At 52.2% G+C, this 137,560-nt stretch overlaps 9 protein-coding genes across 12 annotated transcripts in view; 3 read left to right on the top strand and 6 right to left on the bottom strand.

The window, feature by feature from the left end:
* The window catches only part of DPH1 (diphthamide biosynthesis 1), a 15,955-nt gene extending 15,365 nt beyond the window's left edge, over positions 1–590 (bottom strand). For both annotated transcript variants that reach the window (XM_084299817.1, XM_084299818.1), the window contains exon 1: positions 491–590. In XM_084299817.1, coding sequence (XP_084155943.1) covers positions 491–545 — 55 coding nt within the window. In that variant the 5' untranslated portion in view covers positions 546–590. The remainder of the gene's footprint in view (positions 1–490) is intronic.
* A 12,255-nt stretch (positions 591–12,845) lies between these two features.
* On the top strand, positions 12,846–32,128 carry RTN4RL1 (reticulon 4 receptor like 1; the record flags this gene model as incomplete). Its single annotated transcript, XM_084299939.1, has 4 exons — positions 12,846–12,921; positions 13,130–13,324; positions 15,156–15,305; positions 28,976–32,128. The coding sequence occupies 4 exons, from the start codon at positions 12,846–12,848 to the stop codon at positions 30,325–30,327; spliced, it is 1,773 nt and encodes a 590-aa protein (XP_084156065.1). The 3' UTR covers positions 30,328–32,128.
* A 24,321-nt stretch (positions 32,129–56,449) lies between these two features.
* Positions 56,450–79,197, bottom strand: RPA1 (replication protein A1). The gene is made up of 17 exons (XM_084299751.1): positions 79,101–79,197; positions 78,720–78,767; positions 78,183–78,261; positions 77,501–77,609; positions 76,604–76,692; positions 71,907–71,993; positions 70,647–70,779; positions 69,653–69,755; positions 68,458–68,526; positions 68,121–68,313; positions 66,836–66,975; positions 65,065–65,213; positions 63,726–63,855; positions 62,520–62,696; positions 61,143–61,250; positions 57,804–57,890; positions 56,450–57,472 (listed from the first exon to the last, which is right to left on the bottom strand). Exons 1-17 carry the CDS (start codon positions 79,131–79,133, stop codon positions 57,365–57,367), a joined length of 1,842 nt encoding a protein of 613 aa, XP_084155877.1. The 5' UTR covers positions 79,134–79,197; the 3' UTR covers positions 56,450–57,364.
* Positions 79,198–79,303: 106 nt separating this feature from the next.
* On the top strand, positions 79,304–85,547 carry SMYD4 (SET and MYND domain containing 4). Its single transcript, XM_084299750.1, has 10 exons — positions 79,304–79,456; positions 79,533–79,683; positions 80,271–80,360; positions 80,772–81,930; positions 82,249–82,431; positions 82,732–82,898; positions 83,350–83,482; positions 83,921–84,037; positions 84,388–84,511; positions 85,204–85,547. The coding sequence occupies exons 1-10, from the start codon at positions 79,326–79,328 to the stop codon at positions 85,352–85,354; spliced, it is 2,406 nt and encodes an 801-aa protein (XP_084155876.1). The 5' UTR covers positions 79,304–79,325; the 3' UTR covers positions 85,355–85,547.
* Positions 85,548–85,885: 338 nt separating this feature from the next.
* Positions 85,886–93,375, bottom strand: SERPINF1 (serpin family F member 1). Its single transcript, XM_084299752.1, has 8 exons — positions 92,992–93,375; positions 90,337–90,422; positions 89,732–89,933; positions 89,497–89,652; positions 88,494–88,697; positions 87,525–87,667; positions 86,679–86,889; positions 85,886–86,298 (listed from the first exon to the last, which is right to left on the bottom strand). Exons 2-8 carry the CDS (start codon positions 90,412–90,414, stop codon positions 86,039–86,041), a joined length of 1,254 nt encoding a protein of 417 aa, XP_084155878.1. The 5' UTR covers positions 90,415–90,422; positions 92,992–93,375; the 3' UTR covers positions 85,886–86,038.
* Positions 93,376–97,388: 4,013 nt separating this feature from the next.
* SERPINF2 (serpin family F member 2) lies at positions 97,389–103,274 on the bottom strand (the record flags this gene model as incomplete). The annotated part of the gene is made up of 8 exons (XM_084299938.1): positions 97,389–97,714; positions 98,534–98,738; positions 99,328–99,470; positions 100,307–100,510; positions 100,706–100,849; positions 101,142–101,550; positions 102,472–102,534; positions 103,215–103,274. The coding sequence occupies 8 exons, from the start codon at positions 103,272–103,274 to the stop codon at positions 97,389–97,391; spliced, it is 1,554 nt and encodes a 517-aa protein (XP_084156064.1).
* Positions 103,275–105,157: 1,883 nt separating this feature from the next.
* On the bottom strand, positions 105,158–118,021 carry WDR81 (WD repeat domain 81). Of its 3 annotated transcripts, none has more exons than XM_084299674.1 (11): positions 117,884–118,021; positions 113,266–116,856; positions 112,784–112,891; positions 112,486–112,676; positions 110,391–110,581; positions 109,947–110,112; positions 109,607–109,772; positions 108,583–109,281; positions 108,258–108,403; positions 107,876–108,055; positions 105,158–106,952 (listed from the first exon to the last, which is right to left on the bottom strand). In XM_084299674.1, exons 2-11 carry the CDS (start codon positions 116,843–116,845, stop codon positions 106,626–106,628), a joined length of 5,754 nt encoding a protein of 1,917 aa, XP_084155800.1. In that variant the 5' UTR covers positions 116,846–116,856; positions 117,884–118,021; the 3' UTR covers positions 105,158–106,625. The 3 variants fall into 3 exon arrangements, with proteins under 3 accessions (XP_084155800.1, XP_084155801.1, XP_084155802.1); XM_084299675.1 differs by having other exon boundaries at positions 113,266–116,885; positions 117,884–117,997; XM_084299676.1 differs by having other exon boundaries at positions 113,266–116,853; positions 117,884–117,997.
* Positions 117,927–122,264, top strand: LOC311217684 (uncharacterized protein; the record flags this gene model as incomplete). Its single annotated transcript, XM_084299937.1, has 5 exons — positions 117,927–117,932; positions 118,265–118,412; positions 120,444–120,566; positions 120,996–121,051; positions 121,995–122,264. 5 exons carry the CDS (start codon positions 117,927–117,929, stop codon positions 122,112–122,114), a joined length of 453 nt encoding a protein of 150 aa, XP_084156063.1. The 3' UTR covers positions 122,115–122,264.
* Positions 122,265–124,569: 2,305 nt separating this feature from the next.
* On the bottom strand, positions 124,570–132,067 carry LOC311217683 (apoptosis-inducing factor 3-like; the record flags this gene model as incomplete). The annotated part of the gene is made up of 18 exons (XM_084299936.1): positions 124,570–124,674; positions 124,794–124,898; positions 125,419–125,494; positions 125,924–126,022; positions 126,681–126,798; positions 126,883–126,959; positions 127,409–127,472; positions 127,795–127,866; positions 128,288–128,403; positions 128,975–129,105; positions 129,334–129,425; positions 129,785–129,871; positions 130,297–130,409; positions 130,549–130,630; positions 130,712–130,756; positions 131,428–131,537; positions 131,623–131,732; positions 131,934–132,067. The coding sequence occupies 18 exons, from the start codon at positions 132,065–132,067 to the stop codon at positions 124,632–124,634; spliced, it is 1,674 nt and encodes a 557-aa protein (XP_084156062.1). The 3' UTR covers positions 124,570–124,631.
* Between the last annotated feature and the right edge of the window lie 5,493 nt (positions 132,068–137,560).

Below are 137,560 nucleotides of genomic sequence, written 5' to 3'. Positions count from 1 at the left end.
CCCCGCAGCTCGACGGAGTCAGAGCGCGGCGGGGGAGTGACAGCACGGGATTATTCACCGCAAACAGCCCCGGCGAGCGTCACCCGGCACCGGCACCGTGAGCCACCGACCCCTCCGCACGGCCCACGGCACAGCCGCGACGGCCCCCGGGGTGTGCGTGTAGGGGGAGGGGGGCACCGGCACCCCCAAAATACCCCCAAAAACGCCGGGAGAGGGGACCAAGGGCGGGGAGCAAGCCCCGATGTGCCGGTGCAGCGGGGGAAGCGGCAGCACCGGGGGGGTTCCCGGTTTTAGCAGAGGGGGAGCGACCCCAAACGGGTACCGTCGGGGCTCTGCGCCCCGTAACCGAGCCCGGTGGCGGCTGCCGGTACCGGGACGGCTGTGCCCGGTCCTCCACGGTCCCCCCCCGGTCCCCCCCGTCCCATCCAGCCCCGTTTGGCCCCGTTCAGCCCCGTTTGGCCCCGTTTGGTCCCGTTCGGCCCCGTCCCACCTGCGGCAGCCGCCGGCCGCGTGGCCGCGCACCGGAGGCGCCCCGGGGCCGCCATGGACGGGGGGGGCGGAGGAGGAGGAGGAGGAGGAAAGAGGGGGGGAGGAAGGCGGCGGCAGGCAGCGGCAGCCGAGCCCCGAGCGGGCCAGGCCAGAGCAGCCGCCGGCCGCCGCATCGAGCCCGGCAGAGCGCACGGCCGGGCCCCGACGGGGCGGGACGGGACGGGAGAAAAAAACGGGAGACGGCGACCCCCCCGTGCCGAGAACCGTCCCCCTTCCTCCTCCTCTTCCTCCTCTTCCTCCTCTTTCTTCTTCTTCTCCGGGCTGGCCCCGTGGTTCCGCCGTTTTGCCGGGGTTTCTCGCCCCCCAGGCTACCGGGTGTCCGCTCCCGGGACCGTGGTGGGATCGCGGAGGGGGTGCCACGGGGACGGCCCTGGGGTCCCCCCCCCTGCGCTGCGAGACGTGGGATGAGAAGGGCCGGGGGTTCCCGGCGGTGGCAGGGGACTCGGGGGGTGACAGCGACCCCCGAGGGGCAGCGGGGACAGCGGGGTCCCCGTGGGATAACGGGGGCTGCTATGGGGCCGGAGGGATGCCCCGAGGGGCAGCGGGGATCTCCAGGGGGCACGGCGGGGGCAGCGGGACCCCCGTGAGGTATCGGGACCCCGATGGGGTGGGGGGGACCGAGGGGTCGGCGGGGCCCCGGGGGGCAAAGAGTAGGGGAAGGACCCCGTGGGGCGGTACGGACGGGGCGGAGGGGACAGCGGGGACCAGGGGGGGGGCGACAGTGGTGACAGCGGAGCTCCCGATGGGGTGGCCGCGACCCCACGGGGATACCGGGCACTCTATTAGGGCGGGGGGGCGACGCTAAGGGGCTGCGGGCCCCGTTGGAGGGGGGGGGTTAGGATGGGGCGGCGGGGGCCAGCGGGGTCCCGGCGGGTGCTTTGGGGCCAGCGGGGACGCGATGTGACACCCGGCGGGGAGCGCAGGGAGGCGGCGGGGACCCGATGGGGCGGAGGGCTCTGCCCTCGGGTGGGGGGGCACCGGGGGGGCGGCGCGGGGCCCGGGAGCAGCGGCACTTTCACGAACTGTCCACGGGAGGCGGGAGAGGCGGCGGCGGCGGAGGAGGAGGAGGAGGAGAAGGAGGAAGGGGGGGCCCCGGCCGGGTTCGCCCAGCCCAGCCCAGCCCAGCCCAGCCCGGCCCAGCCCAGCCCAGCCCGCCCCGTCGCTGCCCCGCCCCGCCCTGCCCAGCCCTGCTCCGCCGCTGCAGGCACCGCGGCACCGGCACCGGGCTCCCCTTTATAGGCTCGGCCCGAGGGGGTGGGGGGCGGCGGCGGCCCCAGCCCCGAGGGGGCGGCTCCCCCCCTAAAAAACCGGCGGCGGGACGCGCGGCGGGCAGAGGCGCGGCCGGGGGGGATTCCCGGTGGAGCGGCGGGGACCGGGACTCGGTGTTCCCGGTGCTCCCGGGTGTTCCCGGGGCCGCTGCGGTTGGGCTCGCCCCGCCATGCCCCCCCGGGGGCCGTTCTCCCGGGCCCCGGCTCCGCGCTCCCGGTGCAGCCGCCGCTGCCGCCGCCGCCGCTGCTGCCACCGCCGCCGCCGTTCGCCGCCGCCGCCGCCGCTGCCGCCGTGCCCGCGGCTCTGAGCGCCGCCGCCGCCGCCGCCGTTACCGCCGCGCCGGGAGAACCGCGCCCCGCACCGGCACCAAGATGCTCCGCCAAGGTGAGCGCCGCACCGGGAGGGCACCGGGGGCACCGGGGCCGTTCCCGAAGTTTGCCTCCCCGACGAAGTTGGGGCCGCGCCGCCGGGCGCCCCCCCCCCCTCTTCTCTCTTTCCTCTACCCCCCCCGTTATTCTACTCGCCTCTGCCGCCGTGCTACCGGCACCCCCGGGTCCCCGGGGAGCGGCACCGGAGGGAGTGCGGGGAACCGGGGGGGCGCACGGAGCCGGCACCGGGAGCGCGGCGGGTCCCGAAGGCACCGGGGTACGGCGGGCACCGGGAGCGCGGGGGGGGCTCGGGGGCAACGGGGCTGTACCGAGGAAGGGGGGGGGGGCGCACGGCGGGGACCGGAGCACTGAGGTAGGGGGCGTCCCGGGGGGGTCGGTGTCCGGTGTCAGCCCGGCTCCGTTCCTCGGGAGGGGGACGCCGGGCTCGGTGGGGACACCGGGGGGTTCGGTGGGGAAGTTGGGGCGCGTTCTTTTGTGCCCCCCCCCCCAAGGAGGAGATTCGTGACATCACGCCATTGCCATGGCAACCGCCTGGGACATCATAGGGGAGCTTTTTGACATCATAACCGGGGAGATGCCGACCCTCCGGGGGGGTCAGGGGGGGTCCCGGTTCTTCGGCACCGCCGCGCTTGGGCCAGCCCCGGGGAGGTTGGGGAGGGGAGGGGGCAGCACAGCCATATGGGGGACCCCCCCGGACCCTTGGTCACCATCCCACACCCCGGGGGGGCACAGCACCGGGCCCACCCTATGGCACTGCCATATATCCAGCGAGGCTCCAGTGCGGTGGCACGGGGTGCGAGCTCCCTGCAGCCCCCCCATACCCAAAGGCACCGACCCCAGGAGGGGCTCAGCCCCCGTTGCCCCCCCGGGGAGCCCTTTCCCCGTCGGGGTAATGTCACCTTGCGGCTGCGGGGCCTCACGCTCCAAGGCTCTCCTCTCCTGCTCCGGCTTTGTTCGGCTCCTAAACCCAACTGGGTGGGCGAGGAAAGCCCCCCAAACCCCCTGAGCCCCCCGAGCATCCCGCTCGGAGCACAGGGGGGGGAAGGCAAAGCAGCAGCCGTGGTTTTGGGGCCGGGGAGCAGGAGCCCGAGGTGGAGCCCAGCCCTGCGCAGGCTGGCGGCGGGGCTGCTGGAAGGTTTCATCCCACCAGGGGTAGCCTGTTAAGGTCAAGATCTACGGCTTTCATTTCTGGAGCTAGAAAAACAAAATGCAAATGAAGAGCCTCTGGGCTGATCCAAACCCTATTCTTAAAGTTTTTGTCTTGTTAAGCAAGGAAATAGAGTGCCAAATAGGCTTTGTTAAGTGGCAGTCTAATTAATAATTTAAAATCTTGTAGCTGTCTTTCATTAGAATTTATCTGTACATCAACCACAAAATCAGTCAAACACACTCATTTATAAGTTAATGCCAGTCCTGAATAATTCAACAGGCAGTTAGAGGAAGGCCTCCATCCCGCCCAGAGGCTCTCCCTTCCCTGCCCACCACGGCTGGTGGGCTCTGGGTGGGGGTCCTGGACCCCCCGTTCGTGCCAAGGAAGGGGACACCATGGGGACAAGGGGACGGCAGCCACTCAGGAGCGCGGGCACGTGTGGGATTTGGGCACGGGGTTGTGGCCAGACGCCCTTGATGGGGCTCGGAGGTGTCTGGTTTGTGGTGTTGGAGGAGGTGGCACTGCCCCTGCCACCCTCATCCTGCTCCCAGGGACGGGGGTTTGTTTTAGGGGCTGGGGACGTGGCACAGCTGGGGGCTGCGGGAGCCCTGTGCGGGTGACATCCTCAGGAGAAGCAGATCTGTGTGAGTGCCCATGGGGTGCCACCCCCTCTGCCCCCTCCTGCCTTTTGGGGACGCTCGGGGACCCTCGGTGTGGCCCAGCAGGGTGCCCCGGTGTGCACCGAGCTGCCCTGGTGTGCTTTGCAGAGCGGCTGATGGAGCACAGCCAGGGCAGGGCTGTGATGCCCGGGGATATTTTGGGTTTCCTGCCCCACGTGAGCTCCAACCCGGAGGTGCTGGGCATGGCACGGTGTAAAAAACATCGCCCGGCGTCACCGCCGGTGGGCTTTGGGATGAGTTTTGGCACCGGGACCTCGCGGGTGTCTGGGGGTGGGAGCGTGGGATGCAGCACCAGCATGAGCTGGGGTGGCAGCGGGGACAGAGCTGCGCCCCAGCACCCTGCCAGAGGTGGCAATAGCCAGGAGCACCCCGTGGGAGATGCAGGAGGAGATTTCCAGGTCAAGGATGACACCAAGGTCACGGACAGCCGCGTCTCAGCCCCGGGGCTGGGGCCCTTCAGCTCCCGTCCTGCTGGGCTGCTGCTGCTCCATGGCCAAAAAACCTCCCCTGGGTGGGTGCGAAGGGGTTGGGGGGGCACAGGGCAGGGCTGTGCGGTGCCTTCCTGCAGCAGCTCCCACCCCTGAGACCCTGGTGAGGAGCAGGGGGGCAAGGGAGATGTTTTTTTTATCTCCCCCCCTCCAGGCACAGGGAGGCTTTGCCCAGGAGCAGCCGCCCTGCGGAGCCGGGCACAGCGCAGGCTGAGCTGCGGTTGCTGTGCCGAGGAGCTGAGAGCCCAGAAACCTTTCTGCTCATAAAAGTTTAATTTCATAAAGAGCTGGGAGGAAGCCACAAGCTCTCTGTGCCCGGCGGAGCGGGGGGCGGCCGGGGGAAGAGCTCAGGACGCGGCCCTGCCTGTCCCTGCGGTGAGGATGGGGGGGGCCAGGGGGGCTCGGGAGGGCAAAGCTGGGCACTGCTGCGATGCTCGTGGCTCCTCGAGACCTGCCTGGGTGGCAAAAGAGCCCTGGGTGCTCGGTGACCTGTGCTGATGGAGCCCCAAAGGGTCCCCGTGGCCCCATCTGCTGCGTCCCTGTGTCCCCGCGCTCGCTCCTGGGGTGCCCGAGGCCGTGGGTAACGCTCCAGGTGGCCTCAAAAGTGCTGCCCTAGAAACAGCAGCGAACCTGGCGAGGCGATGTAAAAATAGGCATTTCGGGGTGTGATTTCACACCCGCCCCTCCCCAAGGCACCTGGCGGGAGCTGGAGCTGGCGGCACGACCCCGCGGTGCGCTCGGGGCTGTGTCCCTGCGGTTTGTAGGGTGGGGACGGGAGCAGGACGTGGTCACCCCGGGGCCAGGCAGGGAACGGGGCTGCTGGTGACAGGTTCTGGCAGCACGAGGCAAAGCCCCATCTGGAGGTGAAAACCAGGCAGGGAAACGCAGGGACCCGGGCACGCGGTGGCTGGATGCGGCCGGGGCATCCTCCAGGAGCAAACCCCAGGAATTAAACAGAGCCACGTGGCCGCCACCGCGCGTCCCCGTGCTCGGAGCACCCATGGGTGATGCCACCGGCTCCTGCATCTCCTGTCTGCCCCGAGGAGGCTCGAGGAGCCGCTGCCAGGCAGCCCCAAACGCGGGCTTTGTTTGCGAAGCGCGATCCCGGGGCTTAGCGGCGCTCGGTACAAACTGTGGTTATTAACTGCAGATTATGTCTTTAAAAGTGCTTTGGCGGAGCAGCAGGCAGCAGCGGGCTGGCGAGGTGCCGGCAGCGGAGCGATTGTCACGATCGCTCCCCGTCCCGGCGCGGTGGCGAGGTGGGACACACGAGGTGCCACCCCAGCGCCTCCCCTGGCCCCCGCCCGAGGAGGCTGGCATCTAATTTGGGAGCGGAGGCAACGAGTCGGGGGGCGGCGGGGGAGAGCTGCGGGCAAGAGGGATGGGGGCACCGCTGGGACGCCGGAGCGTCCTCGTCCTCTCCAGCACCGCTGCTCCTCCTCCCCTGCTGCTTTGGGGGACGCAGCCCGAGGGAGGGGACAGAGGGGACGTCCCTCTGCCAGCAGCACCCCTGGTGCCGTCCCCGCTCCGGCTGCCGACGCCGGGTCCGATTTCCCAAATTCAGGCGGCGACTATCCCCCGTACCATCCCCGCTCAACGGCATCTCCATGGAAACCCGCAGCCCTGCGCCTGCCGCCCTGCAATCAGAGGGGACACTTTTAGGAATATTATTTTTTGCCGATGACAAATGATGGAGGCTCGGCGCTGACGGAGGAACGCCCGCGCCCGGCATCGCTCTGCCCTCCCGAGCAGCCGCCCTTTCCCTTCCGGAGCCGAGGGCTTTGGCACGTGCCACGCACCGATCCGGCGCCTGCGGCGGCGCTGCCGGGGGCAGATGCAGGCCAGGCAGATACAGGGGGGGAATCTTCTTTGCTCAGATTAGGATTGCGGGGTTCTTAAGCCGAAAAAGCTCCATTTGGTGCAGAAAGCTCCTTTTCCTTTTTAATAGCACACGTGCCCGGCTGCTGCTTCCCTCCCCGCACCGGCAGAGCGTTTCGGAGCCAGCCTGGCTTTGGCGAGCGGCGTTTTGTGATGTGTCCCACTAGGGCTGTGGCCACTCTGGAGCCTCCAAGCACCGAAAGCTGCTTGTGTTCCTCCTCTGCTCGTGGCTGGAGGCATGGGATGGTGGCGGATTTTGGCCCTGGAGAGCCGAGGGCACAACGGGCTCGAGTTGCTCCCATCCCAGTGGTGCCACGGGGTGGGCGCGGAGCCGGAGGGCGTCGAGGATGCTCCGCGTGCACCCAGCTCCCGGCACCGCTGCCGTGCACGGGGAGGCTGGCAGGGGACACCCATGGGTGGCCGGATCCCGGTCTCTGCCGCGGTTGTTTACCAGGGAGGAGAGGCAGGAGCGAGTTTGGCTGCTGAGCTGTCAGCACTCCGTACGGAGGCAGCCCTGCAAGCGGAGGGGAGGTGCCAGCGCGGCTCCGCCAGCCCCGTGCCGCACTTGGGAGCCGCTTTTATTTCCAGCTGCCTTTGCACCGGGGCTGCTCCCCACTGCTTCGCTCCCCCAAGCTGCTTCCCAGTGGCCGGCACTGCCCGAGGGGTGCGGAGCCCTTTTCCCATCCCCTTCCCGGTGCTTTTTTGGCTCTGCAGGGAGCCCGCCGTGGCCCAGATGAGCTCTCATCCGCGAGACCTTCGTGCAGCCAGCTGCAAATCCATGGCACGGCTGGAGGATGCGCTGGCACGGGGACAAATCCCACTGTGAGCCCCGGTGCAAACCCAGAGGGAGGCAAACACCATCAGCATCCCCACGCCTGGCCCAGCCACTGCCACCAGCTCCTCTCCACCGGCTCCTGCCCCCGGAGCCGCCCTGCTTCCCAATCCCACAGCCAGCAGGGTGCTGGATACGGCCCCGCACAGCCCCTCTGCCTGGAGCTGGAGAGGGGCCGGGGCGCGTCCCCCTCGGCGGGGATGCGCCGGGGTGTTTTTGCTAACAAGCCCGGCGTATTATAATTTCAATGGAATTTAAAAAACAAAATAGTCCTCGCACAAATGACTCCGCAGTGCCTCTGCCAGGGCCTAAGATCTGCTGCTATCTATTTTTTAATAATTGAGGGTAATAAATATGTATTTCTTTCTCCTTTTTCTCCGTACTCCGCAGCTTGTCAGCTCCCTGCGTCTCTCCTCTGATCAGACCGCATCTTTGCCGAGCGGGGAGAGAGGAAAAAAAAAAAAAAAAAAAAAGAAAGAAAGAAAGGGGGGGGAAAAAAAAAAAAAAAAAAAAAAAAAAAGATCCTTTAAGCAAAAAGGATTAAAGCCTTGAAAGTAGGTCTGCCCGAGCCGGCTCCGCTTTCCCCTGCTCCCAGCTGCAGCATCCAGGGCGCGGGAGGGCTGGGGCGAGAGGAGCCTGGCTGCAGCCCCGCGGGGTGGCCGTGGGTGCAGAGCCCGGGTGGGGAGCGGTGCTGAGCCGGGCAACTTGGGCAAAGCCAGGTTCGAGCCGATTCTGCTTCGGCGGCACATCTTCCCCGGCGCTTTATTCCCTCGGGATTCCTTTTTTTTTTTTTTTTTTTTTTCCTCTCTTTATTTATTTATTTTTTTTTTATCCAGGGGCTGTTTGCACGAGGCCGGGTGCGTTTTGCGCCTCCCGAGCGTGCGTGGGCTGGGGGGCTGCGGGGACCCCCCCGGTGCCATCCCGAAACTGCGGCCCCGAAGGCTGCTGCGGGCGCGGGGCGGAGGAGGCGAGCTGGTGTGAAGGAGGCGGCTATTTATAGCTTCCCCTCCGCTTTTGTTCCTTTTCCAGCAGAGCTCCTCTCGAAATAGAAACAGCGCCGGCTCCACGGCCGCTGGACCCAGCCTGGTTGCGGGGGGCCCGGACCAAGGGGGGCACCCCCATGGAGCCGAGCATCTCCCACCTTGAGATGAGGCTGGGGTGTGCCGGGGAGGGGGGAGCCGCCCCATTGCAGCCCCTCCTTGTGCTGGTGGTGGCCTCGAACCAAGCTGGGGGGTGTTTGGGGGTGCTTTGGGTGGGGATGGGGGGCAGCACCCGTGGGTGCGGCGTGCCCGCGGGGTCCGTCCCCGTCTGGCAGCCCGGCCGCTGCCTCTGCTCTTCCCCTCCCAGCATCCGAGCGCACCCCCCTTCCCCATCTCTGATCAATATAGCTGGGGAAAAAAACAAAACAAAACAAAGTAAATATTTAATACGATCCAGGGAGCCACGGAGAGCGCTCCCCCCCACCCCCCCCTCCTCGTCTGTCTCCTCCACCAGCCGCTCGCAGCAGCTCCCCGGCCGTAATGAGCCTGAGTGCAGCAGGGATCGATGGCGAAAGCAACCTCGGCGGAGGGGTCAGGCCTCCACGTCCTCCTCCCGCGCTGCACCGGAGCTGGGGCTCGCCCCCCCTGCGCCCCCCGCCCCAGCTCGCCCTCCTCTTGCCCTGCTTTTCCTCTCCTGTTTGTCCTCTCGGGCTCCCTAGAGCGAGGAAGGCACCGCTGCTCCAGCGGAGACGTCCCTCGCCCTCCTGCCCTGCGGGGTGTTGAGCGGTGCTGGGCGTTGGGCATGGGTTGGGGGCTTCTTTGGGGTGCAGGATGAGGCCGGGGTTGGTGCTGGAAGCTGGTGGCTGTGCCAGCTTTTAGGGAGCAGCTCCCTGGGGATGGGGGCATGGAGCTGGGGGGACTGTGGGTACTCCTAGAGCTGGCTCCGGCTTCCTAAATGGTGCCGAAGCGCTGTGCTGCTGGTGGGGTGAGTGGACCTGCTGCCTCCTTGTCATCATCCTCACCCTCACTGACACCTGCCCTGTGGGAAATTGCCCCCAAGCAGCAATGCTTTGCCCTTCCCATCCTGTCCTATCCCATCCTGTCCCGTCCCATCCCGTCCCGTCCCATCCTGTCCCGTCCCATCCTGTCCCAGGGACATCCTGCTCAGCCGCCCAACGCCACCCTTTGGGTTGCTCCAGGCTCCCCCCCGTGCTCCTCTCCATCCCCTGAGCCCCGAAACCTCAGAGGAGAGGAAGCAGCCCTCCAGGAGGGGCACAGAGCAGCCCCATTACCCTCACCCGGGTGCCCCAGTGTCCCGTGCCCCCTGACACCCCAAGGGACCCAGCAGTGTCCGATGTGCCTCGTCCCGCTGCGCTCTCTGCTCACGTACCCGCTGCCGCTCCAGTGCCAAAGCCAATTGAGGGACATTTGCTAACGGGCTCCTGCCAAGCTGCCGAGCTGCTGCTGGGGGCAGGCTCAGCGTGTGATTTACACCCAGGACCACGCTCCCCATGCCCCTGGGCCACGCATCTGGAGCTGCAGGGTGAAGGAGCGGCCGTTCCCAGCCGTGCACCGCCCGTCCCTGGCTGGGCACCCCCAAATCTGTGCCACGGCGTGGCTCCGTCCCTCGTCCCTCTGCTCCTCTCCTGCTCCCCGCCACGCTCACAGCTCTGCGCTCCCCCGCTGAATCCTTAAGTGGTTTCGAAGCCTGGCCGTGCGCGGCGGAGCGGGGACCTGTTCGGATTATTAACGCGCGGGGCGGGGGCTTGGGCTGCCTGGCACAGCCCACACCTGCTCCAGCTGGGGCTCCGGTCCCGCAGGGGCGCAAACGTGCCTCACTGGAGGCAAAGCCCATGCAAGGAGCATTTGTCTGCCCTCCCCTTCACCGTGCAAATTGGTTTTTTGTTTGTTTTTTTTTCCCCTGGAAAAGCCAATCGTGCTCGGTGATGCAGCCGGGGTGCCGCGGCGGGGAGCCCACCTCGCCGGGCTCATCCTCCTGGATGAGGAGCGTCGTCCCCAGAGACGCCCGGCTGGGGGACGATGATTGGATTTCAAAGCGGCCAGAGGTGGAAAACAAGCTGGCAGGTGCTCCCCTGGGGACCTCGTCATCCCTCCGAGGTGATGCTCAGCGCCTTCTCCCCGCCGGGGCTCCCAGGGCAGGCGAAGGGGCGCAGAGGCACCAAGGGGGGGGGGGACACAGTGGCCGTGGCCAGGCCGGTGGCATGGGCCCTGCGTCACAGCTGCGGGCTTGTGGCAAGGTGCCGAGGAAGTTTTGCAGCAGCATTAGAAAAATGTTGACATGTTTTTTGAAACAATTTCAGATCTGATATCTGCGCCAGATTGAGTTTGTAACCAGCTTTATTGTTTAAGCCTGCTGGGATTTCATCAAAGGCGTCTGCTGTTTACCCAGAACCATTTCATTGGAGAAAACAGCAAACAGACCTGCATTTCTATCTGATTTCACTTTTTCCTTTTCCTCCTGAATTTAAGTGCTTGTGAAAAGCATGGCTGATAAGGCAGAGCAATGTGGATAAATCCCGGGGACTGGCTCGGCAGAGGCTCCACCAGCTGCTCCGTGTTTATTACCAGACCGCAGGCAGTCGTGGCAGCGGCTCCCAACCTGGACAAGGCGGTGGCCACGCGGGGACCCTGCTGTCCCCAGCCAGTTTTGGGTCCTGGCTCCTCAGGATGCGCTGGCTGAGGATCCCTGCTGGTGGCTTTGCTGCCACTCTCAGATTTAAACAACTTTCGATTTAAGCTACAAAAGAAGTGAACATCCAGCCCTGCGCAGGGAGCGGCAGGGACCCAGGCAGGAGATGCGCTCGGTGATACCACCACGAGCCAAAGCAAAGGCAGCCGTGGGAAGCAGATAAAGATGAAGGAGAAGCAAAACTAGAAAGGGGCCCAGTGTAAATCACATTCATCATCCCTCTGACTGGGTCCTGGGGCTGCTGGGGACGCCTGCCCCACTCTGTGCCGTGCGCAGCCGTGCCAGGGGGCTCCAGGGATGCAATGGGGAGGAGCTGGGGCTCGAAACAGAGCCCAGAAAGAGGGGGCACCCTTCCCAGTGCTGGTATCTGAGTGTTCCTTGTGGCCGCCCATCACCAGCATCACTTTTCCCCAGGCTTTGGGCATCTTCCCCACTTGGGAATGGTTTGGGTAGGCTGTGACATCTTCCCCTGGCCTTTGGGACCGGGATGAGATGGGTACGGGCTCGGTGCCAAGGACTGGCTCCCTTGGCACCATGCAGCAGCCGGGATGGATGTGATTTTGGGTGATGACGTGCTCCCTGCCAAGTCCCCCGGGTCCCATCAGCATCTCCCGGCCGTCCTGGGGCCGGCAGCTCCCTGCACCGACACACCGAGGGCTTGTCCATGACATCCATCACACCTGCACGGTGACAATGTAATTTTTATCTGAGGTTGTTTATTTCTCAGACAGAACTACTTGTAAATTCCGAGAAGAATATATATCCCCGCGTGTGACAGATCCAGCACATGGCGATTAATCTGCCCTCTTAAGACCGGAATGCAAAAGTGTCCCAATGTCACTCCTCCGTGGGGCTGGAGGCCGTGCGCCCACCCTCCCTTGGCACAGGGTCCCAAGAGCACGTTGAGTTCTCCTCTTCCTCCTCTTCCTCCTCTTCCTCCCTTCACCCCGGATGCTACCTGCGGTCTCCCCTCGTCAGGGCAGGGCTGGCTCCAGCTCCTCTTTCCCGAGGTTTATGCAAATACATCTTGTTATTATTATTTTTTAATTCCTCGCCGCTGCTGCTCTGTGGCGCCCCAGATACCAAAAGTGCTGAGGCCAGGCGTTTGCACCAGGGCCTGCAGCGCCCGCGCCCCCGCCGGCTGCACGGGGAGGATGGAGACAGCGAGGGGACACCAGGGATGTCCTGGGGGGGGGGACAGGGGACAGAAAGCAGCCAGCGGAGCCAGGGACAGCAGGTGGCAACGTCCCTTAATGCCACCAGCACCTCCGTGACATGCTGATGAGAAGGGGACCGGTGGGCACAGGTCTATCGGTGCTCCAGTGGCACGATCCCGTTGGCAGCACAGGGACAGGATGGGGAACGGGACGTAAATCTTCTCCCCCAGCCCCACCGGCAACACCCCCCGTGCCATAAAGCCGCTTATTTACAGCCGCCTGCTCCGGAGCATCTGGGAAGCGAAGCGCGTCATTTTCCAGAGAGAGCAAAAAATGCTGCATATTTCAGTGTCTTTTGAATTTTTTAGGTTTCCCTGAACTGTGCTAATGGGTTGGCGGTGGAAAGGGGGGAGGCGGGGGGCCCAGCCCAGCTCCCGGCCTGCCTTGCTGCTCCGCCGCGCGCGGCCATGACTGCATTGCTGCTCTTAAAATATTCAGTGCTGTTGGCCACAATTTCACAGCGGGTCAAAGCGCGCCGAGTTAGCGGGAGGAGGGAAGGTGTGACAACGAGATTAACCCCGGCCCCGCAGCCCTGCCGCGCTCGGCAGGCCGAGCACGCCGCGCTGCGGCCGCCTCGTCCCGGGGGGCAGCGCGAGAGCCCTTGGGGAGGGGGGACGAGCACCCGAAATGCCTCGAGTCCTCCTGTGGACGCGGTGCCATCCAAAACGCTGCAAAGGAGCAGCGGGAGCATCCTTGCTCCGGGATGGTGCAAAGCTGGAGCTGGCAGTGCCCCAAGGCACTGGGCGCAGGGCTGAGGATGGCCCCCGGGCAGCCCAGAGGTGGGTGCTGCTGCACCCCGAGGTGCCACGCGCTGCACAAGCCGTGGTTAATGCTAACGCCGTGCGAAAGAGCAGCGGTGGGGATCCGGAGGGGATTGCGGGCGGGGATTTAATAATTCCGACATCAGCCATGAGCTTGTTCTGCAGTCGCTGGCTTGTCTGCGAGGGCTTAAAGGCGCTCTTGGAGGCAGCTTGGTCTGTGCCACAGAGCAGGGCGAGGAGGGAGGGTGCCTGTGGGGTCCAGAGGGTGAACAGGAGCACACCACATCCGATTACCACGAGTGTAACACCCAAGGGGAGCAGATCCAGCGTCCCAGCCCAAACCAGGTGGATGCAACTCCGTATTTAGCAGTGGAGACCTCCAGGAGCAGCCCCTTGCATGGGCAGTGCAGCCTGGAGCTGGGCAAACGCGGCACCAGCAGCTCTGCCAAGGCTTGGTCCCATCTCCTGTCACCATCCGTGTCCTGTGCTCGCGTGCCACACCTCAGATCGTTGAAGCTCTTCGTGTGCATGAGCGGGGTTCTGCTTGTGGGATGGTGCTGTAGGAGGTGGATGCTCACTTGGATCTCAAGGAGCAGCCGGGAGCACTCAGGAAGGTTACGGGGTGTCCTCCAAAACTGGGGACAGTTCTAGGGACACAACCAGCCCCCTGGGTTCAAGGGATTCCCCTCCTGCACCCGCAGGCGTTGGAGCTTGGGGCCGGCACCCCGGCACAGCAGGCTGCGAGCCCTAAATCTGCCTTATCCCCGCTAACGGCGCGGCAGATGCTCTCATTATCCATTTAAACATATAATCCTCCCCCGAATCCCACTAAGCTCCTGGCCTCGCTGATACCTCGTGGCAGTGCGTTCCACAGGTTAATTACGCATTTTTAATTAACCACCCAGCGGAGAGTGACCCGGGAATAAGGGACCTGGAGGTGAGCATTCCCCAGGCAGAACAGCACGGCACCTTTCTCCCCCAGAATACGAAATTCCCAGGTTGCCAGCCCCAGTTTGGGTGCGGATAATTCCCAAATGGAGCAGCCCGGCCCCAAATTGAGCCCTGCCAGGGTCCGGTGCTGCCCTGCAAATGCTCTCCATCATCTCCAAGCGGGGAGCGACCGCCTCGCTCCTACCTGGCTGAGCACGAGCCAAGGGGGAGGAGGAGTGAGGCAGAGAGGGAAAATCACACGTTGTTTTTAAAAGGTGTTTTTGAGTGAATGCTGAATGGGGTTTGGGAAAATTGCCTTAAAGGCCTGTTCTCTGCAGGGACGGAGCTTTTCATGGAGCACAAGTATTTTGAAACTTAATTGCGCATTTGCACGGGCTAGTGTTTTTATTTCTCTCAGGTCTCTGAGGTGGTCTTTGAAGATTGCTGTCTCTCTGTAATGGTTTTCTTTATCTCAAATAAATTCCACACACCTGCGAGGTGGAGCTGCTTGAAAGAAATGATGTTGAAATTGGCTCTCGATTTAATAAATCTGCAAATGAAGCTGGAATGCAGGGAGACGATGCGACCGGCTGCGCGTCCCCCCCCTCCCCACCTTCCCTCTCCCTCCCTCGCCCCGTCGCATCAGCTCCTTTCAAGCCCCTGGGGGAGCCAGGAGGGAGCACAGGGATGCTCCGTGTGCTTGGGGATGCTCTGGCAGCTGCCTCCCTGTGACAATTCCTCCACAGAACTGGGGCAGATCCCTCAGCCCCAGTCCATTCTTGCTGTCCACAGCACGTGCAGCCTTTAGGTGAGCTCTCCGAGCCCCAAAACGAGCAGCCAGCTCTGCTCTCCATCAGCTCTTGCCTCTGCCCTGGCACCACGAGCCTCATGCCAACCTCTCCTTCGGGTGCCTTCCTCCATGATGCCCCCCAAAACCCTGATAGCATTTTCTTTTCTGGCCTCGTGTTTTGGGTTTTGGGGATGCTTCGGGGCCAGAAGGCAGCGGGGCGGTGGGAGCTTCATCCTGCCGTGCTGAGCCACGCCGTGGCTCCCCGGCTGGCCGGGCTGGAGATGAGCTCGTGCTCTGCTTTGGGAGCAGGGCAGAGCACTGGGGAAGCGCCTGCGGCACAGTTTGTCGGCTCCTCGCTGTGCCACTGCAGCACGGAGAAACAAATCCCTTTACGGTCCGGGCAGAGCGCGCTCCGGGCAGTCCCGGCTGTCAGCGGAGAGAAATGGACAGCCGCAGAAGTACACAGACAGGTTAATGGCAGCCGCAGATGCGCTATAGTGCACAATTGGATTTCACCTCCTCGTTTCTCAAGGAATCAGCATCTCTTCCTTGCTCAGAAACCCGCAGCGGGACTCTCGCCGAGTCGGGCGGGTTCAAGGCTGGAACCGCAAGAAGGAGCCGAAGCCCCCAGGCGCCTGCGGGTCTGCGAGGAGCCCCGGCCCCTCGGAGCAGCGGCAGCGGGGTGAGGGATGGAGAAGGGGAAAGCAGCGAGCCCTGGCCAGGCAGCTCCTTGCAAGGCTGCTCCCTAAAGCCCCTGATCGGGCAGCAAAGGCCTCCAGATGTGAGGCTGCTTGAAGAGACCACACTGCAAAGCCCAGCTCTGGGTGAGAGCTTGGTGACTTCACTGCATCGCAGCGTTTCCTCGCGCTGTTCTTCGGCACCACCAAATTTACTCCCGTGGAGGCAGAAACCAGCACAGCCACACTGCCCTGAGCTGCTGCTGATGGATCTGGTGCTGGGCTCAGGACCTAACCCAGCCCACAGGGCTGGAGCTGGAGCCTCACACGCACTCCTGTCCCCACCAGCATCCCCAGCAGCTCCTGGGCCACCCTCACTTCCCCAGCCCAAACCTCGCGGCGGCGCACGCTTAATTGTTGACCTTGTAAATGCTTTCACGCACAGCAAGCGCCTTCCCGTTTCTCTTCTCTCTTCTTTCTCAATTGATTGTGTCCCTCCACACTTATCTCCCTGAGTGTCTGTCAAAGTTTTTATGCTGCACGCATCACCATGGTACCTGAACACCTTGGCAGAGCAGAAAAGTGCGTCCCCATTATGCAAACCCTCCCCAAGTTTTAGTCACGCTCGCTGGTTCACAGTGTCAGTAGGGAAGCGGCACTCCATCTCCTTCCTCCTTGCTTCTCGGACTTACGTAAAACCACCTTGGGCTCTTCTTAAACTGTAGCTTCCTGGCGCGTTTTCTCTTTGTGCTGGGAAAACTGGGCTGGGAGACAATGGGGCGCCTGCTCCCTCTCCTGCTCCAGCAGCAAAGCACAAGGGCCAGAAGCATCTTCCCTTCCCTTCCCTTCCCTTCCCTTCCCTTCCCTTCCCTTCCCTTCCCTTCCCTTCCCTTCCCTTCCCTTCCCTTCCCTTCCCTTCCCTTCCCTTCCCTTCCCTTCCCTTCCCTTCCCTTCCCTTCCCTTCCCTTCCCTTCCCTTCCCTTCCCTTCCCCTTTCCCTCTTCCCCATCCCATCCCATCCCATCCCACCCCATCCCACCCATCCCTACAGGTTCCCTCTGCCCCCACACCCCACTCCCTCCACCACCACATCCGCACCAGCCCCAGACCCCACACCAACACCAACTTCATCCCATCCCAACACCCTAACGGGGCCACATGGCCATCTGGCGGTGCTTTAGGAAACCCAGTCCCCGTGAAGTTGTCTCCGTTCGGGAGCCGACAGGGCAGGCTGCCGAGGGCTCGGTATTGATAGCGACAGCTCTTCTCGCCGCCTGCGACATCGGCTGTGCCCCGTGATTGAATTACGGGGCTGTAATCCGCCTCTCTGCCGGTTGCGGTCCGTGCTGCGCGAGGCTCAGATGGTGAACTTGAGCACCATAATTTAATAAGGAGCAGGCAGGCAGCGCGCTCGGATAGCCGTCGGGATCGCTCGCCTTCTCCCCACCTCGCGATGTGCTGATTTGTGCCCGGGCGATGCCCAGATCCTGCCTGGTTGTTCTGCTCCCTCCAAAGGGTCTGCAGGAGCACTGTTTTTTTTGTTTGGTTTTTTTTTTTTTTTTTCCTAGAGCAGGAATTCAGCGTTTTCAGCTCTTGGAGAGCCCTCGGAGCAGCGTCAGGGCCATAGGGGCGATGATGGGTTTGGTGCTTGATGCAGCTGGTGCTACCCATCGGGGCTCTGCGCCTTCGTTTCGGTCGGGATGCATCGATGGGGAGTGGAGGGACCCCATCCCGGGGGTGCATGAGATTGGAGTTTGCTCCCCAGCAATGAGTTAAAAGTCACAATCTGCAAAGGGCTCGCGACGAGAAGGTTCAGTAGGAGGAGAAAGGCACTAAATGAAACCCCAAAGGTTTCCCCAATAAAAGGCAGCAGGCTGAGATCGCTTTCCTGGGAGCTGGGGGATGAGGACGGTGGGCACGCAAGGCATGCAGTGAAGGAGGGATGGAAGGAAGGAGGAGAGGTGCAGGGCGGCTGGCAGAGACATCTCGAGTGGCAGCAATCTGCACAGCACCTGGGGGAGAAGAGGCTGTTCTGTGCCCTCACCGGGGGAGCAACAGCATGTGAAAATTTTGCAGCAATTTCTTTGTAACAGCCCCGGGACGAGGCGAACGGGAGCTCAGCACTTACTGGAGGAGAAAATATCGCAGGGGAATCGAAGCAGGAGCAGGGGAGTGGGCAGGCCAGGAGGGTGCTCAGCCAAACATGCCTGGGAGCATCGCAGGGCCAAATCCTGCAGCCCCTGGTGCTGCTTGCGGGGGGATGCTACGCTCTCCGTGCTCACACAGGGAGGGTTTTTGGGGAGCAGCGCAAGGTGGAGATGCAGACCGAAGGCTCTGAGCAATGCTGCACCTGGAAAACTTGAATTTCATAGAATTGCTCGGAAATATGGCAAATATTTCAGCGGGAGGTGGGGGCAGAGTGGTGGGGCCGGGCAGGGGGACCCATCGGTCCCCGCTTCCCCCGCCTGCCTTCAGAGCAGGGGTGTTTAAACGCCTTTTATGTTGTGCCTCGACTGATGAAAGGCCCGAAAATGGGACTAACAAAGACGAGTTGTACTTCAGAACAAAAGAGCATGAAAGCAGCAGATGCTGTCACAGGAATAAATTGTATCAACAGCGATCAGATGGGGAAGTGAGGAGTCAGAATGGAGGTGCTCCCTCTTTCCCGTTTCCAGCGAAAATGTCTGGGTCCATGAATTTAGCCGGAATCAGGTAGGATGAAAGGCTGTGCCTGACAAGGCATTTCAAAGCTTCCGGGAGCCTCTGGAGAAGATGTGGCCACTTGGACGGGGAATTGGAGCCCCTCAGTTTTAATGAGCATCTCAGTCGCCTTCCTTTATCCTCGTGCCAAGATCTTCCCTTTCTTTCCTTATTTTTTTTCTTTTTTTTTTTTTATTTTTTTAAGAGCACAAAAACCATTTCTGCTGCTTGCAATTTGTTTTAACGTCGCAAAATGTGTGTTTAAGCAACACGACGGGAGGAAGCTGAGGGTAAAAGGCTCGCTAAAGCCCGGCGTGCCGCTTGCTGCCGCAAATTCCTCCCCGTGGCGCTGGGGAAGGCTCAGCACCGCCAGCCCTCAGCCAGGTTTGACGATGGCACCGGCGTGGCTGCAGCCCTCCAGCCCTCCCCGACAGCCCTGGGAGCGCAGCGAGGCTCCTTTGGGGGCAGGGCTGTGTATTTTGGGAAAGCTGTGGCTGAGCGTCAGCGAGCAGCGCTGATTTCCCAAAGGCTGACCTCCCCCAGACCAGTCCCAGGAGGATGCTGGCAAACTGGGAGAGGGAGGAAGGGACGTTTGCTCATCTCGTGGGGAGCAGGATTGCTTCTGGAGGCTGTTGGCAGCGTGCAGAGCAAACCCTTTCATTGCACGAAGCAGCACACGAGGCCACCCCGCATCCTCGCCGCTGCTGCTCCTGCTGACTCAGCACCTCCAAAAACCGGGCATCTCTGCGCCCACAGCACCCCCACCCAGCCCCAGCTGCTCCCCCGGCACAGACAGGGTGCACGCTCTCGCCGCCCGGCCGTGCCCCCTTGTCTCCAGGCGGGGATATTTCTCCCCAGCGGTCCTCCTAATGCGAGCTTTAGGCTGTCTGCCTCAGCCTGCCCGTCTCCAGCAGGCACAGCTGCTCCTGGAGAGGCTCCGGTATCACCGGCACCACGGTGCACGCGTGCCAGCGCACATGTTCACCCCTCCCCGCTGCTTCCTTCTTGGGCTGCAGCTATGGTTTTTTTTTCATTACATCCCCGATACATCCACCTGCTCTTTGGGGAAAAGGATTGCAGAGGCTCCGACGCCCGACTGGCACACGATGCCCTATTGCTAGCGCGGACGCGTGCCGCCGCGGATGGCTTTGTGCCGATCCCAGGTCTCCGTACCTCTCACAGTAACCGTTATTACCTTGCAAAGAAGGGATCGTAGCGGGATTTATAATGGCTTACCGAGGAACAGGCTCTGATTAGCTTGAAGGGAAGGGGCTGAAGTCACGTGCGGGGTGTGTGGGGCCCCCGAGCCACAGCAGCAGCCGCTGCCCGGCCAGCAGGGTCCCGCCGTGCATCCACGGGGAGCCCCACCAGGCTCAGGGGACACTGAGCCATCAGCTTTGCTTTTCCATTTGGTCCTAAGGAGGTAAAAAATCACTGGAGCCAGCACTCCCCGGTGCACATTTAGGGAACTTTGGTTTCAAAGCCTCCAAATGGCCCCATTTGGTTCCCTGCCCCAGCCCCAAAGCACGCACCACCTCTCAGCAGCCTTCAGCGGCTGCGGCTTCTCTCCTATTTCCTACGAGGACCGACAGTCACCCCAGTCCCTCCTCCCCGCTGTGGCAGGATCGCATGCGGGCTCTAATTAATAGAAATTAGAGCGCCGAGACCTTGCAGCCCCTACCCCGTAATTGCTCGGCCTCGCTGCGTTCGAGGAGCAGAGATCGGCAGCGATCTCGCCAGCCGCCGGCGATGGCAACGCATCCCGTTAACAAATTCTTTTTATGAAGCTTTTAACGCGGCACCGGCGGGCGCTCACGTGGCGCTGGGGGTGCTCAGCACCTCCAATGAGCCCGCTCCCGGGGGTGACGTGTGCTGGGGGAACGGCGAGGCCGGGATCCGGCCCCGATGCTGGGCAGAGGCGCAGCAGGGCTATTCACACCGCCGTGCTTTTATCGCTCTGCTTTTCGCGAGCTTTCTGTGTGCTGGGAAAAAGTTGAGTGCGAAGCAGGAGGGGGCTCAGCCTGCACGGCCACGCACGTCCCCTGGGGATGGCTTCGGTGTCACGCACCTCGCCCCCTGACCGGGAGGGACCAAAGGCCCGGGAATGGAGCTGTTGTGCCCCTTTAGGGGTTGGGAGAGAGAGACCTGAGGCTGGCCAGCTCCGAATGACGCAATGGCTTTATTTTTGTGGGAAGAAAATGTGACAGAGCTGGCCGCTTTGATGCCCGCCTGCCAGTCTCCTTCCCCCCTGCTGCAGGCAGGATTATGTGCTGCTGAATGGGGAAGAAGGCGCATCGCGGGCTCCAATTTGCCCTCTTCTCCACAAAACGCAAGGACACGCAGTAAATGTGCAATGCAGAAAAGGCTGAAAAGGGATGAAAGGCAGCGGCCGCGACGCGGTGCATAATTGGCTCGCCGAGCTCGGTGGCACAGGACGCGGCTGAGGTCGGGACCTCGGCAGGATCACGCGTTTGTAGGGACGATGCTCGCCCTATTAGCTATGCCAGCATAAAAACCCCGCAGAAGGGCTGTTTGCCTCTTCGTGCCTCCATTTGGCGACGTCCAGGTGAGGCTCTGCCCTGCGGAAAATCCAGCACATCCCCAAGGCCCCGCAGCCTGGGGTGGGGAGCATGCAGCGGGCAGCAGAGAGAGGGCCTGGAAGCGGGGCAGCTGTCACTTTGCTCCTAGATCTCATGTTTGCTCTCTTCTGGCTGCGTTTCCAGTCCTAAAGAAAGCCTTCACGGGTCCTAGCCAGCTGCTGGCAAGGGGAAGGAGCGGGTGAATCTGCTTTCTCTCCGCATTAGTTTGTTCGGCGTTTGATACTGAGCTGGCTCGTGCTAATCTTGGGTGGCTTTTGTCATTTCATCTGCAATTGTTTCACTGTAAAGCACCTCAGAGATCTTGGTAGCCACAGTTTTACAAAGGATACCGTCCTTATTATGCCTGTGAATGAACTATTTTGCATTTCTGTGAATGGGAAAGAAAACTTGTCACCTCAGGACAAAAAGGGAGTGGAAGCATCTGATGATCCCCTGAGAGCCTCAGACAATCCACTAAGCTTAAGTCATCCTCCTCTATTTCTCTCTCCTCCGGGGCAGTTGGAATTATTAGTCCCTTCTCAAGGACCTCGAGAGCTTCCTGGCCTCTGCCAATTCCCGTCCCAGCTCTTGGCTGCTGGCACTGCCGCCAGGGCCCAATCCTACAGGGTGTCGGGGTGGCAGCTCCGGGGCCAAAGATCCTGCAGGCACAGTTCCTGCAGGATCCCCGTGGCATCCTCCGTGCTGTCCAGGCCTGGAGGAGCAGAAGTATCATGGTTTTTAGTGACATCTCCCATCACAGCAGGACCCAACAGCTCCATCACCCATCCACAAACCCAAGGATGCCTCTTCCCTGCCGTGCATCAGCTCTGGGAAGATCCAAGCAGGACCTTTATGCCCAATGGGACAAGGCACAGGAGCACAAAAAGATCTCCAGCAGTAGGATTTCAATCACCCTCCCACAAATGTGGTGGTTTTCCCTCTCTGCCGAGGCACCGGAGGCACCAGAGCCTCAAACCAAATCCGCTCCCTGTGCTCGGGGGGCATTGCCGCAGCGGGAGGAGCACAGCAAAGTGGGGTTAAGTCGGGCGGATTACATGGGGGAAACACGCTCTACATTCCCTCTGCTTCTGCACAGATCCGTCCTGAAGTGAGCACTTAAATTAAACAAGTTTTTATATCCGAGCTTCCAATCCCACAGCCGTTCCCACCGCTGGCTTCTGCTCTTCCCCCTTGCCTTCAGCCCGAGCAGAGCGGGGAGGAGATGCAGCCGCCAAGAGGAGTGCTAATTAAACAGGGACTTCCATATTAGGGTACAAATCCTCTGGACCTGCACAAACCCTGCCAATTTCTGTATTTATTTATTATTTTTTCACTACAATTGTAATTTCCAGCGGTGCCTCCAGCACTGGGAGAGAGTTCAGGGGCTGCTCTCGGAGAGGATTAGCGTGCAGGAAGCATTATTGCTTTCCTTCGCTGTGAATTCAGGAGCGATTCCCTGATGGCTGCACTCTATATAGAAGTGAATCGGTGCTAATTTGTTTTTGAGGATCACACATCCACCAACACGTGAAAGACAATCCTGCCTCTCGATGTATATTTCGAGTTGGTGCTACAGCAAACAACAGAAAATAAGAAAGCAAACGAAGCCAGACCTCCCTCGCCCGGAAAGCCGGAGCTGGAAAAGAGCGGACATTTGGGTTTTTTTTTTTTGAGCTCCTGCAGCCCCTGCCGGGAGCCTTGGTTTGGCTCCGCTGCCCATGGTGGATGGCAGAGGGAGCAGAGCAGCGTGAGCTGGAGCATCCCTGGCTGGCACAGCCCTTCTGCAGGCACGGAAAGCCTAAGGGACGCCGCGTCGGACAGGATGTCAAAGAGACTGAGCATAAAAGGCTCCCTTCTCAGCAACCAGCTTCTTTTTTTTTTTTTTTCCCTTTTAAATCATCCTCGGGTTTAACTGCGAGAGAGGAATAAATGAACTAATTGAATCTGCAGCAGCCCAGGGGCCGCACACCTGGCGGGCGAGCAGCCGCCCCGCCACCCTCGTCCCTCTCTTTGTCTGCGTGATTCAGAGGGACGCGGTCCGCAGGGAGGGATCAGCCCCGGCTGAAATGGAAGACAAAGCTATTGTTTCAAACAGAGTTATCGATTTTTACATTATTACACTATGAAATTTATGGTCTGGTTTCAAACTGCAATAGGAGTTAATGACCATGATCCAGAAACTTCCAGGTGACCTTGGCCTCGACTTTGGTGGAGGAAGGGGAATAGCTCCAGACACCGGGTCAGCAAATGTACAGCGAGCCTGCGACGTCCTAAGGGACTTGATTTTGGGGTGCCTCTGCTGCCAGCTCTGCCCTGAGCTTCGGCTCACAGCATGCTCCAGCCTGGCTGACAGCAGTGATGGAGGTGGTGATAGCTCCAGACAACGCTTCTGCTCTTAGGCAACATCCTTCTCCTCCTGAACCCCCTGGCCAGAAGCACCGTGATGGTCTCATTGCTCCTGAGCACGCTTCTCCATCCTCCACCACCCACCCAATGCAGCCAGGCTGATGAAGGCTTTGCTGTGCTCAGCCACCGCTGGAGAAATGCGAACCACAGGGCTCCGAGGTGGCCAGAAAGCACCAGGGATGGGAGGGAACACAGCACAGGGCAAGAGGAACCCCATCAGTAGGGGTCAGGGTGGCTAACAGAGCTCTGCACCCCCTAGCACAAGAGGTGCTGGTGTTACAGAGGATGTGTAAGGGCTGCAGCATCCCCACACTAAAGCCTTTCCCTGGTTTTCCCTTTAAAAGACACCTCCCTGTGCATCTTCTGGCAGCAGCCCCTTCCCGAAGCTTTCCCTAGCAATATTCCTTCCAAATTTTCCTGCATGCGTCTTCCCTCGGGAACAGCCTCTCCACTCCCCAGCACAAGGACGCAGTTTCCAGCTGCTGCGGGAGGGTTTCTTCTCGCCGTGCCTCCTCGCTGGAATATCCCTGACGCCGCACCCCCAGCTGAAGTCGTGTGAAGCCGGTAGCCTCCAAGCTCATCTTCTGCCTCGGAGGTCATAATTGCCATTAAATCACAGCTTGCCTAACCAAATTATGCAAAACCGAAATTATCTCCAATGATTTTTATGTTGCTGAAATGTTCCAGAACTGCCGGGGTGATGACTGGGGGATTGGGAGCAGCTGTCACTCCATCAGAAACCATAACTCCAAACAGCTGGGATCTGTCAGTTATTTATGACACCGTTTGGAAAAAAATAAATAAATAAATAAATAAAATGATGAAGGTGGATGGGTGGTTGCCTCTCGACAGGCAGCTCTCGTGCCGTGACCGGCGGCTGGTGCTGCAGGGAGCGGAGGCGCCGAGGATGCCCCAGCGGCGTGGGGCGCGAGGCGGGCACCGAGACGGCTTTGCACAGAGGCTGAAAGCAAACTGCTGCTCACTGGGGAATTTGGCCTTCGTGACAGTCAGGGCAGGCTTGTTTATTTTAGCCTCCGTTTATTTTAGCAACGGGAGCGGGGGGAGAGAGGGGAAAAAAAAAAAGATAGGCAGCTCCTAACCACGGGTCTGACACTGCTTTGTCAAACCGTCCCAGATCTGAAGTTGCGCTCTTGGCTTGCACCCAGTGGCTGTCTCTGCTCAGGCCTCGCCTTTCATCGTCCTTCAGCTGGAATATGAAATTGTGACCATTCGAGGCTCCTTTCTCAACAGTTTCTCTCTGTCGTGGCGTGAACATCCCATTCCGAGTTCGTTCCCGAGTTTCAAAGTGTGTTTTCCCATGGGGTCGCAGCTGTGTCTGTGTGCCCCAGTTCACTCGGGGCTGATTTAGAAAGGCTCCTTTGATAGGTACGGGGTGTGAATGGGGCAGGAAGATCTCTCCCTGTGGCTGGTTGACAGCTCCGGGCGGTGTTGCACCAGGTGCGAATTTGGCCTCAGATGAGTGTGAGTGATGAGCAAGCTCCTGCCTTTTTGATAACACAGACTGCGAGCAGAAGCCAGATGCTTTGTCCCCACTTGTAGCTTGCTCTGGTTAAGTATTATTATTTATATTATGTAGCAGCTATACATAGTGTTTTATGGCAGTAAAGATCCATAAATCAGCAGCCAGAAGACGAGGGCTTTGCTCTAAAGAGCTTATAAATCTAACAGCCTGAGCAGAACCGGTAATGGACACAGCGAGCAGTCGGACAAGTCGCGTGTAGACAGGAGCTAAGATAGGGCTCCCCAAGCAGATGGCGTTTTAGGAGAGATTTGAGAGAGAAGCAACCTGCTCCATCCCAGAGACCAGATCCTGCTGGAGAACCAGGCGGGCCGTGACCCACATAGCTTGCCGGGTGGAGAGGCGAGAACGTGGTGCTGAGAAAAGCAGCGAACAAAGCCAGCGGGCGAGGGCTGCGCCTCGGGGGCTCCGTGTGCATCGGTGACCCCGCTGGGGCCAGAGCATCCCTTCTTCTCCTAGGTCCTAGCTGAGGACTCCTAATGAAAACACACAGCGTTGCATCTCTAAATAAACCGCTACAGCCCTGTGAGACACAGCAAAGCATTAAAACACTTACAATGCAAGAAAACACCCGGCACAGGTACAGCCCTGCGGTGCGGTGGGGACAGGCTGTACGCGGCGCCGAGCCGCAGCCAGCATCCCCGTGGTGCTGAGCGATGTGCTGCAGCCACTGGAAGCTGCCCCCGTGATCCCGGGTACCAACCCAGCCTTTCTCCTCTCCTCTCTCCTCCTGTGCTGGCACCGGTGTGGGGAGGAAGGTGGGCAGGTCTGGGCGGCACGGGGAGGTTTGCTGCGTCTGGACGAGCGCGCTGTCTCCGGGCGTCTGCATTCTTCTGGCCGTTTCAGCTCCTGCACAAATTGAGGCTTCACGCTAAATGCATTACGCTGTATAACAATTAATCCCGCGCTGCATATAGAAAGTCCTTACTCATCAATAATGCATTCGGGAGGAGTGATTTTCACTCTCAGTAATAAGGCTAAGACAATGGAAACAAGCAGGTAATGGAGAACATTTATAATGATGTTAATCTAATAATGAGCATAATGCTGTTAAAAGTAAGACTGCAAACTGGACACATCCAAAGATAAATTATTTCAAGCATTCATTAACTAATGCCTAATTAATGCCCAATTAGAGAGATGCTGCATGGGAAATGGTTTGGACAGCTCGATGAATTCATTCCCATCACTAAAGCCTCAGCCAGGAGCAGGAGGATGCAGAAGGACACCGCGAGCCGGGTGACACAGCGCGTGGCAGTGGGAGAGCGCCAGGAGATAAACACACCCGTGCTGGTTTTATCCGTGTCAGCAGTGCCTTGCTTCTATTCACTGGGCTGGCAGGTTTCTGCAGGATTTTTCCGTGCCGCTTTTGAAGCTCGCCCTCCCCGGTGAGCGCCGCCGCGCCTGCCGGTGCCCCTCCACCTGCCTCGCAACCTTTACAAGATGCAGTCAGGAGGTTTGCGCCAGCAATAGTGAGCATGGCAAGCTGGCCGGGATTGGACTCTGGGGGAGCAAAGCACAAAAAGGACAGGGGCATTGTCCCCATGGGGATGCTCCCACCGATGGTGGCTGCAGAGACTGAGGTGCCCCCAGCCACCTTGGCCATTGACCTCCTGGGGCCAGCTCGGCTGTTTGGTTCAAGGCATCTCATCCCCATGTCTAAACTTTGACCAAAACCCAGCCATCTCGGAGCAGCTTCTCATGGCAGGAGACAATTTTCAGTTTTTATGGGCTGGGAGAGACTCATCCTTGAAGAGACCACGTGCCCTGAGCGCATCCACCAAGGAGGTTTCCTCTTTCCTTTCTTTGCCCACCTAATTACGACTTTTTCTGAGCATCCTTCCTTTTCCTGTTTCCACATAATCTTTATCCCCAGGACGCAGTGTGTAGGCAGAACGAAACCCCTGCCTTTTCCCTTTTCTCCCCACCATCATACTCCTGGGAAGAGGAGAGCCAGCCGCACACCAGAAACGACCACCCCACTGCCACCACCGACAGCACGAGTCAGCTCCTTTTCCAGAGGAACTTCAGCCATTAACTCAGGATCACCGGATAACGAAAGAGATGGGCTCAGCGTCCTCTGACCTTCTCCTCCAGAGCCATCGGGCGCTGAGAAGCTCCACACTCCCTTTTCAGCGGTGTTTTACACCCTGGCCACTTTGGTCCATCACCAGGCATCGCTACCAGCCGCCTGTCATCACCACCTAGACGTGAAATTTGGGATGCTACGCGATCCCTGCCCGGCTCCTCCTCCCGCCGGTAATCCTGTTAGCCTGGCAACTATCGTGTCACGGAACAGCGCATAAAACCGGCGTTTGGAAGCAATATGTAATCTTCCAACCTGCTGCTCATAGCTGGGAGATGGTTTATTGATTCAGACCCTTGTGATTTGGTATTTGCAATAACAGACTCTGCATGTGGGAGATCGTCACCGTGCCTGTGCCTGGCAGGATTTTACTAATAAACATAAGAGCTACACCAGTCTTTGTAGTTCGGTGTCACCGAGGTGAAGCGGGGAATATAAAGCTGTCCCACCTCAGCAAAGCACCTCCGTGGGTAAAAAGAAGAAAAGAAAAAAAAAAAGACAGCAGAAAGTGTTTCTGCACCTATCTGTGACTGTAGCTTTATCCTGATGATTGTTATCTGGGGATCGGGTAATCAGAACATCCCCGGGGGGCTGCTGTTCCCGAGGCTGTGTGCCAGGAGCTGCGGCGAGGGCTCCTGCTCGGTGGGGAGTGCGGGGCAGCCGCAGCCGGCACCCCGTGAGGAGCTGGCCCAAGCCACCAGCACGGCCCCTTTCTCATCGTGAACGCATGCCAGCGAAGCCAAAACGCCATGGCGGTGACTTGGAGAATGTTCCTTTCCCTACACAGCCGTAGGAGTTGTCGCGAATTAAGCGCTCCTGGCTCCAGCCCTGTGTTGGCAGCGGCGCAGGGATGAGCCATCCCTCCCGCAGCCGGCACTTCGTTGCTGCAGGGCAGAGCCTGCAGGAAGCCCCCGTCCCCATCCCAGCACAGGCTTGGTCCAACACTTCGGCTGGCGATGCCGTCTTCTTAGAAAAAAAATAATACAGCAGCATGGTCAGAGGCGACTCTCTCTCCCCGGTAATTTATGAGAGTCTGAATAACCCAGTTTTATCTAAAAACGTGACGGATTTGCATTGAAAGAATGGACCCAGATGGACAGGTCACCTGCTGTTAGCTATCCAGTAACAGATCTCCGTACCAGGCAAAAGGCAACGCCAACGAGAGAGTTATATTTCAAACAACATTAATAAAAAACCAGTGAGGCTTTTTGCCTCCCACTCGTACTCAGCTGTAGGCGCTTGAAAAGAGGGACTGTGAAAGCCCAAGGGGTCCAGCACCACAGCCGATCTGGTGGTAACGACATGGAGTAATTAGAGGTGAACTCCACTTCCACTCTTGTTTTTCAGATTATTACAAGCAAATCGCAGTGCAGGGACTCTGGGGTAGGATGGCACTGGCAGCTGTACGCCGCTCTCATTTTACTCCTTTCTCCCGTGAAGTCCAGAGGCAGAATTCATTAGACATGAGCAAATTTTGTGTGTAAGAGGAAAAGCAGATCTAGGAGGAAATCTGAATGAGAAATGACAGGCTGGTGCAATGAGTCTGAAAAGCCACTCCGTGCAGAAGGAATAGCCTGAAAGCAGGCATGGTGCGAGGAGTGGGAGCGTGCCGGGAACTGGGCGGCGATGCCGGCGCTCCGAGCGGAGCCGAGGGAGGGGATGATTACTGCCTTGCTCGCTTCTTGTGCTCTGCAGCGAGCACGCCCTGGTCACGGGCACATCCTGCGTGTAGCGTTAGGAGATGCAATCTGCTTTGCCACAGGACACCTATTTAAAAATATGCCTGAGAACCCGCTTCTAAACTGAGTGCTCAGCTCAGCCGTTCCCACCGGCTGCCAACAGCACATCTGAGAATTGCTCCTTGCTTGGGGCATATGCCAGTGCCAAACAGGCCACCAGGGGCACGGCTGTGGCTATGGGAGGGCATGGAGAGCAGCCCCTCTCCTGCAGGAGGGCTGGGGTGTGCCATGCAGGTGCATGGCACGGATGTATTTTGGGGTGAATCATTGGGGATTTCAACAGCTGTGTGCCAGAAGCATGGGCTATTTGAGAAAGGGATTAGAGGAGCCCCCCTGGCTGCCCCACCTGCCTGCAGCCACGGGCTGCGCTGCGTGCATCGCCAGCGACGATTCCCCTGAGAAAGTGTCATCTGCCCGGCTCGGCCGGCAACGCGTGACTCAGGCAGGCGGCGCAAGGAGGGAGGAAGCTTTCCATAGATCCCACCCAAAAAAGCACCGCGTGCGGTGAGCCCACTCGTTGCGGTCGCAGCCGTTTCCAAGGCTCAGTCGCGAGCGGCGTGAATCGGGCGCGGGTTTCGGCAGGAGGGATGCCCCCCCTGACGCCGCTCTCCCCTCTCTCTGAACAGGGGCCCTCGCGGAGCTGCTGCTGGTGCTGCTGGGGCTGAAGGTCCACGGGGCCGCGGGCTGCCCCACCGACTGCGTCTGCTACCCCTCGCCCATGACCGTCAGCTGCCAGGCCCACAACTTCGTCACCATCCCCGAGGGCATCCCCGAGGACAGCGAGAGGATCTTCCTGCAGAACAACCAGATCACCCTGCTGCTGCGGGGCCACTTCAGCCCCTCCATGGTCACCCTCTGGATCTACTCCAACAACATCACCTTCATCGACCCCAACACCTTCGAGGGGTTCGTCAACCTGGAGGAGCTGGACCTGGGGGATAACCGCTACCTAAGGGCTTTGGCGGCGGACACTTTCCAAGGGCTGGTGAAACTCCACGCCTTGTATCTGTACAAGTGCGGGCTGAGCTCTCTCCCCAGTGGGATATTCGGCGGCCTCCACAACCTGCAATACCTTTACTTGCAAGACAACCACATCGAGTTCCTTCAGGACGATATTTTTGTTGACTTGGTTAACCTCAGCCATCTTTTTCTCCATGGAAACAAGCTCTGGAGCCTCCATCAGAACACATTCAGGGGACTAATAAACCTGGATAGGCTGCTCATCCATCAGAATCAGCTGCAGTGGGTTCACAGGCGGGCTTTCCACGACCTCCGGCGACTGACCACCCTGTTCCTCTTCAACAACAGCCTCTCGGAGCTGCAGGGGGACTGCCTGGCCCACCTGGGAGCCCTGGAGTTCCTCAGGCTGAACGGGAACCCCTGGAGCTGCGACTGCAAGGCCCGCTCGCTCTGGGAGTGGCTGCACCGCTTCAAGGGCTCCAGCTCCAGCGTCATCTGCGAGTCCCCCGAGCGGATGCACGGCAAGGACCTAAAGGTGCTGAGGGCCGAAGACTTTAGGAACTGTTCGGGCTCGGAGTCGCTCCACCAGATCAAAACACACACTTTCTCGGCAGCAGACAGAGGAGCCTCCAAAGCCCACCACCCCCACCACTCCTCCAAGGAGAAGGGCGGCGAGCGAGGGGCCGAGAAGGGTTTGCACAGCAGCCAGCCCGCACCCCGGCCGGGCTCGCGCCGCCCCGGCAAGAACTGCACCAGCCACAAAGGCCGCAACCGAACCCTTAAGCCGGTGTCGCTGGGGCCGCGGAAAAGCGAGCACGAGGTCCACGACTACGTGCCCGACTATCAGCACAAATTCAGCTTCGGCGTGATGCCCACGGGCCCCCCGAGACGCAAGGGTAAGTGCACCCGGCGGACGCCCATCCGCGCCCCCAGCGGGGTGCAGCAGGCGGCCGGCAGCGCGGCCCTCGAGGCCTCGCGCCTGGTTTTTGTGCTGCTGCTAGCGGCCGTCATGCGCTGAGCCCGGCTGCGGCGGAGCGGATCTGCACTGCCACCCACCTACAACGGACCAGAGTTTCTTTTCTTCTTCTTTTTTTGGACGTGGAGAATCGGGGCCCCGCCGAGGGAAGGCCGGCGGCCTGCGGGCGCGGGCGGCAGCGGGCGCGGGCGGCAGGAGTGGGTTGAAAGGCGTTGTCGCGCGGTGGCACCATCAGCCGAGCCCTGCACCGGGAGAAAAATAAAAAAAAAAAAAAGCCAACCTTACACAACCGGATAACGGGGACGGCGGCCAGCCTGCCGGCAACGTCAGCCGGACAACTGGAAACTTGTGAAATCCTGTTAATTTGAGAGTGCGCCGAGTGACCCCGCCAATTACCGCAAGGAACATAATTGCTGTAAAAAACGATCACCAATTAAGCCTACACTGTTTCTCTGAAAGTGAGTGCAAGGACACTTATTCTCATGTAATAAGGACATTGGTTCTCCCACGTTTTAGCCCTTTTGGCTCCAAACCCACAGGCCAAAGTTGGCTGGAAATCTCTTAGAAGACAATCTCAAAACCCTGAATATCTCAGGCATTACAGCAGAACAGGGCTTGCCTGCTGGGCTTGGAGTAGCCAACTACCAAAGGAAAGACTGGTTAGAGGTGGAATAAATTAAAAAAAAAATAAAATAAAAAAACCACACACACAAAGAAAACAAACTTAAAGAAATGAAGTACCTGCAAGGAGGTGCGTTTTTTTGTAACCGTGTTCACACATCTGAAAAGCAAACCCAACAAATGCACAGGCCCCCTTCCCCTCAATTATCCATATGTATGTCTTATAATGTTTATAAACTATATGGAAACTATATCTTCAGAACTAAGGATTGTATTGTTGAATTTATAGCAGAACAGTATATCCTTTTCTCAAGACCACAAACGGCAGCAGTGCCTACAGATGCTGAAAGCCATCCGGCAGCCTCAGTGCGCGCGGGGGACCAATGTTCTTAGCAATTTAGAGCACTAAACTCTGGGAGGGGTCTGGGGGGGTAGTATGCAATGCAACAAAGTCCATATACAGAGAGCCAAAGCTCACCCTTAATGTCCTAATTTGTAAGAAGGGGGAGAGGGAGGTGGATTAGCGGCGCCTGGTCCCGATGCACGCAGCCACGGAGCTCTGCCTCGGGAAAGCGCCGCGAGCCCCAGGGCGGTGAGGGGCTGGGGGCTTCCAGAGGTGTCGGTCGTGTGAGGACCTTTATAGCTGGCCTAAGGTTTTCACTCGGGCAGCGGGTTTGTGGGCTGCAGGTGGCCCTGAAAGCATCAGGAGCAGGGATTTTTTTTCTTAAAAGGAATGGGTCAGGCCATGGGGAGAGCCAAGAGAAGTGGGAAAGCGCAAGGAGCGCGGGACCTGCGAGAAGCACGGTGCCCAGCGTTTCTGGTCCGCAGTGGGAAAGAGGAAGGCCCAAGAAAGCCATGGGAAGGGGTCGTGGCCAGCTGAAGGATGGGAAGAAGGGCTGCGCATTCCTCTTGTCCTGAGTTAAGCCCCGCAGCCGATGCCAGGTCGGGATGTTCTCGGTGTTCGGAACGCGCTCGGTGTTCGGGATGCGGTCGGTAGTCGGGATGCACTTGGTGTTTGGGATGTGCTTGGTGTTTGGGAGGTGCTTGGTGGTCAGAATGTGCTCGGTGGTCGGGATGTGCTCAGTGGTCGGGATGTGCTCGGTGGTCGGGATGCTCTCGCTGGCCTGCTTCGTGGCCGTGGCAGAGCCGCCGGCGGCACCCAGTGCAGCCCGCGGGTGCTGCCTGAATTCTGCAGTCGGTGTTAATTCCCTGTCGGCGTGGATATGCAAGACAAAACAGACACTGAGGTTAACGAAACAAGGGAAATAAAAGTGATCTTGGACAAGAAAAGGCTGCTTTTCATTTTGTTACGATATCCCAGCTGGGGAGGGGGGCACTTTTCCAGCATGCAGCTCCCAGTGGCTCTGGGAACAAGTCCCATTCTATGGTGTGGGTGCCACACGGTTAAGCCCACATCTCCTTCCCTGTGCCCCTAAAATGGTCCCGAGTGGGGAGGGGGCATTTCCACAGCACCAGCTCTCCTGGAGGGATCTGGAAATGCAGAGGGAAGCTCCCAAGCAGAAGAGGAATTTTCCCTGCCATGCTTCATGAGGAGCAGCTCGGTGCTTGGGGAGGAGCGGTGTCGCTGCCCCTCTCCTCGCACGGCACCCCACAAGTGGGGCCAGGCTGGGTGGGATGCTCCGGGTGGGAATACAGCTCCTGGGGAACAGCAGGAGGGACTCGGGGAGGAGGAAGGGAGGTTACTTCATCAAGCCCTCTCTGTTCCAACTCCTATCCAAACTTCTCCATCTACAGGGCTCTAAACCTCCACTAAAGGGATGTCCAATGCAGCCAGAACAAATAATCCGTGATCCGAAATAGCTCCCTCACGTCCTACTCTCTATAACCAATAGCAACTGAATGAGTCTGGCACTGTCCCTTAGAAGTGGAGAATGTTGTTATGTTGGTTATTTCGTTTCATACTCTGGAAATCAAAGCTCTCTGAGGGAGAATGAAGAGGAGAAGCACTTTATTAATTTTTTTTTAAGTCTCTGTATAACTCCTGTAATATAGGAGTGAAATGTCAGCACAGGAGATGCTAATGTTTTATAAATGATTTGGGTGCAGCAGGCACGATGGATAGTCTTTGAGATGAATTATATTAGAACAGACTACGCCTGGCTCAAAACCATAATTGTATTTTTAGTATCTTTTCCTTTAACATGTAGGAAAAATAAAGGCAACTCCACGGTGTATTACAAGCCTTGTCAATCAAGCACTCTAACTCCTAGCAATAAAGGCTACTGTTTAAAAACCAGAAGGGAGACGTGATACACTGCTAAATAGGAGGTGTCACTTGACACAGACTACAGGTTTCTGATGTTCCTCCTGCCTTCCCTTTGCCACCACCCTCCCTACACCCATTCTTCCTCGACAACTGCAGCTCTTTGAGGATAAACTAAATTTTTATGGCATGCTCTGACACTTTGCCTCAACAGCTACCTTCCCATACACGTGGTGTGGCTCCACCACGGCCCCGCTCGGCTCCCGTGCGTGCCTCACGATCCTTTCATACAGCATGTCTTCATGCATTTTGAATGTTGCTCTGAGGCTGGAAGAAATCCCCTTTTCTCCCAAGCAGCACTCCTGCAACCCCAAAGCGTGCATCCCTTTGGACAAGGGGATAACCACGGAGCCAGAGCCGGGCTGAGGCTCTTGCAAGAGGCAGATGCGCTTCTCCTTGGGCACAAACCCAAATCCTCCCTGCTTGCAGCTCTCCCTGTGCTGCCCTGGACATAGCCCTTCATAGTGAGGGGGAAAGAAGGGATTTCCTTGGCAAGCAAACCTTTGGCCAGGCCACGATTCCCCTCCCTGGGTCCAGGCAGACAGGCTGAGCTGTGTTCAGGCACTGCTTCCCTTTCTGTTCGCTGTGCTGGGGACAAGACGAGGCCCTTGCAGCGTGCCCGCCTCCCCTTTTCTATTTGGTTGTGTCAGTGAGCTTTAACGCTCTAACTTTGGGCTGTTCATGCAAATCCTTTCCTTAAAAAAAATAATAAAAAAAAAATAAATGAAAGAGAACCCAGAAGAGACCCCACACTGTGCCTCTGGAAACTCGCTCACGGCTGCAGAATCCCGTTTCCTGAGTCAGAGCCAATTTTCTATCCATTGTACCACTTTTCCACAGTTTCATCCTGTAATTGCTAATACAGAGCTTTTCCTACATGCTTTGAAAACACAAAGCACATGACACTGCGTCTCTTGTCCTCCCAGGCAGGATGAAAACCAAGCACCTCTCGGATGCTGAGAATAACTGTTTGGTGCCCCAGGCTAAGCTGACATCACACCTCTGCAGCTTCTGGTACCTTCTGCACCACTGCCCAGACAACACCTTACCGTGTGCCCCCACGTCACCATTCCCAATTTGCTTCCTTTGCCCCAGAAAGTTGCTCTGAGACCCCCTCCCCCTTTCAAAGGGGCAGTGCAGAACAAAAACATCACGTTTCTTTTAAGCCAATGTAACATTTTTTGTGGTCCATCAGGTGCAGCCTCCCCTCGGCTCTCCCTTTGCCGACGCTTTCCTTCATGCTTTGCCTGTCTCAGTTTCAAGCCCAGCCCCACAAACAGTTCCCAAGATCATGTTTTCCATTGCACGACCAGGAATATTTCCCTTTTCCATAGCTTGCTGTCTCCTTGAGGTCTCGTAGCCTGACACAATTCCTCTCTGCCTGCTCTCATCTCCCCCCGAGCCGTGCCCGAGCTCCCATCTGCTTTTCTCCCTGGTGAAACACGAGACTGCTGACACCAGGCTACGGATGGGAGCGGTGATCAGAGATGTGCTTGTGGTGCTTGTCGTGTTGGGATTATGGGATGGGAGAGAAGAGCAACAAACATGAAAAAAAAGACACAGATGACTGTGGTTTTGGGGAGGTGCCACGCTAGCATCACTGGAGAGCCCAACCAGCTCCATAGCCATGTAAAAGATGTGCCACAAGCAGCACCCCTCTGTGTCCCCATCCGTCTGTCTGTCTGTCTGTCTGTCAATATTCCCCATCCTCCCCTCTCCCGGAGGAACAGCCTCCAAAGGCAGAAGGACTTTTCATCCCCAGGGCCACCTCGGTACCTGGCCTCTGCTCAGAAGCAACCAGATGGCACCAGGGGCCAGAGGACCAAAGCCAGCTCTGCACCACCAGCCACCCAGCTCAGCACCAGTAAAAAAAAAAAAAAAAATCCATTTTTTTCCCCCACTCTGTGAACGGGGGTGAGATTCTGCCTATGCCCAGCCTCTCTGCAAACGCGCCTTTGTTTCTCCGCAGGCTCCTTGGCTTGTTCCCTGCCTCATCTGCACAGCCCGAGTCCTTTCCAGAGCTGCCCTCCATCCTCTTCCTCCTTTGTGAAAACAGAATCAAAATAACTGTTTAACAAATCAGCCATTACCTTCTCCCATGTCACCAATTCCCCGCTATCATGTCGTAATTGACCAATTTTCTCTTTTACCTTCTCTCTGCTCTGGATACGTCTCGGGAAGCTCTGATTGTGTGTTAAAATATCCTCTCTAATTCACTGCTCAATATCTCTTTCTGCTCTTCTAATTGCCCTTTTAACTTGCTTCTAATTTTTTATAAATCTCCTAATCCTCTTCCCGCGCAGGTTGTTTACATGCACCATAGAATGTATATGTATTAGCAGATGTTCCTGGGTAAATAATGCACAAAAGAATATTACTGCTTCACACAAGCTGCAATTACTGCCTTCCTTCTGAATAAGCCCTGGTTAACCCTCCTATTTAGGGCACACGCCCCTGATGTCGCACTGCACATCTCCAGGCTATTTCACTCCTGCTGCAGAACATTAACACCACCAGCTCTACCAGGGCGCTCTCTGTATCTTCTGGGGGAAAAAAAAAATATATATATATAAAAAAATAAAATAAAAGGATAAAGGGATCTGTGCAGCTATGCTCCAACAAATCTTTTTCGGGAACGCAGCTAGAAGAAAGGAAACAAAACAGCTACTCAACTTGAGCAGAGCGGCACAACCCCGAGTAATAAACAAATTTGATAGTCTCGGTGCTTTTGATTTATGAACAGCTTACTGCGCTCTCAGGAAGCTGGCTGTCAGAGCCCTCGTACCGCAGACAGGCAGAGGGTCAGGCACGCATTGTTTGCCATCCGCTTGGTGAAAGACTTCCTAAAATTACTCAGAATTTCCTTTCTTTTTTCCATCTCTTCTCTCCGCTTGTTTGCGGTCTCCTGCTCGCAAAGCCCTATCCAGCACAGCAGTACCTGCCAAAGGCTTTGACTTCTGTGTTTTCCATTTGAAGAACGAAGTGAAATCGTGGGTTTAAAGTGATGAATCTCATTTGGATGGGGAAACTCGGCCCCGGGAGGAGGCGGAAGGCAGCGTGGTGCTGGAGGATGCCCGCACCCAGCATCTGCCTGGCTGCAGCCACTCGCCCTGTCCTGCCCAGGAGGCAAAAAATTAGCAGAGGGAGAAAAAGAAAAACAGGATGGAAATGAGTAGAAGCTCCCTTCCTGCCTTCTGTGGCTGCTCTGCCACGCGGGGTCAAAAGAAAAACACTCTTCTAGTAAAATATGAAGCTGTTCATATGACAGACTGCAGGTTTCCGAGGCCGTTACCGAAGAACAAAACTCTCTCAGCTGTTTGCTGTCTCACCCGGAAAGATTTCCATTTTCAGGTCTGCACGCTTCATTTTCCAGAGGAGCGGATCCCACACACAGCCAGGAGTGCCATCCCCAGAGACGGATTTGTTTGTGCAAATCTGCAAACCCTTGTGGTGCCTGAGGCACAGGGCTGGGCACCGCACCTCCCGGTACCGCACACGCCTCTGCTCCGCGCCTGCCAGCGTGACTTGGTGGTGTTTTTTCTCCCACAGACTCAGACCTGGCTTCTCAACACTGCGTGCAGATTGCTCTCCCTGGAAAAAGTTTTCCCAGTTGCTCCCTCTGCCCACCATACAGCTGAGCTATCCAGGAGTCGTAGATTTTGGCTTCTCACTGTTCTTCTCTGAGGAAGCACTTCCAGATCGACTGTCTCATAACTGCCCTTTCTGTGTCTGTGTTGTTTTTAACTCATGCATTAACCCCGTTCTAAAAAAAAATATCTCATAGTAATAAAAAAGGAAAAGCAGAGTGACACTTCCAGTGCGTGGGCTGCCCAAGGATCCCGAGGACCAAGCAACCAAAAACCCCAACCCCATCACCACGCAGCCAAGGCTGCCACCGCTCCCGCATCCTCGCGGCAGCGGGCAGACTTCTCGGCTCCTTCCTGCATCTACTTAGCACGTCGAAAGTGAAGGAGACAGGAGAACACAGGCACGCAGAGCCCCTGCTAAACCTGAACTAAATATACCGCGGGAGGCTAACAGCCTGACCCGACGAGCTGGCGCGGCAGCACCCAGACCGCCAGGTTCATCGCACGGCTGCAACGGGGTTTTTGCAGAGCAAAATTGGGAAATGCCCCTTTGGAGGCACCATGAGCACCACCAGCATGCTCAGGGCTGCAGCAACACCCAAGATTTTTGGTTGTTTTGTGTTTATTTTCCTGATAGTAAGCACGGGCAGCAGCCCTGCTTTAAAGCATCTCCTCCTCTGCGGGTCCATCCTCCTCTGTGCATCTAACCTAGGTGGAAAAGTGACACAGGAGGCAACAGCGCAGGAGAAGCAGGCAGGAGAGCACTCGTGCAGGCTGGGGTGGGGCTGTGCAGCCACATAAAGGGGAAAAAAAAAAAAAAGAAAAAAAGAAAAGGCGGTCATACGTGACTCAAGAATGAAGGAAAGGCAGTTGAGAAATTATTAGATGCAATTATGCGAGCACAGCACGTGAAAAGTAATCCCAGCTGCTGGGAGCTGGGGGGGGAAGAGGAATCATGATGTGATTCAAGGGGGCCCAAGAGAACACGTGCACGAGCAGCGGTGACCTGGTTTGCAGACGGAGCCACTCCTGTTTCTGCCCGGGTGCCAAAGTGGAGCCTCGCTCAGCCCGGCAGCACCCGGCTCCCCGGTGACCCCTCCGGCTGGTGCAGGCATCCCTGGGGTCCCCTGGGAACTGCATCTGTTTGCACAATGCAAGCACAAGCAAAAAGCCAGTTTTTAATGCAAAGCGTCCTCCTGCCAGCTTCCCAGTGAGTGTTTTCTAGCCCGGCACACTGCCCTGTTCCTGGGTGTCAATATTGGGAATGTGCACTAATCAGTTTATTTCTGTTTGCTTTCTTCCTTATTTTTCACGTCTGTGGAATTAAGAGCTAATCCACTGTCTGTGCCGATTCCCATAATTTCAAGCCGTGCACTAAACACGGGAATTCTTAAATAGATTTTTGTTTCCCCAGCTGCGCAACTTTCCCCGAATTCCTCCGTGTGCGGGAAACCAAAGGCGGCTTCAAACACTGGAGCAAGAAAACAAAACGCAGCTCCTACATCAAGCCAGCTCCCAGCTCCTCAGGCTTCCAGCACATCTCAACACAGAACTGGAGCAAAAGGGCAGATTATTTAAAGCCGTCACATGTAGGCCAATTTTCGCTGCAGTTCCTTTTGGCTCTGATTTTGCAGGCCCCAGTGGAGTGGTGAAGTCATGAATAAATGCAAGTAAACTGAGCTTATCCACTCTCATTTGAGCAGCAGAGTTTACTCGCCTCATGCTGCTTTGGCTGGAACACCAGAAGGGGAGTTTATAAGGAAGAAGGGGGCGCGGGGGATAATCCAGCGCTGCCCTTGCCTGGCGATTCAGCGAGTCCAGCACGGAGTAAACGCAGGGCCAGGATCCTGCAGACCCACCACGTTTCTTGCTCTGGGTATTGAGCTCCCTCCACGATGCAGGAGGTTCCCTGCGCCCCCGGCTCGCAGCGAGCTCAGCTGCTTGGGGTCCATGGCAGGTCTCTCCTAAAACCCTGCATGCAGACAGATTCACATAAGAAGACAAAAAGATTCATGCGCGAAGGAAGACGTGGTTTCGTAGAGGATATTCCGCAGCCGAAGGCAGCGTTTTGTGGAGGAGGGTTAGATTTTGACTGCGAGCTCCGTTGCAGCCTTCCACGTCAAAAATAAATAGAGCAAATAGTTTTACAGTGTGTGAGGCCTCGCAACGCTTCACCTGGCAGTCGGTGCCGTCCCCATCAAAACGGCAGCTCAGGCCCCAAACCTGAGTGGCGCTGACATGAGGACGGTCCCCAGGGATGCTCGCGACCACGCTCGCCCATCCGCAGGGCTCCCGCAGCCTGTGGGCTCCTCCGAGCTCTGCCTGAGCCTGCAGAGACCCAGGCGGACAGGATCTGAGGTCTGCAGAGATAATGTGATAATCATAATGGATTTAAGAAAGGAAAAAAAAAAAAAGGAGGAAAAACACCCTGCAATTTTATCTCCCTGCTAGCATCCCTTCCGCTCAGCTTCGACCGTAGCCGAGTGACTGCCGCACTTGTCTCCTTGTGGTCAAAGCAGCGGCGAGAGCCAGTTTCTTCAAAGTTAGAAAAATAATAATAATAATAATGGAGTCCCCGCATTCCTGCTGTGTTTATAAAGAGATGTTTTCTTCCCGAGCTACACAGCATGGCGGGCTTAATCTGAAATTTCTTTTTAATCATAGCGGGAGTCCCAATTAACGTGTCGGGTAATCATTCGAGTAGAACTGGAGCTTCACGGCCGCGGCGAGGCGCGGAGACGCACGGGATCGGACCTTCAGGGGATGGGCAGGGGCTGAGAGCACGCCGGGAGCCCTCCCAAAACACTGCCCTGCTGCATGGGGCAGCATTCCCCTCGATATTTGGGGGCAGACAGGGCTCCGAGCCCCCCGAGCACCGGGGTTGCAGCAACTAACGCAGCGTGGCCTCCAGCCAGCGCCGCGCTGCGCCGCGCCGAATTGCTTCTCCGTGCACTTTCCCAGAGGAAAAACACCGCAGCCGCTCCCGCTGCGGGATGCGGGCACGTAATCCAGCGCCTGTGCCGGCAGGCGGGGAACCTGGTGCTGACCTACTTTCCTCTGCTGCGGGAAGAGCTGGTCTGCAGGCAGGATGCAGCGCGCAGGCATCGTGCCATCGGGATCTGGCGTCGCCTCGCTCCTGCGCCACCCCTGGCACCTCTGTCCCCACCAATTCCAGCCTGATTGCTCTTGGTTTATACTGGTCCCAGCAGCAGGGCACGCTGACATGCTCCTTTCAGCCAGCGATGAAAATCTCTGCCTGCCATGCAGTGGGTTTTGGCCCCGTGTCACCAGGTAGGGGGTTGCTTGCATGGCCGCTGGCTCACCCCGAGGATGCGCAGGCACCAGACCCTGTTGGCCTCCAACACGCAAAGCCTCCCGCTCCCTTCCTATTTCCCATTCACAAGGAAGTTGGGGCTGAGCTAGTCGCTGCGCTGACCTGGAAAGCGAGGCTCTTTAAAATTCAACCGCGTACACCCGCGGTGGATTTAATCAGCGAGCGTTACAGAAAGCGCAGGCACGCCGGCTCCGACACCGGCAGGCTCCTTCCTCCGTACAGCGGGGCCGGCGCGCGGCCAGCCCTCCTCCGGCGCTCCCTGAGGTCCCAGCAGCGTCTTCTGCAAGGATGCTGAGCTGCAGCCCCGAGGTTTGGGAGTTAAAGGCTCGCCGCAGTCACTGGGGCTTGTGTAAATTGGTCTTTGGAGGGAACGAGCTCCGGCGCCGTATGCACAAACACCGCTCGGCAACCTACTAAAGAGCTCCACCAGCGTCTCTCTTCTTTGTGCTCCCAGCAACCTGGGTAAAACACACCGGCTTGATTCGGCAGATCTGGGGATAAAAAGCTGCGGTGTTTAACCCGCAGCCTGCGGACCTTGCGGGCAGTTTTTCTGCACCACGCTTCCCTCCTGCAATGGTTTAAGAAGGGACCGTTTTAATTGATTAGCTAGCCCATTATGGACAGGCAGAATAACAGTGCTGCAATTGAACTTAGGTCCTTGAAATGCAGAAAGACATCAGCCTGCAGTGCATTTGCAAGCCTTAGAGGCTAATTTCTGCCCTTTTTGCTGTTCCACACTCCCGGCCTGGGATTTACCTAAGCACACAGGATGCGTCTGTACACGAGTCGGGGCAGGCGGGGGTAACCGCCTCACATTGACATTCAGTCAACAGATCCTAATGATAAAACAATTTCCAGCCCGCACTTTGATTAAAATCAAAGCCACGGAAAAATCATGCTAAGGTTCATCTAATGAATTTTTTCCTTCCAAGACTTCAGCAGAAGCCTTGCCAGGGACTAAATCCGAGGGGGTAAGCTGAATTTGATAGTCTGGTAGTCTTTTTCACCCCAATTCCTAGAGCAGGCTTAGCAGTATAAATAAATCTGGCATGGCCACCAAGAAAATAATCCCTTCTATTTAGCAGCAACGGTCTACTGGGGAGGATAAGAGGCACTTGAAGACAAAAACAACAATCTCCAACTGTATATATATGAAATTAAAGGATGTAGGTAATTAATTGTTTAATAAGATAATAAAATCTGCACTAAGCTAGGGCCGTATGAGTCAGAGATACAAGAGATAGAAAATATGTTCATCACTCAGTCCACCTCTTTACCAACACATGTTTTCTAGCATTTGTCCAGTGTAGGTTTTGTTTTGTTTTTAAGTCAGTGAATCAACTTTTTTGATATTCAGCCCAACGCCAAACAGGAGCTATTGGCATTTTGCTCAGGATGAATAAATAACGAGTAACGTTGCCGTCTCGTGAGATCTTCCAGGAAAAAAAAACAGGGAGAGGTTTCCCCAGGACACGGCTGGCTCAAGCACACTTCGTTAAAGGACATACCTACCTTCGCACACGCCTTATGGCAACTGCTGGAGACAACTGCTCGTCCCTCGCCACTCCCTCGCTGCTCTTTTGTTGGCCGCTCCCTTCTCCCCAAATACCAGGCGACTTGTTTTGAGCGAGCCCGATGCTCTCACTGCCCTTACCTCACTCTTAGCAACCTTCTATTTAAAGTCACAATCTGTTGCAGCAAACCAGCCCGCTAGTCTATAAACAAGCTGTTATGACCCCGCTGCAGGAAGAGGAGGAAATGGCCTATGCTTTAAAGTCAGCTGCCTTCAGTAATTAGAAGCGAGGAGACAAACATGAAAGCAATGACGTTTAAATGTTCTCTTATTTAAAGGGTATTCTGGTGCTCCAGCCCCTCTTTACTGCCCAGGTATGCAGGCCCAGTGCAATTAGCCAAGCAACTCGTGTCACTTGCCATGGGAAGGGGTCAAAGTTTTTTTTTTTCTCCGTTACTGGAAGAAGTAGATGCTGGGGATGTTGTTTCTGTTTTTTTTTTCCCAACCAGCCTTTGTTTCCTTAGCATGCAACATCAGCTGCTTCTGCCATCAGACGCCCTGGAAGGTTTTATTAGTCCTAATGCTCCACAGAAGAATTAAGAGGTAACGGCACATATGTTCTGCTCTGCTCGAGAGTGTGGAAGGGAGGATTCGCTGTTCTGCAGCAGCACAGCTGAGCGTGCACGTCCTGGGTACCGCAGCCGCCTGCTGATGAACTGAGGGCATCGGGCTCTCCCTCCGCAAAGGAGCTCTACTACTGGCCTGAGAGGGGAAGGGGGTCCCTCGAGAAACACGAGCATTTCTCCTGGAGCCATCAGCACACGGGGTAGAGGAGACAGTCTCCTTGCGAACGGCAAAGCCGGGCTCTGCTTTGCTCCAGCTCCCAGATGGGAAGTGAAGGAAAAGGCAAAATCAGCACTAACATCGCACCTGGGAGGCTTGCAGCGCTGCGCAGCTTAAAACTGAACAGGGCACACGTATCCCATGAGGCTGGCGTGACATTATGCTCACAAACAACCCGCAAGTGCTTTCGGGGTAGAAGCCCTGAAGCCCTTTTGCTGGGGGACTCATCCACACGGGCACAGAGGGCAGGGAGCCCGCGTCCTCCAGGCGCTGCAGAAAGGCAGCGCCGAGGAGCACAGGCATCCAGCTGTGCCCAAAGAGATTAAAGATGAGAATTAGCAAAGTTACAGCTTATGCACATACCAATAAGAGCAGGCATTTACCACCACTTGGATAATTAAAAAGATTCTTCACTGGTGACCGGGCTGGCAGGGACTCATCCCGCTGCCACCCACGGATGCAAGCAGAGCGCCGACGGCAGCGGGGGCACCCCAAAACCCCAACCCACCGAGCTGCGGGGGGGGGGGGGGGGAGAGGCTGCACAGAGCCCCCTGCTCCTGCCAGGAAGCTCTGACACCACCCCAGCTGGGCTGGGGCTGAGGTTGGGTTTGTTTGGGAGGATTTTTAGCGAGATCGTGTAATAGCGACCGCATTGAAATGCTGAGACTTTGGGAGCAATTATCCCAAAAAGCGGCGTGTCAGGCAGTGCAGCGCCAGCAGCCAATTAGGCTGCGTGTTACGAGGCAGAATATAGGCATTAACACACGAGCCGGCAAGCGCGGGATGCGTTCTGCATTTAGTGTATTTACAACACATGACCTAATAGTAAAAGCAATAATTAGCTACTATTAATACCGGCGGAAGAAAATAGAGGGAGAGAGGAGCTGCGCGGCTAACCCCGGGTTTTTTATACGGAGGTGCCTAACAGGAGCAAGCAGCAGAGGTGGCACAGCGCTGTCCCGAGATCTGGGCACAGGGATGGGTGGCATGAGGGCGGATTTGGGCACGTGGCCGTGGCACAGGAGCTGCTGCGGGTGATTTCAGTCCCATCTGCATCAACCGCTTCCCTTGGAGAACCTCTCCTGGATTCCCCAAGCTAGACCAAGCCAGACACAGCCCGCGGTGGGCAAGACAGAAGGACGACATCCCACCCCGTTAGCCAAAATATTTCCAGCAGTCGGGCAAGGCAACAGCCACTGCGACGCAAAGCAACGCCTTCCTCTGCCGGAGGAAGAATCAAGACCGGCTCCAACCTTTGTCAGAATGACGAGGGTGCTTTCATAATGCAGCCCTTTGTTCTGCTGGAGGAATTCAACCGCTATAAATTCATTCCCCTGGTAAATGCAGCAGTTATCAGGCATTTTACCACGGGATTCCTGGTCTCCTAGTGAAGTTAAATGCAGTGCCATTACAGCAGCACTTTAACGTGTAAATATTACATTCCCGGTTCTTCAGGAGATGTTCATTTAGTGAAATAAAATCCTGCTAGTAAAACACCTGATCAAACCCTTCAGCTGAACTGGCCCAGTAATTGCTGTAGGACTGGAAGGAGTCCAATGACTGGTTGCAATTTATGACCACTTTAGAAAAAAAAAAATCTACCTTGAAGCATCCGCTAAGGACTGAGTTGTAGATGAGATCATGGAGTACATTTACATTGCAGCCTTCTGCAACGTTAAGTGGCCACTAATTCGTGCTGAATTCCTTTGTAATTCTGATGGAATCGCATGTGACAATCACATAAATAGCAAGAAAATTCCTCAGGAGTAATGTTACTACAACAAGGAGTAAAAGGCAAAAGAATGATTCATCTTTCGTGGTGAGACATGCCCTTTTCTATCATGTCTACTCACCCAAAATAATTTGCCCAGCCCAAATTTCACAGCCAGGGCTGACAGACACCGAGCTGGAAGGGGGTCACTCCTGAGCCAGGACCAAAACGCGGCTGCAGTTTGAAGGAAATACGGTTAAAATAGGAAGCTGTGAGGAAGCATAAAGACAATTAAGCAACAAGATAAGCTGCCTGAGGGAGGCTACAGGAAAACCTTGATGAAGATTATGCTGCAGGCAGGGGGCTGCATTAAATGACCATCATCTCTGCCGTTATTAAAAATCCAAGGGTCACAGACGGAACTGGTCAGAGGGAACAGATGCAAAATGCCACTGGTTTAACCCTCGTAATTCAGCATAAAGAACCGGGATCGGAAAAGGGAGAGGGGGGAGGAATGCAGGAGCAAGCAGACAATCAGAAATGCTGTCAGAAGATGGATCCAAATGGACACCTTAATTCTGTAAAATGACAGAGCAGAGCTCGGAATAACTTCAGAGCGACTGGGTGGTGGGACCTACAAGGATTTTAAGAGGTGTGATGTCTTTTCGCCACTGCAGCAAGGGAGCAGAGGTCGACGTGGGCTCCTGCATGCCCTGGCTCAAGGAATCACATGTGCTGGACAGAGAGAGGTGCTCATCACCCCAAAGCCAAGCAGGATATGCTCCCCCAGGGCTTTATCAGCCATGACCCACGTGGGCAGTGCCAAAAATCAGGCCACCAGCTCAGATCCCCAGTCAAACCTGGAGACAGCGGGTCCCCTCCTCTCTCCGCTTTGCCTGCAGGATACGGGACCAGGAGATGTCACCATGCTCCACGGACCCCAGGAGCTTGGGGACTGCGAAAAAGAAGCCCTATTTTGGCTGCCTCAATTAACTAAACAGATTAAAACTTTGTTATTTGCCTGGCACCAGTAGAAACAGGGTCCATATGCTGAACTAGAACAAGAACTTGTTTGAGGAGCTGCTGCCTCGACTGCAAGATGCCAAAAGCCAGATGGGGGACTCAGAACAGAGCAGGAATGGCTCAACGGGCAGGGCAGCTACAGCACGGCTTGTTCCTGGGAGACAGCAGCACTCACAAAAGCCGGGGGAAAGGGTTAAAAGCAGAACCGAGCACCTTTCTCATCATGCACTCCTTGCCTTCCGCTGAATTAACATCGGAATCAGAAATCAGACGACATTCCAGGCTGCCTGAAAATTGTTTTTACACTTCCAGTACGCCTGTGGCCAGAAGTAGACAATATACATTCGGTGTGAGGTGATTATTGAATGAATTAAAGCAGCAGGTACTTCAGGAGGAGCCAACTTCTCCTCCTCCCAGGCAGATGCCCCAGGAGCGGTGCCGGCTGCGGGCCAAGCAGCAGCAGCAGCACCGGGGCCACAGCGGCCGGCTGACCCCAACCCTCTCAGGGGGCAGAAACATCCTTCACTCTCTCTCCTTTTGGGCTACATGGTTCAGGCTGGTGCCAGGCAGCAGGACACACGACGTGAAGCTGCTTTTCCTAGCTTGCCATCAGGTGCAATAATTGTGGGTACAGAGCAGTAGCAGCATCTCTCCTTAAGGCTGTTAATAAAGTTCACCTTCACCGGCTAAGCCCATTCCTCTTTCCTAAAGACTGGAAGAGATTTTATAGCAGATTCATCACCTCCACCCTTTAATTCTATTTTTGGAGTCTATTGAACTTTTGCATATGTTGAAATGAAAAGAGTCTATATTAACACAGCCACTTTTTTGTTACTGTAATGAGAGCCTTGAAACCACCACAAAGAGAAACATGCCTTTTAGCAGCTGAAACAAATTATTACAGCAACTGAGTCTTAAAAGGAATTTCAAGTAAAAATATAGTATTGCATGAAGTTGTTATGGCAACTGATGTTGTAGAGTAACTGCACTTGGGCAAGTTTTCCTCCTTCATCCTGCTCAGCAAAGTCTGGGAAAAACTTTATGATAAAATTATGCCTTAATTAGTCAAATAAGTCATAAATATTGCTTATCCCAAAATCCTTAACATTCCAGCCTCATGCTGTCTGTGTGCAGTTAGTCTACTAATGAGAAAATATATCTACTAAAGCCCCACTTACCATTAAAATTCTTATCCAATATTTTTTTTCTAATACAATTTATCAATTTAAACACATTGTACAATGCAATATTCTGCAGCATTCCATTAAAATGATAAATAGCTATAGAAAAAAACAAGGGATTAAACATACTGTAATGTAATATAACAGTATTTAAACGTAAATAAAAACTTAAACATGGAAGGGGAAGCGTACCGTGTTTGAGAGTGAAAAGAGCACAAGTTCGGCTACGGCTCTCTGGACTGGAGTATTAATAGGACAGAGGAAGCAGGGCAATGAGAAATGACAGTCAACTTCAGAGGATATAAAATTTCCATTAGGCTTTGTTATAAGATTACATCAAAGCAGTTCATATGTTTTAATCTGGGGAAAGAGAAAGCAGCTACTTGGGGTCTGCGCCTGGGGGCTGCCTCTGTGTACTGAACCAGACACTGTGCATAATGAACAATTTTTATTCAATCAGAATTTCAGCACAGATAGCTCCCACTCAATGGGCTCCAGCACAAATGGGGCTGGGAAGGGATGCTATTCTTAAAGCTCCACCTGCTGGCTCCGGAAGAAGTGCCAATGGCTCTCAGAAAGTCCATTTTTTGGGGAGGGACAGCGGGGTCGAAATGCTTGCACTGATTTACCGCGCCCCAAACCCAAGCCCAATTTCTGGAGTTCTTGCCTTTCTGAGTTAAAAACAAAAGGAACATCTAAGCCCATGGCTTGTTTCTTCCCTTTCTCTCTTTCTTCTTCTTTATTTATTTTTGAGTTAATAATTTAGCCGATATTTTAGCTTGCTTAGGCAGATCTGGAACGGCAACAGTGCTCAAAGAGCAAAGGTGTGTGAGCTGCCAAAATCTGCCTGTTTGAACCCACCTGATTACAGAGAGACCCCAGGGAGTTATCTTGTGCTCAGAGTGCAGCCAAAAGGGCACCGCAGCCAGGGAAATCATTCCATTTAGCGTGTGCCTCCTGCACAATAATTACTTATTTAAATTTTACTCTGCCGCTTGATCCATTACGGAATGCACTATAAACAAAGGTGATTTTATGCAGACAATAGCTGAGCCAGTCATTTTTAAAGACAGGCGTGGAATGACTTATCTCCCAGGATGAGCAGCACTTACGAGCTAGCTGAAAACCAGGTTTACAGCCTAAACCCTATTTCCAGAGGTTATTCCAGTGGCTGCACTGCTGGATCACCTCCAGCCCTCGCAGCAGCACCGTGCGCCCTGCCCTGCACACCGGGGCCACCGAGAGCTCTGTGTCCAGACACGTAGCTGCACGAAACCCTCTACTAAATCCTGTTTAAGTCTTGAAAATATGCACCTGGTAATTCTGAGTTAATTACCCCAGGCACGTTTGAAATGCTTCTGCCACTGCCACTGGGGTCTGGCTATCGATTGGGCTGCGCTCTGCCTCCTGGAGAAACTGCTTCGGTGAACTGAGCTTCCTGCCCGAATCAGGTAGGCTTTGCTCCTGACTGGCACCAAATCCCGTCTTCCTATTTCCAGAAGAAAAATAGCTCCTTTTTAATCTAGGCTTTCCAAGGCACTGTCATGCCTGTGACGTCCTGAATGCAGAATTACCGCTTTCCCCAGCTTTTGCTCATTTGTCTGGAAACCTCAGGACTGCTGCATCTCCCCACCAGTACATTTTTTTGCTCAATCCAGAAATATTCTTTTTATCAATTCATCTGACAGCACTCCAACAAGAAGGGTGTCTTGGAAGATGATGCTAATCCAGAGAGACCATTCTTCAGTCTGAGCATTCATGAAGTCTAATGAACTATTGGCAGAAAGTCACTTCTGTAGTGCAATTAAAACTTGTGTGTAGTGCTGCTCTGAGACACGCAATATTGCAACTGAAAGTGAGCCGTGCCAAGCCGGGGAGGTGGATTAGCTGAAGGAACACAAGTCGGTGAGAGGAGCCGCTTCCTCCCCACCAAGCCTTGTGCATTAAGCGAAGCTGGGATAATGGATACGCATCGCAAGGTGTTTGCCACCAGCCTGGCTAAAAAGTGCACGGCACAGAGCTCCTGGAGCGGGGATTTTTGGGCACAGCTGCACAGCTGGCACACGGTGACTTCTGTGGGATGAAGCTGGGGTGAAATCCCCTGCAAGCACCCACCACCATAGTAAAGTAGGTCTGGATGAGGAGTCTAGAGCTGAATTTGAGCAGCAGCCCTCCACGAAGACACCACGAGCAGGAGGAGCACCACGGCCCTTGGCTCAGTCACCAAACCTCCTCCAGCTGCCCCCAGACCCGGCAGCAGGGCACAGGCTGCGGCTCAGGGCCTGGCCCCATCCCTAACACCACTGACACCTCATTAGTTGGAGGAAGCGACAGTAGCAGGCATCATTAAAACGCTGTGATCTTTTAGCAGTTAGCCAGGGGAGAAGTCAGAAATGGAGCATTAGAGTTTCAAAAGAGAAATTTACAGCCATCGCTTCATAATTCTGCAATTGTTTCCAACCACGGTAATTAAAAGGCAGAGTACTAATCAAAACACAGGTTACTTTTTTTTTTTTTTTTCTTAGTAATGAGCATGCTCTCCACACAGCCTGGTACAGGACCGAAGCATAATGAGAGCAAGTCAAGCAAAGCTTCATACAAGGTGAAGGCAGCTCCTGGAGCTTTGTCACCAGCGCAAGCACCGGGACACGCAGGGGACACGTTTGGGGACTGCTCTGAAAGGCTGTGCCCGATGGCAGGTGATATATTAATGCCACTCCTGCCTCCAAACCCAACCAGCCCATAGTGCTTCTTGGGAAAAATCGGAAAATGAAGACACATTTTTATTTTTGGGGGTCTTATTAATCTCTTTACAGAAGCGGCACACTCGGAGGCAGCGCGGAAAATAGGTTAAGGCTCACAATAAGCTGAATGAGTTAAATCGGAGCCGGGCGAGTCTGCTGACAGGCAGTCAGCGCGACTCTTAAGCTTACAGGCCAAGGTAAGAAGAGTTTGAAGGAAAGTGCACTATCAAGTCAGATAAAATGAACGCGCTGGTTCTGACTGGTCTATAAAGAAGGGTCAAGCACTGGCGGGCTGGTGGGACCCGCTGCCGCCGTGAAATGACGGGCTGAAGCAAAGAAGGACTGACACCACTTCTCCAAATTATAAATTCTACTTCCCAATCTATCTGAATGGATTAACCTCAAAACATGAGATCCGGAATTTAAAGATTCAGAATTCAGAAGCTATTATGAGTCAAGAGCAGGAATTAGCATTTGAGTTATAAATATGCTCTAACAAACTGACAGGAGTCAGCTTGCTGTTCCTTCCCTTTTTGAAGATGGTGGCATCAGGCTGGCAATATTTAGCGATACAAGCCCAGGAGTGATTTTCACATCCCAGCTGGATGCCAACAACATTCCTGGCTGGAGGAACACCGCTCCTGGTCTTCCACCACGCAGGCAGCTGCTACACAAGGGATGCACTGGGCCTCAGCACCAGGATGGGTTTTAACCAAGGAACAAGCCTGCTACAAACCCGTCCCATACACTGAGTGTTCACCACGAGCCCCCACGGACCCGAAATACGGGCAGGAGAGATGCAGGCACCCCAGCAGGGCCTGAATAAACAGAAGCCCCAGAATATCAGCTGAAGTCTTGAGGCAGCGAGAAATGAAGGCACTAAATAACAGCACCAGCTCCTCGGATTTTCTGCCAAACATTAGCCAATTTAAAAGGCAGCAAGAGGCCCTTTACGCGGGGAGAATTTCTTTGAGCGCCGACTTAAAAGCTGAAGTTTGGCAAAAAACTGTCTGAGAAGGATGGTGGGGGGGGAGGTAAAAGCCAATTTTACCTGGTAATCCGCGACACTATTTGTGTCCTGCCCAGACCACACTTCATGCATTAGGAGTGCGCTGCAGCTCCTCCGCTCGCTGCGGCGCTCGGCTAACGGGGAAGCTAATGGCTTCTATTAGAGGCATGTGCAGAGGGCGGCCGTGGCACGCACATCTGTCTGCAGAATAGATGGGAGCTTTGTAAACTGCCTAAACACCTTCGTTCCCGAGCAAACGGGGCTGGCAGCGGGGCTCTCCAGGCTCCCTCCTGGTGCGACAGGCTGCTGATTGACAAGGCTCAGCGCTAAGAGCCAGCACGTGCTCCCACTGCAAATAGCAGCGCCTGCAAGAAGCAGCCCGAGCAGACTATTTCGCAGGCTTCAGCTCCGTTACTCTAATGAGGATTTCCACACCGGAGGAAAAAAAAAAAAAAAGAAAGAAAGAAAGAAAGAAAAAAGACAAAAGTCGTCTACACATTCCCAGCGTAAGGGGGAAAGAAAAAACGCGGAGAAATAAACAGCTGGCGAAGTGAAATACGAGGTTAGAGCCCTCTCTGATTCAAGAGAAGATTATTAAACCGGCTATAAAGACGGTGTTGGCATCTCTTGAAATGAGTTTGTTACATTCAGAAGAGGCAGTTACACATGACAAACCATTTTCTGTTTAATTAGAGGGTTCTGCGTGGAACACTTCCAGGCGGAGGAGGGGAGCAGATTGCCACCCAGCATCTCAATTACGGGACAGCGCCTCGGCGATTCCACATGCAAATGTTTTTTAACTGACCGCAGAGGGGAAAAAAAAAGGGCTTTGTTTGTTCAGCAGGGTTAAGGAGCAGGAGCTCCGAGGCTCTAACCTTTAGCAGAAAGGGAAGCGGGGCTTTCTTGCAGCACATTTTACTGCTCGGGGTTTATTTCTGCCAGGAGAAGGGCTCTGCTTGCTGGCTGGCTGGGAGAAGACTTCTATGGGGGAAGCCACCGAAGAGCCACCAGGCTGTCCCAGCCCTGGTTAAAAGCTTTCCACTCCTCCAAGGTGGTAAAATAATACGTGGCTCATGAAGGACCTCGGTATGCACACCAAAGCTCTGAAAGTAAGCAAGCATGGGAAGGAAATTCTAGCTAATACAAGTTAAATATAGGTTATGTTAGCTGCATTTTACAAGCACTAAGAATGTTATTGGAGAAAGCTGTCATTTTTAATGACAGCACAAGCTCCAATTACCAGATAGCTGATACGCTTGGGATTTGGAAGTTTTTTTTAAATCACTTGAAATCTAAAAAAACCTTCATTATCAGCTTCTGAGTTCGATGTAAATAACTTCACCTGGCGCTAAGAAGTTTAACATTTCGCAGGGCACACGAACAACTTCAAGCCATTTATGAACGTAGCTCCAGCTTCCTGGCAATTTATACAGGGTTTATGGCAACTTAAACGGCGCAGGAGGCAGGAGATGTGCCGAGGCTCCAGGAGGAGGGCGGCCACGAGGATGAGGATGCAGCGGGATGGGGCAGGAGCATGGAGCAGCCGTGTGGGTCAGAGAGATGGGACCTTGCTGCTGCAGCCCTGAAGGACCACCCAGGACAAAACCAGGCATCACCTGCAGCCTAAACCAGGATACTCACTCCCCAAGCACGCCCTTCTCACAAAGGGATGCTTTAAAAACACACGGGTGGCACAAAACCCTCTGTGCTTGCATCCTCCCAGCTCTATCAAGATGGCCCTTGGGTTTCCCACGTGGTCTTTGCTCCCCTCCATTAGCAAGTCAGGAGCTCCTCCTGCAATTTTACTTGCAAAAATAAAGGGAAATAAAGGGGAAAAGTCTGGTTTCCCAGCTGTGAGAAAGAGCACTGCGCACATTAACGCCACGGCTTAGTGCCGAAACCTAATACAATAGGCAGAAAAGCTAAACGCTGAACATTTTAGTTCCCCACAGATAAATGAAAGCCTTACAGTCAGCAAGAAGAACAGCAGCCTTCTAGCTTGTGGCAAGCAGAAAGTGGGATTGAATCATTACTTGAAGAAGAACGTGTTTCAATTTCTATAAATAAAAACCTGCAAGGCACATTGCCAAAGAAGCGCAAGTCAATATAGCTTTTCTATATGCGCTGTCAAACTTTACTTTTAGACAGTATATTAATTACATAGTCAATAATTGTGGGTTTCATTAGTGTATTAAATACCTCAATCAATAATATTTATCCTTCTCAGAGACAGTCTTCACCAAAAAAAAAGGGAGGAGTATTTTTTGATCCTGCAGTTCAAAAAGTCAGTGCAGCATACCAGCAAGGCTCTAATGGAAAACATAAAACACCGGGAACGGACAAAAATTGGATTATTACTCTTATTTTTCAGCCTTTTGTACGATAAGCCATGAGGGAATTCCAAGAGCGAAAGTGATGGCCAAAAAAATTAGATTTCTTTCTCTTAATTGCCCAGCAGTGATGTCAGAGTGGACATGACAAATGTTCGCGTCCGTCCTTTCCAGATCAGACAAGAACTGCACAGCAGCCGAGGTCTGCTCAGCCAACTTGCTGAGGGCAAGCTCTGAGCAAAGAACGTCCCAGCAGGACATCCCCAGCCCGTCGTGTATTGAAGTACAGTTTTCTTAGTGCCCTGTTCCAAAGCAGGACCATCCCAGGCCAACAGCATCCTTCTGAAAGGTACCGGAGCAGCGGGGACCTTCCCCGGGGTCACCCAAGATGAGCACCGTGGCACCAAGCATCAGGCAATAGGAAGAGTTCAGGAGGATTTTTTTTTTTAAGCTGTATTAAAATACTACCCATAGGTCCCTTCAAAGGGCAAGGAGGTTGGACCAAATGTGGAAAAAAAAGCGCCTTTGGAAGTATCGGCTTTATTTTAAATAACTCGCAAGAACAGTAATATACAAGGATGGGAAAAGGGAAGTACTACGAGCAGCCTGGGAAGACTCCCATAGGCACGCTTTTGGCATGGCAGAGAGGCTGAATTTAACAACAAATCAATGCACTATAAACAGGGAAAAAAAAAAATCTAAAAACAAACAACACCCCATCCCCAAACACAGACACCTAACTATTCAAATAAAATAAACAGAAAAATGCACAACAGTCCTCACGGAAGATCCATCTGGTGATTCAAACCACCTTTTTTTTTTTTTAAGATGTGTATGAATGAAACGTAAAAATGGAAACACGAGAAACAGACTCAAAAACCGAGACGAGGTCTCTGGGCCTCTTTGCATCCTCACAGATAATATATTCAAGAGAATTTCCACTCCCTGTAATAAGGTTAGAGATATTTACTGCACAACTTCAATAGTTATAATGTGCAGTATGTTATGGATCACTCCCTCCCCAAAGAGGCTTTTGGGGCAGAAACCTCCTCCATTGCACATTTCCATGACCGTCATGCGCAAGAGAGAGAAAATCCCTGTTTCTCCCTCCCACCTTAACCAGCAGGGGCTTCTCAAGAGGTGTCTGCCTCCAGCGGGCGAGAGGGACTACGGCGAGGGAGGCGGGCACGGTGCTTTCTCTTCCCAAGGGCCAGCCAAAACCAACCAAGAAAGGGCAAAGGGAATGATGACGAAAGAGGACGTGGAGGGAAAGGACGTCCTTCCTCCCCCCCTCAAGATGTTCTGCTGTATCTTTGGGCAGCAAAAGCAAATATCACGGAGTATTAAGAATCAAAACATCAGACTCATCAACTTCCACTCTCACACCCGTTGCACTAAAAGGACAATCCTACCGTGCTGGAACACGAAGCCCACACATACACTCATCCAAGCTGCCAGGCGTAGCGTACACAGCGTAAAGCAACGACCTACCAGAAGCACGCAGTGTGTTTGCTGCAGATCAGTGCAAGAAGACCGTTTGTTTTTCACAACAGCTCCTCGAATAGATTACTGCTCAAGGCTTTATTTTGGGGAAACAAAAAAAAAAGACAAAAAAAACACCACACAAAAACCAATGCGTCTTAAAAATAAGATCTGACTCAAGTGCAATCTCCCCTCCAGAGACTCATAAGGGTCACGAAGAATTAATTTTAAATTGATGTGCAGTGAAAACAGTTAAATCATAACCAGGAATCAACACAAGCAGCCCAACGCCCAGACACAGCACAAAGGATGCTCCAAATCTTCCCTCAACACCCAGACCTCGGTGTTCTCATCCAACTGCCCTTGCACCTGCTTGAAACCAGCAGCCGTCCAGCTTCGTCTTTGCTTTGTATGTTTAGTTTAAAGCATTAGGAGCCACGGGACTCTTGGCTGCACAGTTAGGAGGTATTCCAGCATCCTTTCACTCAAGCAAATACAAGTTCAGTTCAGCCCTCCCGTGCAGCTGAGGGCACTCAGCAATAACCCGGACACGAACAGGGGAGATTTACGATGCAGGGAAGGAAGAGCCAGACTCATTTGCCAATAATCCTAATTAGCATCGTGAGCCCACTGTCTTCTCCTTAATTGGCACCAGCGAAAGAGCCTGGAGCTCTCTGAGTCCCCTTTTCCACTGCCCCCCGTTAGCAGCTGCGGTGACACCAGGGTTTGGGTAACAGCAGCCGCTCCGCAATGAGCTGGGAGGTGAGGACAAGGACCAGGACCTGGCTGCACCTTTCCTGCCCTCCCTCCTGGCCCAGAGGCTGCTGCAGAACCTCGCTCTCTTTGGGCTGACCAACTTCTCCTTAACCAGTTCCCTTCCACAGCTCGAGCCCGCGATCAGGGGAAGGAAGAGAGGTAGCCAAGATCCACATATATGTTTTATATAAGCCATATCCCCCTCCCGGGAATCATTTTGCTAAATTAGCTCTTCCAGGCCCCTCCTAAAAAAGCTCTTCGTTCTCCTACTCAGTGTATAGTCCTCCTCTGTATTCGCCCCAGCTGAGATTCTTTTTTGCCTCTATATGCAGACCAGAACCGTACATTGCATTCGAGATGAGATCTCACACCAGAGGCTTATATAATCCTATCGTACTTGTATAGCTACACTAGAAATACCTTGCCTTACATAGCTTGATGTTTTTATCATATACTAGCTGATTAAAGCATGATTAAAACCCTCCAACTCTTCAGTCACTAATGAGCACCCACTTTATAGCAGGTTTTTCTTTTTTTTTTATTAGTCCTCAAATAAATGACTTTTCACACCAACTGTTGAAGTTGATTTTCTGTTCCAGTTCTCAAGGTCACTCGGCTCTTCCCGACACCTCAATACTCCCGAGTATTGATACCTGCCATCTCTGGTGCTCTGGCTGACGGCACAGTAAAGCCGGTGCTAGGGCTGTGCAGCCAGTCCCTCGGGGAGAACGAGCTGCCCCAGGTGTGCGACATCGTCTCACGAAGCTGCACTGCCAGCAAATCCGTGCTAACACAGCTGCCCGTAAAACCTGCCGGTGTACACAGGCCTGAGACTTCAAAATAGCCTCCAGGAGCATTTTGCTCAGTCTCCTCAGCTGGGAAAGGGGGGACAGAAAGGGAGGAGCAGAACTAGAAGACTGGTTAGCAGAGTGGAAAGATAGATTATCACCGCTAACCTACCATTTGTCAGTCCGGATCCACACTGAAGACTGTAATTTTCTAGTCAATGCTTTATAAGCAAGGTCAGAGGGAACAAATACTTCAATAAAAAATTCAAGGCATCAGCAGAAGAACCCAGTCATGATCCTCAGGATCCAAAAAAGAAGGGGCTGTTTGTGCAATTAATGGGCCTAGGATAATGTCCTTCATGTCCATCAATGGAAGTGGCATTTACAGCTCCTAAACATAAAGACTTAAAGATGACAAACAGGAAACGAGGGCACCACATGAATACGTGAAGAAACAGCGCTCTACGGCGCAAAATAAATAAATAAAATTTCAGGTTTGCTACCAGCTACCCACTGCAGTATTGCCTGGATGCTTGGAGCTGTGCAGCAAATGCCAAGCTGTGAGCTGCAGCCAGGGAACACATAATTAATGTGATTAGGAGCACACAGAGCTAGCATGCTCTGCTGACTGAAAAGCCCAGTAGCATAATTACTGTTTTCTGTACTAGCTCTATGTCTGAACAAATCTCAAAGCCTGGTTAGTTTTAGACTGCTGTGTAAACGTCAATAAAAATCCCAGAAGTGCCAGCTCATCAGCATTCTCAGGCACAGAAATGGTGAAAATATCACTGCATTTCCATGCTGTTAACATCAGGCAAAGAAGTCTCTCCATTCTTCACTCTAACCTTAGAGTTTGTAATAAGGTAACATCTCCCCCAAGTGAATGCTTATTATGAAAGCTAATTAATTGCTTTCCAGTAACGAGAAGTCTTTGGTGTTCAAAGAAAGCAAAATTCACTACACAGGAATTAAACAGTGTTTATTCAAACAAAGCTCCCCCCCCTTGAAAGACCTGTTTCTGATTAACATCATTACAAATACAACTAAAGAAAGTGAACATACAGACATACAAAATATATACGGGCAGGAAAAGTGCGCTAAATCAGTCAAAAACCTATAGTATTAATTGAAGTGAAAACTAAAGCAATGCTTTGTAGTTGCCTAGATTTCCCTGGGGGATGGAGAGTCAATGCTTATCTGCCTTCCTCAGAAGAGACAATTTTGATTAATATCAGACCCATCTGACTCAGTCTATTAAACCCTGAAGGAAGGATATTCTTCAGATATAAGAGATATGTCTTTGATTAATAATTCTACCATATTGCCATTCCAAGCATTAACAACTGCATGGCACCTGTGGAAAAAGAAAGCCTTTGAATTCTACAGAAAAGAACTAACTTGTGCTAATAGACCTGTTCGCCTTCGTCCACGTCTGAAAGCTGCATGATGCTCTTCCTCCTACCCTCTGCTGAACAAGTCCAAGTGCCACGGTTGTCACTACTTCCTTGCAAAGACGACACAGTGGTTATATAATTCAGCTTTACGTACAGAGAGAAAGCAAAGTTACTTCAGACATTCTGAGTGCTTTGTCTAAAGATACTGACAATCTGTCTAGAGAATCCTCTTTAGCACTGTCACAGTTTAATAGACCACAACAGTCTCCAGCATCATGGCCATTTCAGTGCACTCTTAGTCACCAGGGGCTTATCTTCAGAGAAATGAATTAAATCACTTAGCCCACTACGCTGGACTACCATGCATGGTATAACTAATGCCAAATTGTCATACATGGGGTAAGGAAAAAGTCAGTGTAACATCCTCTCTTTGAGTTCTTCCTGCAAGTTTTAGCTTTGATGAATTAGCAGCAGCCTTCTCATCCTAGCTGAGCATTTCTCCTGATGTTTGCGATCAACCTCTTGCTGTATTCTCTGTAGTTTACGGGTTTGACATCCATTGCTGTAGCCTTAATACGGGATTCGTCCTGTGAAAGAGAAAAATGGCATGCAAAGAGTGCTCAGCAAAAGAATGCTCAGTCCTAACCTCCTCCTGCCCTCACTGTTCTTGGTACCAGGGTTAGCTAGGTGAGCAAACCTGACTCCCAGAGCAGCCACACTCTGGCTACAAGCCAGATTTGAGGAACCTGAGAGGGAGCAGCTTTAAAGGCAGTGACCAAGGCTGACAGTATTTGCTGTGAGCGAGTACCTTAGGAAACTTCTCTGCACAAACATAAGAGGAGGAAGCCATCTCTTATGGAGGCAAGTCAAACTGCAAAAGCCATATGCTACATTATTTGCATTTTGGAGGATACTTACATTGTAAGTCTCCAGTTTTACTCTGATCCTGAACTCATACGTGTTGAAGTTGGCATTTTGGAAGACTTCTTCAAATGCCTGCTCATTCTGTGAGAAGGACAAAAGACACATCAGCTGCAGTCACCCAAGCTTCTGGTAGTACCAGGAATTTTCAGAACAGTTCATCTCTTGCTGATATTGGCAAAATATTGGAACTAACTGGATCATGCACGCAGACCTGAATTTTCCATCAAATTTTAGATGCCAAAATAATAGCTTAAAGTTTTTGACAGAAAATTTAGTTCAGAGTGAAAAATCTTTTTAGCAACCTAAACAAAACAATGTATAGCTGCAGTGCGCCTGCATCCAGAAATACAGAACGAAAACATAAATCTGCATAAGATTCTCTCACGCAGCTTAACTGGCTATTTCTGATGTTCTGCAACAATCAGACACTGACAGAGTTAACTACTTCCCTATTAATTGTCTTATTAAGCATTCAGCTCCTCTGCTTATACATCAAGGTTGTATGTATCCTTCACATCCTGACAGACCTATTTAAGAGGATGCTCCATAAAAAGTGGATGCATGTTTTGAAAGTGCTTTTATAACCACTAGAAGACCATGTCACATTTACAGCATAAGCTACTTCTAATTACCATATGAATACTAAACATAATCATCATTTATTACAGACAATTTGTCAAAACAGTAGAAAAGAATTAGACAAGTTGTGAAGACCATGGAAAAAAAGTTTATTTTTGTAAAAACGCATTATAAAATCTTCGCTGACATTCCACCAAAATCCTGCTGCCCTGTGATGATACAGACATGCAATTACCATCACAGCTCTCTACCAAACGCACTTGACTTGATCAGTCAGTCCAGAAGGTGACAGAGCATTTGGTCCAGAGCTGAACCCATCTCAGTTTCACTCACATTTCAAGTATGAAAACTGCTGGTTTTAAAGCATGCGGCCCTCTTTTACACTACAGGGTGATTCTTCTAAGATTTAGGAAGGTACAACAAATGAAGGAGAACATGTAGCCAGCTGCAGACTGCAACATTTCAGCATATGCTTCCTGAATATTGAAAACCCTTTCTTGTGACCATCATATGGATTAGATGAGAAAGCTCGCTTTATGAAGTGTTTGGCTCCTGTTTCCACCTCTGCCACAAACTACACGGACCATTAGTGAGCGGAAAATGCTGTTAGCACACCAGTCACTGCTGCTCTGCATTACCTCCTTTCATAACAAGTACGGCAGAGAAGGAGATGAAAGACCTTGCATGCACATCTATGCTTAGCACGGCATGGCTGTACGTGGACTCAATACACCCTGTAAGCAGTTGACTTCCACCAACTTCACAGGGCACTGGATGAGGTCTTCAGAGAAAAAACACTAAGATAAGCTTACTGAAAATGCATCGAGTACCGTTTTTAAAGCTCATAAAAGTGTCAAATCAAAACCAATTTCTCCTGGAACACAAAGCATTCCTGCTCAAGGGCTCATTCCATATTATACTCCATTTTCTATCCGTGGCCATTTCCATTAGACAGCTCTTCAAAAGACATTACATGTTTGTATTGTTACATAGGATCTGCTGTCTCTCCTTCCCCACTCTCTTCAGCATTAGAAGTGACTAAGAAATTTTGTTTGAACTCTAGCAGAGATTAAGCATGACTGAACTAAGAAAATATTGACAAGTTAAGAATGTCTGAAAATGGAAATTCAGAAGTGTAGGCACATCTAATTAGAATGCCATAGCAATACATCTTCCTACAGAGCAGAGGTGTCCAGCCTTCAGGATACCACAAAAGTTTCAGCATCTAACAACCACAAGCTTTGTGCCACTTACCTTACAGAATAAAAGTGCAGGAAATTTCCAAACACCATTCCTGTATGTAAATTACAGGAAAACTAGCCCCACTTCGTAGAAATGGATGAGGTCTACAACAGCGTCTCGGGACAATCAGGATTACAGCCTCAAGAATCCCTTCTGGCTCATTTCCTCCCACAACCAACCAATAGGTTAACCAACATCTGGAATATCTATGGAGCCCTAATATCAATCATACTATAGCCTTAGCCTGGAAGCACAGCAGTGTTCATATACAATTCAATAACTTAATCTGTTTTCCACATCATTACGAAATAAAACCACACAGATTTTATATAGTAGACAACTAAAAGCAAGAAGAGATTATTTTGGTAGGAAGAAAGGAAAATGCAGCAGAGAAGCACAGAGACAGAGGGAAGAAAATACTGTCTGTTAGTGTTTAATGGCTTACAGCCACCTTAAAAACTGTTCTAATCTGCCAAACAAAGATTACTAAAGCATCTCTGCAAATGACCTATTTTAAAAGTCATAGTTTTCGTATTGCCCACAAAGTTTCTGGTAATACTTGGTGAAAAAAAAAGAGCCTTCAGAAGAAGGCAAACACACATTAGTTCAAAAAGCTTCCTGCCTACTTACAAAGATACATACAAAGCGTTCTGGAACTTTTTGGTTTTGTAAACAATTTTTTGGAACACATGAGAAATAACGCTGTTAGTATTCATGGCTAAAACAGTTTTTCACATATCCTTCCAATCTAGGTACAATGATAAAACAGCCTGTCCTTTCAACTGTAGTCAATGTGTTAAAGCTGTCAATAGCACTACAACCTTGAGGGCTGACAAGCAGCCAGCTGTCTCTCAAGGTCCAGGTGATAAGGACAGGCTGATCTTCAGCTTAAAAGTCAAAAGAGCTCAGAGGTAGACGGACTGATTGTGGGAGCAAACTATGGGGAAAACCAGTCAAATCTCTGTTCTCCAGGCAGATGGCCCATGGAAAATAATTCTGAGAAGAGTAAAGTCCCTGCCAAGAACTTCAGACTACGGAGAAGCAATGATTTGTGAACTTGCAAAAGATTCTGAAGCCTAACATCTGGAGGAAATCTCTGGCCACCAGACCCCTGAGTTGGCCCATCAGCTCAGAGAATGGGCAAGATCGTGTTCTTGTCAGATGATGCAGATTATCCCTTTCTTCCAGTGGGCCTTTTCAATTTGTTTTAATAATGCTATTAATTTCTGCTGAAACTATGTGAACATAATCCAATGCCCTTGCCATGTCTCAACTTAGGAGTTCTGTACGTCTGCACATAGAGACCACACTCTCTGCTGGATCAGCACTCGTATTCTGCGGGCACGTTGCATCTTTCTCCAAGTTTCCTTCTAATTCAATGTCTCAAGAATACTTCCTTACAGGTACGATAAGAAAAAGCAGGAAATTTGAGGGCTGCCTAACAACGGGATGTATAAAACACAGATCAACTTCTAGACATTTACTAAAGACTTAATAAGCTAGCTGACTGACCTTTTCCTTCAGTTCTCCCAGGAAAGCAGCACTTTGCCCAAGAATGAATTCTGCTGTGTCTTGGAAGCAAGTCACCCACTGATACTCTAGGCAGTCTGCAATGGTCACCTAAATCAACAAAAACAAACAAATTAAGCAGACAAAAAACAATATCCCCCAGTTGCCTAATATTTAAGTACAACAGTCTGAGAGAGATTTATTTCACAGTTAAAAAGCTGCATGCACCATCGGTACTTTCCATAACCAGAGCTGAAGACAATGACATATTATTTTGCTTTTTAAAAGAGCTCCATAGAACGTCACAGTCATTTAAAGTAAGTTAATATCGATAGCACTTTGTTTACTATTATGATCTTGTTGGTCTTTTCCCGTGACACAATGATGTATGTTCAGTTCCTTTCCTCTGCCACTGATGGGCTGTGAACAAGAACAGGTAGCCCAGAATGGTAGCATCCAAGGGTGACACCAGCAAGACTGCAGCCTGCATTTACTTATTACAGACACGAGAACTGGAGCATAAATACATGTACCGTGCTATGAGACAACTACCAAAACGTTCAAGGACAAGACAGAGCAGTAAACAGATCAAGTACTAGCCTTGTATATGAGGCTGCTTTAACAATTAGGAATGTGAAAATAGGAGAAACTCTTCCGAAGGCCACAATTTTAACCTCTGTATTCCCTTTATATTCCCTGAGAGGGGCTCTGCTATGTTAAGTAGTGCGTGTATTCCTAGAAGTTATCTGCTAGAAATTATTCAGAAGCAGTGTATGTTTTAGTGAGATTGCAGGGATAGTTCCCCTTTCTCTGCGTGCCCACCTGGCACAGCATTTCTAAGCAGCAGCTACAACTCTAATTTATAATGTAAAACAGAAAAAGGTTCAACGCTTATGGGATAAGCGGGCATCACAATAATCCTCAGACAGCTCTCTGAAGCAGGCTCCATTAAAGCATGAGACAGAACAATACCTACAAAAAAATGTACTAAATATAGGTAGCAGCTGTAAAAGTGCAATTACTGCTCTCCAGAAATGCCATTTTACTTCAGTTTATCTTCACTACTGAAGAGGCGTAGGCCATCTGTACTCTGCACTGCATAGTACACTTGGAAACCAGCATCAACTCAGCTAGCATCAACTTTTTGGCAAAGAGAAAAGCTTTTAATTGGAGCACTAGGAAAACAAACTGCTAATCAGCTCAATGAAACATTCCTCACCTAGGTACAGCATACCAGCCGTTTAAATATCCTCTCATCCACAGGCACTTTACAGACAAACAGCACTTCTAAGACCCCGTTCTTGCAAAACATTTCAACTTGGACTGTCCGGGGAAAGCAGTTAGCGAAAAGCACCGGGCTCCTCTAGTCCACGTACTTACCAGAAGCATCATGCGGTACTTGAAATTGGGGAATTCACGATCACACTTTTCACAACGATACAGTCCATTCTGTTGGTCTATCACTTTCTTATTGCAATCCTGAGAGGGACAGGCCTGGTACATACAGTTCTCTTTGCGCAGATGTACTACTGTGCCCACACAGCTAAAATAATCCGCCTAGGAGAGTGAGTGTGCAACATTAGCCTCAAAACACTCAAATGTTTTCCAATTCTGAATTAACTACAAAGCAAGGCACCCATACTTGGATATTTAAGATTAGAAAGCTTAACAGCTATGGATTATTGGGAAACTGTAAATCAACCCCTCTGTTGCAATCATTTCCAGGCTTCCATTATGTTAAACAAAGTCTCTACAGCAAGATTATTTTGTGTTTCCATTGCGGGAAACTCTGATTGCCAGGTTTTCTTTAGATAAAGCATATTTGCTTTTCCATTGTGTCCGTTCAAATCTCTACTTTTTCACAGGATTAAGATTCTGCACTTTCCTATGCTTCTTTTGGGAGTCAGTACAAAAACCAGAAAGCCTACTGTGTAGTATTACAGATAAGCATTTGATTAAACTATAGCCCACAGAACAAAAATACCCACTCGCCACGGTAAAATAATCATCCTAATGGTTTAAGACCACAGTCAAGTCTTTCAACAGATCAACAGAGGTTGATTAAGAAGCATGTGCAAGAAATGTCACAGAAAACCGCTGAATTACAGGTAAAGTTTTGTGCTTAGATAAAAGTTCTTCTGTATCCTGAATGGCTTAGCACTTAAGTTTGAAACACAAAAATGTTTTTAAACCAGTCAAGGAGCAGTTTAAGCCTAGAGAGGCTACTGAACTGGAATGCCAGAGCCGTGGGTCTTATTCCTAGCTTTTCTATTGAACTAGCATGCACCCTTGAAAACCACTTCCTCTTAATGCACCTGTTCCTCCTATAATACCTCGTGCTATTTATATACATTTGCAAAGATGCAAACATCTTTGGGGTAGACTATTTTTTACTATTTACGCAAGGCTCAGAATTCTCTTGCAAACAAAGGATCATGTTGCAACATCAGCAATGAACCTGGATTCAGCTCTCAAAAAACAGCTACAGAGTAAGCACGTATTGCTCAACAATGTGACACTTCCAAAAAGCTTTTTGTTATCCCCCTCTCCAACACACAAGGCTTGCATTCAGCTGCCATGCTCTACCTTATCTCCTTGTCCCAAGTTCTCAGCTTTGACTTCATACAAAGTTTTCCAGTTGGTGTTCACCCCAGGTGCTGAGCCTCTTACATCAGAGATCGAGGAGCATTCCAGAAGCTGCCCCTCGGAGTCAAACCTGGAACCACAAAGATGCACTTCTATTTTTGGATAGCAGACCATGCAGACTTATCAAAAGCTTACGTTTAGTTTCATGTACTTAATACGTGCGGGATTTTTTTTTTCTTTTTTAAAAATCAATGATTGCAAAGGAAACAATTACAGTAATTTGTGTATATTGCAAACAAAAATAGCATTTCAGAATAAGTTAATACTCTGACTTAATTAGCACAGTATTTTATAAACCCACAAAAGGAGGACAGCTTTGTTCTATATAACTGCAATTTGTTTGCCAGCTAGTGGTCAAACCACGCACTGCACGCTTCTTAAAGGCAGGCAGATAACAAGATTTAAGGGCATCAAGATATTTCCATAATTAAAATTAAATTACACGGTACCATTATCTTTGCAGCAGCTTCAAAAGAAAAAAGAAAATAGCATTGAACAAATTATGCCTCCTGTGTTAAAGTAAGAAAGCACTCCTTTTCAGAAAAAGATTGTACTATCATCCCATTCAGGCATTTTCTATGATTTAAGAAACACACCAAAAGGACTCAGAAACTGAGCATAATTAAAATATGACAGCAATAGCTAAGACCCACAATCAATTTCATCTTCAACAACCCTCTGAAGTACTGAAGCACTGCTCAATCTGACAAATGGCGAATGCCAACACAAATATTTTATCCGTGTTTGAAGGATTTAGCCAGAACGTGAACTCAGGATTCACAAAACCTGATGCTGCAGGGACTTCACCCCATTAGCACATACACCACGTCTCACTGTGCTAGGAGCTGCAGCAGACAATTTAGCAACTACCTACTCTACAAGCAGTAATGAAGCACTAAGAAATCATTTTGTTTTCCTGACAACAGCAAAACTATCTGAAACTATTTTGCTATCTGAAAAATATCTGATAAGGATGAGACACTGTAAGAAGTCAACAGTTCCTCCAGTACATACTAACAGAGTACACATAAAGTGGAAAAAGCCTACTATAAATAAATAAATAAATACTGTTCTCTCAGCTAGTTACTCAAAGTAGAGTTGGTCAAAAGTCTGATTTCACGCTGCCTCGCAAGGCTTTGGGTCAGCGTGCACTACTCCTACGGAACCCATACCGTCTGCTCCCCTTCCTCAGTACTTTACAGACTGCTCAAATTCAGACAAACAATAAAATGAATACTTCACAGCAGGCTGAAATGAATCAACACAAACACAGTCATACCATCCTCGAAGCTTAAAAGCCTCTGGGGTATCAGGGTTGACAACAACTGTACTCGACGACAGGACAGAGAGGCTTCTACCACCAAAATCAGAGACTCGGGCTCCTTTGATGGCTACCACAGGTTGTCTAGAACCATCAAATGTGTCAGCCTGCATGTGCAGAAAAAAAAAAAGCATTAGTAAGTACACTACTGTAGAGATACTGAACTTCTGGTCATAATTCATGGATCATGACAAAAGACAAAATCTAAATCAAACTATCTTACCATATTTGGGAGGTATGGTTTTCAAAAATACCACTAGAAATTTATGAAAACGCAGCTAACAATCCTAATACTCCATTTCTCGGGGAACTGGAGAAACTCTATATTGATGCTGGAGCTATACACCACTGGTTTGGAGAAAATGGATTGCTCTCCTCCTTTGGGAGCTTTACACAAGGATTTTAGAAACAGAGATGGGTTATGGGAATGGAGGTTTCTCCGAACAGAGGTTATTTGGTCAGATCACACTCTTTAGGACATCAAACAACTCACTTGGCTTGACTGAGCCAATCACGTCTCTTCTACTACAGCTTAAAAAGTAGAAGCATAGGTATGCTGACCAAACACTTTTTCTCAACTTTCCATTTTCTGTTTTTAATCTCATAAAGCTGCTTTAATGCTGTCCAGTTGCCATCAGTTTGTTATCCAAGTGAAGTCTGACACTAACAAAGAACCTCTTGGCACTAGAGAGGCTTTGAAAGGTATAGATTTTCAGGACCCCACACCACCTAATGAGCAAGGAGAGGATCATGTGCTTAAAGACCACAAATGAGCTAGAGTTAACAGAAGCATTCACTGTATCCATGGGATACAAAATAACACACAACAGCTTGGCAGTTAGGGCAATGACTGTTATTAGGCAGATACAGATTCTAACCCTAAATGTACCAGCTGCAGGCTGTAAGTCACTTCCCCTCAATGCTTGTTGTTATCTCTACGAGTGAAAAGATTTAACTTTGTAAAATGCAGATCTCGCTGATCTCTTGAGAGTTACACAAGAAATTCATCACTGGTAACCTCTCCTGTAACAAGCTGGTTCAACCTCAAAACTCTGTGGTACTGAACCTCAGTTTACTTCATTTCCACCAGCAGAGGGTTAATGTTTAGCCACCTACTTGATCATTTAGCAACAAAGCATCGCCGCCAAGCTGGCAGGATCACTCCCGTTTTATAGACCAGAATCTAAATCCCTAAGAATCTACACTATCCTTTTGACAAACTACTTTGTTTTCCAGTGGTGAAGGAGCATTTTACTACAACCACACAATCTTTCAGTTCCAAAACTCTGACATTTTAAACTCTTAGTCTGGGATACAGCCTTTCAACCCCCTAGTTAAGCAGGGATTTATGCAAGGTAACAAGTATCCCACCCTAAGAATAAAATTCACCTCAAACGAGACAGCCATAGCCATCAGGCTTTCCGATAATCAAACTACAACTCGTATTCTTTTCTAAACCAGAAGTCTGTTATCTAGTCTTTGGGCTTGAGACATAATGTCTGCAGTTGTTCAGAACACATTAGTCAGATCATGTCAGCAGTTTGTCAGAAAAAGGTTAAGAACATCACACCTGAATGAAACCAGACAGTCTTTCACCTTCTTTCTGCCCCGATCCTCAAACACCCAGGACTCTGTCTCAGTGCTATGCCCATCTCAGATGACAACAGCGTGCATTTCCTCACCCTACACAAAGGAACGTTTGCTTAAGAACAGGTAAGAGAGCACATACCTCATTTCCCCATAGCGTAGCTGTCACCAGTTTCCCTGATGTATCCATCAGATGCACATTCCTCTTTGATACTTCCCTATTGCTAGCTTTCACTGTAATTTTAGTGACATCTTCATAGCTCTTACAGATTCCAATTACATCTGAAAAAGAGTTACAATTTAGTTAGAGATGCTCACGGGTCACAATTGGGAAATACAAGACCACAAGAGAAGAATTCATTCCTAGTGGCAGATTTTTACCTTGTAATATCCTTGCTCCCTATTCAAATCAAATCTGATACGGAAACTAAGTGTATTATGGCAGGAACGCTCTACTACAAAATTCTTCAGTGCTTTAATTTTGTTGACAAATTCATTAAGATATTCATAAATTCAAGCCTCGCCACATTAGAGATCTCTTTCCGTCACATTCTGCCAAAGGACTTCAGCTCCTGATCCCTGCTGGTTAAGAAGTCTCTCAAGCGAGGGGTTTCAAAATGACAGCCACAAGCAAGCAACCAGCTAGTGCCCCCGCTGCAGCCCCCTAGGCCTTAAGCTGCAACTTGGATAAGTTTTGGGGGTTGGACCAGATGACCTCTAGAGGTCCCTTCCAATGCAAAACATCCAGTGAGTCCTGGGAAGTCGCATGTTTGGGCAATAAGAGGTAATGCCATGCCCTTTGAACTCCCTGACATTATCCCTTATTGAACATGAGAGATCTACCTTTAAAATTCCTAGCTGAATGCCTCTGAATCACATGCATCTTGTGCTTGTGAAACCTGAGAACCCTCGCCCCCACCCAAGCCTCTGATTTTTCCGGAGTACTCTGCCCAACAAATTACAGAAAAACAAACCTCCAATACTTCACAAAGCAAGCCAAAACAGTCATGCAACTTGGACTTGGATGCAATGAATTATGCCAAAATCACTACAAAGATAATTAGATAGCGAAAGCAAGCAAGATCATGGAAGGTATGAAACGCACACGTGCTGAGCAAGGACATTTTTCCTTCAACCCTTTTCTGTGGAAAACAACAATCATACTACAATAAACAAGTATCGTTTACTGCTTTTAGTTTGAAGCACAAGTTTGCATAGAAATCACTACACATTGTTAGCAGAATGGGATAAAGACTGCTTAACAGTATAATTACCCAAGGCATTTTTAATGGCAACCACCACTGGCTAATTTCACTCAAGAGATCAAAACAGTCAAAGCATTGTATTGCTCACTGCCTCCCCCAGTATTCGCGACAAAAATAAAATTTCAAAGCCTTATAGTTCGCCATTTCGCTACTTAGACTGACCGACAATTGAGTCTTTGGGTGTGTTCTCCAACTCCGAGATGGATACAAACTCAAACCGAACAGATGGAAGATGCTGGGCATCATCACAGAGCACAACTGAAGTCTCATTAGTGAATGTAATCTCGTAGTCATTCTTAACAGCTGTATATTGCTTGTTAGCAGTCTTCAAATTGCCTTTGGTAAAATAATATACCTAGAGGAGAAAGCAATGAAACAGAGGATGTTATTGGAAGTCAGACAGAGAAAATGGATTGCGTTCACCTTTAAAAATCCTTGCTACGCTGAAGCTCCTCTTTTCTAGCTCATGTCAGTCCATGAAAGCACAGTACTACTGTACCTTGTTCAGTTCAATGAGAGGAAAGAACTTGTCTGCTTGATCATTGAACGCAGTAGCTCTAATCTCACCCTGGAGAAAAACAGGAGAGTTGGTAAGAACTGAAATTCAGCATGAAAATTAATAAGTAAATAAAAAATAAAGCCTTCACATTGTTAAGTGGCATCAGTTCTACAGGCACAGTGTGGGTTGCCAGGCTAGCTCCAGGCATTTGAGAAAAAAAACACCATTCTCCTTGGATTTGTAGTTCTAGCTAGAACAGCATATTCTACACCTGACCATCACATCTCATATTCAAGTCTCATTAGCATCTCTAGAGTTCCAGAACAAAATGCAAAAAGAACTGCCATCATATGCACACCTTTGAACAGGTACTCCTAAAACTGGCATTAATTGTCATTAAAGGAGAGAAAAAGTTCAAATAAATCACCTAGCTCTACAAGTTAGCACACAGGTCTACCGTGATACTTCCTACTCATGCATGATGGCAAGTCCTTAAATTACAATTAATAGCAATTATAAACTCAATAGATAAATTTAAAAACAAAACAAAAAAGAGTACTAACAGTATGCAGAGAAAACAAATGGCTGGTGACAACACGTTGCATTATTAACCTCACATTTTACACTAAATATAATCTTGCAGAATCTTGTTTTCATGACAGAAGTCTGTAATTTGATAAGAGGTTTGATAAACTGCGAGTTTAGTTAGATTAACCAGATACCATTCCCCAAACAAACCACAGATGAAATTTCCTAGTATTACAATAATTTATACTCTGATTTCCTTGCGAAAATGAAAGCTTATAACTTGGAGGCAATGCTCCTCTCACTCCTTGTTCTGTAACATGTAACTAAGTAAGGACGAGATATCATTCTCAATCTAAAGGAAAACATGATAAACGTAAGTATTAGGTTGTCAGTTTCCCTAAACAACCGTATTTTGAGGCTGCAGAGATTGAGTCACACAGTATAGAATAGACTTTGATGAAAAATAATCAGTAATGTCATAAATTCAAGACTTCATTCTGGATAAGAACTGGATCACTGATGCTCAAGTTAATGAATATAGGAATATGAACTTCGGTCGTCATAAAAAACATTTTCTGTAATACACTTTATTTCCTCTATTCTGTCTTTATAAAGAGTTCATCAGCATCTGGCATACATTATCTTTTTCTCAACACATAACACTTACACTTTCATCAACAAGCTCTATAGAAAAGAGCTTTCCTTCCCCGCGGGAGTTGCTCCATGTGCGGATCTGGCCTTTTTGGGTAACACGAGCGCAAATGGTCCACCTGAAATTGTGCAATAAAAAAGTTCTACATCCTCTTTTATGCTTTTTTTTTTTTTTTCTTTTTTTTCTTTCTTTCATTTTTAGAAGAGACTGGATTTACCAACCTTTGGAACTGGGATGTCACTATTTAAAAGACAGAATTTTTCCACTGCACCTCAGCAACTCTACCTGCCTTTCTGCTGCTTTTCTATTTTAATGGCCTCGACCATTAAAGGCAGAAAGTTGTATAGAAAGCAACAACAAAGCCAAGCATAAAACATCTAGTACAATACAGCAGTGAACAATCCTTCTGCATAGAAGCAGGCCTCAAATCTTTTACTTTTTCAGGGTACACTTCTCGTAGAGCAGTTTGCCTGTTCTGAATAGCCATGTTAGAACTCAAGAGCCCAATTATAGGATTTGCATTTAACTTAGGTAATCAAATCAGTTTGCATAACTTTAAAATGTCATTCACAAAATAATTACATCCTCATGCTTTTCAACAGAACAGTAGCTGAAGTGAATAGCTTACTGAGCTGTTTTGTCATTAACTTATCAAAAAGAAGGTCACTTCAGGAAAAAAGAAAAGTCAATTGATTTTTGACTAAAATATTAAAAACCTATCAAGCTCAGCAGGGCAGCTTCACCAAGACAATGGAAAGGCAAATCTCACATTGTCAGTGTTGATGAAATAATAAAAAAAAACTGTACAGTTGTTTCCGTAGTGTGTGGTTTTTTGTTTTGTTCCCCCGCCCTTCCTGCACCCCTCCCCAGGTTAACTGATAAAGTCAAAACTTAATGAAGAACGATTTAACGGAGATTCAGACATCTCTGTAAGGATGATAAAGCAAAAAGAAGTTGTTCCTTCATGCCTGTGACATTGATTAATACCTGGCAGACCATTAAAACTCACTTAGATTGGTATGGATTCAAGCTGGCAATCGGCACTACTTTAGCCTGAGATCCCCCTGGTGTCTTCATTGCGCTGGGAGCACTCGCTTTACTGAACTGGTTTGAGGGAGCGTGGTACTTTGGAGCAGGAGGACCTTTCAGAAAAAAAAACGAATTAAAAAAAAAGAAACAAGCAACAAAGCATGCAGAATTTCAGCCACGCAGACAAAAGGGAGGTTAACACCAACTCATTCAAGAACTCTGTGGTGTCCTTATAACACTGAAAGTTTATTGAATCACTTCTTCTCCTGGTCACAAGTATTTTTTAGGCTACAAACCGCCACAGAAAAAACACACTCAGACTTTTAGAGTGCTTACACTGGAAATGGAGAAGTGCCCTGAGCCAGTTAAACACAGTCTAAGTGGGAAACAACCAGTTAGCAGTACATTTTCTACAATGCAGCACATGAAGGTTTGGATCTACACCACTCGGGGGAACAACTAAGATATTGTACCCCTACAACCAGTCTCCTGATATACGGCAATCCTGCTAATTCTAAACAGAATCTTGTTGATGTATCAATGTAGAGCTTTCATCACCAGCTTGAAACACAGAAAGGAAAAACTTGTTTTCTGCTGGAGTAAGCAAATGTTAAAATTTAATATTTAAAAAAAATAATCGTATTTAAACACCTGCATAAAGAATACAGACAAGTTAAGCAGTACCAAGAGCTAGGACTTTGACAACTTCGTTTCAAAAATAAGTCTACAGGCTGACATTTATATCAACTGCCTTTTTCAGCAACTTGCTATTTAAAATCTTGATCAAAACATTGTATTTATAGATGTACTATCAAATTAATTTCAGTCCTGCACCACCTAAACTGTTTGGCCTCAATAGCTCAGCACTGATAAAAACAGCTTTTACTCAGCTCCACACTGTAGCCTAGTTGGGTGTCCAGAGAGCACCACTTCAAGAACACAAAATTGCCTCGGACTAGATGTTTGGTTTACACTGCTTTGTCAAAGTTGCTTCCCTTCTTTTTTCCTCCTTTTCTTTGTTACATCCCCTCTCCTTTCTTGGACAAGAGCAGAAACAGGGACAGATTTTCTTAATTCAAATATACAGTAGGCTCTTGAGATAATTCACCTTTCCAAGCTACAGGTTAGTCTAATTAATTTCTTGTAGAACATTACTATAGAAAGGGTTTTTTTAAAGTTTAAGCTGTGGTTTTGTAGTGCACGAGCAGAAACCAGAATTCTTGCCCAACATTATTCTTACCTGCTACTGACACATTGCCATTTTGTTGCTGTGGTTTGTTGGCTGCTGCATTTGCTGCTGGAGCTGAGGAACGCTGCTGCCCCTGCCCTGGTAATCAAATGGAAAGAGGTCATTTAGTACAGCAGGGAGCACAGTAATTAAAACTACCCTTAAGCCTTTCTAAGAAGTAATAAGTTTTGTATGAAAACAAAATTTTAAACACAGAACACATGCTAAAATTCAGGTGCTATAAGGCACAGCAGTAGCAAACTATCTGTTGAACGGTATTTACATGGAGGAATTTCAGTCAGATCTCTTTCCTCAAGCAACTGCTTTCTACTTGAGAAGAATTCAGGGTTGACAGATATTTAAAAGGACAGCACTGAAGTAATCTTGACAACTTCTCAGTTTTTATAGGCTTCTATTGCTCTGACAGGTAGTTTCTGCTACTACCTAACAGCCAAGATAAAAAACAGTAGAATTCCTTCTTAAAATGTGGAGAGGACCCAGAAAACACTGGATGAAGTCAAACCTGCAGTTAAAGCAAGACAAAGAAAACAGCTGCTACGTTTTATTTCCAAAAATGAAGAAATTTAACATAGGGGTGAGGAAGTCATCATTTCCACATTCACCAGCCCTTTCTTGGGATACAACATGCCACAGTAAGCACATATCGTACATGTTTGTAGATTCCAGGGCTTTTACTTGCATTACACCAATGATAAATTACAAGAAAGAGCAGAGTGACATATATAGAAAAACCGTACATTAGAAGACTAAACCCAAAAACTTGGCTTACTTTACAGAAATAATTACTTTCCTACAATATTTTGCTCCCAGATTAGTAAATACACAACATTTTTGTCTCTTTGCACCCAACTAACCCCTCCTTAAGCCACCAGACTGCAGGAAGTCCTAGGCCTGAGCAGGCAAAGTCCCCCCTGATGTGGGTGTGTGAACAGCAAGATAGACAGGGAAAGTGGAAAAGAAGGTTATCACAAGGAACAGAAGTAGAGAATCCCAGAGCAGAATGGCAAGAAAGGATAGCACAGAAGCACAGTAAAGGAGCGCATTCAACACAAGGAGACCCTGATGTTGCATAGCCTGACTTTGCATAGCCTACAGAGGTAGCCTTCTAGGTATCTTTAATCCAAAGAAAGATTTAAGAAAATACCAAAAACAAGGTCTTTGTACATAACCAGTCCGTTCCTTGCTTGTCGCAGTAGCCACAGTGGTGAAACGGTGACAGGAGTTGCCCTAGCAACTGCGTGACGTCAAACAGCAACGTGCACTTACTGCAGAATCCGCTAGATGGAGAAACCAAATTTCACCCTCATTCAGCTGCCTCACTTACTCAGAGGACCCAGTCAGTGCTACACCCCAAATTCATTTTGTATGAGAGGGGAGGAAGGAAAAAAAACACAAACAAACCACTTAAGAGAAAATACGTCTGAGTAGGGAAAGAATTTGCAAGAAGAACAGGAACGTGTATATGAAACAATAAGAGACTTCCTTTTACTTCTGCTTCAAATAATCCTAGGAAAAAAACATTTTAATACAAAAGATAAAATAAGCTTAAAAACCACACTATTAGTATACCTGTATATTATGAAACACAAAATCATGCTTTACTGGTTGCCTACCCAAAGCCTGGCATTTCTCAGCACATTAAGAATATAACAACAGATCTGTGCACGTGTTCAAACGTACAATCAGAGAAAATCTCTCAAATTTTCTTGCTTTTGGAGTCGAGGGACTCCTAAACTATGACTTGTAGTGGCTGGTGCCCTACAGATCACTGAGGTTGCTCAGAAAAAATCAATTCCTCTGCTTGTTTTTTGCTGTTAATTTTTATTAGCAGAAGCTGAAAGAAAAAAAAAAAGGAAAAAAAAAACACCCCCACGTAAAATACCTGATCATATTTCTGCTATGTATATCAGGTTAGTCAAACCAGAGCTAAGCTTAGCCCAGTCTAATGTAAGAGCAGTACAGCAGTAGTCTTATGGCTCCAACCAGTGTCACCAAGAGGTCTTGCTATAGGGCCATAATGACCGAAGACCTGTTCCAGAACCGAGCAGCAGCACAGGGGAGGAAGAGGAGGAAAACACACTTTGAAAAAACGCACACCAAAAGGCAATGGTGGGAAGAGCAGGAAGGAAGAAGAGTTCAAGCAAACGTATAAGTATACAAGCATTTCAATGCTGAAAGATTAATGACAGAAATTAAACATAAGTAGCAAGTAATTGTTACAGTAAGAATGAAGTCCAACATCAGAGTAATTTCAATGAGATTAATGACAGTAATAACATTACCATATAGCTTTCTACAAAGAACTAAACTGCTCAATCTTAATTTTCTATAATACTATTATGAAACGCCGCCTGAAAAGTTTTTATGGTGTGTATTACAGAGATTGCATCTCCAGCTTCCTTGTTAGGGAGATTAACCACCTACTGCTCAAGCATAAAGTGGCAAAAGGCATCTTCTCACTCTCTGGGTCCTACTGTGGTAGGAAAGAATAGCATTTAATCCTAGGTCGAGCAATTTGAGATCTGCATTTAAAGAAAGATGAAAAGTAGGACTAAAAACTTTTTTTTTTTTATGGAAAAAAAACAAAGTGCTCTTATATACTCATTCTGCATTAGCTGAGCATTCATCACAAGTATCAGCCCTCGATACATACACAAAAGCTTACAGACCCTGCAACTTCAGATATACCTCTGTCATTTTACAAAGGCTTTCATGACAAATGAGGCAGCCTTGCAGAGCATAAAGGATAGGTTAAGCATACCTAATCTAAACTACCGCTGTCTTCCATAACTGAAGCCTTATTTAATGTCAAAAAAAAAAAAAAAAGGCATGAATTTTGCAGAATAATGTGTTAAAATAAAATATGCATTGCATCAATTTTGGCATCTCTTAACCATCTAGTGCAAGCTCATGCTTTCTGTGATCACAGACCCATAACACTTCCAATTCCAAAAGCTTTTGGATTTGAATACTTCATTGCTTAGTACTTTTTTTTAAGTCCAAATGAACACAACTTTGATCAAAATCATTTTAATTTTACCAAAAGTTATACTCTTAAGGGTATATTTGCAACTCAGTTCTCTAAGAGGGAAGATTTCCAGTTGTTTCTAAGCAACAGTAGGACAAGAGAAGAACACCATACAGTTCCCACGAAACATGCTCTTGTATTATCACACAAGCAAGGGAAATGGGAGAAAGAGACAAAACAGTCTGCTCAATAGGTGTTCTGAAAATCCTGGTCTCTACAGCAACTGTGGGATTAAATCATAAAATCTGAGATGTCAACACATTTTTTAAACAGCAATCAGCGAAGTAACTATCAAAGGAACAAAGGATTCTTTAGGCTCATTTAACAAACGCACCTCTAATTCCCCAGGAAAAAGAACAGCTGATGAAGAGAGACATCTTTGCAACAAAAGCTAATTTCAACTTCAGTTAGTTAAGTAGATCTTTAACCAGAATGGCAGCGTACTTACCACCATTTGTCCAAAATATCTTACAGAGAGTTGCTGCCACTAGTTCTTAGCGATAAATTAATTCAATTCCACCAGGAAAAAAGACAAATGAAAAAAATCCACTGAAAAAAACTATTTGCTATTAAATGTCAGCCATTATCTGTATGTACGTCAATGTTGGAGATGTTCAAATATTTTCTTTGAGTGTTTATTATCCTCCCCCTTTTTAAGAAAGAGAACTACAAGAACTGAACATACTTTTGAACATCTCAGGGGGAAAAAATTATACTAATCTGAAAAATGTTTGCCTGACAACTGTAAAGTCAGCACATGAAAATGAAGAATGCAGTTACTTAAGCAAGGGAAAGCAAAAGATTCACGGGAGGTCAGCTTAATGGCCACCCAAAGCATCATCATTTTTCAGATGGCAGTGTAGGACCAGATGCTTAGGGAAGTCTGTATGCTGGCCATGTTTTCCTAACGGTATCTCGTCTATCTACTTCGAGCAATATAAGTTTTAGTGCTTCCTGAGCCTAACATTCACACAGAGGATGTATTGTTATGTTTAACAGCCTTTAATGGATTTTTTTTTTTTTTTAAACCTAATTGCTTTTTGAACCTGTGCCAATTTTTGGCACCTAATTCATGTAGCAGCATGTTCCATAATTTAACTATGCACTGTTTGGGGGTGTAGCACAGCCTTTGTTTTAAAACCACTACCTGGTAATATGAGAACTAAAGAGCATCAAGTGAATGCAGAAGAGAAAAAAGAAATTTGTCATTCTTTATTCATCCGCTCCGTGCCATCTTAGTTTTATAGATCATTATTACATCTTCCTCCTGACATTTTCTTCCCAGACAGAAGAAAAACTAACTTACTTGGTTACTCATCACAAAGAGATATTGAACAGCTCTCACATACTTACTGAAACTCTATATAAAGACCACTAACATACAATAAAGACCTGTCAATGCTATCACAGAGTATGGATAATTCTCAATGCCATTTAGAGACTGAAGCTAGAGACAAGGTGCAGAATTTGTGAAAATATGGACAAACCCTACTTGTTACACAAACAGAAAGGATTTTTGAGATACAGACATTACTGCTGGAGGCATAAGAAAGCTGAACATGCTTGACTGCTTCTTTTTAAAGGCAAAGAAAGACAGCTGAAAGACTATCATAACAGATAGTGTGTTTGGATGAGGTATTTGTTCACAGAGGATACTCACCTTCATTGTACGGCACTGGATTGCCAATATTACCACCAACCATATCAGCAGTTTTTAGAACATCTAAGTCCATCAAGATAACCACTCTCCTACAAACACAAAATAGACAATTACAAAAGACTTTCGCTCCCTCTGCAAGTTTATCAGACTGAGTATCCTTCCTGCGCAGATACCAGAAGCAACCATTAGGGGCTGCTTCTTTGTACAAGGGAGGTGGAAAACAAAAGCTCTCCACTGTCAGCTTAACCCTTTCGTGATTCACAAGTAGGCTTGAAAAAGTATCGTGTTTCATCAAGGACAGCCGATGGCAGTCTGCATGGGCACACTAAAATGGCTAAAAACAGCATTTCAAGAGTATCGAAACCATGACAGATTTTACAAGAGAATCCGTTCCCTGCCTCAAAAGAAGTTACGTTCCCTCCAGAAAATTGTGGAATAAAAACAGATGCAGAACCTCCAATCATGTTCTCCCAGACTTACACAGCTGTTAGACGATCATTTCACTCAGACCTCTTCTCATTTTACTGTGCCTAACTCGCTTCTCTTAAAGTCTCATAATAGACCAAAGATTTTAGAACACCAAAGTGACACGAAATCTTCACTGTTTCTTTACCACATCAGGTAGTTTTTAGTGAATTGAAAAGAAACCACCACAATTTGGAGTATTCTAATTGGAAGTCTTCAATTACTAAGTCACTTTGCTAGGCACACATACACCTGCTGGAGTCACATCCTTGAAATGCCTGTGCTGTGTATTTTCCCTCCTGCACCCTAAAGACTTACAATTTTCAGATAATCCTAATCAAAAGGATTTGGTCTTTGCTTAGTCACCCAGGACAGAGCATCTGCTAGCACACCTGTCTTTTTGTAGAACCCTACTTGAAGAAATGTACGTACCTTCCATCTTTCAAGCTGTTGACAATGAATCTGTTAACCTGGCAAATACACTGGGCTGATAAGCGTTCCTCTTCCACGAGAGAGTTCAGCTGCGTTGCCAACATGAAGGCTGAAAAAATAGGAGAAATATGATGAAACAATTTACTCATGCCAGCCTTAAGTGGATCTACCAAAACTGTACGCTTTTCCAGCCAGTCTACTAGCATTACATTAGACCTACAATTTGCTTGGTTAACTACCACATAGAAAACAGCGTAACAGCTAACAAGTCACCAACACTGAACATACACTTAATTTTATTTATTCCCAAACTTCAGAGTGCAATGACAGAATCATTTATCTTGGAAAAGACCTTTAAAATGATAATATATCAAAGAAATCACAAAAAAACACCAAGATAATTACTTTGAAAATCTGCGTTACAAAAACATATAGATCTCTGCACTTCGGTTATATCCTAGAGCAAGTTAATTGCTTAAACCTCACAAAAGAAGTTCCAGAGAAGGAATTTTTCTGAGTGTTAAAATGCAGCTGCACACTTCAGAGTCTGCAGTACCCATTTACATCACATTCTCATCCAATACTTCTTTCATCACTATGCAACGTGACGTTAAACCTGAAACTTCAGCATCATCAGTACTGCCCCGCTTATAAAAATCTCACAGCAGCTTTTCATACTTACAGGACAGCGTGTTAACCCCATCGCTCATCAGCACTCGGTAACGAGGAGGCCCATTTCCTGTAGCAATAGCCCGTGTATTCTATGGAGAAAACAGCAGGTCATTACTTCCTGCTCATTTCCTCAGAAGCCTGTCAAAAGCATGAATCGAAACCTTCTAGATATCAAGAGGAAATGCTTTGCTGTCAGAGTGCTGAGGCACTGCAACAGGCTGCCCAGGGAAGATGTGGATGTCTCATCCCTGGAGGTGTCCAAGGCCAGGCAGGACGGGGCTTTGACAACCTGATCTAGGGGGTGGCGTCCTGCCCACGGCACGGGGTTGGAGTTAGGTGGTTTTTAAGGTCCTTTCCAACCCAAATCATTCTGTAATTAATAGCCGAAGCGAACTTGCATATCTTGAAAGCAGCTACCAACTGCACAGCTCAAGTCACACAAAACCTATTACTCTAAACGACATCGAGGGCACGTCAGCCACACTGGGCTCCGCAACAAAGCTGACCGCCAACCCGCCAGCAGCAAGAGGCAGCCAGGAGTACTCACGATGACTTGCAGCACGGGATGTTTGATGTTCTCCCCCTGCATGATGGCCTGGAGAGGAGAAAAAGAGAACCTCAGCGAGCTGCCATCACCACGCGTGCTTGGAGGAGACCCCGAGGGGGGGCAGGCTGGAACCAGAAGGCCCCCCCGGAGGCTCTGAGGGCCGGGACCACCTCAGAGCACGGCCCCGCTCCGCTCCCCTCAGGGCCGGGGCCTGCACCGGGTCCCCGCCACCCTCACAGGGCCGCGCCCCCAGCCCCGAGCCCTCATCCCCAGGCCTCACGCAACCTTCGCACCCCCCCACAACCCGAACCGGGCCCAGGAGGTCCCAAACGCGTTCCCCCGCCCGGTCCCGGAGCTCGGGGCCGCCTGGGGGCCGCTCACCGCGATGGCGCCCTCGCTGAGGCGCACGCTCATGGTGCCGCCGCTCCCGCCGCGCTCCGCCACCGCCGAATCCTCCCGCCGCTCCGAGCCGCGCTCCCGCTTCCGGCGCGTCATGACGTCACCAATCCCGGCTTTCCCTATTGGCTGCCCGGTCCTGTACGGCGGAAGCGCTCCTGGGGTTCTCCACCGGGCGCCGCCATTAAGCGGCGGTGCCAGTGCCTCCCCATGGCGCTGCCGGTAGAGGAATGGCGGCGCTGCGCCGCGCGGTGCCGGGCCGCGCTGGGACCGGTGCTGAGGGAACGGCTGGAGGCGGCGCCGCTGGGTGAGGCGCTGCGGTTGGGCTGCGGCCTCCTCAGGTGAGCCCCGGGGCTGGAGGGACCGGGACAGGGCCGTGCCGTACGGTGCTGAGCCCTCCCCGCGTTGTCCCGGCAGGCCGGGAGCGGAGGAGGCGGTGGCCCTGCAGCGGCTGTGCCGCAGGGCGAGCACCGGTAAGGAGCCGGCGGCCGCTCGCTGGTACCGGCAGGAGGGGAACCGGCGGTTCGGCCGCGGCTGCTACGGGGATGCTGCGCTGCTCTACTCGCAGGTACGGGGCTCGGGGGATCCCCCCCCGGTGTTTGGGGTCCCCCTCCCGGTATTTGGGGTCCCCTCACACCCCCCTCTGTCCCACGGTATTTAGGGTCCCCTCGTGTCCCCGCTGTTCCCCCTCTGGTATTTGGGATCTCCTCACACCCCCCTCCACCCTCTGATATTTGGGGTCCCCTCACATTCTGTACACCCCCTGGTATCTGGGGTCCCCTCATGTCCCTGCTGTCCCCACCCCCCTGGTGTTTGGGGTCCCCTCACATCCCATCCCTGCCCCCCCCCCGGTATTTGGGGTCCCCTCACATCCCTGCTCTGTCCCTCCCCACTATCTGGGGTCCTCTCATGTCCCCCCTGTGTCCCCCTCCCCTGTATTTGGGGTCCCCTCATGTTGTGTCCCCCCGGTATTTGGGGTCCCCTCACCCCGCTGTGTAGGGAATCTCCCCCTGGTGTTTGAAGGGTCCTCCCCCATCTTTGGGGGTTCGCCATGAGGTGGGATCCGGGTGAGGAGGGTCCTGCTGAGGGTGCCCCCTGTGAGGCACATCCCGTGGTGCCCCCCCATGAGGCAGCACCCTCCGTTCTCCTCCCCAGGCAGCGTCCCACGAGCTCCCCGGCAGCCCCGAGGTGTCCCTGTGCTTCGCCAACCGCTCTGCAGCCCTCTTCCACCTCGGCCACTTTGAGGTAAGAGGTTTTGGGGTGCCCCTGAGGGGTTCCTGAGCGTCCTGGAGCAGGTCTGTGTGTGCAGGGGGAAACAGGGCAAAGAAGAGCCCAAGCAGCATCTGAGGTGTTGCCCTGCAATGCCTGCACGGGGGGCCTCAGGTGGCTGCTTCTGTAAAGGCCACGGTAACGACTGGTTGTTAAACAAGAGGCTGTGGATCAGGTGAGCTGCTGAAGCTGTGCTCAAAGCTTCCATCATTACTTTCGTGCTTTCTTTCTTATGCTCTTAGGAGTCTTTATCTGGCCGCAGATTGGCTATGAATGGGAAATTTGCCGATTAAAAACTTGGTCTTATTAAAAAGCGATGAATCTTCCATGGAGTAAAAGCACACGTGGTTTTCAAGTACGTTTAAAAGGCCTTATCTTGGTTTCTAGGTTTGCTTGGAAGATATTGCTAGGGCTCAGAGTCATGGCTATCCAGACAGACTGCTGCCCAAGGTCTTGCTGCGGAAAGCGGAATGCCTGCTGTGCTTGGGGAGGGTGCAGGATGCAGCAGACGCCCTCGCTGCAGTGGAGAATAAAATTGCTGTGGATGGGATTATGACTGGTCCTGAACACCAGACGCTGCTGAAAAAGTTAAATCAATTGAAGCTTAAAGTACGTGAGAGAGAGAGCTGTCCAGAGCCTGCACGAGAAGCGTGTGGTGATGCTCAAAGAGAGTCAGAGATCTGGGAAGAGAATGACAGTATTTCGGGTGCGTCCTCATCTTTGAGCTTGAAGTTCAATGCAGAGAAAGGACGTCACTTGGTGGCCTCACAGGACATCCTGCCGGGACAGAGCCTGTTGAAAGAAGAGGCCTTTGTAAGCGTGCTCTGTCCAGAAGAAGGGGAGAGCCGCCTGCTGCAGGACAGCAGTGAAATGGTGTGGGATGCTCAAGTCACTAATGCAGATCTGTATTGCCACCGCTGTCTGAAGCAGCTTTTAGCCTCTGTGCCTTGCCGGGGGTGCAGTTACGCGAAGTACTGCAGCCAAAACTGTGCAGATACGGCGTGGGAGCAATACCACCGGACAGAGTGCTCCTTGGGAGGGCTGCTCCTAACGTTAGGGGTCTTCTGCCATGTTGCTTTAAGGACTGTTCTACTGGCAGGATTTTCAGAGGTTAGCAGGCTGGTGGAGAAGTCCCACAATGATGATGAAGATCTTCCTAACACCAAGGCAAGATGTAAACATCCCAGTGAGGCACCAGCTACAAGAACTGGAACCAGAGCTATCCCTGGTTGTAATGATAATGGCCAGTACCAGAGTTCTTACCGAGCTGTGTTCAACCTCTTGCCACATGCTGAGAAGCATAGCCCTGAACACAAGTTCCTCTGCATGCTGAGTGTAGTGGCTATATGCAGAAAACTGCAAGAAGCCGGTCTGGAGGCTGCTGTTCTGAATCAGGAAGCATCTGAGAAGGGGTCCAGACCGAAGGCATGTGAAAAAACATCTGATGAGCTGTCTCCAGAGCTGCAGATTATGGCAGAAGCAATGCTGAGGCATGTGTTGCAGCTGCAATGCAATGCACAAGCAATCACTGTAATGCAGGAGTTGGGTAAGAAAAACTTTTAAGCTCTTCCTTGTTATCCTTGTTCATCTGGTTCGTGTGAAGCAAAGCGTTGTAGAAAGCTTCTATTGCAGATGGGAACGACTTGCTTAAAATTAACGTCCTGTCCCATGCCAGCCTGTTCTCTGGTGCATACATAGATGACATTTTGCTATTTTTTATTGTAACAATATACCAGAAATCTTTCTATTTAAGGAATCTTTCTAGGGAAATAGTCTTTCTAGGGAAAAAGTCTTTCTACTGACCGATTTGTGATTGGTCACAGACAATTCATCCTTAACATACTTGTTTTCCCTCTTTCTTTAGGGTCTGGAGATGGTGCTGTTGTAAATAGGAAACCTGTGCGCCTGGCAACAGCCTTCTTCCCTGTCCTCAGCCTTCTGAACCATTCGTGCAGCCCTAATATCAGTGTGTCATTTAGTGGGACAGCTGCCACTGTCAGGGCCTCACAGCCAATCTCAAGCGGCCAGGAGATTTTCCATTGCTATGGTAAGCGTTAACTCTCTGTCTCAAGACACAGACATCCTTTCACCTCTACTTGGCGTGCTGACTGATAGCTAATAATATCATCGTTCCCAGTATAATGTTGCTAGAGTCTTTGTTTATGTGTGAGCCGTTATCAAAGATATTAAACCAAGTGTTTATCTCCTGAGCTTGCTATCACGCTTTCACAGTCTCCAGTTTTGTACTCCCCAAAAGATGTTCGTTTAGTCTCCGTTTTAACAAAGATAGATTTTAAGCTAATGTACTTGTTCAGTGCTTTATACCTTTACTATTATCTTTTTGCAGGGCCTCACCGATGTAGAATGAAGGTTGCTGAGAGACAACAGCTTCTCAGTCAGTATTTCTTTGAGTGCCGCTGTCAGGCGTGCCTTGAGGAGTTAGAGTCTGACGACAAGAGTGTGGTGTCCATGAGAAACTCATTCTGCTGTCCTAGCTGCCAGGCTTCGATGCAGGTAGTTCCTCCATAATTACGATTGTTTAACATGATCAGGATGTGTAATGTTTGGGTCTCTGGGAAAGGCAGGATTTAAAGACCGTATCCATGACCTCTGCTTTGAAGCTAAAAGTCCCTGCAGAGTCAAGGCAATATCTCACTGTTCTGAGCAGCTTCCTTGCAAAGTTCTTGCTTGTCAATCTTCCAGCATTATAGGGAAAATACTGCCCTTAACAGGGAGTTAAAATCCCTTAGAACTTGCAGAAGGAACCTCGTAATATCAGGGGGGAAATAATACTGGGTGGAGGCAGATATTTAGGAGAGAAAAAAGTTAACAGTAGTTTACAACTAAGTCACTTAGATCTTCAGCTACATTTAGCACCTCTGTAGTGTAACACAGAGATACGGATGTGGAAAGTAAGCTTTGAGTTGAATGTGAGCAGGAATGATCACAGGGATGATTTCCACAGGGAGAAGACGTGCTTTGTTGTTCAAATGAAGCTTGTGCACGCTCAGTCAGCAGAGAGAGCCTGTCACGGCATTTACGAGACCTTCAGCGACAAATCAAGCAAGCATTAGAACTGCTAAGAGACAGCAAGGCTGGTAAGGCTCAGCTTTCTGCTTTAAGGTCAGCAGCTCATGAGTACACATCAGGAGACATGGTTCTGGCCATGAGATGGCACTGTTGCTTATGTAGTTGAGGTCCTCTGGCACGAAGCCTGGTGTCCCTGGGGACTTGAGCGTTAGGGTTTTTTATACTCCTGATCTGGGTGTTAATCTAAGTCACACGTTGTTCCATAGTGACTAAAAGAACTCGGGATAACTTTGGAGTTTGCATTCTCAGGCCTCACTTTCCTGGAGCGAGTCTGGCCAGCCCTGCATTGGAGTAAGCAGGTTTGAAGAGGAAGTAGATGTTGAATCTGAACCAAATCCAGCTCTAGTTGTGTAAGATGCAGAGATGAGAGTGGACTGGTTTCATTTCATGGACCATGGTAATCCAGAGACTGGCCAGCAAGATGAACTTTATATCCTGTTTTATAGATGAGGCTATGAAAATGCTCCTAAAGTGTCAGATGGATGCTAGAGACTTCTTGTCACCAGAGCATTTGCTGATGGGAGAGATGGAGGATCATCTGGCACAGGTCTATGCTACTCTTGGTATGGCATTGTCTTCTCACTCAAGATTGTCTTTAGTTTTCTGAACTTTGAATTTAACAAGACAAGCATTTTCCCTCACTAGTCTTTTTACTTTTCCCCTACTGCATTTCTCCAGTTTTGGAAGTAGAGCTCTCAGAAAGACTGCTTTAGCCGAAACTGTGTTCCCATCTGTCAGTGAACAGTGTGATCTCACTTTCTTCTGGTTTTCTTGTCCTGGTTCAGAGGACAGCAACCTCTCAAGAATGCTGTGTACATAGTTCATCATGCTTTGTATAATTCTGTCAAACTCTGGATGACTGTGACTCTAAACAGTATTTATTCATGGTGATTTTTTTTTTTTTTCCTGTCAGGAAAGTGGCAGGAAGCAGCCAGACACCTGGAGAGGAGCATTCAGATTGTGGAAACGCATCACGGGCCATCAAGTGTAGAAATGGGTCATGAACTCTTCAAACTGGCACAAATTCTCTTCAATGGGTAAAGTTGCTTTCATTCTCCCTCCCTTCCCTGCACAACTCCTCTGTGTCTGACACATGGCAGGCAGTCCTTGGCACCTTGCAGGACCCTAGGCATGGGTACAAGAGTTGTACACTACTCAAGTGCAAGTTCGTTAATCCTAATAGGGTTTGCTTGTCCTTTTTGCCTCTCTTTGGACCCATTTCTTTGCTTTGTGCCTGCCTATTCTTTTCTATGCCCTGGCTCCATTTCTCCCCATCCTATTGTTTTATTCCAATAAGTAGTCACCCTTGATGTTTACACGGTAGTAAAATGTTGCTCACATCTTTCCAAACAAGGAAATAAAATCTCCTTGCTCTGTTTTGGCCCTCTTCTGACAAGCAAGTCCCCAGACTACTGCATGTCTTTTAACAACGTCTCCCTTTAACTGTCTGAATTTTAGCGGGAGCTGCAGTGAGGAAGCAGTGCATACATATACTCAGAGATAATGTTTTAGTTTTTTTCCATCCCCTTTCATTTATCTTTTTTTAACCTATCCTCCCTCTGCAGCTGAAGTGCATGCTATTTGCCTGGTGTTGAAAGGCAGTGGAGGGTAGGATCTATACCCGTGAACAGGCTTAGGTTTTTTGGGCGAAGGGTTGAAGGTTGTGCAAGTCAAGGGAGCTGAGTTAAGTTACTTTATATGCTCTCTTCTTACTCACTTCCTTTTTCAGATTTGCAGTTTCGGAAGCTCTGAGCACAATTCAAAGAGCAGAGAAGATTTTGACAGTGCACTGTGGTCCTCAGAGCACTCAGATCCGGGAACTACAAGAGATGAAGACCTGTCTGTTAGAGCTTCCCAGAAGCATTCTTCAGAGGACTTAATTTCCCTATCAAAGGAAGCTGCAATGTGATCTTTCATCAAAGCTAAGTTTTGTGTGGTAAGGCAGTCATGTAGTACAAGCTGGAAAATTGTGCGTAACAACAACTTGAGTGAAATCTGAAATGCTCTTTAGTGAGACTGTTGTAAATAAAATAACCGGTTCTAACCTGAGGGGTCTGCGTGTGCTATGGTGGAAATAGATGCTGCTGTAGAGTTTCTGCATGTGGGTTTGAAGCAAATGCTTGAGATGCTTATAAGTGTGTTTCTAGAGATGTGAGTCTCCCACATGTGGTACTCTGCTGGTCATGAACGCGCAGTCATCCAGACCACGTTGCCTTTTACTTCTAATACAATTGACATGCTTTCTTGTCAGCATGACAAGTAAATGAAAATGGGATAGGGGAAAATCCAGTACATACTATACTGATGTTTGCATATAGGACAGAACTGCACTGGGGCTCAGTCTAGGGAAAATGGGAATGTGGAAAATATATGATGCAGACAGGAGAGTCCTTCAAGGAAGAGTACTGGGGTTGTGGAGATTAATAGCAAAAGCTCTTTTATTGCAGCATAAAGGCATAAAATTTGCAAGTTGTGTCTTTGTGCAGCAGAGCAGGGAGCGAGTATCCCTCCCAATACCACCCTTTCCATTTGAGCCCTACCATTGCAAATTACTGTGAATGGATCTAAACACTCCTGGGGTCCAGGATCTTTCCAATGAAGAGGAGGGTTCCAGTGGTATCATCTCGCAGCACAAGAAGGAAAGGTCTGTCCACGTGATATTCTATGGGGAAGGTCAGACGAGCAGCATTCACCCCAGGATTTGGTGTGGATTTTTCCCCATCTTCGCTAAGCTCCAGAATTGCCTTGTGTTGCACATGAGACAGCTTAATGGGTTTGGCAGAGATCTTGGTAAAATCAGGTGATGTGAAAAGTGATTGGAGCCCTGGAGGAAAAGAAAGAAAATTCCATTAACTAAAGGCATAGATGTCAGGTGGAGGAGGGGTGCTGCTAGCGCTGTGATCCAGGAGGGCATCACATAGCTGTTCAGGCAGAGTTTAATGGGGGCAACAGGGAGAAGAAGTTTAGATCTGCTTGTACTGTGCTCCTCTGCATCTCAGAAACAGTGTATGAGCTTGATGGAAAGATATGATTAAAAAGTTGAGGAGTCCTGGACCGAGGTGGTTTAGCTGATGGCGAAATCTGTGCAGACTGAGAGCAGGGCCAAGCTAATAACCCACCAGCATCATATTTTCTGTGAGCAGGAAGCAACTTGCCTCCTGCTTTCAGACCTGGCAGTCTACAGAGGGAGTGTGATGTACGTACTTGTCTCCTTTAGAGTGCTGTCAAGTGCCTCTTCGTAGTTCAGCTTTAGTTTGGGCAAGCTTAGCACCGCGTGGACTGTCTTCAGCTCCTTGTCTACGTCGTGGACAAACTCAGAAGTGAGGCTTTCCTCAATCAGAGTCATATTCTGGGTCACCTTCGTAGGCAGGAAGAACATGGCGCTGACTCCTTCTGTCAGTGGCAGCTGGGCAATCTGGAAGGCCAGTTACAAATAAGAAAATACAAATAAAACCTTTCTCCATACCCACAGGAGAAAGTTTTGCCCTCCCTGTACCAGTCCCAGACCTGAACCCTTGACTGCCTGGTCAGCCTTTCCAGTTAACATTTTGTCTCCTTATCTGGTTGCTTTTATTGTACATGATGCTCCCTGACCTTCCTTGTGCCCAGGCTTTCATCAACCCTCTGCTTCCCCCTTTCAGCTAGTAGATGGCAGGAGTTCTTTTTCACTTGTTGAGTTCCGTAATGAACTACAGTACTGCTTTGGGGGATTCCCAGCTGGGACACCTTCTTTGAGCTCTTTCTACAGTGAGAGATTTGTTGAAAGAAGTAGAGATTGAAAAGCTCTGTGTTCTGCCCCTCTCACCCAACTTTAAGTAGAGCAATACAGGCTAGTAGGATCTGCACATTATTTAAGCTCGGGACTGCTTGTGTCACGGCCAATGTAAAAGAAAAATATTCCAAAGATAAGCATGCTGCCTTTCAAAACAGGGATTGCAGAACTAGCCTGATGGGTGGAGCGAGGCTGTCTTCTGGAATAGGTTAACAGCTAAGTGTAGCTGAGCCTGTTCCTCAGTAGGTTTAGATCTTGTGCAATATTTGCTGTCTGACCTTGCAGTTGAGCTCTGAGTCAAAACCATATCGCAGTATGGCCTTGGGGTCTGACATCATGGACACCTTCACAGTTCTGTCCTCATCCAGATGGAAGTCCTTCAGAGTGGTCCTCTTGGTGTCAAACTTGGTTGCCCAAGTCCCTATTTTTTTCAAAGATAAAAGCGAAGATTTTCTGGAATAATAGCATATGAAACTGGACTTGTGTCTGTGGCTGAGTAATCTTGTGCTTTATACATGCAGTATTTTTGCTTTAAAAGTTGAGACATAAAGGAGTGGTAGTAGAGATGGAAATAGACTGATAGGACCTATTGATTTACTGCCACTTTTAGGCCCCTCCTTTTCATCTCAGAATTGGCTAAATGAGAAATTAAAAAAAATAAATCAAGCCAGCTCATGGGTGGAGTAACTGTTGGGAAGCTGATGTCCACTTATGCAATTACAAAACTATTTTAAAGGGTAACAATTGTCCGTGCACATAAAGCACTTCTCTCCCCACCTTTGTTTTGCTCCTTGTCTCTAAGCGATAATTCTCCAGGACACTGGATTCTGTAGGTGCTGGCTTGGAGCATGCTCTAGAACAGATTTCCAGCATCTCCCTCCATGCCCTCTACAGTGGTACTAAGGCTCAGTGCAGTTTTTAACCTCTGCCTTCTCTAAATGTTAATATTTTGTCTCTGCTATTGAGTTTTACTACCTTACACTTTCTCCTCTGCTCCGTTATTGCAAACAGGTCAAGATTCAGCTTCCCAGAAGCAATAATTCCTCCCTTGAGGACTACTTCTGTTTAGGTAGCATGCTTTTTTTTTTTTTTTTTTTCTGGTTTATTAAACACGTGCTCAAACGCTCTCTTCTTATATTCATCCCTGGCAGTCTGTTTGTGCTATTGGCAGTGAGATCATTCCCTCACATCTCTTCTAACATGTACTTAATAGTCCTTCTCTGTAACAGACTATGCAGCGTTCTTACCCTTGAAGTAAGCAGCCCCAGCAAGGAGAATGCTGACATCTGTGGGCATGTCCTTCATAAACCGCAGGATCCTCCCCTTCGTCTGCTGCCGTACCCAGTTGTTGATTTCTTGAAGGTCTAATTGGGCATTGCCACTTAATGCCCTCAGACGCATTTTGTAGGACTTCTCGAGTTGGCTGTGAAAAGCAGACTTCACCCTCAGTCCTGGGGAACAAAAAGATCGATATTGCAGTTAGCTCCCTTATCAAAACAATTTCAAGGCTGCAAACTGCAATCCAAAGCCCAGCAGCAGTTCTCTCATAAAACAGATCTGTGGCTGCGTGTATCCTGAAACCTGCTTTGAAAAAGAATGAGCGGAGGAAACTGATCCAATCCCGTAGCCAACCATGCTAGGGTATGGAATAACTCTCTCTGAGAAGTAAAGATGAGAGATAACAAAAGAAGGCTTGGACACAGCTATTCCTACATCAATCAGTCTGTCTTTCTTTTTTTTTCTCCAGCTTTTTCTATATGAGCTTAGCTTACTCAGCCTATTGGATTCTGGGAACTAGCATGTTCCAAAGGATAGCTCTTAGCTTTCTCAGCAGATGTTCGCTGCATGCTGAAAGCAGATATCTCAAATATTTCTGCAATGAATTAAACAAAGAAAACTGGCTGAATGTTGTCACAAATAGGAAAATGTGATTTGTGGTTCTTGGTAGTTAGCAGCATCTGCCAGGAAACCTAGAGTGAAGGCAAAATCCTCACAGCAAGTTTCTTCTAGGTCTTGTGCATGCTAGTTGCTCTCTCACCACTACCTTTTGGTGCATGTCTGGTCTTTTCACTTACTTATACGTACACAAACATTCCAGGCTTTATCTGGAGCAGGAATGTATCCCACACTGTTGTGGCTTCTCAGTATGTGAGAGCCAAGGCTGTTATGGTGGTGCTATTTGTTCAGTGTTTTCTACCTGCTGCTAGTTTATACAGGTAAATTTTGACAGAGGCAAAGAAGGACTTGTACTTTTCTCCAAGATGATACGGGAGGTGCTTTTCAGGCTCTTCTCTGGTCCAGTCACACTGGCCAGGAGGTCCTTGTAGGTGTTGTGGACCTCAGCTTTGTTAAGTAGATCGTAGAAGAGAGCACGAGAAATCACATCTTCTGTTCGTTCTCCAGCCCCTGCCAACAACAAGGACAACAGCATGAAGGAAGGCCCGGCAAGTCAAACAGCACATGAAAAAAGGGGGCAGGAACTCACCGAGTGAGAGACCAGAGAGTGCCGTAGCCAGGCTGAACGGAGACAGTAGCACATTGGCAGTGGCTGTCCGGCTAGATTGCTGACGGTACAGGTCATAGCCAAAGTTGGAGACTGCAGCTGCCAGCTTGTTTACAGGGCTTTTATAGAATGGATCTTCCTCCTCGACCTCGCCAGCATTAGCTCCATCAGTGGTGGCAGAGTTCTAGCAAGCACAGGGAGCACTTTGTTTAGACTTGCACTTTACAAGGGCAGGTGTAATCGTAAGCATTTCAAAGGCAGGCAGTCTGCAGACACTCTCCTGTGATCCGCAGAAGCATTGGCTTAATCTTCCTGATAGCGTGTAGGAATAGTGATTTCACTTTAACGTGTCCCAATAAAGCTGAAGGCAGTGCTCAGGTTGGAATCCCCTGGATCTGCCTCGCATCAGGAGATGACTGCAACTGCTTTGGTTTTATCTATGTAAAGCAGGAGTTAGTCTCATTATGTTGCTAAATAAAAGCCTAGTAACTTAGGAGGGTAGCATTTAATCCTTTTGTAAGACTTTCTAAAATTAAATTACCTGCTCCAAGTATGGCTCTCACTCTCTGCTGTTGTCTTCTACTTACCTGCCCAGTAGCCGAGTTCTGGGATCTGCTTGGGACAGTTAAAAGACCCAGGAAAAGGAGAACCACTGGAATCTGCATGCCTGAACCTACAGAGTAAGAACATGATGGTTTGAGCAACTGAGAAAAATACATCTCTGCTGCTGCTGGTTGCTGTACCTGGTTGTGACAGGCACTGCAGTGACATGCTGCTGCTTGTTCTTCTTGATTGTGAAGCACACACCTGATTTTAGCTGGGTTTTCTTCTTCTCTAGCTCGCTCTAAGTATTCAGCCAGCCTGGCTCCAGTGACTTCAAAATTGGGCAAACACACATGCCTGGGTGTGTCTGAACACAAAAGCAGATGTGTGTGGCCCAAACCACACTGGTGCTGGCGGCTACTGAGTGCCATGGTCAAGGAAGGCACTAAATCATATCTTCTGAGTTTTAGACTAAAAATTCAATACATCAGCATTTATAAAAGGTAGCAAATTCACGTTGTTGAATGGGGCAGAAGAGAATTGTCTGTCTGCTGCTCTGGTAAACAAGTTTTCTGCCTCAGGCACTAATTTACCATGTTTCTTGTGTCTGCATGTACTTGGAAGGCTATACTGAATCCTTTGCTTCTTATTTGCAGTTTGATAACAGACCAATAGAAGATCTTTCTTAGAAGACAGAGAGGAAAAGGGCTGGGAGTAAACACCTAATGCTGGGCCAGATCTAGAGATGGAGCTTGGCTTATTCCATATTTTTAATAGAGGTGGGAGAAAAGTACCAAACTTTCCAAAGCCGATAAGCTTCCTTCTGTGGAACCCGAGTTTAATCACTCCAGCTTTGGCATATGTGGCCCTTCCAGATAGATCTGTCTGGTCCAGATCTGTCTGGTCCAAAGGGCAGTGTGTAACCCAGGCTTTCACTGCGGGTAAACCAGAGCTACTGCAGAAGTGTCATGCCCCTGAGTACAGACGCCACTGTGGCTGGTCTGAGGCAATGTTTATATAGATTCCCAGAAATTAAAGGAAGAGGGTTGTATTTAACTAACCCCTGTGATCCAAGCATCCAGCGAAGTAAGAGAAATAACATGTGTTTCGGATTAAGTGCAGCTCTAAAGGAAACATGCCTGCTGGTAGAAATACAACTTAAAGCCACGTGGCTACGATAGCCAGAGTTCAGGACCCAGTCTGCTCTGGCAGAGGTTTTCCTTCAGTGAAAGACAGCTCACCGTTTCCCTTTCCTCCCCAAGCCCTTTTCTTCTGGAGGTACTTCTGTCTTGGAGAGAATGGTGTCACGGTGGAGGTTTGAAGTCCTCATGTATGTTTAGGCAGCATAACATACAAGTGGTACCTCTTTTCCCTGTGCACTCGCATCCTGTGACCTCCTGCTATCCCAGTTGCTGAGTAGATGAGATATTCTGGGGCAGGAAATGCTCATCAAGAGGACTTACTGCACTGCAACAAACCACGTTTGGTGGTATGACAGTGGATATGATGCTGGGATGGCTTGTAGCACTGCAGAGCTTTAAAATGAATAGGCACCATGCTGAAAAAGATGACAAGCCCTGCGTGCATCTAAACAAAGCTAGGACATGGCTAGGGCTTTATGAGGACGCCTGCACCAAGCAAGCAGTGTTCACGCATGCTGAGCAGAAGAGGTTTGGCCCAGTCTACTTTGGAGATGGTTTTCCATGGAGCGTAACCTTTTCTCTGAAAAAAGAAGAGGTTCAGCACAATCCCTGCTTCCAACTATACTGAGCTCCTGGGAGTATAGGAGCGGAGATTGGTTTTGCAGATTTATATTGTTTTTGCCAGTACTGTCACCAGCTTCATATTTCTCGAACTTTGCCAAAAAGCAATTTCCATTTTAGAAAGACAAAGCCTTTTGCATTTGAATTGGCCTGAACATCTGGATTCTATTTGCATGGCCTTTAGTCCGCAGCCAAAAATGCAGAGAGGGAAGAACTTGGTTGGAGAAAAGGTGTTGGATGTTTTCAGGCATGCTATTAAAATCTGTAGCTGCCTTTTAAAAAGAAGAGAAGGAGCAACAGCATGCAGCGTGTGATGTTACAGTCGGGAAGATGCAGGAAGAAACTTGAGAAATGAGCAGAGGAGGAACTCTGTGCCTTGGAGCTGTCTGTTTGTGAAGGCCTGCAGGTGCAAAGTGAAACGTTTTGCTTTCCATCTATAGTGGTACAAGTCTCAGATCGTTTATGAATGCTTCTGATTTTAGGGCTCCTACGAAACAGCACCCACGAGCTCAGACCTCTCTGTGATTGCTCCATCCCACAGCACCACTTCCGAGGCATCCTGCGACCACCAGCCCTCGAGGAGTTGCCTATCGCCAAAATTGCTACCATTGCAAAGAAAAAGCCTCTTCCCAGCTGCAGCACAGGTACCAGAAGGGCAGAAAAGGGGAAAAAATTCCCCTGTCACCAAGCACACATCAACCCCGGTGGCAAAGAGGTGCCCTGGGATGCTGCTGGCTGCCAACCCTCGCTGCGATCGCTCACCTACCTGGCGGGCGTCGCTGCGCCTTTTCACACCTGCAGCAGCACCGTTTATTTTCCATTCCCCAGCTCCCCAAGAGCTCCCCAGCATCACCCCTGCACCCTTCACACCCCTGGCACTCCCTGGCCGCTGGCAGCCGACACTGGGCAGCGCCAGCAGCCCGAGCTGCCCCTTACCTCGGGCTCCTCTCGGCCGCCGCTGCAGCAGCTTCCCAGCGGGTGCGAGCCGGGGCCAGTGTGAGCTCAACGCAGCCACATCTGCTTTTTGCTGCCTCCCCAGCCCAGCCTTCGGCTGGCTTCAGGTTACAGCTTCCCAGGGCGCTCTTAAAGTGCTCTGCTCCCATTTTCTCTTGCTGTGATCCTCTGGCTGGGCTGTGCGCGCTTGTGAACCCTCGCCTCCAAAGCAAATGTGCGTTCCGTGATAAGGGCAGTCCAGCGGTTAAAACAGGACCCAGCCAAACGTTCAGCCTTGTTCTTCCCTGCCGCGTTTGAGCAAGCCTTTTATCCCCTCAGTTCTGCCCCATGTCACATGAGAGACTTTCTCCCATCTCAGAGGTACCGTTACTGCAGCGGTGTTTGAAGATTTAATGGAGAGGCTGCTAAAGTGGAAGCAGGATCCAGTTTAAAGCAGTTAAGGGGAAGATATTCAGAAGTGGTTCTATCCATTGATAGTTACTAGTTAACAAGTTATTAACATAAGTGGCTGGAAGGTTTTTTTGGCCAAAAAAAAGGAAAAAAGAATGAAGAGAATGTTGTTGGACCTTATAGAACAATAAGTGGTCTGGAGAAGGGAAGGGGCAGAGGGTAATTGTTATTTTTCATAGTAGAAGAGTCATGGGGAACACTCATCAGTATCCACATATCTGCCTATTTAAAACACCAGTGTGTTTTTCAGAAGTATTAAGTTGTAAAACTTACAGTAACTAGATATTGCAGAAGATGGAAGACATGGATTTAAAAAAAAATAAATAGTGGAAGACAGGTCCACTGAATGCTGACGGCGGTCAGATGTAATATCGAACTGAGCAGCTGAGAGATGCAATGAGAGAGCAGTTGTTTTTCTCTGTCCCTACTTACACGTTCTTAGTGGTTTTCTGATTTTTTTTCCCCCCGTCATTTGTTACTGGGAGAGACAGAATACTGGGCTGAACTGACACGTAGCTGGCCCGAGCCACTCCAGCTGTTTGTCTACTTGGAAATGCTGGAAGTAAACTGTGGCCAATAATATCAGTGCCCACAGTTTAGGTTTTTACTGAGACATCTTTTGGGGCTGCCAGCCTTGCTGCAAAAAGGTAATGAGGAATTACTCATGCCTGCTTGCACTGGACTTATACAATCCCTCAGATAATAGGAAAGGACAGTTTTGGAGAAGCATTGGCAGCTGTTTCTGCTTGCAGAAAAAGCAAATCAGGGAGCATTGCTTTGTGATTAGTCGGTGCTTCAAAGGTAACCCTATAACATGAAGAGCAACAGCTCTGCTCTCAGCTGTTTCTCAGCTTGTTCTGTGAGAAGTCATCTGCAGGAAGATGTTTGTACTTAATAGTCTTCCACCATCCCCTCAAAAATGAGGGTGTTAGCTGGGGAGATCTGATGGTTTTTGTCTCATTTGGTAACTTTTTTCATACAAATATGATATTAAAATGCCCTTTATGGAAGGACTCCTAGAGAAGTTTTTTATATCTTATCTGTATTGTCAAATGAAAGCTCATCTGTTTAAATAAAGGCTTGGGTTTAAACCATTTAAATTGGAGCGGCAGTTGTACAGAATGTTATTATAGGCTAAATCAAGCTTTATTCCTGCAGGTAGAGCATATCCCTGAAATGGTGCATAATACTCATCCGAATAGATGCAAGGGATTAAATCAGTTCTGTGAAATCAATGGAAATATTTTCCTGTTGATTTGTTTGGAGTTCAAGACAGTATGTTCTCCGAGCAGTGCTGTGGAAGTAAGTTCTGATGACGTTCACATGAATTTGCTTTAGTAAGGGGAAAAAAAAATACATCTCGTATTAAAGTTATTCAGACTTATTTGATATTCTCAGCCAGCGGTGCGGATGAGTTATAGAGCAGACGCCCAGTGCTAGTCGTGTCTCTTCAGAACAGAGCTCAGTCAAAATGAAAGCTTAGCAAAGCGAAGTGGAAGTTCCTGAGCGGAGACATTAATATTACTTTGCATTTTACAAGCTGCCTCTTTTGCAGAGTCAGTGGAGTGAAAAGAATCTTAAGGTAGGTGTAACTGTTCATTTGTTCGGCAAAGCACAGCCACGGAGTGCTGCTGTACTGACAAATAAGGTGAAATTAAGAGTTTGACAAGAATACCTTGGAGGAGGAGGGATGGCAGAAAGAAGGAAAATAGGGAATAAGAACTAATGCTGTTCAGGAATCTGAGAACAGGAGGAAAAAACTTTATAGAAGAGGGGGAAGTGGAGGGCAGAGGCATGAAAAGGAAGACTTGTGCTTCAAATTTTGCACAGGTTGCAGTGCAACAGAGTGGAATTTAGGGAGGTTAGTGCTGAGGTTGTATTATCCAAAGCAAGACTTACCTAAGGCATGGGATGGTATTTCTGAACGTTAGGAATGAATCTGTATAAGTAAGTGAGCTAAAATGTTCCTGTGGGCTAGAGCTATGCCCATATAGTAGGGATGGATTCTTGCGGGTTTACTTGTTGGAATTATATGGCCCCATAATTACACCCTCTTTTTGAAGGGTGCGTGTCACTGCATTGGTTACAGGGGTAGGCATTATCTTTAGCCATTTTTCCCCTTTTAGACGACTAGAAATGTGTAATTGCAGGTTTGAGCCAGTACTTTTTATTCCCCAAAGTCTCCCGCGTCCCTGAAATTCATGGTTAGTGAGTCAGTCCTTCTCTTATTCCAGCAGATGGTGCAGACTATTCAGGGACGGAGGCTCCCAGAAGCATTCTGCGCCTTCCTTTGAGGGAAGGCAGACTTCCCGAGTTAGGAAAACACTGCCAGAAGGATGGCCCTCATGCTCTGTAACTGCTATTTCACAAAAACAGAGCACCATACTTTCTACCCAGAAGCTGAGGGAGTTCAGAAGCAGAATCTGCTACGGCCAGCCGTGGTTTTATACAGAAATAGCTGCAGCATGGCAGGCAACGGTGAGTTAGTCTGACCTTTTTACGTAGCAGGGGATGGATTGCTGGGGTGGAGGGTTCCCAAGGATCCCTAATGATAGCAGTGCACATCTGGAGTAAGCTACATCTGAACAAGGAGCTAGGGAGTTGTGCCCATCTCAGACACTAGTGAAGCTGTGACAAGACATTGCCTTTTGCAACAACAGGGTGAAAGCGCTGACATTCAGCTACAGGCATCACAGTCTGCCCCTTCTTTCCCTGGAAACCTTTGCAGACATTCATAGGATTGTGCTGTGGAGCCACAAGTATTCCAGCAGACCACCAATTCCCAGACAGATGCCGAATCGACATCTTCGAATCTCTTGGCAGCTGTCATCAGGGGTCAGGTTTTGCTCCAGGGAAAGGTTAAGGCCTGCCATATCTCTGCTTATCAGTGCACTGCTGTTCACAGGCAAAATACCCTCCTGATCCCAGCGCTGCTCAGCTCATGCTCTGTTCAAGGAATTCTGCTCTTTTCACAAAGGCAGCGCTGAACAAGTGAGTCAAACGCTTTTTGCAAACTAACTCTGCAAGTGAGGTGCCCAAAGTTTATTGGATTCCCCATTAGCATCTGTGACAAGGTATAGCAAGGAGCAGATCCTTTGCAAATCCCCTCCTATCTTTGTGTCTTTAATGCCCGAAGTTTTTTTTTTCTCCTAATCTTTGTAGTTATTCAAGTTGCTTGCCTACTTCCATTCTCAGTTTGGTCTTTCAATGTAACACCTTAAGCAAACATCTTCTGCTTTACTCTTTATTATTCTGCCAGCATAAAAATTACTAAAAAAAAAATGCTTTATAAAATAAGCCATGAAAAATCTAGCATTATTCAAGAACCTAGAATTTCTCAGGAGAAGGACTGGAGGTAAGGATCCAAAGGGGTTTCCCTCGCTGTAGACCCCAACAGCCAAGGAGCGGGGAAAAGGCAATGTCGGAAAGGGCTCTGCCTCATCCCAGGGCAGACAACTGGGTGCTACTCCAGTTGATTTAGAGGTCATTTTCTAGGTGGGCACAGATAGTTTTTAGAGGAACACTTTGAGGAATGCATGTTCACAGGAACTGCGGAAGGAAGAGCCATATTAATATCCCTGGCTGCTGTCCAAGCTGCCAGATGCTAATGATAATTCCGGGCTATGGGGGACTCTAATAAGAGCTTAATAAGGACTCTAATAAGAGTCTGGGGACAAGGAAGCCTCCCTTCCAGGCCTGAGAGGCAGAGCAAGCTTTTCAGGGTCAACAGAGGGGAACCTCAGCCAGGAAAAGCTTCTCAGGGCTGGAATGGGATATCCCAGGGCCGGTCTCTAGGGATCTGTAAAGGAAAACAAGAAAGGAATTGCCTTCTGTGGCCTCGAAGGGAGGTCTCCAGTGACAGGAGGCCCCTCTTAGCAGGTCCAGAGGGCCAGGTGGCAGTCCCAGGTTGCTTAGGCTCTGCTCCTCTCTTATTTGGGCATGGGGTACTCCTTGTCATCTTTTGCAGCAGGTGAGCGCCGTGGCTCTTTTAGCTGGGGAGCAGCGTTGGGGTTAGGGTTCTGGACACTGCCTATAAAAAGCGGGATGCCCATTTCTTCTTCAAAGATGATGAAGAGAAAGGGCCGGTCCAGGTTGAAGGCTGAGAGCGAGCGTGATATCACAACGCTGGTAGCAGCAGATCCTTCCACCCCGTCTTCTTTGAGCTCCAGGCTGGACTGATGTTGGATACTGGATACAAAAAGAGACTCATCTGAGATCTTCTGGAGGTTTGGGTTTGTGAACAGCTCCTGGAGGCCTACGGAGAAATGAAACTTAAATTAGCCTTTCCCATTTGGTGCCACCAACTGCAATTTTCCTCAAAAATTGAATTCTAAAAGCAGTTCCCTGATTCCTTGTTACGCACGTTGTCCAGCATTGAGGGCTGGAGAACTGGCAGGCAACCACAATAAAAGCTGCAGTCCAACCAGGTTCTCCATTCCCTCACAGTACGAAGAGCTGAGGGTGCCAAAACCAGAGCAGTTTTTACATGCTTGTCCACCTCTTTTAGAGCAGTGGTGTCAGAACTTAAGGCCTTCCTTAAAAAGCAACAGCAAGTCTGAAGTCTCTTTCCTGTTAGGCTGGAAACAGTTTTACAGAGGAGATTTATTTTTTTTAAAGCAATTTACAAAAAAAGTAAACTTAATTTATTCTCCTCTAGAGATTCAGTGGATAGTGTTTAATTTCAATAAGCTCTCAATTCCAGGTTTTGTGATCTGCATTCTCTTGTCAATTTATAAGTCCTGCACCATTTTAAATGACAAAGAAAGTTGCACACAGCGGGAAGCTGGTCTTGGCTACAAATTGGGGAATAGGAAGAGCTCATAAAGATTTTGAGGAAGTGAGAAAGCTGCCTTCCCTATAGCATCATCTCATTAGAGCAAAACAGTTGGTGCTAAGCAAGCAGAGAGTAAGGAAGAGGAGAGGAATAAGAAACGAAGGGATTTGGATGTTATCTGGAGCAAAGCTGTGAGGCACAGCTTTCGAAACAAGGCTGGTAGTTTTTAGTGCTAGTGAACAGATGCCATACAGATTGATCAGATTCGCTTATTCTGCCCAAATCCTGTTAGAGCCTTACCCATTTGACTGAGAACGTTGTTGAGTTCCAGCTGGTAATCCAATTTCATTTTGGGTATCTTCACCGTGGTGGGCACCTCTTCGGGGAAAAGCCTGCATAGCTGTATGTAAGGGAAGCTCTCCAGCACGTGAGTGGCGTTCCAACTGTACTGGTTCGGTACAATGACCACAAAACTCACGTTACCCTTAAAGGGAAACTTGGCCACCTGGAAAGAAAACCAACCAGAAGAATTTATAGAAGGAAAGTCGAGAAAAACATATTTTTAGTGTATTCTTTTTCTGATTTGTCTACACAGCCAGTATAGCTGTAGGACAAAAACAACCTGTTGGGAAGGTGCCTGAGTTCTTTTGGGGAGAAAGCTTGTTGGAATAATGGCATCAGATTTTAGTATTTAGCCACTGAATGGTGAAGATTAAACATGGCAGGGTGGAGGCTTACATGTATAAACATTGTACCCAGACTTGCAGTAGCTGGTTCCTGAAGGATTCCAACAGTGCAGTGTTTAGGGGAACTCCTTTCCACATTTTCTCATTCATTTTAACTTAGAGCTTTAAAGTTATATTAATTTATATTCATTTTCACTTACTAGGAATAGCTGTGTTTTTTCCAAGAGACTGAGAGCAAAAGTTCAACATTCTTGCTTGAAGCAAGGACAAAGGATGCTTATTAAAATTGTGTGTGTGCTAGTCTTGTTAAAAAGCATTTGTATTTTGAAGAGAACATTTGCAGTCAGTGAAATAAAATAGTAAGAGGAAATTCCAATCAAAACCTTCAGTACTTTTAGGGAGCCCTACCTGAACGTCGTGGGACTCCAGTGAAAACCAGCTCAGGGAGTACCTCTGGGCTTTCATCATCTCAACTGAGACCACAAAATCATCGTCGAGGTGGAATACATCTGGTGAAGTGAAGGCAGCATCAAACTTATTCCTCCAAAACCCTATCAAAATAAAAGTTGGGAATTCAGTGAAGTTACTTTTGGGTAGGAAAACACAAACTGCCTCGCTGACGCTTCTATCGTGAGTTCTCAGACAAGGCAGATAGAGACCAGGCCAGTAGAAATGCAGTGAAATCGGTACAAAGGCTGGAGGAACCCTGACAACAGGAAGCCCTTATCTTCCAGAGAGGGACTAAGGGATAACAAAAGGACCTGGGATTAATCCTCATGCCTCAGCGTGGGAGATTACCGAAGGCTATGAAGATAAAGCCATGTATGCTTGCGAAATGCTTTGAAAAAATGAAAAGCGGTGTGTACAGTGAAACGGGTGCTCCAAAACCAAGCTAAAAATATTTGCAGATTTACCCTGGAAGCATTTGGTCTTTGATGCACAGCTCTTGGGGAGTTAAAAGAGGAAGACGTGCCTGACCACCGCGCTGTAGTCAGAAATAAAGCCACAGAAGCTGCCTGCAAGCTGTATGGTTGGTGTGCAGCGGGCTGCGTGTGACCTGCTTTGGTTAAGATGAGCAGTGATGTGCTGCTGTCTGGGATCCTGGACCAGGATGCAAAAATACCACAGGTTCCACCTGCTGTATCCTGCCTCTACAGTCAAGCAACGTTTTTAGCACATGTGAAAGAGTTGGGAATCATTACTGTAAAGAAATCAAAGCAAGAGGAACAGCAGATGCACAAGAAAAGAACAAGCAGATTGACTAGCAGGAAGCAATAAAAAGAGATGCCATTCAACTACAGCGTTGGCAGAAAACTAGATTTCTAACTAGATTTCTAACTATTCCTCGAGATGATCAGGCTTGAAAAGTAAGACCTGTGGAGCTCACCATGGAAATGGATTGCATTGAGCAAGAGCATCACCGTGTTTCCAGGGAGCTGCTGCAGGAAGGTGGGTATTTGCCCATTAGTTGCCTCCTTTACCCACTGGTTTATGGCCTCGAGGTCATCCTCACTGCTCCCAGAAAGGCTGACAGGCTTTGCCCCATAGAATTTCTCTGAATCCTCCAGGAACTTCTCTTTCACCTCCAATCCTAGCAGAGAGGAAGAATTCCATGGGAAGTCACCATGCCTTGAAAAAACGTGCTCGGTAGGCATGACGCTCCCCAGGGGAAGCACTTAGGGAGACAGAAACATGTGCCCAGTACAGCAGCACGCTTCCATCTCTCTCTCTGTCACTCTGGGAGTTTTATCCCACCTCCCTAGGGAGCACCTGAGCCAGCTCTCACCTTTCTGCAGGTACACCCGCGACGCAAGGCTGAGCGTGGCTTCTGCCAGCCTTCGGCGAAGGGCGCTCAGCAGGTGTTGGAGACAGGGCACGGATTCCAGGTGCATCACCTCCAGCAGGTGCTTCTCGGTCTGGTTTGCTGCTCCTAAAGCAAAGGCAAATTCCTATTAGTTCATGCCCATGTAGTGGAAAAGAGGGATATTACTCTCGCTGCCTCCTTTTAGAAAAATAGGGTGCCTTACAAAAGATGCTGGAGAAATGGGAAAGGAGGAGACTCAACACAGGCCACAGAGAGCAGCTTTAATTGTAATAGACCCTAATTAAAGCTGCAGGAGTGGGTTTAAGTGGAAAGTGCAGTATTTTGCACACTGGCTCCTGGTGCCTTCAGGAGGGGCTGCATGGAAAGGAGAAGACTGGTTTTGTAGCAAGGAATTTACCCAGTGCCAGGTGGGACAAGGCGAGGGCGATGCTGAGGGGAGACAGGATCACGTTGCTTCTGTCGTTCTCCTGCTGGACCTCTCTCAGGAGATCGATGCTGAATTTCATCAGCCCGCTTGCTAGCCTCTGGCTCTTCTTCCAGGTTATGTCACAGCTTTGGTTGTCTTCATCCTCTCCATCCTCTTCAGAAGAGAGGACTTCCCCAGCCGGTTCCTCTCCGTGACAGTTCTCAGCCCCAGCTCTGGCCGTATCTTCAGGGCTCTCATCATTCTTGATTCCTTCTGGGGTGATGGGGGAAGGTGGCGTGGGTCCGTAGGTCTCCTCCCAGGTGTCTGACAGCTTCGCATCCGGCAGGGCTGGGCCAGCTCCCGGCAGAGCAGACGCTACCTCTCCATCTCCTTTCAGGTCCTGGGGAGAAACGAGAAGGGTAGAGCAGTGGGAGAGCAGGAGTACTGCCTCCCTGGTGGGTTTGGGCTGAGAAAAACTCTGATTTCTCTGCTCTCGTGGCAGCCTTGCTCCGATTTATGGTTTAACCTTGAGGTTAACGGCACCTCCGTAAGATTGGAAGCCAGAATGTTTTTATGCCAGGAAAATGGCCTCGAGTCGGGGGCTTGCAGCGGTTCCCCCTCTGCCTGGTAAATGACCTGCTGCAGGGCCAGGAGCCGCCAGCTGCTCAGCACCTGCCCCATGCCTTCGCTGTTCACGGATCCATCCTCCTCAACCTTGATTTCACCTCCTCCCCTCACATATTTTGGGACTGCGGATCTGCCTCGTGCATCGGTCAGCACCCTCTGCTGCTGTCACAGCCTTGATCCGTTCTGGCTCAGATCCTCCTCCAGGCATCTGTCTCCTCTTGACTCGTCTGTTTTATTCCATTGCTTTTCTTTCCAAAATCCTCATTTTCCACTTGTCTAAGCTTTAGACCATAGCACTGCTGCTATTGTCCTTATATTTGCAGGGCCTTAAACATGTGCTTTTGCCTCAGATCTCCCTGTTCTCACCAGCATTTGGACGACATTCCCCTGCTGCTCAGCCACGAGCCTCTCTCCTTCTCACCCTCACATCTAGTTGTTTTCTTCACCCTCCCTTGGCAGTCAGAAGAGAAACAATTCACCTGCCAGTCCTTGCACAATCAGCTACTGACATTTACTCCCTGCTGCCCAGCTACCTGGGCTGGAGCATCCAACACAACGGCGGCAGCAGCAGGTGAGACAGGGAGGGAAATCAGCACAAAATGGACTTCTTGCACTGCCTGGACTCACCCTGGAAAACTGCTGCAAGCACACGGTGTAAGAGCAAGCCCCTGGGATGGGACCAGTGGCTGCTTACCTTCAGGTTCACAACCTCGTCTAAGGACAGGCGCTGTTGCTCACTGGCCTGAGCCAAAGGGAGCTGGAAAGAAAAACAGCAAAGTCAGGTCCCAGACAAATTTCCTCTGAATTTCCAGTCGGTCTTCTCCGCCCCTACTCCTAGCACTTCCCCATGGGGTCAGGTCAGAAGCCAGCAGCAGTGTGGCTGTGGTAGTCCTGAGGTGCTCGTGTGGCTGTAGCAGGGGCTTTAGGATGCAGAAACGGGGACAGTGGGGGCTGCAGAGGGGACATGGACATGAGCAGGAGCTGTGAGAGGCTGCAAATGCTGCTGGGTTTGTTTAGAGAGGGACTGGGTAAGAAGGGTATGAAATAATGTATTCTTTAGTCGGTTTTGCAATCTCAGATCTGAAAGGGATCCAGATTTAAAACAGAGGGGGAAAAAAAAGTCATAAAACAATGTCCTATTAACCCCTGAATGTCATGGTCACTAAATACAACTGAAGCCAAGTTTCTAAAGATTTTCTACAGAAATCCCCTTGAGTAATGGGAACATCCACCAACATTTTAGATAGGAAAAGGCAGATCAGAAGCCTTCCTGCACTGGGGCACAAGCTAATGCCGTAGCAGGGGAGCAATGTCCTCCACAGCTCACACAGAAACATCAGGCAGTATTTGCCCCAGAGGCTGGAGCCCAACCTCGCTGCCTTTGCCCTTTTGGCTGGCCAGGAGAGGCCCCAAAACCACGAGAGGGGAGCGACTTACCCGTAGCTGAGTGTGCAGAGCAGATAGGCAGAGCAGCAGCAGCCCCCAGAGCAACACCATATTTCTGGAACAGAAGGACCAGCTGAGAGAGGAGTTATTTCCAGCTGCCTGGCAGCAGCAAGCCGAGCTTATTCAGGTCTACAGGGAGAAAATTATCAACCTGGCCAAACAGGTTGGCGCAGGAGCTTGCAGAAAGCAGTAGGGAGATGAACAATGCTGCAAAGAAACAACACAGGACTCCTGGCTCCAACGCCAAGGCAGAGAAATCAGAGAGGAACAGGGGACCGGTGGCGGAGCAGGGCTGTGACCACAGCCAGGCTCTTGCACGACACTTTCCTGCTTGGAAACTGCATTTCTGACCCCAACACCCTCGTTCATCTGGATTGCAAATGGTGTTTCCCTAATCAGCCCTACACACATTGTGCCTCTGGAAGAAGACAAGAGCCTCTGCTCCTTCCCTGTGCACAGCACCGAGGTGTGGGCACGGCGTCCTTTTGTCAGCTGTGCCCCAGCTCTTCGGATAAGGGATACCAACCTGCCTCTGTGGGGCCACGGGCACTCAGCAAGTGCTGCCTGGGAGGGAATTTGCAGGTAGGAAGCACGATAGCAGCGCAATTTATCAGCAATTTGTCCGGGAATAGAGAGTCCTCCCCTTCCCAGCACTTGCCTTCCCCCTTTGCCGGCAAACCCGGCCTCTCCCACCCCTGAGCTTCAGTTCCAGTACAGGACAGGGGGAGCTGTCCTTTAACTCCCTGCCAGTTTACACCCTCCCCCAGGAAAGCACTATTGCTCCTTGGAAATGCCCCCGTTTCTCATCAAATCCTCCTCTGCCTGCCCCTTACCTGTTGTTGGTGTCCACGTTGGAGCTGGCACCTGCTTTGGCCCGGCCGATGGCTCTGCGTGGGGCACAGCCTCTTGCCCAGCCCTCCGACCCACCGAGAGCGACCTTCAGCACCACCCCCCTGTTTGGGAATTTGGCGAGCAAATATTGACTTACAGCATCCGGTTAAACATTTGTTTGGGGCAGAAGAGTGAGTCTGGGGTGTATCTGGAGATGGGGAGACGCTTTATGCTGCTGCACCTTCAAAACAGCAGTTTTGAACTTTGAGTTTACCAGCTCTGAAACTTTATTTCTGCCGGTGGGAGAAGTCAGCTGTCCGGGCAGGGGCTCTGCTTTCCATGCACTCCCTGTGCTGGGAATGCACCCTTTTATTCATAACTCCAGTGACAACGTAGGGCTTGGTATTTACTGCCACGGGGCTCTCTCTGGTTTGGGAATTCTCTTTGCGGGAAGCCTCAGCTGTTTCCTCCCCGCAGCCCGGCTGCAGCGAGCACCAAGCACAGATTTTAACAGCGAGCAGGTGCCCAGGGCCCCGTGGCCATGGACCCTGCAGGCTGGGCATCTGAGAGCAGCAGCTGCCTCCCTGGGGCACAGCAGGAATCAGAGCCCTGGCAGCAGCTGGCCCCGCAGCACAGGCACTGCTCAGGGATGGAGGAAAAGTCCCGGGGACAGGCAGAACTCCAGCAGTGCTGTCCCGTTTTGTGCCGCATGCAGAAATAAGTGATGATTCCCAGCATGGGCTACGGCCACGTCCTCAGCCTGACAGTTCCTAAGGATTGCAGCAGTTGCAGTCATCCTTCCCCCGTGCCAGCTCACGGTTTCCAAACTCACCCCAGGCAGTGGGAACGGGGCTGGAGCCGTGCTCTGCAACCCAAAACTCCCTCAGGATGTAGCACTGCAACACAGGGAGCTTCTTCCTCTCGGAAAGCAGATCCAAGCCCTGTGCAGCAGTCCAACCTTAGGGCCAGGGCATCTTCGCAGCATCCAGGTCCAGGACCACGAGTGGTGCCTGAGTGCAGAGCTGCAGCCAACACACCGAGCCACCTGGGCCCCCCAGCGCACCCAGCCCGGCACCGAGCACTCCCCCAGACACTTCTGCACATCTCTTTCAAAGAGTTTATTAGAAGTAAATATTTACATCTATTGCAAATGGTTAATAGGCAACGCGGGACTGAGAGCTCCCCTTGGGTCAGGATAGCCAGGACCAAGCGCTCAGCTCCCCAACCCTCCTGGAAGCGGAGGGCAGCCTGCCCAGCTCCCTGGCTCGGAGGGACTGACAGCTGGGGGAAGCCCTTTCCCCTTCCAGGACAACTCACAGCAGGCTCCTCCTCTGCCCAAGAGCTTCCCATTCCCCCAATACTGGCTCTGACTTAGGCTGAAGGATGGATGGGAAAAGCGCTGGAAGAGAAGTGAGGCAACTGCTCCTGCTGCCGGGTCAAAGAGCGTTCTCCTCACCTTTGGGTTACAGAGGAGTAGGAGCAAACAGTGCTGCCCCAAAGGGGAGGCCAGAAGGGGACCGTGCTGGGTTGTGAGAAGGGGCAGAACTGAGCACCCTTCTGCTGCTCTGTCTTCCCCGGGAGTCACCAGCACAAAAGAGAGGAGAGAGGATGAGAAAGGGAATTGCTTGAGAACCTCTGCCAACGCACAGCACGCAGCACTCCTCACCCCGCTGGTAATTACGGGATGCAGTGCTGCCGGGGCAGGAACCAGCAACAATCCATCCCCACCTTTCTACTCCAGAAGCAAAATCCCTGCTGGAAGCACCTCCTTCTGGCCTCTCCAGAGGGTCACATCCCAAACAATCCCTCTGCAGCAGCTCATTCCCAAATGAACCCGTGGAGCAGACACGAGGCTCCTGCCTTGGCTGACCTGCCTTCCTACCTGGCACTGGGACCAGTAAGGCAACAGGAGTGCTCCAGTTAACCTCTCCTCCTCCCAAACAGGCTCCCACTTGGGCAGCAGAACCTCGAGTTAACAGAGTGCATCCTCTGGGCCTCGAACCCACAGACCAGAGGAGGAGGAGAAGCCTGGCACCAGACAGCAGTGCCCACCTACCCTATCCCAGTAAGACCGTTCAGTTGGTCGGGGTGGAGTGCGCAGGGTACGTGCAGATGGCAGTAGCTAAACTTCTATTCGTGTCAGCTAAACTGTTGTATTCGTGTCGAGGGCTACCTCTTACCCCCTAATGGAAGGAAGGAGGACACCCGTGGTCCACATTTCTCTGGAGGGCAACTCACAGTTCCCTGGGGATCAGGCACACGTGGTACAGAAAGCTCCAGGCCTATCTGCAGGGGTGACAGTGACCTACAACACCCAGTACTTCTCCCAGCAGCAGTGGAGGTTTCTCAGTTATGGCTTTTCATTTTCTTTTTTTTTTTTCTTTCTTTTTTTTTAAAGATAGAGAAAGAGGTTAGAGATGCTTTACCAAGTGCTCACCGATGAGTACACCTCCCCCCCTGCACCATCCGTTCAGGAACACCTAACCCTGCCTCTTCTGCGAGCGGTGCTGCCGGCTTTCAGCTCTACAAACCGGAGCTGTGGGACGGCCACGAGCTCCTGGGCTGGGGCTGCTATGCCAGGAGGCGTATCACGCCGTTGTCCGAGCCCAGCAGGAGGTGGCATTTTGTGGGCAGCACCGCCAGGCTGGTCAGAGTACCCCGGAAATTCTCCGAGCTCAGCTTGGTCGTGCTGATGGGCAGGGCTGAGGACTCCAGCATGGAGTAGACACCGATCTTGTTGGCCACGGTGCCCGTGACCACTTCGTTGCCGTAGAGGTCGAACGCGTGGATGGGTTCGGATGCGGATTTGTAGTGGTGCAAAGGTTTCTGCTCCAGTTCCTTCCAGACGGTCAGGGAATGATCCGAAGAGGAGCTGATCAGCACATTGCCCTCTGCAGCCTGGTGGAGATGAAGCACCAGTGAACCAACACTGTTGCGGTAAAGATTCCCAAACCCACCCTGGAAGTGAGACCAGCAGGTAGCTGCCAACAGTCCAACAGTCTCAGTGCAATCCCCTAGGACAGCCCCTTCCAGGACAGACACTTCCAAGCAGCTGAGAGTACTGAACAGTATTCACAAGGTGTCCAGGTGGACACCACAAGCTACAGGACTCTCAGGTAGCTGGTGAACTCCCCCAGCACCATGCAAAGTGCCCTAGAGATGGGCTGCATCTCTTCTTAACAAGCTGCTGATACTCAGCTCATTCATTATCTCTTTCTACTGCAGTGGGTAAAGAGATTTTCACGTGGTCTCCCCTCTCTGTTAAACCACCCGCCAAGTTATTTTCCTTCTCGTGGACAAGGAATTGGGGAGCTCTCAGTAGAAAACACTGCTAAGATAGAAGCCTGGAGAGCTTATTAGCAGAGCTAGTGAGAGGGTAAACAACCCACCCTAGTGAACTTTGCTTAACCTGCGTTTGGGTCGAGGACACTGGAGCCCCATTGCTGCTCCCTGGGGATGGGTAAATATGGACAAGAGTTACTCATTAGAGCGACACTCTCCAAGAGGGGCTGACAGCCCCGAGGAGAAGCAACATATTCGCCTCTTCACAGGACATGTGGATACTCCCTGCCCCGTCACAGATCTTGGGAGGGCTGATCTCTTTTCAGCACAGGTTGAACTGAGAGCACCTGCCTGTGGCACAAACCATGGGGCAGGAGAGCGTGAGCAGCCCCTTAAGGACACAGCAAGGGCTGGAGGAAAGCCTGAAGGATGGAGCAGGTGAGCTGTGCCAAGCAGCACGTCAGGATGCTCCACACACCCTCCACGGACCAGCAAGGCCCATGGAGCAGCCCCCCGCTGCCCCCAGCTGAACCTCTCACCTTGATCTGCAGGATGTCTCCCTCGTGGGCAGGCCACCCCCGCATGATGAGTCCCGTCCTGGTGTCCAGCAGCACGATGAAACCAGAGGAGAAGCCAGCCATGACGCTGCGCCCGCTAGGGCTGACAGCCAAGCAGCGGATGAGCCCGGCGCTCACCCCACTGGCCAGGCGAAACTCATGCTGCAAGAGAGAGAGACCAGTTACCAAGGGGCTAAAGGTCCAGGGGATTTAGGAATTTAGGGGACAGGAGACCTTGGGGCACAGCTGGCTTCTGTGGAGTCATCTCAGCTGGCTTTGGACCAGCCAGGATCGCGTTACTAAGCATATGGAAGCCACGGGGAAGCCTGAAGGAGGCTGGCTTGCAAAGCAACAGGCTCCCTACCTGCAGGCCTGGCTTCCTGTGGTCTATGAAACGCAGCACGGAGTCTGCACTGGCCACGGAGATGCTGTGGTAGGGAGGTGGCATGGTGGTGACAGCTGTGATGGGGACCTTGTTGTCTAACTCGTCAAAAGTCCGGAGAAGTTTGCCTGTGGAAACACGACAGGTCACTTACAGCAGTAAATGTACGGAGAAGCTGCACGGCAGATATCCAGTCTCTGTTTTTTAGCAAAATCCATCAAAATTTTTATATAATATTCAGTATATAACACGCAATAATCAATCTTCCTGTCTTTAAGGACTGGACCAGTTCACCCCCAGCCCCTACCTGTGAACTGGTCCCAGATGTGCACGGTGCCGTCGCAGCTCACCACGTGCTGCGATGCCTCCAGCTGGCTCACGTAGAAGACAGACTTCTTGTGCTCGGAGTAGGTGAACCGCGGCGGCACCTCGCTGGTGCCGTCCCCGTAGTTGTACAGGGGCCAGAGGCGGACGGTTTTGTCCTTGCTGCCGCTGAGGAAGAAGTCCTCGCTGCCCAGCGGCGCCACGCACTTGATGGCCCCCGAATGCCCTGAGAAACTCTGCAGCTTGATCTGGTGGAAGTGGAAGCGGGGGTCGTGCTGGCTCACCCCGATCTCGTACTGCCAGTAGGCCAGCCAGTTGCCGCACAGCATGTGGGTGCTGCGAGGCAGCTCGTGCTTCAGAGCGTTTTCCTCGCTGGACGAGCTCGGCATAAAGCCGTCGGCGCCAGCGCCGAGGCGAAGCAAGCCCAGACCTTCCCTCTGCGTGTCCACAGGAACCTGGATGCGGTTCCCCACCAGCACGCTGCCGAAAGTCCCGGAGTGGCTGTCCTCCTGCTGGCTGGGGGGCAGCTCGGGCCCTCGCGTGTCCTGGTCCGAGCCCGCCGCGCTCGGCGCTTGCTCGAGGCTAACCGCCTGCAGGCTCTTTGGGTTCACGTTTTCCAGGTAGAGGCTGGCCAGCTTCTCAACCAGCAAGCAGTTGGGCACAACCGTGCGGATGACATCGCCTGAAAAGAGACAGCACGGCTCCCAGGGAAGGGATTTCCTCGCCTTCATCCCCTACCATCAGCATCAGTGACAGAACGGGGGGGGGGGGCAGCACAGGGCCGTGAACACAACGCCCCCCCAGGCAGCCAACACGCCGTTCCCAGCCAAAGCAGCCTCAAGTCCCAGTGGGTTCCCGACACCACAAGCAGACCAAGCCACCACGCAGAAGCTGTGAGTTTCCCCCAGCAGCCCTCTGCCCTCTGATTTCTCTTGAATTGAGGTCGCACACACATGCACAGAGCGAGGAGCTCTCGCAAAGCCCAGGAGGAGGGAGCCAAGCCGTACCTAGCAAGCAAGAGAAGGGGATGTAGGTGATGTAGGCCATCTCAGGGTTAAACACCTTCTGTAACTCCATCAGCACCGCCGGGTCCAGGGCCAGCAGCTTCCCATCCGAGAGGGGCACCTCCATCACTGGCACCTCGCAGCTGCTCAGCGACTCCGCCGTCAATCCCTGGACAGGAGAAAACAGCGAAATTCCCCAAATCAGACGATTTCACCACATAATGACACACACACACAGCCTGGGCTGGGCGCTGCTGACACCGGTGCTGGTGTAGGCAGCTGTGCCCACGTTACAGTGGCCGCACGCAGGGCTGAAGGCAGGAGCACCTCACACAGCACTGACCTGGTCCTGCAGCTCCTGCAGCAGCGAGAAGGCCCCGAAGAAGTTCCTCACCGTGTCGCTCAGATGCTGCTGCACCATCTCCTGCCCGATCCGCAGGCAGATCAAGGCAATGAGGCTGATTGTCTTAACGCACAGGACGATGCGGGCCTGGGCACCGCTGGGGAAACTGAAGAGGACATCTATTTTACCAGCTTGTCCTACACATATCCCTTTTCCCCTCCTCTGCTTCCCACCTCCTGTCTTATCACGTTTTCAGGCATTATCAGCTCTCCAGCAGCACAAGCTCTATGCATACACTGCGGACCAGCACAAGGATGTGCACACCTGGGTAGCAACAGCCCCACAATCCCCCAAAATCATCGGACCATCACAGTACCACTTCCACACCCCAGATTTTGTGTTGTGCAAGCTGTGGCTGAAGACACCGCTTACTGCAGCGCTTACCCGACGGCCAGTGAAGTGAGGAAGCCCAGCACCGGCAGCAGCACCTCCTGGCTGATTTTGGGGAGGATGTCCATGAGCGTGGTGTCCGACAGGCACACCACGATCTTCTGCGCCAGCGTCACCGCGGCCAGCAGCCCTGCTTCCTTCCTGCTGTTCAGCCGCCCGCCGCCGGACCCACCGCCGGGTGCGACCTGCAAAAGGAGTCCCTCCAGTGCCGGGGCCAGCAGGACACATCGAGGGTGATCCCAGGATCGCCTGAGCTCAGCCTCAAAGCCCAGCCCCAGCCACAGCCTGCGGGAGAGGAACCTGAGCAGCGACGCAGGTCTGGAGCTCGAGGGGTGAGCCTGAACCAAAGGACAGGTGGAAGGAGAAAGAAGGAGCCTGGAGAGGAGCGGACAGCCCCAAATTGCGCACGTCTTCTGGAGGGCATCTCCCTGCAGAACGCTCCTGGCGGCTGAGAAACTCAAGAGGGGAGACAGACAACTGTGAACTGGCCCAGAGCATCACCAGCCTGGGCACCGCATCCTTCGGCAGCGCAGGAGGAGGGGGAACTTATGTCGAGCGTCTTGCAGCAAGACCCAGCGCCTTCATCTCATGCCACGTCACGCCTGGATGCGCAGGCTGCTGAGGAACTGTCCTTGCATGAAAAGATCCAAGGCACAAAGCCCGGGCAAACCTGCCAGCTTCGAGAAACCCAGCTGCTAACAGCTCCTCGAGGCAGAGGAGCGCATCCTTTTTTGCTGAGGTCGTGCCCGTGGTGGTTACAGCAACGCCAAGCAGCTCGCGGTGCCAGCAGCAAGACTAAAAGGTTTGTCTGGATTCTCTTTCCTAACTCCTAGACAAACCAAACGCCCAGGAGAAGAGAGTTAATAACAAAACCCGCAAACAATTCCCGGTTTCCACTACACTTCTTGTACACCTGCCATCTTCCAGCTCATCGCAGAGGCTCTTCCCCTCGCAAAATAGCTGCCAAATCCTCCGGGAAGGACTGACTTTATCCTAGTTGTGACCCCTCTGCTTTCAGTGCTTTTATATTGGGTTGCCAAACGCTATTCACAGGAGCGTTCATCTCCCCATCACCCCCGAGCAATAACTTGAGCACAGCACAGCAGCACAGCTGGAGCCGCGAGCGCAGTTGGGTGGAGAGTGATTTTGCTGAAAAACACAGGATTTTTTTCCTCCCCCCCCCCCCCCCCTCTTAAAAATCTCCCCTTCCACGCTGGAAAAACTGACAGCGCTTTTTTTTTTGTTTGTTTTCTTTAACTGAGCAGCTGTGGCCTCCTTCCCTGCGAGTTGAAACGATCCGAAAGCCATTGAGGTTTTCCATTCGAACAACAAGCAGTAGCCCGAGTGTTTCTAACCGCTAAAAAGGAGCAATGCGAAAAAATAAGCCTGCTTAAACCATTCAAAAAAAAAAAAAAAAAAAGGAAAAAAAGATGTCAAATGGTTTGTTTTTCAAGCAGCTGCATCACACACACACACTTTCTTCTTGCTATGCAGCTAAGAATTTCAAAATGAAAAGTTTCGAAGTCTCGCCAGTGCTTTTTTATATGGATGAAAAAAACTCCTTTGACACCTCCCCTGCCTATCCCTTGTAAAACCACTCACCCCAACGATCCCACCACAGTCTGCCTGCCCGTTGTCACAGCTCCATCTCAGCGTGCTCGCCCCGTAAAGCAGAAGAGAATATTTTTCTCTGCAAGAGGTCTGACGGGGAAAGCCCACTGCCGAAATGGGGAAGGAAGGGCTGCGGCAGCCTGCAGCTCGGTGCAAATCCGCGGGGGCCTGGGCTCGCTGAGCAGCAAATCCCATGTGCACAGCCGTGCCCTGGGCTGGAAGCAGCCTGGAGCTCGTGGCAGGGGGTCAAGGCATTGCTCCTGGCTGCACCAGCACAGCCCCTTCCCAGCCAAGGCTGCTGCACGCTCTGACATTGAGATCTGCTCAGCCCTCGCTGACCCAGGGGGAATTCAGCTGAGCACAGCTCTCACGAAGGAGGCTGGAGTGCATTTTCCGTGCATCCTCTCCCCTCCTCAGCCACCTGGACAAAGCTCCCACCCCGACACAGACCAGAAGAGGAGGAGAAGGCGATACTAACCAGGTAGCTGATGTAGGGCAGGTACTGGTAGGTGAGGACAGGCTCTCCGTACAGGTACGCCACGTGCACCAGGCAGGCCAGCACCGGCTTGGACACCTGATCTCCCAGCACCGGCCGCTTCTGGTAGATATTTCCCGTGCTCAGGGGACCGTTCTCATCGCTGCTCGGTACAAATTGCTGCCTGGTGGGGCCTGCCCGGAGACAACACCACGAGCTGAAGCAGCAGGCTAAGCCCCAGCCACGAGGCACCCGGCAGAGCCCACCCCGGGGACCCCGGGCTGTGAGGAGCAGACCTTACCCACGTAGCAGGACGTGAGCAGACGGAGCAGGTTCCTGGCGATGAAGCGGGAGGTGACGGTGGGGCCCAGCTTGGCCGAGAGCCACCTCACCATCTTACAGGCCGTGTCTGCAAAACAACAAACAGTCGCAAGGCCAGAGCCCGGCGAGGCACAGATTAGTTATCACCCGGCGCGTCCCAGGCCCTGCCCGCCCCGCAGGTGGCTCCCCGGGTCTCTGGTTTGTTGGCAAATTGCAGAAAGCTGTGCTTTCACCCCAAAACACCTCCTGCTGCAGCCCCAAAGCCGTGCCAGGTCCACACACTTCAGCGGGATCGGACCTTTAGGGTGGTTTCATCACCGTCCCTGAGATGGGACAAGAGACACCCCCAAATCTGAATCCACCTCTCCACGGCAGGTCTGGCTCCCCCCTTCTCCCCCTCGCTGCTTTTCTGTTTTTTTTTGCCACACCCAGCAGAGAGCCCAAACCCCAGCAGGGCCTTACCCAGGAGTATGCTCTGCTCTTTGTCATCCGAGTGGTCCGGCAGCTCCTCTCCCTCCCCATCCTCCGGCTCGCTGCTGTCATCAGCCAGGGTGACATCCACGGAGGCGCCAGCGTCCCCAGCGGCGCCGGCATCCACGGCCACCGCCAGCTCCGCCTCGACCGCTGCGTCCTCGTGCTCCTCGTCCTCGTGCTCCTCCTCCTCCTCCTCCGACTCCTCGCTCTGCTTCAGGTCCTGGCTGCTGTCCACGGACTTGAGGCTGCTCTTGTCCTTCTGCGAGTCCCCGTCGGCGGCTCTGTCCTCGCCCAGCGACACCTCGCTGGCGCTGCTCTTGTCGCTCAGCCTCCCCAGGCTCAGCAGCTCCTGCTCCTGCGGCTGCAGGGACTCCCCGACGTAGAGACCGCTCTGGAAATCCTCGCCCTCGGGCAGGTAGGCCTGGTCGTGGAAGCTGACGCCGGAGGTGTAGTCGAGGAGGTCGAGGGCGGCGGAGCCGTGCTCCACGTCCATTTTGATCTCCTCCCCGAACACGCACGACACCGGGCTGCCCCCTCCGCTCTCGTCGTCCTCGGCCGCGCCGAGGAGGGATTTGCTCTCCTCCCGCGAGCTCTCGATGCCGACGAGGATCTGCAGGATGTGGGGCAGCAGGTTGAGGAGGAAGGACTGCAAGCCCAGGCGCACGATCAGCTGGGCCACGAAGCAGTCCGTGTAGAGGTAGAACCTGCCGTGGCGGTAGCAGGGGGTCTCGTACGCGCCGATCAGTGGCTTGAGCAGGTATTTATTGGCGTTCTTTGGGCCGAGGGATTTGGCGATAGGCTCAAAGAGATACCACGCCGCGTAGACAGCGGTGTTCTCCTCGGACATCAGGGACAATACGAAGGGCAGGAGGATCTCCAAGCCTTCGGGAGTGATTTCGGAAAGGATCCCCTCCAGCTGCTGCCACAGCTGGAAAACGAGCTCCCGGCCCTCACCTTCATCCTCCACCTTCTTCGCCTGGTAGGTGAAGATGAACTTGTGCAGGGCTGGGAAGTAGGTGGGGAAGGGGACGATGGAGCTGAAGGGACTGAGGAGCTGCGTGGGACACGGCGGGGGCAGGCCCTGGGAGATGGGTTTGTACTCAAAGAGCTGCACCGTGCCCTTGCCCAGCCTGGGCTTGAGAAGCTTCTCCACGGGCACGCTGAGCTGCAGCAGGACGTGCAGCACGTGCTGGAGCGGGGCCGGGATCTCCTTGGGGTGGTAGCGGCACAGGTTGCGCACCATCAGGAACCGCTCCAGCAGGGACGCGTCGGGCTTCGAGGGGCGAATCCTCGGCGCAAAGATGATCTCGGCCACCAGAATGCCCAGCGCCTGCATGTCCCGCTGGAAGAGGTCCGAGAGACCCAGCAGCGGCTCCTCCCAGGGCTGCTCCATCAGCTGCATCTCGCTGCTCAAGCCTTTCACTAAGAAATTGTCCAATTTCTCCAGCTCTTCCAAGGCCTGGAGAGGATTGAAGCCTTCGGGCAGGGAGATCTTCACCTCCTCCCTGTCGGCCTGATCCACAGCACCCGCCTTGCTCCGGCGGAGGGGCCGGACCCCCGAGGCTTTGCCTTCAGCAGCATAAGCAGGGAGGGCAGCGGGCTGTGCTGCAGGCACGGCGGGGCAGGGCTGATCGGGAGCCCTGCCTGGTGCAGAAATCGAATCCAGAGCCTCCGTGCCTTGCTCTAAATCATCCTCACCGCCGACGGATTTCTCGCCGGCCCAGGTGGTTTCGCTGGGAGTAGCCTCCAGGACCAGCCCGTTCACTGCGTCGGTCACCGGGCCCTGGATGTCCTCCAAAACCACAGCCTCCCTGATGTTCTGGAGCAAGGGCCGAGCGATGGCCGGAGCTTCGGCGGGCGTGTAGGCAGGTCCCACCATGCGCCTGGGGTGGGGCTGGTCAAAGAGCTGCACCACCCCGTAGGTGGTCAGGTGCGTGTGGTTGTCTACCAGGTGGAGGCAGACGTTCTTCTCCTTGACGGCGTCCTTCCCCAGCAGCTTGTACCCGAAAGTGAGGTCGATCCAGTGGTGGAGGTCCTGAGACACCTCCCGGCTCTCCAGCAGCATGCGGTGGACTTCGATGAACTCCTCGTAGGAGCTGCACCACGACGGCACGTCCAGGTCGGGCATGTCCGGGTGGATGGATCGGAAGATGGAGGGGTCGGTATAAAACTCCGGGATGCACTCGTCCGGGGTCCAGCTCTGCATGCGCTCCATGCTGGCCGGGTACTCGTTGGGCTCCCACTGGGACCTGACGTGGCAGCACAGCACCGACTTGGGCGTCCTCCGAGCCGTGTACACGTAGTAGGTGATATCCGAGAGGACGTCGGAGATGTGGTGGGGGACGTGGAGCTGCTCCCCGCTTGACCCGCCAGCCACGAACGCCTGCTTGGTCATCTCGTAGGTGAAGTCCAGCTGCTTGTCCCCCTTGTTGAGGCGGAATTTGGATTTCCTCAGGTCCCTGAACTTGCCGTTTTTGGTGGTGAAGTCCACCACCCAGGGGAGAACCGGGTGGTAGTTGGGGTCTCCCATTCTCCTCCCAGCCAAGCTGTTTAAACGCATCAAGTAGTCGAAGTTGCTCACCCGCCCGTGAACCCACTGCAACACCAGGTCCCGGAGCTCCTTCTGGCAGGTGGAGCACCTCACCGCCTCCTCTCGTGCCCCGGTGCCGTTTTGCTCGCTCAGCCTCTCCAACCCAGCCTCCACGTTGGCTTCCTCCTTCCCGGGCCCCTCGTACTCCCTGAAATTCACCCGGAGCCGGCTGCAGAGCTTCTCATCCACCGCCACGTCGTGCAGGGAGAAGGCACCGCAAGCCAGCCCCGCCTGGTGACAGGCCCTCATGGCCTGCAGCACGTGGAAGAGGAGGAAGAGGATTTTGGCGTGGCTGTTGGTCAGCTTGGCCGGGCTGAAGGTCACGATGTCGTGCAGGCAGTACTGCACGTAGGGGTAGACGACGTACAGCATCTCGGCCGACTCCAGCAGCGCCTCGGCCTGCAGGACGTTGGGGCAGGAGGGGCTGCCCCTCGCCGCGCTCTCCTTAGCGGGGGAAGCTCCGGGCACGTTTTTCCCCACCGGGAGGACGGGGCAGCCGTACGCCTTCTGCAGGGCCGCCCGGAGAGCGTCGAGGGCCAGCACGGCGGGCGGCGCGTGAGCGTGCCGGTAGGGCCGCACGTAGCGGCCGTGAGCCCGGCCCCAGAGGTTGCGGTAATTCTGCGAGGCCACGCGGTGCATGAAGCCGTGCAGCGTCCTCGGGGCCGCCGTTTCGGGGCTCGACAACCACGGGAGGGAACGCGTGGCCCCCCCCGGCGGAGGCGGCCTGCCGCCCCTGGGGGGGCCCCGCCGCGGGGCCCCCGGCCCCACCCCGAAGCCTCCCCGCCGGGGCGGGGCCCGTGCCCCCGGCTCCGGGGGGGCGGGCGGGGGGCACAGGCCGGGCAGCACGCGGCGCTCCTTCAGGCTGCCCAGCCATTTTTGGGGGACCAGCGCCGTGACGTGCGTGCCCTCGGCGGCGGCCGCCAGCTGCCGGCGGTCGATGTTGAGGTCCCTCTCCACGCTCCGCAGGAAGGCCTCCATGGCGGCTCCTGCTGCGAGAGGGAAGGCAGCCCCAAAAGGGCTGGGGGTGAGCACGGGGAGCGCGTGGCATCGTCCCCACGGAGCACGAAATCGTCCCGGTGAGCCCCCAGAGCCCCCGCGGTTCCCTCTTGTTCTCCAAGGTGCTTGGAGGGGCTCGGCCTAAGAGGATATCTGGAGGGGTTGGGGAGGGATGGAGGGGGCTGAGAGGGGATGAAGGGGACAAAGAAGGGATGGAAGGGGACAGATGGAAGGGACCAAGAGGGGATAGAGGGGGCTGAGGGGATGGAGAGGGACCAAGAAGGGATGGAGGGGACACAGTGGATGGAAGGAGACAGAGAAGGGATGGAGGGGAACCAAGAGGGGATGGAAGGGACACAGGGGATGGAAGGGACCAAGAGGGGATGGAGGGGGCTGTGAAGGGATGGAGGGGACACAGGGGATGGAAGGAGACAGAGAGGGGGTAGAGGGGAACCAAGAGGGGATGGAAGGGACTGAGAGGGGGTGAAGGGGGATCGAGAGGGGATGGAGAGGGCCAAGAAGGGATGGAAGGGGACCGGGGGGGAGGGAAGGGGACAGAGAGAGGATAGAAGGGGCTGTGAAGGGATGGAGGGAACCAAGAAAGGATGGAGGGGGCCAAGAAGGGACCGAGAGGGGCTGCAGGGGGCTGTAGGGGGGGCACAAGGGGCCCTCAGCAGCCGCAGTGCCGGTATCAGAGAGCACGGGGGGGGGCCCACAGCACCGAGCACCCCCGGGGCCCTTTGGGCTGGGGGCGAGCAGGGAGAGGCGGCACCGGGGGGGGGCAAACCCCGAACCCCAAAGAACCCCAAAAGACCCCAAACCCTGGGGGGGGCCTCCACCATCCTGGGGGGGGCGAGACGAGACCGGGGGGGGGTGCACGGGGGGAACGGGGCCACGGGGCCGGTGCGGGGGGTACGGGGATGGGGTGGGGGGGGTTATAGGGCCGGGGGGGGGCGTATAGGGCCCGGGAGGGGGTTATAGGGCCGGGGGGGGCCCCGCTGCCGCCGTTCCCGGCGTTACCTGGCGGCAGCAGCGGGCTCAGCGGCGGCGGGCGGCCCCGGCCATGTTGGTCAGGTGACGGCGGTCACATGCGGCCGGGATAATGGAGGGGGGGGGTTAAAAAACGGGGCACAACGGGACCCCCCCCGCCCCGGGACATCAACGGGGAGCCCCCCCCGGGGCTGCTGCAGCTCCCGCAGCGGGGGCAGGACCAGGAGGAGGAGGAGGAGGGGGAGGAAGGCTCCGTGCCCTCCGCACCCCCCCCAGGCTGGGGCCGGGCTCCCCCCAGCGGCCGCCACCGGGGGGGGGGGGCGGGGAGAGGGGGGGGGGGGATACCGGGAGGGGAGGGGGGGGGGCTATGGGGGGGGGGTGTTGCGCAAGAGCCCGTCCATATATGGGCAGGCGGGCGGCGTGACGCGATTGGCTGAGGTCACCGTGACGTCAGCGGCGCCCCCGGGCTGTCAGCTGGAGCCGGGCGCGCCGCCGAGGCAGCCGGCCTTAAAGGGGGCCCCGCGCGCCAAGGGGAGGCCCCCGGGTGGGGCCCACCGAGGTGAGTGATAAATAGAGGGGGGGGCGGCGAGGGGTGAGGCCGCCCCCGGGGTCCCCGCGGGTGCTCAGCGGCCGCCTGAGGGGGCTCCGTGCGCTGGGTGCTGGGGAACGCTGTGAGGCGAGGGGGGTGCGGTCCCCGTGGGAGCAGCCGGGCGCTGCCTGGCCCCGCCGCCCCCCGAGCCCCGCAGGGCCCCGCCGCCTCCTCCCGCCCCGCGGGGGCCGCTCCGAGCTCCGGGAGCAGCCCCGCAGCCGGTCCCGGTTCCCCTCCTCCCTCCAGCCCCGCGCGGCCCCTTTAAGGCGGCGGGAGGCTCCCGCCGGGCAGCGCCGCGTGGGAGTCACGTGGGCGGGACGTGCAGGCAGCCCATTGGCCCGCCGCCCCCCCGCGCGCGGCAATCAGCTGTTACTGGGGCGAAGGGCAGGGGGCGGCCTTAAAGGGGCCGCGCCGCTCCCCCCGCACCCAGCCCGGCGCCTGGCGGCGGCCGCTGCTGGGGCTGGGGGAAGGCTCCGAGACCTCCCGCGGGGTCGCGGCGGGCGCTAGGGCCCGGCCCGCTCCGGGGGGCCCCACAGTGAGGGGTGGGGGCGCGGCCCCTTTAAAGAAGTTGTCCAGTCATCGCGCCGTGCTGCCAAGCCGCGGGGTCAGGCGGGTTCGCGCCGCCCCGCCCCCGCCGCGCTCCCATTGGCTGGCGGCCCCCGGCGCTCACTTATGATTGGCTGCCGACTTGAGGCAACTTCTGGGAAGCGGCCGGCGCCAGCCCTTAAAGGCGCCGCCCCGGCACGCAGGGAGGGGGCGGCCGGGGCAAGGCAGCGCCGCGCCCCGCGGGGACCGAGCGGCGCCGGGCCCTTTAAGCCGCCCCCCCCGGCTCCCCTCTCCCCTCCCCCGCCGCCTCTTCGCCCTCTGGAAAATGCCAACTCACAGCACGCGGGGCATGCTGGGAACACCGCGCCGCACTACAACTCCCAGCATGCCCCGCGGCGGGCAGGCGGGGAGGAGGGGGGCGTGGCCTGTTTCCTAGGCAACCGCCGGGCCGGCCGGCACCGACCCCGCGAGCCGGGTGGGCGGGGCGAAGAGCCGGCTGTGCGCAGCGATTGGCCGAGCGGCGGGCAGAGCCGGCTGCCTATTGGGCGGGGGCGGAGAGGTGGGCGTGGCCGGGGCGGTGAGGGGGCGTGGCCGGTGGGTGGCTGCGTCATGGCTCCGCGGGCCCGGCCCAGGCGGCGGCGGCGGCGGCGGCGGAGCCGGGAGGGGGGGGGGGGGTTGGGAGGTGTCGGGGCTGAACCCAACCGGAGCGGGGGGCACCGGGAGCGGGGGCGCCGGGAGCGGCTCGCACTCAGGTGGGTCCCGCCCGGGGCTGGGTTTTGAGGGAGCCCCGGTGCTCCCGGTGCCGTACCGGGAAGGTCACCTTCCCTATGGGGGGGGTGAAGGGGAACCGGGAGGGCACCGGGGGAGGAACCGGGGGGGCACCGGGAGGGCCCAGCTCGGTCCCGAGCCGCCCCGCAGCCCCCTCACGGTGGGGTTTAACGGGCGGGGTGCGGGTGTCGGTGCCGGTGTCGGTACCGGGGAGCTGTGCCCGGTACCGAGAAGGGGCGGGCGGGGCCGCTCTGGGCTGTGCCCGGCCCCCCCGGGGGTGACCTTCAGCACGGGGCCGGGCGGGGCAGACTTTGCCCTGGGGGGCACGGAGCGGGAGCATCCCGGGGAACGGAGGGGGTGGGGAGGAGAGGGGGGAGGGGGGGGGCACCGGTTACCGGCAGAGGGGGGGGGGGGGAGAACCGGGAGGGGACCCCCACGGCGGGCACAGCACCGGGGGGGGTGCACCGAGCACCCCCGGGGCTCCCCATGGCTCCTGGGGGGGGTTGGGGTGGGCTGGGGGAGCCCGGTCTCGGTGCCCCTTCCCCGGTAACCCCGGTCCCGGCCTCCTTTCCTCCCTCCCTCCCCGTTTTTTTTCCTCTTTTTTTCCCCTTTTTATCCTCCCCCCCCCCCCCCGCCCCGTTTTCCCCTTCCCGGTGCTGATTCACGGCCCCGGCGGGGGTGGAGCAGGGCCGGGACCGGCGCTGGAATCCGGAGCAGATGGACCCGGCACGCCAGGAATGTGCGGCATCTCCCCGCCGGGCCCCGCCGCCACCCCCCCCCCCGGCCCCTCCGCCACCACCCCAAAACCCGGTGAGCACCCCCCGACCCCACTGGGACCCCCCCCTGGGGCACCCCCATCCGTGGGGTTCAGCCTCGAGCCCCAAATCCCTTATTTTTGGGGTTAAAGATGGGGGAAAAAGGGGGCGGCGGGAGGATGCTGAGGGGCAGCGGGGTGCGTTCCCCAGGGTGGTCCCGACCCCGAATTAACGCCCTTTTCCCCCAAATCTCAGCCGGCTGCTTGGGAGGGCCGGCGGAATCCCCAAAATTGGGGCTGGGGAGGCACTGAGAGATTTTAGGGGGGCAGAAAACGGGATTTTTTTCCCCCAAATTAGAAAAGGGAGGGGGGAAAGGGAGAAAAGGAGGGGCTCGGGGCTCATGGGGGGGGTTGTTGAAGGGCTCCTGCGCTCCCCAAATTCCCCTCGGCGGCGGCGGCGGCTGACGAAGTGTCTTCCTTGGCAGGCGGCGGCGGCTGGCCCCCGGCCAGGTGGGACCCTGCCAGCGCGCGGATGCCTGAGGTGAGAGGCCGGGGAACGCCGTAACCTGTACCTGCTGCCCCCGTTGTCCCCGTTGTCCCCGTCCCCATTATCGTCCCCGTGTCCCCCCCCCCCCACGGTGGCCTCGCAGCCCCGGTGCGGTGGGAGCGGGTTTCCGTGTGGCTCGGTTCCCAGCGGGAATTGGCCTCGGGTTCCTGCGTGGTGTGGGGCTGGCTGCGGGTGCCCCAGGTCCTGCTGCGGGAAAGGGGAGGGGTAGGGGGAGATCCGAGCTGCCTCCGGGTCCCCTCCGTGTCCCCTGGGGGTGGGGAAAACCCTGGGATGTCACCCCAAAAGTGAAGGTGATGGATCAGGGCCCTGGGGTGGGGGAAAGGAGGGCTGGGGGGTGTTTGGAGCTGCCTCTGTGTCCCCTCTGTGTCCCCTGGGGCTGGGGGAGGCCCTGGGATGTCCCCTCCCCAATCGAAGGTGGTGAATCAGGGCTCTGGGGTGGGGGAAAGGAGGGCTGGGGGGAGTTTGGAGCTGCCTCCGTGTCCCCTGGGGCTGGGGGAGACCCGGGAATGTCTCCCTCTTGAGCAAAGGTGGTGGGTTGGGGCTTTGGGATGGGGGAGAGCAGGGATGGGGGGAGCTCGGAGCTGCTTCTGTGTCCCCTCTGTGTCCCCTGGGGCTTGGGGAGACCCTGGGATGTCCCCATTCCTGAGTGAAGGTGATGGATCAGGGCCCTGGGGCGGGGGAGAGGAGGGATGGAGGGAGCTCAGAGCTGCTTCCATGTCCCCTCCGTGTCCCCTGGGGCGTGGGGAGACCCCGGGATGTGGGTGAAGGTGGGGAGCAGCTGGGCTGGGCGGGATCCCTGCGCCGTCGATCCCATTTCTGACACCTTTCTTCCCTCCCCAGCTGCCGCCCCGCTGCCCTGCTCCTGGCTGCCCAGCACCAGTTCTTCAGTGGCAAGCTTTATGTCCTCTTCTAGTAGCTAAAGCTGCCAGTTGAAGAACTGTTGAATGCAGCCCCTCTCTTCTCGTCACCGAGGTGCACCCGAGGGACCGGGATCAGCGGCGTCCTGCGGGCTCACCCCTCTGAGAGCCGAGGATGAGGAAGGGCGGGGATGAAGAGCGCAGCTGGCAGCATCCAGGCAGAGCCGTGGCTGGAGGAGCTGTAAAAACGGGGCTGTAAAACGGGGAGCGGGGTGTCCCTGCCTGCCGGGGGGGGTGGCGTTGAGCTGGGACAGCAGGAGAAGGCTCAGAAAGAGGCATTAAACTTTCAGTTTTCCTCCACAGCTCGTTTGTAGGATCTTTGTTACCTGCGGGGTGCCCGGGTGGGCTCAGGACCTGCCCGGTGGCGGCTGCGGACCGCGAGCTGTCCCCGTGGGGTGGCAGGGACGGGGTGGTGGCATCGGAGCTGTCCCACAGGGGGTTGACCTGCGGTGCCATGCCACGGCAGCGGGATTACCCTCACAAAAAACCCGGCAGCGGGCCGGAGCTGGCTCACGCTGCCCTTTTCATGGCTGGGTGTGCCGGGGGCAGGGCCCTGCGGAGCCGCTGACTCAGGGCCGAGTCACGCATGGCCCCAGATGGCTGCTCGGGAACGGCCACCCCGGGCTGGGTGCCCGCCTGCTGCCAGCCCTGTAGGGCAGCACCAGGGCCTCAGGGATTTAGGGTGCGGGCTGGGCGCTGCTGAGCTGTGCCCTCCTGGCTGGAGCTGTGTGTGTGTGGGGTTGTGGCAGCTCTGGAGAGGTCTGGGTGAAACCTTTTTGGTTCAGCTGTGGTCCAGGCTCTGCTTCTCTGTGGGGCAGAGGTGGAAAAAAGCCCCTAAAAGGGAGCTGCTCTGTGATGATGGAGGATTTCCTTTGGCCTCATGCAGCTCCCTGCTCACCTTTTCCCCAGTGGATCTCGCCCCGTGCCCTGGTGCTGGGTGAAATGTCCACGGGCGAGCCCAAGGAGGGCTCCTGGGAGCCTGCTGGAGGTGGCCTCTCCCGCAGGGTGCTGGGCACCTGCACAAGGGGAAATGGCCTTGTGCTGAAATACGGCTGCACAATTTCAACAGGCTGGGTGCCCACAGCAGGGCCGCTACCGAATTTTGGCACCTAAATGGGGAAAAAATCTGTCGTCGCAGCGTCCTTCGTGCTGATTAAAAGCTGCTGTGCTCGGTGTGTGCGTGGTGGTGGCTACGAGAAGCCGAGTTTCTTTGGGGTCAGCGTCACCGGGAGAGAACGGGGTGGCTGAGCACCCTTGGGTGGGGATGGAAGCACACCTCTGGCTTGAGGCGAGCCGGGCTCTTCCACCCCAGCTGCTTCGAGCTCATCCGAAAGAGCTGGCACCTGCTCATCACACCCTGGAGTGCACTGAGAGGGGCTAAAAGGGATGGTGAGAGTATTCAGGGCAGCCCGAGGGCAAGGAGGAGAAGCTCCTGGGCTGTGCCCCCCTCCCGTGCATTGCAGCAGGGTGTCTCAGCTCACGGGGAGTGCTTGGCTTTGCTGCTTCCTCCCATCACCATGAAGGACTGATGTGCTCTACCCAAACCCAGCCTTTTGCCCGGGAAGCTGTGGCTGTTTTGGGGTAGAGAATTGCCCCTGTGCAGCACCGAGCCCCCTGAGGTCAGGAAGGTGAAACCGCAGTATTTCAGGTCAGCTTTCCTAAATCAGGAGGTGTCGGAGCGCAAATTTGTGCGTTTAATGCAATTTAACGCGAAAATGGCGTCACAGCATCTCACCTGCTGAGCGAGCGGGCTTGGCCCTGCTATGGTTAATATTAAAAACGGAGGGATTTCAGGCTGACAAAGTGTCCCTGCGGGAACTTGCTAGATTCTCAGGGCTTACCCTTCCTCCTGCGAGGCGCCATGTGACCGGTGAGTAAGTGCAGTGCTTCCTGTAGAAAGCCCAGGCTTGCTCGCTGCTGCCTTGCAAAATCTACCAACTCTTTCCTCCGGCACCGAGGCCGTGCGTTTCCTGCAGCATCTGCCCACCTCTTCCAGCCCTGTCTGCGAGCGGGGGGATGCCACGCGAGGCTGGGGCTTCTCTGCCCGGGGCTGGAGGGGGTGGGAAGCGCTGGCTGCGGCAGCTAATGCAATATTCAAGCCCTCTGTAGCAATGCCAGCAGGTGCTGCTCGCTCAGAGGTCAGCTCGCAGCCCTCTGTCCTTAGGGGTAAGGTATCTGGCGTGAGCTCCTGCGGGCTGACTCTCTGCTTCCCAGCTGTGGGAGCACAGCTTGCCTCAGTCAGAGCTCCCCTCGCTGGGAAAATGTGCTTTCGCAAAGCAGAAGGTCAGCATGACCGGTGTGCTCGATGAAAGCTCCCTGCCAGCAGCGAGCTGGAGGAGCAGGAAGGGCTGCTGGAGCTGCTGGAGCTGGGAACGTGCGGTCCCTGCTGCTTGCTTGGATCCCAGGACGTGGGCAGCCTCCTCTTGTCCAGCCCAGCAGATCCCCAGCTAGAAGAGAGGAGAAAGTGCAGCTCCCTCTTGCCCCAGCACACAAAGAGCAGCCAAGGGCTGTCTGCAAACACAAAATGCAGGCACTGGATCCATACTAAATCCAATTCTACTTTATTTCTCTTGTGCTAGGATGGGAGAAGGTTGAGCTGTAACCCTTGGGTGATGCCGTGCCCCTCGCTACGAAGCTCAGGTTTCTGTCAGCAGGGGTATTTGGTTGATATCACAGGCCCTATAAAAGAGAGGTGCATTGGGGATGGGCAGTAAATCCCCTCGGCTCTGGGTCTCAAGGGGCTCTGTGCTGGCACGGGGAAGGCAGCGCAGAGCCGGGCTGCTCGGGGTGCCACTTACTCTGCTTCTTCTTTAGAGATTCGTTTCCCCGAGTACAAAACTTCTGCAATCAGAGACACCATGGGGTCACAGTTCAGGCTGGCAGCTGCAGTCACGAAACCATCCCTGAAAGAGAAAGCAGAAGGACGTGGATCTCAGCACAAATACCTCAGCGGGGCAGCAGCCCCCTGCCACCCCCAGGCCAGATGTGTTTTGGGAGGCTCAGGGCAGGGTGGCCGATGCCTCAGGGTGCCCAAGGACTTGCAGCTGATCTCCTGGGTGCTGCTGGGGCTGGGCACCGAGTCTGGGGGCAGGGGGAGAGGAGACGTGTCCCAGGCTCCCTGCCCAGCTGGTGTCTCCATCCCAGTGCTGGCTTTTCCCACTTCAGTTATCGGGCAGCGTGGCTTGTGTCATATCTCCTGTGGAAGGTGCTGGAAGCTCAGCCTCTTCTCCGTGCCTGCCCTGCTTGTTTTGCTCTGAAATTGTCTCCCTGCTAGATTTCAGGGAAAAAATGCACAGCCCCGGGAGGGTGATGTGCAGCCATGTCCCCACTGCGGGAGGCTCTGCAGGCCGTGAGGGAGAGGACAGTGCCCCATTTCCAGAGCGCCACCAGGTCGGGGCACAGGCTGGCTGTGGATTCACTCACCTGATGTAAAAAATGAGGAACTTATGCTGCTCCAAGCTGCCCTTCACGACGGTGTCTGTGAATCCCTTCCCGCAGCCTGCAGGGGATCGCAGCAGCTGCTCAGGGAGCCCTGGGTCAGCCGCTGCCGCCCACCCCACCGCAGTGCCACCACCAGTGCAGGTGGGAGCACAGGAGCACAGTGGAGGCTCTGGTCAGGCAGAGCTGACCCAGAGTCATCACCCCAAGACCCTGCTTGACTTAGACGGGGAAAATCTTCCTCCTTTGTGACCTCCAAGCCACTGGAGATCGGCAAAACCCAAGAGCTGTGTGTAACCTGCTGGCACAGAGCTCAGACAGGATTCCTAACCCCACTCCTCCAAAGTTTGAGTGTTTCAGGTAAATTACAGCTGCTCCTTGCTGCAACCTGGATAAGAGCTGCATGTTTACAAGCCCTGGGCCCACCTGGTGGATAAGCAGCTCCACTAGGAAGCTGTTCAGCTCCTCACATCCCTCTGCCCCATCCTACCTGTGTAGTGGATGCTTTTCCCAAGCATTGTGGTCCAGAAGAAGGGGACAGTGTGCAGCTCCTTCTGCTTCTTCAGCATGTTAAGGGCAGCAATGGAACCTGTGGTGGACCAGCAGGGTAAACATTTTTGTTTCTTTTAGGTGATTTGAGAAGTTGTTGAATCTTAAGCTTGCTCATCTCAACACCTTGTTCTGCTCTGGCTTCTCAGGGCCTCAATCATTCCTGCTAAGAGCTGATGTGCAGCTGCACTGCGTCTGCGTCTGGACTCACCAAAGAGTGGGCCAGAAAGTGCCTGAAGAGGTATTTCTCTCCTCCTTCACCCCAGGAATGTCTTTGTGTCAGCTGTTTCTGAAGAAACAGCTCTCTGCTTAGTGTACCTGCAGTGCTGCCTAGCTAAGGTGGTTTTCTGTGTGGGCCACAAACCCTTCCTGCCCAGGCTGAGCCTGGGTAGCTGGCAGGCAGTGCCCCTTACATCTTGTTATCCTCTTGTCCCTTCTGCCTCATTCTTCTCAGGAAGAGCAGTCAGGCACTGGGACGGGTTGCCCAGGGAGGTGGTGGAGTCACCATATCTGGGGGTATTCAAGGAAAGGCTGGACGCGGTGCTTGGGGACGTGGTTCAGTAGTGACACCGGTGGTAAGGGGATGGTTGGAGCAGATGATCTTGAAGATCTTTTCCAACCTTGATGTTTGTGTGATTCTATTCCCTCGGTACCCATTTGTGAGGGGAGCTGGAAAGCACAGTGCCGCACTGTCTCACCGTGAGCCTCGGCCACCTGTTGGTGGTGGATGCTGGAACGCTCCCCGTCGAGCAGCGCTACAGGAAAGGAGACCACATCCCCTGCAGCAAACACGTTGGGGATGTTGGTTTGCATGCACTAATGAGACAAAAAAAAACAATTAATGCAATGATGAGAGAGAAGGGATTCAGCATGGACCACGGCTACTCAGCTGGCACTTACCAGATCCACCAGGATGGCACCGCTGCTGTCTCTGGCAATGGAGGTGCCCTTCAGAAACTCAGAGCTGGGCAACGCCCCTGCAGGGAAAGGAGCAAGGACAAATGCAGCAAAGGTCTGCAAAAGCAAGGAGGAAACTTGGCCATGGCCCTACAGCAAGCACGTGCCTTTGGTGCCTGCTCAGACCAGAGCAGCTCACGGCAGTGACCAGCGGTTGGGCTGGTGCTGACCTAACCCAGCAACAATAAAACCAGGCCCCAGAACAAAGCACACTCCGATAACACAGCAGTGACCTACAGAGCTCAACAAGCATGCCAAAGTCACACCGAGACCATAAGTAGCTCCTTTCCTTATGCCGAGTGATTACTCGTGCTGACTTTCTTAGGGTGATTTGGGGCCAAAAGGAAGGTTTGGATGATGGCAGAATGGGAAAGAGGGGAGCAGTATTCTGGGAAGGGTTAAACTAGGATTTGCTGGCTGTTCTCCCCACTTCCAAACCTGCCTCCCTCTCCCAGCTGGGGTTGCTTACCTATTCCCAGCACCACCACATCTGCAGGTAGTTTTTTTCCGCTGGCAATAATGGCCTCTGTGACCTAGGAAAGGAGCAAAAATCACTAACAAAAAGTTAAAAACTGTCCTAATTCCCACAGACTCCCTGCTGCCTCGTTCTGTGCTTTTTTCTTCCACAGGCTCAGATCACCTTGTCCAGCAAATGTGTGTTGCCAGGAATGTAAGAGAAAATCAAGTTGTTGCCCCTAAGGTAGGAAAGCATACTGGTACCTTTTGAGCCTAGAGTTATGCTTAATGAAAAGAAACACAAGGGTCTAGACACGGGATGAGAAAGCACTAGGATACACCTCAGTTGAGGGGGGAGGCTAAAATTAGCAGTTCAGGGATCCCAGCAGCATGGCTGACCTTTCCATCCTTCCCTTTCAGCTCACAGAGTTCTGTTTTCGTGTAAAACTTCACCCCGTTATTTTGCAGCATCTGAAAAGGAAAAGGAAGCTAGTTTGAGTATTCACTAGGAAATTCCAGGCTGGTAAAAGCAGCAGCCATCCAGCCAAAACCCAGGCAGGCAGCTTAGCTGCTGCTCCAGGCAGCAGAGAGGTTTCATTTGCTTCCCCAGCTGGCACAAGGCGTACTGGAAGCCTGGCTTTGCTCTGCTCTCCCAGCCAGGACTGGTGCATGAGGTGGGCCTGGCATGAGATGGGGCTTGGGGACAGAATCGAGCTGGGAAATGTGAGGTGTGTGTGCACACAGCTCCCTTGGTGAGCTGTCAGAAGGGCGGCTAGGCACGCAGGGCTGTGACTCAGAGCAAAGGCTGGATTTCCCAGCTTGTCGTGGATAACAAGGCTGTTTAGATAGCGCATGTTCTCCATCCTAGAAATCAGCACCACGTTCTCCTAACCTTCATGCAAACGCCTCCGACCTGAGGACCCAGCGTTTTCTGGAAAGGGAACTCATCTTTTTCCACCACTGAGACAGCAGCAGCCTTGTCTGAGAGGAAGGCGGCTGCCTCCATTCCTGCAAGTGAAGGGCATGTCCAAGGTAAGTCTGCTGCAAGCAGGAACCTGCACTCTCCTCCTTGGAAATCTTTTCCTCTTCCAGACGAAGAGAACAAATCTGATGTATTGCCAATGTTTAACTGCTCTTCTCTGCATTTCTGGGCTGATGTATTTAACACCCCGCCCTCCCCACCTCCCGTATTCTTTGTTCTCTTGCTCTATGGACCCAGATGTTAGGAAATACAAAGCACAGCTCCTGGTTCTGTACCAAACAGCTCCTTTTCTGTGCCTTACTCCCTCACTTTCCCAATGCTTGGGGGAAGTCCTGCTCCTTGGAAGGACAGTGACTATTTCACAGGGCACATCTCCCTCTGTATACGTTTCCTGGACCTGGATAGCTCAGTTTCTGGCTATCAGAGGTAAGAGTTGGTGTGTTGTGTAACTCACACACCCCCAGCTATAGTCTCTGGTGACAAGACAGGCAGTGAATGGCTATCCCTTCCCTGAGGGCCCCAGGCAATCTGCACACACAGCAGCAGTGGGTTTTAAGGCCCCCTTTTCCATGACCTGATTGTCACTCAGCCTTTTACCTATGAACGAAGCTCCTACGACCACCACATTCCTCCCAGCTGCCAGCTCTAAGATCTTGCTAGAGTCTTCTGGGGTTTGGAGATGACATACGTTCTGCAGGTCTGCACCTGGGACTTTGAGGGAGCTGGAGCTGAGAGAGAGAAAATCCAGGTATGTCTAATGATTATAAATGAAGCTGGAAGGGTAAGGAGGGAGCACACAAACTCTTGCAGTCTCTTGGCCATCTGATCCCATCTTGTCCTATGTCATCTCATAACCACTCCCTTCCACATTTCTGTAGAAGAGTTCCAAGCTCCCAGCGTTGACCCATCTTGTTCTGGCACAAATTTTGCATGTGGCAAATGCTTCATATACTCACTGGCTGCCTGTTGCAATGAGCAGCTGATTGTACTTCTGAGATGACCCATCCTTGAAGTGGACCTTCTGCTTCTGGAAATCCACCGACACTGCCTGCAAAACAAAGGAGGCAAAGATCAGGAAGGCTCCTTTGGCCCTATGGGGTGTCCTGCCACATCTGTCCCTTCTGCCTGCCTGTCCTATTTCTAGACACCCAGGTAATGAGGAACGCTGGGGAGTTTTTCATTTCCCACAGGTGCTAGGCTTTAGGAGCACCTTATCTTCTGTGGCAGCATTGCAGCATGCTCACAGTCCCTAGTGCTGGCCTTGGAGCACTGTCGCAGAAGATAACGTGTACCTAAGCAGAGCCCCACATTCTGGAAATGTAGCACTATGCCTGGAAGTGTGGGCTTCCCCTCCCCGTGGCAGGAACAGAGCCACCCACTGAGGACTGATCTTAGCTGCTCTTGCACCTCTTTCTCTGTCCAGAGCTCTATGTCACGAGCACTGAGGAATTCAGGTTTCCTCAGGTAGAGGTCCTCAGCTTTCATGGTCATTTCCTGGAAACAAAACAGAAATATGACACAAAGCACTTCTTAGAGCCAGCAGTACTCTTGCAGCGTTTGCTAGGAATGAAGTTTGCATAAGAGGCAAATTCTGCACTAGTAAATCACAGCTGCTAGTATTGCCCCATCCCCATCATTTTCCTGTACCCCCTCAAAAAAATATCCACTCAACCTCTAGTGGGAAGAACTCAGCCAAAGGGGATAAAACCACTAGCCTGTGGTAGGCTTTGATCAAAGAGTTTCTGAGAGGAAAAAGTGAAACATTAGCTGGAAATTATAGCCCTTTTCCTTGCCTCACAGCACTCCTGCTGCCCTGCCAAAATGGATCATTTTATTGCTCAGTCTGGTGATGAGTGTGGACTATGCCCCTAATTCACATGTTGTACCCGGGCATGGTCCTGCTCTTCTCACAGACAAACCTTGATCAGTTTGGACTTGTCATATGGAGCATGTTTCTCTTTGGTGGCCATGATGATCCTGCCAGTAAAGCCCTCTTGGCGAAGTGTCTCTGCACAGACCAGGGCAGCCACACCTACAAGAGATGCTCATCTCAGCCCTATTACACATCACTATGGAGCAAGAGGAGAAGCAGGCAACTCCCCCCCCCCAGAGACAAGACTGGCAGCTCACAGTATACGTGAGGAGGGCATGGTACAGACCACTTCACTTACCTCCCCCAAGGAGCAGCACTGTGTTCAGGTTGAGAAGACACCGTTTGCTTGTGTTCTTCACCCTCACGCTGCTTTCAAGATCCTAGAATGAAGTGAGAAATAATGAAATTGTACCTAGCTCAAGGTGCTGATTGTGCTTAGTGGCAGCAGGTATGGTCAATACCTTCTTTTTTGCTGTAACAAACACCTTTCCTTGTTCCACTGTTACCTGAAGGGATAAAAGAAGAGTATTTAAGCACTGCACTAATGGGGTGGTGATAGGATCTTTCCTGTGAGGTTCTAATTAAGTGGGTTTGCTGCGCCATGCTTTCTGGCCCCATGGTGACTTAAAAGCTTGGGCAGGGGTCTGTCCTAGGGCTGATGTTAAAGGGGATCCTGCTAAGAGCGGGCTGTCTGGGACCTGAATGAGAAAGGGTCTAGGAGGCAAAGCTGGGGACCTGTAGGACAAATCTGGATAATAGAGTCCAGCTCTAAGGAGGGAGGATCAGTGTCCACAGGTGTTCATGGACCTGCTCCGTTGGGCTGAATGTTGGAGGGCAACCCTCTCTGACACACCAAGAGTGACCCATAGGGATTGTGAATGTCAAGTGAGCACCCATTGATGCTGCAGAGCTCATGAGCTTTTCTCTTCCTCCCAGGGGCACTCAGGAAGAAGTGTAAATCCTTTTTTCCTTTCCAAAAAAAAAGAGCAGTGCTGGCTGTGGAGGATACCAAGATGTGTGGCATCATTTTGGATTGGAAAGAGCTTGAGTACAGAGAGTTACATGATCCCAGGAAATCATCCTATGTGTAGCTCTGTGTGATGGGGACCACAGTCAGTGACAGGAACTTGTGGGTGGCACAGAGGACATAGACCAAGCTGGGAGGACGACACATCACCTTAAAGCAGGGCAGACAGTCCAGAGAAGGGTATTCCTCAATATCTCCTGTTTTGATGTTAAAGCAGGCTCCATGCCAGGGGCAGCGCAGCCTGTGCCCCCTCAAGACCCCTGCAACAGAAAAGCCCCCACAACAATAAGGTGACAGCCAGCCTCCCCAGCATGGCTTCTCCCCACCACCCAGCACAAGCGTTACCTTTGCTGAGTGGGGCACCGTAATGTGGGCACCTACTGCCCAGGGCGCTGAACTCCTTCTTGTTCCTCACCAGCAGCACCGGGTGGCCAGCCACCATCACCTCACAGAGCCTGCGAGAGAGGCAGAGAGGTGGACGCTGTGGTGGTGAGCCAAGGCTCAGCCCCTCATGGCCATCATGGTGCTCCCTCAGCCACCAACATGGCGGCCACCAACATGGCTGCCTCCAGCATGGCAGCCATTGTGGGGGCAATGCCAGCCCTGCATGGCTCATGGCGGCAGGCTGGGCCTCGGCCTCCCCGCAGGGTACTCACTCTCCATCCCCGATGTCGGCTTCATTGCAGACCTCGGCGGTGATGGTGTCATCGCCGTCCTTGCCGGTGGCCATGGGTGGGTGGCGGAAGGGGTTGGTGTCTGTCCTTGCTGTGTCCCCTGAAGGCAACGACATTTAGGCACATTTGTGCCATCACGGCAAAATCCCACAACAAAAAGTAGGGCCACAGCTATTTCAGGGGTCCCACACTCATGGTGCAACAGAAAAAAAAAAAAAAAAAAAAAAAAAAAAAAAAAAAAAAAGAGGAGCCATGACTGGCAGAAAAAGCACATGTCCCCATTTTTTATTTCATCTCCAAACCCAAAGCCCATTCCTTTGATATTTTCTTCACTGACTTAACCCAATTCTCATTTTCAGGTGACAGCCCTGCATCCCATTAAACTGAGCTCAAGCACAGGGCAAGCAAGCTGGCAAGCCTGTTTCACAATAGCTGTGTCATAAACAAATAAAATTATTTAAAATTATTTACAGTAGATGAGTCAGGGCAAGACACTGCTGATGCAGCCTGTGGATGCTCTGGCCTGGGGTCTGCAGAGTTGCCACAGTACCTCTGAAACCTCTCCAGTGCTAGTGCTGAGATAGTATTTGCACTAACCAGAGAAAAAATAAAAATAAAAAGGCAACAATCCCTGTCCAAAGCGTCTCCTAGGCTAAAAAGGAGCTGAAAAACTTGGTTTTTAGTGCTGCCTCTGCTTTAGCTTAGAAGAAAGTCCGCTGGGTATTTAGAGATTTTCCTCTCCATTTTGGAAGGAAAAAAAAAAAGGAAAAAAATTGAGACGGAGGGGAAATGTGGGGCACATTTTAAAGAGCATGTGCGCAATATATGGCAGTGATTTCACTGCCGACACCAAGACATTGGGAAATTCCCACATTACCACCCCGACCCCAAGGAAAGGCTTCAACGGATACTCACAGGGTGCTGCTGCAGGGACTCAACGTTTGCCCCTGTCGAAAGCTGCCACCACCGTCTGTGAGTCCCTTCCCCGTCTGTAAGTCTCTCCCCAAACCCCGCTCCCCCAGCCCACGCTGGGCGATGCTCTCCCAGCCTTGCACAACGTTCCCAGTTGGAGGGTGGCAGTAGGGACACAGCTTATCTGATCTCTGCAACTGCTCCGTGCATCATTAACGTTGTTTGTTTTCTTTTTTTTTTTTTTTTTTAAATTCAGATTTAGAAACTGCTTGCAAAAGAATTAAGGACACTTATGAATTATGGGGTAGGTGTGGTTTGGAGGCTAGGTGCGTCATGTGAGATGCATTTCGGAAACAGAAACTGAGTCAATGCAGAGATACCTCTGCTCTTTCTTGATGGGAAGTGCTTTAGCCCAGCACATATTTTTGCCACACTTTGGATACTACTACTTATACATTTCTACAACATTTAAAATTAATTAATCTGTGTTTGTTTGTTTTAAGGCAGATCCTCTCTATCTCCCTTTGATTTTAAGGGAACACAAAGTGTTCAGCATCTCTGCAAATGCCCCATGTTCCTGCTCTGCACCTGCATGAGTACATTTCGGTCTGCGGACGTCCAGGCACCCAGTCCCACCGCTGCCATGTCCGTGTGGATTGCACAGGGTGGCATGCTGCTGACTGTGCTATTTTTGCAGGAGGGTGGGAGTTGCAAAAAATGGGAGTGACGCCTACACTGTTTGTGTCTACTCCAGTTCTTATCTCTATTTCACAGTCAAGATGTTTCAAAACCTTTAAATACGTCTCAAAATTTAGCGGGGGGACAAATCCCTAGCAGCATGTTGCCATCGTTCCTCTTGCAGAAGCGGAGCAGCTTTCTGCCGTGCAGCATGCTCTGAAATCCAGCATCAGAGGGGAATGAAAACTCTTTCCCAAACCCCGTCGTGGGCATGGCAGAAAGAAGAGGACACGGACATGGATGCTCAGTAAGTGTACGCTCACTGCCTGCAGAGTGGCTCATTTTGTTGGACCCACAGAGCTGTAAGCAAGTTGTAAGCACTCATTTCAGCCCTGGGACACTTTGATGCCAGGAGTGCTCTTAGCCCACGGGTGGTGTACGCCCACAGTGGGCGCAGGTGCAGAGTATTTTCTTACAGTGCTAACAAGCAGCTTTGGGTTTTGCCTTGCTGGCCAGGCGCCTGAGAGTGAAGCAATTTGGCTACTGCACGTCCCTGTTTAAACTCTCTGTAATTATTCCCTAGGAGCGCATTCCCACGTGGAGAAGCAGCAGCCCTCGTGGAGGCATTCTCTGACTCAGCAGAAATTGCTGGAAAGCGTTTGCTCGGGGATGAAAGCTGCAGTGCACCAGCAAAGTGGAAGGTCCGAAGGCAAGCAGTGGTGTGAGGCTTCGCTGGGAGCCAGGTGGGAACCCCTGCTGTGCTTTGGGTGGCTTTGGCACTGCAGGGCTGAGTCCAATCCAGCTGTTGGATGCAGCCCAGCATCGCGGGAAGGACTTTTGCAAAACAAAATCCCCACTTCTGATGAGGGTAAAGGTGATGGCAAAGGGATCCCACCCTGTTCTCAAAGTCAGGAAGGGCACTGAGTGTAAGGGGGAGGTTTGAGTTTGCTGCAGGGTGCTGCATGCTGCTCTGACAGCTCACACCTAGAAACATGCAATAAGCCCTCGAGGGATTCAGGGAATGGGATGCTAGCAGAGGCAGGTTTTCAGCAAGATGCTCTGTAAGCATCTTTTGGTCCTTTGCTAAGTAACGCAGAGCTGGATGCTCAGCATGGTGAAGACCTTTGCTTGTAAAATGCAGCAGGATCGGAGGTAGAAATGAAGGGAGAGAGAGAAATGATGCAGTGCCCTGAAACGTGAGCTGAGCTCAGGTGGTCATCAGCAGTCCTTGGACAATCCTGGCAAGCTGTCCTCACTTTTTATTAGATATCCTCACTTTTATTATGTCTATCCAGTGTTGCCAGCACTCTGCAATATTCAAACCCAGGTGAAAATGTAATGGGGGGGGGGAGGTGGTCTGCTTTCAAGCCCCTACCACCCTCAGCCAGTGCAGCACGTTCTGTCCTGCTGTAGTGCAGCTGTGGCTGTACAGATATGTCCTTGCCCACAGCTTGCTCAGGTTGTTCCCTCCCTGCCTTAGCAGGGCTGTAGATTTTAGCAGTGCATTGCACAGAGCCCAGCGCCGCTGAAGAATGCTCAGGCGCAGGAAGAGGAAGCGAAGTGAAGAAAGCAGCAGAGCTAAGATGATTAATGGGACACCGCTCTCAGAACAGCTTGGTTTGTGATATTAATAATGAGAGAATTCAGGAGGGAACCTACCCCATGCCCAGCTGCAGAGCCAGCAGCAGCAGGAGCTGTGAAGCTCCAGCACTTCTATTTGTAATGCAGGAGCAATCATGTGGGCTCAGCAACAAGCAGTGCTGCACAGAGGGGTGTAGGGCTCTGGGATGTACTTCCACCTTTCAAGGCTCATTCTGAACCTGTCTGAATTGCAAAAAGCACGGGGTCATAAATACCTCATAACGTAGCCAGCAAGCACATCAATATCTGTCAGCAGTGACTTAAGCTTGAGCACGGTAAACCAGATAGAAAAAACATGTTTATCCCACAGGGGAAGGAGACATGGAAAATGAAATATTTAGAGGGAATCAATTTGCTTATAGAGTATATATGTGCTGTTTATAGAGTATATATGTGCTGTTTCATATATTCTTCCTGAGCGTTCATGTCTGGCCAGGGTGAGGAATGGGATATAGGCTGGGCAGCAGGCGCCTGGCCCCACATCTCACCGTTCACCATCAGGAAAGAAGGAAGCTGAGCTTCCAGGAGATGCCAAAGTTGTTGAAGGGACGGTGTCAGAAAGGATCGGTGACAGCGGGACGCACTCGGGGCTGCTCAGAGCTTGAGGAGAGCAGGGAGGGTTTTCCCCTCTTGGGCTTGAGCAGGGTGAGTGCAGATGGGTGGTGGTGCAAAGCCAGGCGAGCTCCTCGCCATCCAAGACCAAGTCCTGAGTTTGGTGATTAACCAGGAAGGTGTTCCTAGCTGGAAGGAGCAGATGCTGGAGTCTGCATTGATTTCAGTGCTCTCCACAGCTACCTCTGCAGCTCTTGGGCGTGCTCTGCCACGTGCAGCACATTTCTCACAGTAGGTCCTTTCATAAGCGTGGAGTTCACAGACTTTCTGAATTAAAAGCCGGATATATAGAGTAGAGCTGCTCTGTATCGTCTGACTTCCTATGGCCTAGCAGGGCCGTGACGTGCTTTAGAAGGGGGTGAAGAAGACAACTGATTAAAATTTGGAAGTCGAGCTGCTTGATTTGCTTTGAGATCTCGGACTCCCCAAGCTCTGTGAAGCGTGAGCATGGCATTAGATGAGCAGATGGGCTTTCCACCTCCCTGGTTGGAGAAGGGTGAGTGAAGGGAGTGAGACTTCCCAAAAGCAGGAGCAGGACTTTACCCAGAAGGACTTTCCATGTCACAAGCTCCCACATCTGCTGGCTGCAGCGAGCCCTGGGTGGTGTTTGGGAGCAGAACGGTGCTGGGTAAGGAGCACCCGCACCCCCATCCAGGAGCAGCATCTGGGAGAGGACACCGTTTATCTGGCAGAGTTCATGCTGGCCATTATCAGCAAACTGCTGGGGCTCTTTTGGGGAAAATGGTTTTATCTGTCCCAGATGTGCCGCAGGGAAACGCCAAATTGTGAGAGGGAGAAAAAAAAGTTATCCAGGCTATTAAAAACACTGCTGCACCCTCGCTTTACACCTCGGCTGTTGTGGAGCCCCTGCTAGGGGATGAGCTGCGTCCCCACAGCGTTATGGGATGGCACCTTATGGGATGATGGAGTTATGGGCTGGGCACATCCTTGCTGACACCCGGAGGGAGCCCCTGCCCCGCTGGGAGCAGCCACCGGGCTGCATCCCTGCACCCAACGCCGCCTTTTGGGAGCTGCTGGAAAACGCCTGAAAAATGGGGTGAAAAAAGCAATATCTCCAAATAAGGTGTGGCTGCAGAGGCCCTTTCCGAGCGGGTCGCCCTGCCTGGCTCTTCAGCGAGCGTGCAGGGACCTCTTGTGGCAGCGGTGCCGGAGCGCTCCCCTCCTGCCCTGGGACGAGCCTGGCCCTGGAACCTGGACACGGAGAGGATTTGGGGCTGGGGCTGGTGTCAGGGGACCTGTTTGTCACCCCTCCATCCCTAAAACCCCCTAAAACCGTCCCTCCATCCCTAAAACCGTCCCCTGGTTAGTGCCATCGCTGCACGGGGCAGAAGGAAAGCAGGAAAAGCCAAAAAGAGGGCTTGTAGGAGAGCATGCCCGATGGCAAGTCCTGGAATAGTTGCGTAAAATCTGGGCCAAAAGTAACCGAAAGATAGAAAGCGTGTGGCCGCTGGTGGTGCTCCAGCAGCGGGATTTCAGCCGCCGAACCAGAGGCTCAATTAATCACGGCTTAAATTCCTCCTGCGTGCAAGTGGCCGGTAAAAGCTCTCCAGTGCCCAGAAGCATTTTAACTATTCCTGCCGCCACGGAAAGGGACAGTCAAGATTTCTGCGGCTAAGATACCGCAGATGAGTTTCATCAGGAGCCGGCTCCCTGCCATTTTACAGCACAATTCGGCACCAAACGATTTTCCTGCCCGGTGCCCTGGGCAGCCCAGCACGTCTCCGGCTCTGGCTGGGCACAGGCTG

The sequence above is a fragment of the Netta rufina genome, assembly GCF_964035555.1.
Source record: "Netta rufina genome assembly, chromosome: 21".
Lineage (NCBI taxonomy): Eukaryota > Metazoa > Chordata > Aves > Anseriformes > Anatidae > Netta > Netta rufina.
The sequence above is the reverse complement of the archived record's forward strand: the minus strand, read 5'-3'. Positions and strand labels throughout refer to the sequence as shown.

What these genes read in the sequence shown, in the direction of transcription:
- RPA1 (XM_084299751.1), bottom strand. Translation starts at nt 79,133, where the DNA reads ATGAGCGTGCGCCTCAGCGAGGGCGCCATCGCG. An exon ending in TAGAGCTTGTTGATGAAAGT is followed by an intron (nt 68,527 to 69,652) that starts GTAAGTGTTATG and finishes GTTTTTCTCCAG; the next exon opens with GGTGAGATTAGAGCTACTGC. An exon ending in CTCTCATTGAACTGAACAAG is followed by an intron (nt 68,314 to 68,457) that starts GTACAGTAGTAC and finishes TTTCTCCTCTAG; the next exon opens with GTATATTATTTTACCAAAGG.
- SMYD4 (XM_084299750.1), top strand. Translation starts at nt 79,326, where the DNA reads ATGGCGCTGCCGGTAGAGGAATGGCGGCGCTGCGCCGCGCGGTGCCGG. An exon ending in GCTGCCAGGCTTCGATGCAG is followed by an intron (nt 82,899 to 83,349) that starts GTAGTTCCTCCA and finishes TGATTTCCACAG; the next exon opens with GGAGAAGACGTGCTTTGTTG. An exon ending in GCACAAATTCTCTTCAATGG is followed by an intron (nt 84,512 to 85,203) that starts GTAAAGTTGCTT and finishes TTCCTTTTTCAG; the next exon opens with ATTTGCAGTTTCGGAAGCTC.
- SERPINF1 (XM_084299752.1), bottom strand. Translation starts at nt 90,414, where the DNA reads ATGCAGATTCCAGTGGTTCTCCTTTTCCTGGGTCTTTTAACTGTCCCA. An exon ending in AGAACTCGGCTACTGGGCAG is followed by an intron (nt 89,934 to 90,336) that starts GTAAGTAGAAGA and finishes TGTGCTTGCTAG; the next exon opens with AACTCTGCCACCACTGATGG. An exon ending in ACTCAGAGCTCAACTGCAAG is followed by an intron (nt 86,890 to 87,524) that starts GTCAGACAGCAA and finishes CTGGCCTTCCAG; the next exon opens with ATTGCCCAGCTGCCACTGAC.
- WDR81 (XM_084299674.1), bottom strand. Translation starts at nt 116,845, where the DNA reads ATGGAGGCCTTCCTGCGGAGCGTGGAGAGGGACCTCAACATCGACCGC. An exon ending in AGAGCAGAGCATACTCCTGG is followed by an intron (nt 112,892 to 113,265) that starts GTAAGGCCCTGC and finishes GTTGTTTTGCAG; the next exon opens with ACACGGCCTGTAAGATGGTG. An exon ending in TGCCCTACATCAGCTACCTG is followed by an intron (nt 110,582 to 112,485) that starts GTTAGTATCGCC and finishes CTCCTTTTGCAG; the next exon opens with GTCGCACCCGGCGGTGGGTC.